Raw genomic sequence first — 143,441 nt, forward strand, 5'->3', positions numbered from 1 at the left:
AATTTGGAGAGGAGGAGTGTTATGATCTGATTTATGTTTTGACACCATCACTGAGAACAGTCTGTAGGGGGCAAAGGCAGAAGCAGGGGGACCAGCGAGTGACCGAGGTGAGAGATGAGGGTGGCTTGGACCAGGCTGTGAACAAAGAAGGTGGTGAGAATAGTCAGATTCTGGATCTATTTTGAGGTAGCGCTGGCGGGATTTGCCGATGGATTGGATGGAGGGTGTGAGATAGAGTGAAGTCAAGAAGGACTCCAAGGCTTTTGGCGGAAGCAGCTGGGATCATGGAGTTGCCAGTTACTGAAATGGGAAAGCTGGAAGAGGAGCAGCTTTAAATTGATTTTCTTTTACTATTATTTGGTGAGGGGTGGGGATAGAAGTCAGGGGTTCCGCTTTAGACATGATGAGTTTGAAGTGCATTTTAGACATCCAAGTGGAGATGTTGAACAGGCAAGTGGATTTAGGAGTTGGGGTTATGGGAGAAACCTGAGTTGGATGCAGACACTTGGGCATCATCAATAAATCGATGGGGTTTCAAGTTGTGGGATCGCATGTGGTGACCTAGGGAGTAGGTGTAGACAGAAAAGACGAGCAGCCCAAGGACTAAGCTCTGGGCCCCGCCAGCATATGGGGGAGTTGAGGTAGAAACAGCAAAAGGGACAGTGAAATGGACAAGGTAGTGAGGTACAGGGTGCTGGGAGGGGCGCGTGATGCTGTCTTTGCTCCCGGTCCCTTTCTTTTGCAGTTGTTATCCTACCTTTTAATGAAGTCGTGAGTTAACACAGGGAAGTTGCTAACAGAGAAGAGAGTTGATACTGGGCAAAGGGAAAAGAGAAGAGAGACACCAAATCTAGAGCAGCCAGGGAAAGCTTCATGTATCGGAGGTAACATTGGAGCCTGGCTTTGAGCAATTAATAAAAAATCCCCCATCAGACAAGACTGGGGGAAAAGCATTGCAGGGAGAAGGAACAGTACATGCAAAGGTTCAGAGGCCTACGACCACCAGGGTACACAAACCGAGCTCATGGTTCCTGACCCTCCAAACCTATATGACTCACTCCGCCTCTGTTCCCCACATCACCACTGGGTTCTCCTTGGAATCCTCCCCAACAGGTCCCTCTCCCTTACCTCCCCGGAGCACTCCTGCTATGTCCTGAGGATTCTGCCTCCTGCAGATCTCTAGAAACAGCCCTCTCCTCTCCACCCTCCCTGCCCCGCCCCGGGAACTGCTCACCGTTATCACTCACGTGGACAACAGCTGCTTCTTCCATCTCCCTGTTTCTTTCTCAGCCACCCCGTGACGGTCCCCACAGGGTAAGGGGCGCCCATCTGCTTTACATGCACAACAGCCTGGGTGTTTAAAAATGGGATAAGGTTGATGGCGATCCTCTGCTTCACAAGCTTTCAACAGCTTTCCATCACTATCAGGACAAAATTTAAAATTTAACAAGGCCCACGAGGCCCTTCGTGATGTGGCCCCCTGCCTGCTTTTCTAGCCTCATTTCAGCCCTCCTTCCCCATCACTCCTGATGCGCCAACCTCCTGCTGCCTTTCAGGTTTCTCAACTCTGCAGTCCATCCAGCCTCAGGGCCTTTACCGGTGCTGTTCCCTCCACTTGTCCGCTCTCTCCCTCCCCCACCCCACCACTGCAGTTAACACCCACTCACCCCTCCAGTCTGAGAAAATCGGACATCCTCAGGGAACCCTTCCCAGAGCCCCAGACTGGACCAGCCCCCTGTTTGATGCCCTACTTGCTCCCCTATAACTTTATTTAGTCATCGTCATCGTTTTTGTTTTGTTTTTTTGGCCGCGACCAGGGATCAAACCTGTGCCCCCTGAAGTGGAAGCACAGAGTCTCAACCACTGGACCACCAGGGAAGCCCCATCATCATTTGTTTTAATGCAGTCCTGAGTTAATAATGATAATAATAGCTAACAATTATTGAGTACTTCGTGCTCAATAATAAATGATAGTATATTACATGTTTTCCCATATTTTTAGTCATTTAATTGCTCAAACAACCCAATGAGGTAGCTACTATTCTTATTCCCGTTCTACAGACGAAGAAACTGAGGCCCAGAAGGGGTTATTTGGGCTGTAAGATCACACAGATATCTTTAAAAAAAGTGGATATATGTACATGTATAACTGATTCACTTTGCTGTACAGCAGAAACTAACACAACATTGTAAAGCAACTAGACTCCAGTAAAAATTAAAAAAACAAAACAAAACATCACACAGATAGTGAAGAGCCAAACCGGCATATGGACCCAGGCAGCCTGGCTCCAGAGCCCGCACGCGTCTGTCTTTTCTGCTTGATGTTAAACCCCATGAGATGAGGGACCATGTCTATCTTGCTCACAGCTTCGTCCCCTGCATCCTTCAGAGGGTGCGGTAAATGTTGAATGAATGAATGAATAGGAGTTTACGCAGTACAAGGTTCGTGGTGTGGGAATGCAAGCCAGGAGGCTGGAGTGATGGACAGGACGAGACATGAAAGGCCCTGTACGGCAGCCAAAGGAGTCCAGACTTGGCTCTGGTTCATGGGAACCATGGAGCTTTCTTGAGCAGAGGAGGGTGGAGCTCCGATAAGTATGTTAGAGAGATCCCGCTGCCGGCAGTTGTGGAGGAGAGCCAGAGGTGGGGTCCTTTCCTGCCCAGTAGCCAGGCGAGACTGGCACCTGCCCCCTCCCACTTGGCCCTATTAGCATTCCGCGTGTGGCTTGGGCTCCACAATTAACACAAAGGTACAGTCATTCATTCTGACTGGCGGACTCGGGGATCAGCCAATCGGGGGCTGGCTGCGCGGGGCTTCTGCTGGGAAGGCATGTCACAGCACAGCGGCCACCGAAATGAAAAGCTATTAATAATGATCCTGGAACTTCACTCCCATCAGCTGTTTGTTTAAAGGTGTTCCGTACTTAGAACTGCCTGATTTATGTGGGCAATAATGCGCCCTGGTCAGTCCGCACTTTTTAAAGCAGCGCTAATGGGGTGAGACCGAGACCCCGGGGGATGCTGGGGAATAAGGCTTGAAGGCCAGGCCTGGTCAGCCTCAAACCTCAACTCCCTGCCCAGCACCATCTTAAAAGGCCCTGGAGATTACAAAAAAGGAAGAGCTGAAAGAGACAGGAGAGCTGGCTTCAAATCCCAGCTGCTACACTTGACCGACTTAAGCTGTCTCTTCCCCCGCAACCCCCTGCCCCAGCCTCAGCTTCCTCATCTGCACTTTGAGTAAAAGAACACCCAAATGGCAGGGTTGTTAGGAGCATCCGTGAGAAGCATACAGTAAGGGCTCAATAACGTTTTCATTTTCTCCCCCATCTCTTTTTTTCAATGGAAAACTTCCCCACCACCTACCCAGTCTTCTCCAGGAAGGAGAAGCAGTCAATCCACTTCAATGTTTATCAAGGACCTATGGTTGCAATTTGATTTGAATTTCTGAAGGCCTCACAACAACAAGGAGAGACATAGTATCGTGCCCATTTTAGAGATGGGAAAGCTGAGGCTCAGAGGAGGAAGAGACAAGACTAAGGCGACCCAGCTCAAAGTCCACTACAATGTGAGTTCCAGATGGGCAGAGATTGGATCTATTTTGTCCACTACTGAGTACCCAGCACTTTGCACAATGCCTGGCACAGAATAGAAGTACAATGATTGTTGAGTTGCAAACAAAAAGTGTCAGAACCCTGAATCTTTGACTTGGAGGCCTACTGCCCTTTCCATGTTGAATCCCAGGGGTAGACACAGTCAGAAGAGCTGGGTGCTACCCCCCACCTCCTGGGTAAGTTATGTAATGGGGACATCGCATCAAATGACTCTAGGGAGGGGTTTCTCAGCCTCGGCACTATTGACATCTTGGGTTGGATAATTCTCTGTTGTGTGTGTGGGGGGGGGACTGTCCTGTGTACTACAGGATGTTTCACAGTAGCACCACCCACTAGATGCCAGTAGCACCCCTCCAGCTGTGACAAGCAAAAGTGTCTCCATACATTGCAAATGTCCCTGTGGGTCAAAATCACCCCTGGTTGGGAACCACTGTTCTAAGAGTTTTCTCCAAACATCACACAACCTCTGCACAACAGAGGGTTATGTCGTGGAAGTCTGGCGGGGAGACGAGACTTGAACTCATGACCCAGCCACGACCCAAGAGGACATATCATATTGATATTTTCACAGAGTCACATTTTCCCACTTGGCCTGTTAGAGGGCAATCCTGTTTGTCAGAGCCAATCGCCTGGCAGTTTCTGCTGATGATGCTAACCTGGTCCACACACAGAAGGTCACTACCTTTTGTGTAAGGTGAATTTCCCAGAATGCATTGCAGCTAAAACCAGGGACTGCTAGGTCCCTATTAGGTTCAGAGGTGAAGAAGAGAAGATCTGAGGCTGTTGGGGATGAAGCCTAGGAATGATCTGGGCTGGTCTCCAGGGAGGCTCTGGAGGATCTGGAGACAAGAGAAAGCCATAGACAGGTCAGGGGGCAGGTACAGCTTCAGCAAAGATGAGGAGGCAGGAGTGAGCAGTGGTAGGAAGTGAGGGAAAAAATGGCCTGTACCCATCCCAGAAGGATAGACACAAGGACATCCTTCCTTCTCCAACGGGCCCTGCCTCTCACTTTCCCACCTGAGGAAGCTACCACTTTTCCCCCGGGTACACAGTTCCTCCTAGCTCCAAGTCATTCCCTCCAAGCTTCCTTCCCACTGGGACTCATTACACAGAGGTGGCCTGGAGGGGCAGGAAAGGTGGATGCTTTGGTGTGGGACACCGAGGGTTTCAATCGCAGCTTGGAACTTACAGCCCTGTGGCCTTGGCCCAGTCATATGACGGAGGGCGACTGACAGTCAAAATATTTAACAACTGGCACAGTACAGGCACTGACCAGTCAGAGCAGATGACACCTGGAAAACAAAAAACAAAAAACAGTAGTGCTGGCTGAACACCATCAGGCCTGCCTCTGCACCTCTACTCCACCTCCACAGAATAGTGACACATCTGCGCTGTGCGGCTATGGGATGAAATAAAGGAAAAGTGCCCAGCACAGCAACTTGCATACAGCAGGCAATCAATAAATATGCCTTAGCTTCCCCAGAGGATCCAGAAGGTGCTGAGGTCCGTGCAGCGGACCCTGGATGCCAGCAAAGACTTCTCTCTTTCCAGATGTTGAGGAAGCTTTCTAATGATTCTGCCCCGCCTCCCCCACTGCCCCAACCCTCCAGGGCTCAGGAGCACAGGCTGGAGAGATGCACGGGGCCCAAATACATCAACTACAACCAGCGCGCTGAGGCTGTGGGCCCTGGACCCTTACCCCCAGGGGTCTCCATCCTGCCCAGGGGCCCTGGAACACCAACTGTCACCTGTCCCAGGAGGACCGGATCTGTCACTCCATCCTGGCCCAGCCAGCCCCCCTCTCGGTGTGTTTAGGCAGCTTGTCATCATGAAATCCATTTTCTTTTTCCTTACCATATCTATTTTTCTAATTCTTACTTAACGAGCTCCCCTGAAAATAAGAAAATCATTGGAACAATTTCCTTAAGTGTGAAAGATTAGTCTGAAATCGGCATTAAGGGGACTAATTACCTTCATTCTCCCACCTTTCTGACAGCCGTTTGTTAGTGGCAAACTCTCATTCATCTGCTGCTCAGGGAAGGCTGTCAACATTTGGCTGCGATGGGATTCTCCGCTCCTGCTTTTACTCACGGGGTGCGTGTGTGCGCGCGCGTGCGTGCGTGTGAAAGAGAGAGAGACAAATGGGAAGTGGGCACAGACAAGAGCAGAATGTCCCATGGGCAGGTCTGGGGGTGGGGGGAGAGTGGGGTCCTGTTCAGGGTCAGGGGTGGGTGGGTACCTGGCGGGGGGGGGGGTGAAGGCAGGATCCTGCCACGCAAGCTCCTCACAAGCACCTCCCCAGGGACCTCGATTCCCCACCGCTGACTCACTGGATGGCTTTGGGAAGTCGCTTTGTGTCTTTGGGCCCATCTTCTCATCGGTAAAACGAGAGTAGGGAATTCCCTAGCAGTCCCTTGGTTAGGACTCCGAGCTTTCACGGCCGAGGGCCCGGGTTCGATCCCTGCACGGGGAATTAAGATCCCACAGGCTGCATGGTGTGGCCAAAAAAGAAAAAAAAAAAAAAGTAAAATGAGGGTAATTTCCCATAGCTACAGTAACAGCACTTTCGGGGTTTCATGGAGACCAGGCACTGCACAGGTGACCCGGTTAATCCTGGCTATAGCCCCAAGGGCAGGCATCGTCACTAGCTCAGTGTACAGAGGAGAGAGTGGACGATCAGAGACGTTAGGGAACATGCCCCGGGTCACGCAGACAGCGAGTTCAGAGCTGCAGGTGGAACCTGGGTCTGTCTGATTCTGGAGCTCAGGCCCTGTCCACTCTACCTGGACTCCAGACCTCCATCGGCTCCCAGAATAGCACTCCCAGAGAACACAGGGTCTGATGACCTGGGCTCCAACCCCAAATGGAGCTCATACCAGTGGTGACACCTCCAGGCATCTCTCTGAGCCTCGGTTTTCTCCTCTGTGAAATGGGGATGGTTGTCATGCTTCCCACCATAGAAGGATGTGGCGAGGCCCACATGTTGGAAGTGAAACGTGAGGTGGCCGAGTGAAGGATGGCAGCGGCGAAGCTCATTGGAGGGCAGAGGACTCAGGGAGAGGCAAAGACTTGCACAAAGGCATCCTCGGAGTCTGCGGAAGCTGGGGACAAGAACCCAGGTGTCTGCACTCCCAGCTCCCCTACACCTGGTCAGCTGCTGCCTCTCCTGTCCCCAGTGTTGAGGGGCCTCCTTTTGGAACAAAGCTCTCAGCAGCAGGAAGGCAGATTGACAAATGGCGACGCCCAGAGCGAGGCAGGGATTATGGGCTCCAGCGTCCAGCCTGGTACCTGGTATGGGGGAGGGGCCATCACCCACCCCCTCTTCCGGGAAAAACTCATTGGGGGAGGCGGATAAGCTCTGAGAAGATGATGGGAACATCTTCCATTTTCCATTTAACCACCTGATATTGAATTATAAATAATTCATACACCTGCCAAACATTTGATTAAAAGAACCCAATTCGCACTGCATTTGTCAAGGGGTAAGAATTGCATTTGGTGTTTTTATTTTAATCTGTCCTTTAACTCTTTTACGAATATTTATTTATACTTGGCTGTCAGGTTTTATTCTATTTGCCCTGATTTTATTCTGGCTGTAGCTGGCATTTTTTCCTTTCCCTTTTTATTTTGTCACTTCTGCCTAGTAGTCATGCATTTGAGAGCCCAGAGGTAATAAATAAGGAAGCGGGACTCTGTCACTGCTCTCTCCCTGCACTCCTGCCCCACCCCTGTCTACACCCACTGTTTATGGACCCCTCTCTCCCCCGATCTGCTCCCCACCCACCCAGGCTAACCTACTGTGGGTCTCACCTGCCAAGTCCAGGGTGTCTGGGCATGTCACACACATACACACACACCTCTGTCTCCGGACCTCAGCCCATGCCCTTCCCTGCCATCCTCCTTCTTTGTTACCAAGCACAGAGGAAGCCCTCTAATAATTATTTTTTTGAATGAATAAATGAAGCCACATCATTATCAGTGTCTTTGGAGACAAAAAGGAAAGTATTGGTAGTCATCAAGTCTGGTGATGAGACTAAGCTGTCACTGTGGACTAGACAAGCTCAAAACCCCAGCCCTGCCACTTACCCTCTGTGTGAATGTGGGTAAAATACTTCAGTTCCCTGGGTCTGCACTCCCCCATCCGTAAAAGGCATACATTAAAATAGCACCCATGTCAGAGACTGATACAAGAATTAGTGCATGCGCCCAGCACATAGTAAGCGTTCAAAAACTGGCAGCTGCTATTTTTATTATAAACTTCAGTCTCTCTCTCTCTCTCAACGCTGCCCATATTCCCACCTGCCCTTCCTGCTTGTCCCTTGAGGCTGAGTTTTGGGCGTTTGTGATATTATCCTGAATGCCGGGCGTAGGTCAACAGATGTGTCTGTGACAAACAAGAAAAGGAAAAGCGGGCCATTCCTTTTTTGCTGGCTACCTGCTTCCGCAATAACGTGCTGTGTTTGTTGGAGGGCTTACACCAGTCGGTTTGTGAGTTGACATAAAAACTTGTTTCTGCCAAGTGATTCAGGTGAGCTGGGAATTTACTTGAGACCTTGTGGATGCTCTCTGAATACAAAGGGCCTGGGAAGCTGTATGCCCGAGAAAGCCTGTGATTTTGACAACAGAGCATTAGGGTGGGGATATGCGATTTTTTAAAAAGTTTATGAAACATATTCTCATATACATCATGTGTTTCATCTCAATCTCCTATAAAATTCTAGCATCTTTCAAAATCCATCCGGCCACCCCACTCTCCCCTGGCTTTCCCCAGTCCGCCAGGTATCTTACAGGATTAGACAGGACCTCAGGGCCCTATCTGTCACCTGAACTGTTCAGAGCCTCATCACGGGTCTCCCTGCCTCCGGGCTTGTCCCTTCCAAAGCCATACCCCACACTGAGCGTTCTTTCTGAGACCTAGCTAACCCCATCACTCTCTTGATTAAACCTTCAGTGGTTCCCGCTGCCCTCAAAGTAGAGTTCAAGTTGGCCCTTGATTGTGAGTGGGATCTGCCACGCCAGTTAGATGGTGGAGACTTTTTCTTTTGTCATCAATAATTTAATCCTATGAGAAGCCAAGCCACAGCTTCCCTGCGTGCCTACTTTATGTCATGTACTGTGCCTGGCACAGGGTTCAGGGGTGAGTCAGGCCCCTGCTTAGAGTCCGGAAAGCTGTGGGAAGAGGGAAAGAGCAGGAACCAGCATTCACGGAGCACTTCCTGTGTACATTTTGCCCACTGCAACCTGCAAACTAGGTAGCATCTTGCAGAGCAAGGAAGTGGCTTGTTCAAGGTTGCAGGCTGGTAAGTGACAGACCTGGGATTCAAATCCAGGTCTCTCTGAGTCTGATATTCAAGGTCTATGTTAACACTACCTCCCAGAAACTAGTGGGTGAGGGTCTCAAGATAGAGGGCAGCCCCCAGACCATGTGGCCGAGGTGTTTGGGGCCAGCTCAGGTGGGGCTGTGGCACTGCTGGGCAGAGGCTGCAGGTCCTCCTGAGCGGGGGCTCAGAGCCAGGACGGTGCCTCCACCATGATTATCCTAAGACACCAGTGGCCCGGAGACTGTTCAAAAGGCATTTTCACCCTAGAGCCTGAAGAAGTAGAAAGAGGGTCCCGTGACTTTCCTGGGGGTCCTGTGGTTAGGCTCGGCGCTTCCACTGCAGGGAGCACGGTTTCCATCCCTGGTCAGGGAACTAAGATCCCACATGCTGTGCAGCCTGGCCAAAAAAAAAAGTCTGGAATCCCAGTTCTGTCCCCACATGCCATACATGTGACCTGGGAAAAATCACTTCACCTCTCTGTGCCCTGGTTTCCTCCTCACTAGAACACAAATTATAATCCATCCCTCAAAGTCTCATTGAGAGGATGGAGTAAGGCCACGTGGGTAAAAACATGCTCTATCAGCTAGAAAATAAATTATACATTCTCTGTGCACATATAATTTGGTCCTCCAAACAATTTTGTGAAATAGGCAGGGCAGGAATATTTTAAAGTTAATTTCTTTTAAAAAATTAATTTTATAAGAAATACATGAATCCATTCTCTTAGAAACCAGGACACTGTTGATGAAACTAAAGTCCCCTTTATCGCCACTTCCAATCTGGTCTCTTCCCCACTTCCTTAGAAACCACTCCTGTGATGAGTTTGGTTTGTATCATTGCATACCATTTTTATACTTGAGCATACATGACATGTACCTACAGAAAATAAGTAGCATTATTTTGTATTATTTTAATGTTAATGGATTCCTACTAGATATATCATCGCTCGGCAACTTGCTTTTTTCTCTCCTGCGATGTGTTTGAAAGCTATCAATGTTGATAGATCTGGTTCATTCCATTTAAGTGGCTGTGTTCCAGGGTATGAAAATAGCCTATTTTATGTGTCCCCTCTTTTGCCAAGAGACATGTAGAATGTTTTCTCTTTTTCCCTTATCAGCAGCAGTGCTTCTGTAACTATGTACGCATCTCCTGGAGCACATGCTGGTGTTTCTCTAGCACAGATGTTGTAATAGATCATGGCGGGGCTTATTAATAATGATGATAGTTGTCCTATACTGAGCTTTTGCTGTGTTCTAGAAGTGTCACATGCATTATCTCATTTAACCCTCACCTAAAACCCCGTGTGAGCGAAGATCTTGTCCAGTTTTCAGCTGAGAAGACTGAGGCCCAGAGACATGCAGAATTTATTCATAGTCACACAGCTGGGTTGGGGCAGAGTCTCCGCCAGGCCCTGGTTTTCCTCAGCCCCGCACACACCCTGCCCCAGCAGTGGTGTCCCCCTCTGCTCATGGGGGTTTAGGGCAAGAATATTTGGAAAAACCAACTGGGCTAGTCTGCACTCAGAGCCCAGAATCCACAAAATTCCAAGTGGCAGGTGTCCTCTGGTGATAAGAAAGGTGTCCAGGTCATTTCTGGGACAGGAGGCTCGACGTGTCAGCTGGGAGGACCACCCTCCCCCCTCCTGAGTTTTCCTTAATTGGGACATCAGAGGCTGAGGCAGCAGAGGTGAGGACTGGCAGGGACATTGAACCGTGAAATTGTAGGATCCTGGAGCTGGGCCTTTGAGGAGAAACTGAGGCCCGGGGCAGGGGTAGGGAGGACTTGCTGAAGGCCACACAGGCAGCCAGGGGACGAGCCGGATCAGGAGGCTGCCTTGGCCCGTCCAATGGACCAATCAGTTGATTCAAGGGGCCTGGAAGCCTGGGCCTGGATTAGCGGTACTTGAGATGCAAAGCCATTACTGGCCCCAGGAGGCCACAACCACATGGGAGAGAGCAGGAGAGGTGGCCCCAGGGAGCAGAGGCCCCGCTCGTGCTCCCAGCTCCACCCTTTCCCTCCTGTTCTGTCAGAGGAGCCAGCCTCTCTCTGCCCGCGCTCCAGGCCCCGCTCTCCTGCTTCTGCCCCCAGTCTTCAGCGTGTCAGCCTCGCGGGCTCCATAGCTCCTCCATATCAGCCTGAGCACACACAACTCTCTCTCTTTTAAAAGTCCCTCCCCCCCCCCCGCCACGTTCCTCTCCAGCTACTGCCCCCTCCCTCCTTCCCCTCCCAGCCCCACTGATCAAGTTGCCTCCGTTTCACTCCCTCCCACTCCTCAACCCACTCCAACCTGGCGTCGGCCCCCCTCCCCGTTACAACTCTCCCAGGGTCCCCACGGCCTCCTATACTGCGATGCTTCGGTTCCTCACCTCCGATCCCTGCGCCGTCACCATCATCACCTTGGTCCTTTATCGACACTGGACGCCTGTGGCCACAGCATCCTCCAAAATCTCCCTCCTCTGACCTCCGAGACCCCTCTCTCTGCTGGTTTCTAACTGCCTCTCTGAGAGCTCCTTCTCCATCACCTTTGCCATCTCCTCTTCCCCCTGCTCCTCCATTTGTTTAAAAATACAAAAAAGTATACAGAGAAAAATGAACCAAAATGACTTGAAATCTCACCAGTTATTCCTCGTTGATGTTTTTTTGAAATAGATGTGGCCCGTGAAGCACGTGTCCAGGAATAGGCTGGGTCCAGAGGACCCCTCCCCCGCCCTCCAGCCGCTCTCCAGAGGCAAACCCTGATCCCCTTGTCTCATAATTCCTTCTAGAAAAATGTTTTGTTCATACTCCAGCACATATGTCTTTATATTATTTTTATTTACCCCAAAGGGATCATCCTAACACCCCATTCTGTGCTTCGGCTACCCTTTAAACCTTGGAGCTGACCTGGGCCTTTTCTCACTCCCCATGCTTGAGCCAGGGTGGTGTCTTGGGGGGTGTGATGCCCAAATCACTTGTTGCCGGCTTTCATTTCTTCTCTGGCTTCCAGACCCACACATTCAACTGTACAGTTGGCATCTCCACTTGCGTGGCACCTCACACTTTTTGTGGGTTTGGCATCTTCCTCCCCCACCCCCAGCCCTGCCACCCCCGTCTCCCCAAATGGCTCTACCACTCATCCAAGCCAGCAGCCTGGGGTCACCCCTGAAAGCCTAACGCCATCTCTGGTCTGTGTCTGAATCCTGGATGCACCACTTCGGTTGTGGAAACACCGTGTGTTTCAGGTTCCTGGTGTGTCCTGTGGTTATGGATATTATCCATGTTCCCTCCCTTTTCCGATCACCCACATCCAATCCATCACCTGTGATTGTCCATTCTCCCAGCCAGACTGGCTTAAAGGCCCTTGTCTAGCTCCCCCGCAATCATCGAGGGCCCCTCCAATCTGTTCTGCTCTTAAGTGACCCTTCTGTAACCCTGATTACAGCCACTCCCCTTTCAGTTCAGGTTTCAACTGGAATAAACATCTTACGTGTCTCCAAACAGGACACATTTCCTCTCTGACCTCTGGGCCTTCTCACATGCTGTTCCCTGGGCCTGAAACCCTCTTCCCTCCTCCCCATATGGCCAATTCCTACTTATCCAACGGGTCACTCTCCAGGAAGCCCCTCCCTCATCCTGCTCCCATAACAGCCTTTTGTAAAGTTTATCACACTCGGTGGTTTCTTGGTGATGGGACTCGGGGTTGCCTTCCATTGCTGGTTTAAAATTTGCTCTTGCCTATGGTCTCTCTACCACTGAAACGCAAGCCATTTAGGGGTGAGAGATTTTTTTACCCATTCACTGCTGTATGCTCAGCTCCTGACACAGAGAGGGCGTTTAGAAAACATTTGTTGAAGCACTTATTAATTCTTCCACTTAACAAATATTTGTTGAACTCCTTTTTGTGTCAGGTATTGTTCTATGCCCTAAGGGTACATCAGGGAATCAAACCGACAGGAATTCCTATCCCAGTGAAGCAGATATGCTAGGGATGAGAGAGAAACAAGCAATAAGCATAATAAATAAGTAAATCATATATGAAAAGGTGATAAACACCAAGAAAAATCAGGAGGAGGAAAAAGGGGTTGGAGAGGGGCTGTAATTTCAGATGGAGTGATTGGGTTGCTTTCCACTGAAAAGATGATATTTGAGCAAAGATATTAAAATTGATAAGGGAGGGAGCCCTGCCGATGTTTAGGGCAAGAATATTACAGGCAGAGGGAACAGCCAATGCAAATGCTGTCAGGTGGGAACACGTCTGCGTGTTCAAGGAAAACCCAGAAGCCCAGCGGGGCTGGAGCAGAGGGAGGGAGGGACAGGGTGGGAGGGGGGATGAAATCAAAGAGGCCATGATCACAGACCATGCAGGGCCTTGTAGAAGCTCTGACTTTTATGCTGAGAGAAATGAGAGCCTTTTTTTTTTGACAGCTTTATTGAGGTATAATTTACATACTATAATATTCATTCATTGTCAGCATACAATTTGATAATTTTTGGTAAATTACAGACTTGTGCAACCACTGTCACTATCAAGTTTTAGAACATTTGTTTTATCCCAGAAAGATCCCGCAGTCAATCCCCATTCTCACCGCCAGCCCCAGGCAACCACTAATCTGTTTTCTGTCTCTGTAGATTTGCCTTTTCTGGACATTTCACATAATCAAAACCATACAGTATGTGTTTGTTTTGTTTTGTTTTGTTTTGGGTCCGGCTTCTTTCACTGAGTGTAATATTTTTGAGACGCGTTCCACATGATAGCACATATCAGCGGTGTGTTCCTTTTTATTGCTTCATAGTATCCTTTGTGCTGCTATACCATACTTTGTTTCTCCATTCACCAGTTGATAGATTTTGTGTTTGTTTGTTTGTTTGTTTTGGCCACACTGCACTGCATGTGGAACCTTAGTTCCCCCACCAGGCGTCTAACCCACACCCCCTGCAGTGAAAGCGTGGAGTCTGGACCACGAGGGCAGTCCCTTGATAGATTTTTGTATTGTTTCCACTTTTTGGCTATTTTGACTCATGCTGCTATGAACATTTGCTTACGATCTTCATGTGGACCTATGTTTTCACTTCTCTTGGGTAGATACCTAAGAGTGGAATTGCTGGATCATATGGTAAATTTATGTTTAACTTTTTAAGAAACTCCCAAACTGTTTCCCAAATGGGCTGCTATGTGGAGAATAGTCTACAGTGGATCAAGGGTGGAAGCTGAGAGACCAGTTGTTTAATGAACATAATTAATTAAATAAACCCACTGGATCTGAGGAGAAAGGAATTAGGAGTGTCATCCGATTGGCACCAGAGACCCTCATGGAGGACCCAGACCAGGAGACCCCGGGCTGCAAACCCAGCCTTCCCAGCTCCAGAAAGGTACAGGGAGGCCTGTCTCACGCCCACCCCTCCCTCCACACTACCCAATCCCCAGACAGCTTCCACGCAGCCAAAGCGTGAAAATCCCCAGTATGGAAAAGAATCAGCATCAGGCATGACTGTTCGAAGCTATGGAGCCCTCTCCCCCTGAGGGAGATGACAACATTTTCTTTGCAATTAAAATTCCTTTGAAACTGAGACCAAGGAAAATTCAGAGGAGAAAGCTTTTTAAACTAGGGGAAATGCTCTTCTTAGCAATTACCATGTGTGCATTTCAACAAAAGCTGTTTCTCCTCCCTCCTCCTGCTGGCTGCAGAGAGCTGCCCCTGCTGGCGCTCTGGTTCCATATTCACACTGGGCCCAGAAGTCTCCCTTGGCCTTCAAAACTTTTCCCTGGCTGGTCCTTGCTTCTCTGTCCACTGCCCACTCTTAGCTCCTGGATCCCTCACACATTCCAGACTTCACTCCAGGCCTTTACTTACAATGTCACTTCCTGTGAGTCCTCCTTTCCCAACCCAATGGCTCATCTGTCAAGATGAACTTCCATCTTTGTGCTCCCTCTGGCTCTATCCTCAACCCACTGCTATTGTCCCTCCGCATCCCACAGGGATCTTCCTTGCTCTGAGCTCACAACTCTACCTTTCCGCACAGCTCACTGCTCTGACCACAGCCCTCTGTTAGTATCTTGGCCTGGGAGTGTGATGTCCAACACATTAGAAAGAATGGGATGTTGGAGACCTGGGTTCACTGCATCCGTTCAATCAACACATATTCATCGAGTCATTACAACGTGCCATGCATGTTGCCAAGCTCTAGGGATTAGCAATTTCTGTGTTTAGAAACAGGAGGCTAGGTTTTTTGGAACAACCCTTCAGCTGAAAAGAGCTAAGAATACTGGATAAAATAGGACAGGCATCTTATTAAATCATCAAAGAGCTGACAAGTAAGCTCTTTGTAAGGAATTACCAGGAATTATTAGGTCAAAACTGAAGGGAAAAGAGAAACCCAGAGAAGTTTGAGAGCACAGAATCTGTTTTTGTCCTGAGGGCGTTTGCTGATCTCGGAAATTTTGAATTTGTTTTTGATGATTTCCCAGTATAAAGGGAATTGAAATCAAAGTCCATGCCCCATACAAAGTGGGTAATCAAGTAGGAGACCCTCACCGAAATAAGCTGGGACTCTGGAGGGCTTCACCCTTGCAGTAAGGGTGAACCAAATGTAACCCAGCTTTGAATCATAGATTGGCAGCCTCATCCACACTACTTGGGCATTCCAGGGAACTTCAAACCTTGAATTTTGTTTAAAGCAATCCCAGTATGGTAGCACCACAGCCAAATGCAAATCCTTTTTAGAAGCAAATACCTTTATTCTAGGCATGAAATTCTTCCTAAAATACAATAAGAGTCCAAGTATTAGGCTGGCCAAAACTTTCGTTCGGGTTTTCTGTAACAGCATACAGAAACCCGAACGAACTTTTTGGCCAACCAATACAATGGCCAACACGGAGTCAAAAATAACCAGACATGCCAGAAAGCAATGCTAATGAGCTAAGTAAGCAGTAGCGGTACAGTGTGAGCAAACAAATGACACCGCTTGCCTCATAGGGCTTACAGTCCAGCAAGGAAGACAGATATCAAACACTCTTATCAAGGCCACTAACAACCTCGGCATTGCCTAGTGGAGTCACTTCTTCATCCTCGGTTTACTTTGCCTCTCAGCAGCTTTCGACTCGCTGACCTCTAGTTAATGCTCTTGGTTTCCATGACACCACAGTCTCTTGGATGGCCCCCAACCTCACTGGAAGCTTCTTCTCAGTCTTTCTGTTTCCTTCTCCTCCTCTATTTCATCTCTGATGTTGGAGTGCCTCAGGGATCACTTCTGGGTCTGCTCTCTGTCTCTCCCCAAGTGATCTCATTCATTTCCTCAGCATTAGATACCACCTACATGCTCATGAATCTCAGATTTATATCCCTTCTCCTTGGAGTCCAGACGTTCCACCCAACTGCCTGCTGCTTATCTCCTCTTGCAGATCTCGTCAATGTCTCAAACATAAGATACCTAAATAGGAACTCTCGCTTCCTCTCCCAACCCTTCCTTCCCTCATTTGCTCCATCACGGTAAGTGTCACACCATACAGTGTTAAGCCAGGAATCTAAGAATCATCTTGAATCCCTGGTTTGAATTAGGGTGGTAATAAAGATGATGCAAAGTGGTCAACTTAGAGAGTTATTTAGGAAGTAAAGTGAACCAGACTTAATAATAGATTGCCCATGGGGGCTGCAGGGATGAGAGTTGTCAAGCATGACTTCCAGCCTTCTGGCTTGGACCACTTGACATATAAGGATGCCATTCACTGAGATGGGGCACACAAGAGAAGGACCAGCATGGAAGAAGAAGAACGTATGTTTGGTTTTTCACATGTTAGGTTTGAGGTCTCTCAGAGGCATCCAAGTGGAAGTATTGAGAAGCAATTGTATTTTTTATCTCTGGACTTCAGAAGGGAGGTTGAGACTAAGCTTGGGGGTCATCATAGTATTGACGGTAATTGGAGCCATTGGCATGGCTGAGATTGCCCAGGAAGAGATTGAGGAGTTTGAGCATGGGATAGAGGCAGATATGCCTGCAAAGGAGATGCAGAAAGCATTGTTAGAGAGGTGGGAAGGAACCCAGTTGTTTAGTTTCATGTTTCAAATGCTGCTGAGAGGTCAAGTAAAATGAAGAGTGGAGAACATCCATTGGATTTAGCAAGATGGAGGTCATTGGTGACCTCTGTGAGCCGTCTTGATGTAGTGCTGGGGATGAAAGCCAGATGGCAGTGGGTTGAGAAGAGAGTGGGAGGTGAGTGAAGGAGTTCGTGAGAACACCCAGCCTGCAGAGAAGTTCTGCTGTTAAGGGAAGGGGCTGAGAGGTGTCAAGAGGTGTGTGCCTATTTTTGTTTGCTTTAAGATGGAATCTTCCTGAGCACATGTAAATGCCAGGAGCCCATCAGAGACAGGTGAAGATAAGGCAGGAGAAGGGAGAATTTGTAGTGTAAGGTTTCTCAGATGCCGGGAAGGTGTGAGTGGGCTTCCGAACCCAGATGAGGGGCCTGTCCTCAGACAAGAGACATTTTCTCTGTTGAAAAGAGCAAGAAACAAGAGAGAGGAGATGTGTTCTCTCATCTATAAAATAGGGATAATAATAGTGCCTACCTCTGGGGCGGGTGGGGTGGGGATTCCACGAATGGATGCTTATAATGGGCTCAGCCTGGGGTAGTAATGGCGGGTGGTTAAAGCTCTACAGATAGCAGCCACTATTATTATCTTTCACTCTCAAAGCTCTGATCCACTCTCGCTTGTGGATAATAATCATCAAACCTCACCTGGTTATAGCACTTAACTCTTTCCAGAGGATTACTTTGATATTCATCTATGTGAGCCTCACAACAAATCTGGGAGGATTTATTTCCCCTGTTCTACAGGAGAGAATGCTGAGGCTCAGAGAGGTGAAGCGACTTGCGTGACTGAGGTCACACGGCTGGCAGTAGCAGAGTTGGAAGTCCAGTCCAGGTCCAACTCCCAAGCCTACTCCCCCCACGCCAGTTCCTGCCTTCTCCACAAAGAAGAACTCGTATTTAGTGTCGCACCACTCCCCACATGCAGCCCCTACAGTATAGCCGTATGTGTGAGCTCTGTTTTCTTCAACAGTTGCAGTGTCAGTGTCCCCTGGAGGAAGGGCTGGGGAATCCATGCCTCAAATCTATAGCTTTAAACTCAGGAAGGAGAGGATTAAGGTTTGAACAAGGTGCCGAGCTCGGCTTGCTTTCTTGTTCCAGCCTGAGACAGGAGATTACGGAAGAAAATGCCCTATCTGCCAGCTCCATCGCTTGTCAGGAGAGAGAAGAAAGTGAAACCTCCTTCAGGCCTGGCATCGGTGCTGCCTATCTGTCACCCCAGATGAGGCCCTGCTCATAGTCTGGGGAGTGATTTGGCCAAACTGGCTTGCAGCTTTCAGCTCCAGCAGTCCCAGCACGGGGATGTAGGACCCGTGAGAAATATTCTCTCCCACCCCCACCCCACATTCTGGATATTCCTTCCTCTAAGACATCACCCAAGTAGTTCCCTCTGCCTGGTTATCCCTTTCCTCTTTGTTCTACATGGTGAACTGCTACTTAACCTTCAAGGAGCAATTCAAATGTCACCTGCTACAGGGAGCCCCATGTGACTTCCTTAGAGAAGGAAAACGAGCCTTTATTGAGCACCTACTATGTTCTAGTCCCTGGGTTAGGCTCAGAGATGCGTCAGATCCTGGCCTAGCCTCCAGGGGTCCAGGATTGCAGTCCAGTAGGAAGAAGTGGCAAGGCTGGAAGTGCCTGGGGATTTGGACGGGAAGCTGCAGAGAAGGTGGGAAGTGACAACCCCGAATGGGCAGACTTGGGGCTGGGGGAGTGCTGACCTCAGGCCCCAGGCCCCGTAATGCAAGTGACAGGTCAGTTTCCCTGACAAAGCAGCCACCTGTACTTTTCCTTGGTATGTTGGCTCCTCTTGGCATCTTCTGTCTGCTCAACTGTTCACAAAAAAGCCAGGCGGAGCGCAGCAGTGGGAGCACATGGTGAGGAGCTTGGCTCTGATGTCAGACCACCTGTGCGACCTTGGGGACATCACCTGACCTCTCTGTGCCTCATCCCGTCCACAAAATGACAATAGAAATAGGGCCTGCCTTGTAGGGTTGTTCGAGAATTAAGTGGATTACACATGAGGTGCTTAGGATGGTGGTGTCAAGCACTCAATGGATGTGAGCTATTTTATTACTATTTATTGTTTCCACTGGCAGAAGATTTGGGCCCATTATCAGCTCCCCCTGTGCACTAAGGAAATCATCCTCTCTCTGAGCCTCTCTCCAACAGGAAAATGAGGAAAGTAGTGGATTTCCAGCTCTGATATTCTGGGATAGGAATGAAGGGGGGTAGTAATTGTGAGGGGTTGGGGGAATGGAAAGACCCAGGGGCAGAGCTGGGCCCTAAGCAGGGCGGAGACCAACCCCCCCCGGCCCCCCCCCCAACCACCACCGCAGGAAGCCTACTGTGTTGGTGAGCCACAAAAGGTAAGTTTCCAGAAAGGAGCTGGCACCTGGATCACAGAGAACCTTAAATGCCAAAACAATGCTTCTGAGAGGTGACAGGGCTTGATCAATGATTTGGAGACCGTGTCTAATCATTAGACATGGGTCCTTCAGAGAGGCAGGCATCTCCCCATCCCCAGAGGAATATGAGCAGAGGCTGAGATCTAAGAGACATCAGACGTCAGATGGGTGGGTCAAGGTCTCAGAGGGCCTGAAACCCTCTAAGAGACCACAGCCCTCCAGGAACAGTGGTTGGGGGAAGAGGCGGTGGCCACGGTAGTAAGTGCCACAGCCCTGGAGTCAACTGCTTCTTTGGTATGTGACCTTGGCAGTTGACCCCACGCTCCCTGCCCGCAGTTTGCCCATCTCTAAAATGGGGGTGATGGTAGTGTCTCGCATCATGGTTAGTGTGAGGATTAGATGGAATAGCATCAATGTGCTCCTTTATTGCTGGGGTTACTGTTGTTTCTCCGCCTTGGCCTCCAGAAGCCTATTCTGCTGTCTTGGCCTGTCCTCTCTCCCATTCTAGGAGGAAGTGGCCACACTGGAGATCGGGGCTGACGAGTCTCCAGCCTGAGGCCTCCCTAAGGAGCTTGCCATGGCTACCAGCTGCCTGCAAGGAGAGGCCATAAATCCTGAGCCTGGGGTGGTAGGAGGGAAGGAACCCGTGTGTGGGGTGGGAAGGGGGGCAGCTAAGTGGAATTGAATCTTGTTTAAGGAGGAGGCCCACACCTCCCCGGGCCTGTAATTTACTGCGAGGTTGACAAGATGAAAGCGGAATTTTCAGTGGCATAATCACTGGGACCTCGGGGAGCCGCGGGAGACGAGCCGCGAGGCAGGTGGTGGCAGCCAGGGTTTAAGCGAGATCTGGAGCGCTGATCCTGCTGTGATCACAGCGGGCAGCAGACTGGGGGCACAGGGCTCCGAGCGGGGCCGGCCCAGCTGGCTAAGCCCAGGGCTCAGGCCACGTCTTGTCTGCTGTCATCTCCAGAGCCAAGGTCAGGCCCCGATTTTTCAGCCAGTTTTATGTAGTGGAACGTACCGCCCAAGACAGCTGTGACAGTGGCTGCCAACAGCCCTCAGCTGAGCCCCTTCACCAGGATTGCCCTCAGCCAAAGGGAGCTGTCTAGCTCAAGGTCACACCCCCTGGAGGGGTGGACAAGTCACGTCCAATATCTGGTAGATGCATGGATTCAAAGGCCGGGCCCCTTGCCTCAACTTGGAGCATCCCAGCTCCAGAGCACCCCATGGAAGCAGCTGGGGCCTCTGCTGTGACAGCCTCACAGTTCAAGTTCTCCCTCTGCGCAGCCTTGCCTCTCTCACTCCTGCCACAGTGTTCCCTTCAATTCTCCTCAATAAACCTCCCGGAAGCAAATCTCTACCCTGGAGCCTATTTCCAGGGAAGCGGACCTAAGGCTTTCCATCACCAGGAGGCTTGTTGTAAAACAGCTTTTGTGTACAGTGTTGTAAGAGGATCACAGAACCTTCTTTTCCAGATGGGGAGACTGAGGCCCAGAGAAGCAAGAAACTTACCCAAGAACACTTGGTGTTAGGGGCAAAAACTGGGATGCCGGATTCCCAGCCCATTAGCCCAACTCCTCCATTTTACAGATGGCCAGACTGAGGACCAGAGAGTTGGGGGATGCAATTCAGTATCTATTACAAGGAACAGGGGAGAGTGGGGTCATGGAGGCAGTATGCTAGGGTGAAAGCTCACAGCTTTGGAGCTGGATCCTAGCCACATGGTGTCTTGAGCAAGCCACCTCTTCTTAAGTACTTCTATTTTTCATCAGTAATTGGAGAGACTAAAGCCCATCTCAGGAGGATAGGGTGAGGCTCGCTTAAAATAATAAGAGCTCGCACTGTTTGTTTATTGGATGAGCCCTTCACACACATCTTGATGAATCACTATGAAAACATGTTGCTTGTAGTAGGTACATGATGCTTGATCTTTGTTACACAACTTTCTGACCACCTGGTCCAGGGGCTCCCAGGTCAGCCTCAGAACCTGCTAGGGAGCTGTCCCAGACCTAGGACAGGCTCTGGGGCCAGACTTGCCTAGTTCAAGTCCTGGATCCCCACTTCTTGGCTATGACTTTGGGCAAGTTACTTCACCTCTCTGTGCCCCAATGTCTTCATCTGTAAAATAATAATAATAAAACAGACTGTGGCACAGATTAAACAAGGGAACTCTTGTTAAGTGCTTAGCGCAGCGGTTAACAAGCGCAGCTTCTTATTTTTATTTCATGAAATACACAAGTCCTGGCACGTAGAAAGAACCCTATAAATGTTGCCTATTAATATTATTATCACTATTACTGAATCAGATGCCCCGGGGACCTGGGGATAATGTGTTTTAAGAGTCCCTCTTGTTATGCTGCCAACATGACCCTGCTCCCAGCAGGTTGTCTGATGAGCCCTGGGAACCACAGTTTGACCTTCCATTGTACAGAAGCCCAGAGAGGGCGGGGACTTGCCCAAGGTCACCCAGCACAGTGGGATCACAGCCAAGCTCCAACCTAGTCCACTTGCCTTCCAGCCTGGAGAGCTTCCTTCTGTGCTGCAAAGGGATAGATCCCTTAATGTCATCTGCTTGGGTTGCAGTAAAAATTAACTACCCTGAATATGTGCATCATCAACGCAGCTCCAAGACAGATAAGGGCGGAAATGAGATGTGTCACACGTGCTCCTGGGGTATCCAAGCAGTCTCTTTAATGACTCCCTGGAGGGCCCTCCACTCTATGAGGACCCCCACAAGCCAGCTGGTCTCCTCTGCTATGCCCTGGGTGAGACCCATTGCTAGGTCTGGGATGGGTGCCCCACGAGGCCTTGAGTGAGCAGAGCTGAGGGTGGGGCTTCACCCTTGGCCGGCCCGGTTCCAGTCCCCCCTCCCAACTCATCTGTGCATCTTACAGGTGCATCCTGATCGGGACCACCTCGGTTCTCACCCCAGCCCAGATGGTAGTGTTTTACTGTCTGAGTGAGGGTGATGGGTGAGGACTTCTCCCCTACGGATGTGAGAATAGAAGCTGATGCACAGGGGCAAAGGACCCTGCTGTGGACCCACAGTCTCTGTCCCTAGTGATCCTCTGCTACAGATAAGCTTTAATAGACTCAGGTCTGGGGAAACCTCCCTGTGGCGGGAGCCACGTATTCCAGGAACTGGGTGAGGGAGGGAGAGACCCAGAGGGAACATCCAGGCACCTGGTAGGATGGAGGAGCTGGGATCAGGTATATGTGTGTGTGATATGAACAGATATAGCAGACAGAACAATGGGAGACAGACAAACAAGGAGGCAATACAGGGGGAGAAGAAGATAGAAGAGAAGGAAGAGACAGACTAGAAAGAAGAGCAGGAGAAAGGAAGAAAGCAGAGGAAAAAGGAGAATGACTAGAATGGAAATATAACTCATGGTATACTCATGCAATGGAGTACTATACAGCAGTGAAAAGTAAACATGCAAGAAAAAAGATGAATTTCAAAAACACAATGCAAACAAGATGCAAAAGAGTGTATACAGCATGATTCCATCTATCTCAAGCTTAAAAACAAAACAAAACTAAACTAAGACTTTAGGAAGGCTTAATTAGACTATAAAGCATATAAAAAGGCAAGGGCCTGGTTGTTGTAAAAGCCAGGGAGAAGGGAAGCATTAGGTTATGGTCAAAAAGGGACACAGTTGGGGGGCTTCTGAAGGGGGGACAATTTTCAGTGTTTTGATCAAAGGGTGATCCATGGGGTTCATTTTATAATTATTTGTTAAACTCTGCATTTATGTTTTGTGCACTTTTAGGTACGAATGTTGAATTTCACAATTTTAACTGATTACAAAAGTCGAGAAAGGGGAGGAGGAGAGAGAGGAGGGAGCAGCTCAGGCGTGAGAGGGAGAAGGACCTCCCGGGGCTCTGCTTGGCTGGCACCACAGCAGGGCCCTGCCCCCCATCCGGCTGCATTTGTAAAATGGAATAAATATTGACACGGCCAGGATGGTATTCAATTTGTCCTGATCACTGGGCTGCAGTGAGTTCTGACAGGGCGAGGTGTAAAACAGCAGCTCGGATGTAATTTCTACTGTCAACGTGATGTACAGCAGGCTCTGCCTGCGGCACCAGCAGGCGGACAGGGCGGGGGCAGGGCGGGGAGACAGGTGCAGGCCCCGGGCACCTGGGGTGGAGGGTCCAGGTGGCCACCCCGGGGCCGGTGAGCAGTGGCAGCTAAGGTGTGTGTGTGTGCATGTGTGTGTAATTGTGAACGTGCATACACGTGTGTGTTCATAACTTTCATGGGAGGTCACGCTTTAAGTAGACAGTCAGGCCTCGGGTAAGCAGTGTCAAGAGGTGTTTGGGGGGAGGGACATAGTCCATGCTTAGAGCCAGATGCAGGCCTTTCCTTCCTTCCCAGCAGCCACTAAACACCTCTTTGCCCATCCTCATGCCCCTCCCTCTGCCACAACCCATTTGAATTCCACATCTACCAACTAGCTAGCTGTGTGATCTTGGGCAAGTCCCTCAACCTCTCTGAGCCACTGTCCTTTCTTCCGTAATAGAAATTTTAAAGAGAGCTGTTGCAAGATTTCAATCAGATCGTTGATATAAAGTGTCCTGCATGGACTTTAGTGTTACCTCTTATTATTAGCTAATTGGATGGCACTGTGCCCGGCACACAGTAAAAGTTCTAAAAATGTTATCTATCATCATTCTCACTGACTCAGTCAGCTCAGTATATGCAACCTGCCTTCCTTTCTTCCTTCTCTATTCCTTTGATCTGCCAAGGCTGTTCCCCCAAAGGAGCAAAGCTTGGGACAAACCCCACTGGGTCCCATCAGCCCCTGCATTCTTATCAGAGTGAAATGAGACTGTGAAGGGGGCTATTGTGAGGAATAAGCAAGGTGATGCCCATAAAGTGCCAGAACAGTGCCTGGGTTTTAGTAGGTGATCAATAAATGTCACTTAAAACAAAAACCAGGGGTCATGCCCGATGTCGCTCTCCCTCATCCCCTACGTCGGACCCATCAGCAAGACTGGTCCACTTCCTAAATATTTCATATCCGTCACCTTCTCTCCATCCCACAACGGCCTCCCTGGTCTGAGCCACCACCAGCGTCTCTCCCCCAGACACCGCCACCGTCTCCTCTTGGGGCCCCTGCTTCTGGTCCTACACATGCGCAGTTTGTCCTTTAAGCCTCAAGCCCGTGATCTCCTTCAAAACACAAGTTTGATCACATCTCCTCTGCTAAAAACCCTTCAATGCCTTCCCATTGCTCTGAGCTAAAAATCCAAACTTCTTAAGCCCATTCGTATGTTGCCTCTCCCCCTCACACGCTGTGCTCTGGCCCCTGAATTTTCAGGCCCTCAAATGCGGCTTTGCACATTCTGTTACCTGGGCCCCAGCATGTCTCTCTCATCCTTTACGTTTCAGCTCAAAAACCCCCTTCTCAAGGAGCTGCCCCTCCCCGGCCCCACCCATCCCTAATGAGGTTGTGCCCCTGTTAAATGTGGGAGTCCCCTGTACTTTCCCTCTGTGGAACCTGACCCCGTTGGTAATTGTACATTTACTTGTGAGATGATTGGATTGATGAATATCTCCTCCTTACACACACACACACACACACACACACACACACACACGGAACAGAAGGCCATGGGGGCAGGGACTTCGATTTGTCCACTGCTACATCCTCAGCCTCCAGCACAGTGTCCGGCATAGAGTAGGTGCTCAATAAATATTTAATGAATCAATGAATGGAACAAACAGAAGGAAACGATGCCATAGAAGGGCAGTCTCAGGGGAGATGGTGTGGCGGTAACCAAGCAACCCCACCACCTGGCCTTCCATCCATCCATCCATGCATTCTTTCATCTGTTCATTCACACATTCAGTAGCACCCACTCTGAGCACGGCACAGAGGTGTGAGCTGAAGGGCAGAGGGCAGTGAGGGAGGTGCCCACGGCCAGCTGGCAGGATGCTGAGACCGAGACAAGAGAGAGTGTGGTTCTGAGCCACCACTCAGACAAGTGAACTCACTGGGGTCGGGGGTGGGTGAATTGGGGGAGGCAGAGAGGCTGCCTGGAGAAGAGGGCATGGGCCCTGAGAGGTGGGTCAGTGTTGGATGTGGGGCAACATGGGAGACGGGCATTCCTGGCAGAGGGAACAGCAGGAGCAAAGGCCTAGAGGCACAAAAGTAGTAAACAGTGGTTGGTGCCACCTGCCCAGAGAGATGAGTACATGAAAAGATGCAGTGACAATAACGTAGAGTGGGGCGTCCAGATCTCACAGGGCCTTGAGTGGCCACGTGTGCAGGCTTTGGAGCCAACAGCCCAGAGTTCAAATCCCAGCTCCACATCCTCCCGGTTGTATCTTGGGCAAGTTTCATGAACTCTTTGTGCCTCAGTTTCCTCATCTGAAAAATGAGGGCAAATAACAGTCCCCACCTCAAAGGACTATGTCTGTGTGGAGTCATTGAACAGGAAAAACTCTTTGTTACTCTGAATGGTAACTAACAAATGCCAGGCCCAAGTCTGGACTTTATCTTGAAGGTGAAAGGGAGCTGGGGAAAATTTTGAAAAGAACCTTCCAGACTGAGCTGGGCTTCATGAAGGTGCATCTGGCAGCGTGCCCAGCATAGACTGGGGGCAAGACTGGGGGCCCTTGGACCAGCCTTTGCAGATGGGGTGACCCTGTATATGGGGTACATATGGCCCCAGCTCTGCTCGTCCCTCTCCCCTGACCTCCCACCTTTGCCACCCCGGATAATGGTCCAGCTACCAAGCCCAGAAGCTTTGGCATATCCTGACCCCCCACAAAAACACCCAGAGAGGCAGTCGCCACCCCACCTAGCAATGTAACGCTGAGCTTATAGGACTCGTGCATCACCCCCAAGACCCCAGGGACAGCCCACGGACTCGGCCCACACAGAGCAGGCCCCCATCCAGTCACTCGCTCCACACTTACTGAGCGCCTACCGCATGCAGGAAGTTGTTCTAGGTGCTGGGATACAGTGCACACGCGTGCTTCCCCTGCACACGTCATTACTGATGCAAACGCACACACGTGCTCAGGCACACACATGCTCATGGATGTCAAGGCAGGCCAAGGCCGTAACTGGTCTGCTCTCTTGTCTATGGTTTCACTGTGCCTTCCTTGGAGCAGGGGGCGGGGGAGCAATGAGAGGTGAGCAGAGACAGGTGACCCTGCCCAGCACCCCTCCACACCTCAACGGCTCCTGCATTACTCTGGGATCCATTCTGGCCTGGAGGGAGAGTACTGAGCTGTTAGAGATAATTTCCCCCCAGGGAGAAGGCAGCAGCCAAGCACAGAGAGATCTGGGCTCAGGATCCAGCCGGCATGGTGCCCTTGGGACTCGGGCAGGGCAGACAGGAGCCAGGCTGCCAGACACAGTTCCCACTGGCAGACCTGGGAGCCAGGTGGGCACGGAGAAAGGACATATACACGCCAAACCAGTGTGCAGAATGGAGGGAGTGAATGAATGAATGAGCAAATGAATGAGCTGCCTCTTCCTGCATCCCCCAGGCACCAGCCTAGCCCTGGAGCCAGGGGAACTACCCTGACCCGGTACAAGTCTTCACTCTTCTTGGAACAAGGTGCACTCATGGGCTCATAGCAGTTGTTAAATATTTATTTATTTGTTTATTTTTTGGCCACACCGTGTGGCATGTGGGATCTTAGGTCCCTGACCAGGGATCAAACCCGAGCCCCCCTGTATTGGAAGCGTGGAATCTTAACCACTGGACCACCAGGGAAATCCACAGTTGTTAAATAAATGCATGAGTGAATAAATGAGTGACTGAGTGGACAGATAATTATGAACCCCTTTTACCTGGTCAGGATACTTTGTGCATAATAGGGATCCAGTAGTATTTTTCAAGTGACCAGAAATAATAATAATAACAGTAGCCATTATCGGTATACTAGCTAAAATTTATTGCCGAACACTGTGGATCCCTTCACATGCATCATCTCATTTATTCCTCACACTAGGTCTAGAAGGTAAGCACTGTTATCCCCATTTTTCTGATAAGAAAACTGAGACTCAGAGAAATGGAGAAAATTACCAAGATCATACATACAGTAAAACAATGGAATTGGGACTCAAACCCTGGTCTGACTTTGGACCTCATGGCTTTAGGTCCCCTGAATGTTAAATTCTGCCCCAGAGATAGGGGCTAAGAAGATTATCAGGAATCTGGGGGAGGAGGCAGGGGTGAGGAGCCCCAGGCTGCACCATGAAGTCTCCCCTGCTTTGTCCTGCCTGTGGGGTCACTGAGCCCAGCCCCTCTTCTTGGTCTTGGCAGAGTGAGAGTCTGGGAAACAAATGTGGGATGGGTAGGATAAGAATTCCTTCCTCTGACCCCAGGAAGACAGCCAGATAACAAAGGAAGGCCTGGAGCCACTGAGCTTGCAGTGATACAGCCTTGGCAGCAATGGTACTAGGGCACTGAGAAATCAAGAAAGGACATGCTGGTCACCCAGCCCAGATTCTGATAGTATACAATGTAGGCAGTGGCAGTGATGCCCACAGCAAATCAGCAAGTCTAGCAGCTCCTCAGTGAGAAGGAAAGGCATGTTGCCCAAGCAGCTCCCCAAATCTATCTGAGGCAAAATTCTCCTTAGTCCCTCCCAGACCCCAGCTCCCTGTTTGGCTCTGCCAGGTATGTGTGGGAAGGAGCAGGGAGGGATGGAAGAAGGAATAGGCATGATCTCTGTCCTCCAGAAGCTTGCCATCACTGCTGACACCAAACCCCAGAGGAAGACCCAGCCATAGAGGTCTGAGGGGGTTCAGAGGAGAGAGAGAATGAGAGTGTGGAGGAAGTGGGGCTGGAACTGGATCATCCAAGCCCAGAATGGATAACTTTGGTGGTTCAACAATATCATCAAGGATACAGATTGTTCCATCATTTCTTAGTAGGTCCCTTTGGCCTCTTGGAGTAGCTCCCCTCATTGTCCCAAAATGGCTGCTATTGCTCTGGCCATCACCTTCTCACACATGCAGAAAATAAAAAATTTCTCCTCAAGGCATCTCTTTTTAAAGAGTAAAAAATATATATCCAGACGCTCTTCAGGAGTTATATTTCACTGGCCAGAATTATGTCACATGATACTTTCTAGACCAATCACTGGTGGGGATGGGGGAATGGCTCTTATTGGCTTAGACTAATCACTGTTCAGATGGGAGGGGCTGTACACATGGCCAAGCTGTGGGAAAGTGGCTATCAAAAGAAAATTGAAACAAGAAAGAAGACTGGGGGAATGAATTAGCCTTTAGCAGCCAGCCCATCTTTTATATTTCCCATCGCTCTCTTTACACACCATAAAACCCAGCCAGACTGCTGAGGTAGGGGCGGGAGCTGGGGGAGCAGGCAAAACGAACCTTCAAAAATCCCTAGAGGGGCTGCGGCCCACTCACACATGTGTCTCCACCTATTCTCTTCCCAGTCTCTCCTGAATCCACTCCAGTCATGCCTGCACACCCACCACTCAACCAAAATAGCTTTTATCAAGGCCACTAATGACCTCCGTGTTGCTAAATCCAATGGTCAATTCAAAGTCCGCATCTGACTTGACCTATCAGTAGGATGACCATATAATTTATCATCCAATCTGAGAGTAGAAGAGGGTATGACACTATTCATAGTTATGCCAGGACAACAGATGTAAAGTGGAACTGACACAAGCAAAGGTGGACAGACAGTCACCAGTTAATGCCTCCTTCTTCCTTTCTTCTATGGGCTTCCAAGGTACCTCCTCTCTCCTCCCCTCCCCTTCCCCTCTCCCCTCTTTCTCAGCCTCCTTCGCTATTTCCTCCTCATCTCCCCGATCTCTATGTGCTGAGGTGCAGGACCTCTTCCCCATCTACGCTCACTCCTTCATAAGCTCACTCAGTCTCAGCTCTAAATATCATCCAAATTCCCTCATTTGTATCTGCAGCCGGGACCTCGCCCCTGAGCTCCTGACTGTAAGTACGGTTGCCTGCTCAACGTCTCTGCTGGACGTCTAATAGGCATTGGATGTAGCACATCCAAGACTTGATTGTAATATGTCCAAATGAGTCCCTGATTGTCTCCCAAATCTGCTCTGCCCATGCTTGTCTGCAGCTCCGTGAAAGGACACCCCATCATTTCCGTCGCCTACGCTGCAGATGTGGTCATGCTCGGTTCCTCTCTTTCCCTCACACCCCATTTCTGACCCATCAACATATGTTGTGATACAGCCTTATTCTCAGCACCTCCACTGCTCCCACTTGGTCCAAGCCACCTTTACTCCTCGTCTGGATTACTGAAATAGCTCCCTTGCCCCCTCCCAGCCCCAGCTTCTCTCTATTTTGAATACAGAAGCCAAACAACCAGAGTGATCTTTTAAAACATAAATCAGATCATGTCATTCCTCTGCTCAAACCCTCCTACTGGGTCCCATCTCACTCAGAAAAACCCAAAGGAGACCCTGCAGGGTCTGATGCCCAGCTCCACATCTCTCTGGCTTCATCTCCTGCTGCCCCCCTGCACTCACTCCATTTCAGCAACACTGGGCTTCTTGCTTTTCTCCTGCACACCAAATATGCACTGACCTCAGGGCCTTTGCACTTGCTGTTCCCTCAGCCTGGAATGCTCTTCTTCCAACTATGTGCACAGCTCTCTCCTTCCCTCACTTCAGATCTCTGTTCAAATGTCATTTTCACTGCTGGGCCTTCCCTGACCACCTTGTATAAATTATCATTTATAATACATGATTGAGAGAGAAAGAGGGAGAGAGAAAATCCCCATCCAGCACTTCCTGTGCCCCTTACCCTGCTTTGTTTTTCTCCATAGCACTTACCATCATCTGACATGTTATTTGTTTGTTTATCGTCTGAACCCACTAGACGTGCAAGGGCAAGGACTCTGTTTCTTTTCATTGTGCTGAGAACAGAACAGAGTGGAAACTCACAAATATCTGTGGAATGAAGGAATAGGCACCAGATACACACATGCGCTGGCATCCACGATTGCAGACCTGTGCCCGCACGCACGTAGGAACCACACGCACTTACGTGGGCCCGAGGGCACATGGATTATAGGAGGTGAGGCTGAAGAGCAGACAGGGCAAAGCCAACATTTACTGAGCAAGGTTGGGGCTCGGCTTTTCATCCTATTTGGGATTAAACAACTGTGCAGTAGGCTGAGACGTGTGGCCCAGAGAAGGCCACCAACATGCCCAAGATCTCACAGGGAGGCCCAGCAGAGCCAAACGCAGCTCCAAGGCGCCACAGCTGCCTCCCCTGAAGGACTTGGAATGCCAAGACAGGGTCCTGTAGTTGACACCCACTTGGGAAAAGCAGCTGGAGCAGGAGAGAAAGGAAGGGAGGGAGGGATGGGGCTGTGAGGGCCTCGTCCCTCAAATGACAGCACAGGATGTGCCCTGTACAAGGGGGTAGGTGGTGACTGAGATGCAGCCACCCTTGTCTTGCCAAGCGTGCCTCCTGGCACTGGGCTGCATCCACTCAGAGGGGCGTCTTTTCCCATCCCCTCAAAGGTGCCCTCCCCCAAGGGGAATCCAAGTCCTGGGTTCGAGGCCCTGCTCCATCACCAAGTATCCTATGCAACTTTGGACAACACTCTTGGCCTCTGCCCCTTTCTAAAGTGGGATTTGACCTCAGACCTTTGTAGCCCTTCCACAGAGCACTCCCTCTCCTCCCCAACACCCCAAATTCCACATATCCAAATCCCTCCTGTGCTTTAACTCCAAGTGCCACCTCCTCTGTGATGCTGTCCCTACTCTGCAACCCACTATGCCTAGACCTCCAAAGTTGAAGGACTCGCATCATGAAATTCATGATTACGGCCATGTGCCATTTCAGTCTCCCATGGTTTTTATTGTATAAAGTCCCTCCTAATATTTCTCTGCACGCTCAGAATAAAATGGACACTGCTTTCCTTCCTCCAGTCTGCCTTGTACCCGCCCTCTCCTGATGCATCTTCAACCACCCCCTTGCTCCGTACCAGCTACAGTGGCCTCCTTACTGTTCCTCAGCGTGTTCCAGCCTCTGGACCTTTGTACATGCTGTTCCCTCTGCATCGAACCTTGCTGTACCCTGCTCCTTCTCATTCTTCCAGATCAGCCAAATGTCACTTCCTCTGAGAGATCCTCCCTGATACCCTGTCTGTAATAACACACACCCTAGTCCTTCCATCATCCTCTTCCTCCCTCTTTCCTGCTTTATATTCCTTCTTATCAATCCCCGAAATTATATTGTAGATTTCATTCCTTTGTTACCAGAAGGTCAGCTCCATGAGAGCTGGGACTTTTTTATTGCTTTGTCTCCAGTGCACAGGGGCTGGCATCAGGGAGGCACGGGTAAATATTTGTAGAAAGAGTAAATGAATAACCAGAAGAAATGCATCTCTCTCCTGTCGTATAGCTGAGCAGCTGAGTGCATCTTGCTGTCTTACACAGAGAAACTGTTTTTCAAGTGTGTTGAATGAATAAATGAAATGCATTTCTGTCTCCCTAGTTGTAGTAGATGCTAATGTATGATGAACGAATGAATGATTGAATCTTAGTATGTCCCCCTCTTGTAAAAGGTGTTATAAAGAAAGAAATCAAGGAAAGGAGGGAGAGAGGGAGGGAGAAAGCCACAACAGGGTGTCTGCAAACATTGGGGGATCTCCCCTTGTTCCCACTTCCTGCGCCAGGCCTCCCCAGAGATGGCCCCAGCCTCCCCCAAACCCTCCCTCCCACCAGCCCCTCCCCTCTGCGTCCCTGCAAGGCTGTGTTGGGCCCTGAAACTGCCTGATGGAGCCTGGGGACAAGTTCCTGCAGCGCGCATGGAAGTCATAAGCTCCAGGAAATGAAGGCTTCAGAGCGGCGCCTCCTTCTCACCCATGACTCCAGCCTCGTTACAACCAGCCCAGGCCATAACGTGGGGAATCAACGCTGGATCCCCAGAGGCGGCAGCACAGCTCAGGGATTGCGGAGAGGGGGCCACTTGGGTGGAGGAAGGTCCACCAACATTCCTGGGTTGTGCCTTCATCCCTAGACCCCATGGAGTGGGCGAGGACGGGGTGGGACAGGGGAGCTGCGGATGCTCACAGCAGGGTCGTGGGCCTTCTTGATGTCCATTAATTCAGGGTGGGTCCTACAGGGAAAGAGGGCTGGCTCAGGACTCCTCCCCTCTGCTCTTCCCTATGGACCGTTGATGTTTTCTTATTCTCATTGCCCTGAAATGCACCATCACGCGCACCTCCCAACAGATGACTCCCTACCCTGGAACCCCTTCCATAAAGAAATTCTGGAGCTGATAGTGGGAAAGAGCACTGGGGAGTCGAGCATCTCTGCAAAATGGGTATAAGACACCAACTTTCACAGTTGTTGTGACTCATGTGAGTTACTGAGTTAAAGGTAGGAGAATTACCTGCTGTGGTCCTGGGTCACAGGAAGTGATCAGCATGTCTTCTGCCCCAAAGAGTCCAGCCACTTCCTTTGTACACAGGAGGACCTGGCTGGGGCCAGGTCAGACCCTCACAGATTCTCTGCTTAGCCACACACCTCATGTTTCCAACCTGATTCCCCAAACTAGCCAGATCACCCTTAGCCTGGCTGCATACTCCTCTGTCAGAATGCCCATCCCTTTCTTCCCACCGATCAGATGCCCCCTCCTCCAAGAAGCAGCCCTGATGCCCTCCCACCCACCAGCCACTTCCAGACAGCTGTGCCCACTCCCTTCCCTGAGGCCCACAGGTGTCAGGTTGCACACCCTTTTACAGCTCTGATCACAAACAACCTGGCATTTAGGTCATTACTGGGGGTCTTGTCTCTCACCCCACTAAACTGTGAGCTTATTTAATCTTTTTTTTTTCCTTTTAACATCTTTATTGGAGTATAATTGCTTTACAATGGTGTGTTAGTTTCTGCTTTATAACAAAGTGAATCAGTTATACATATACATATGTTCCCATATCTCTTCCCTCTTGCATCTCCGTCCCTCCCACCCTCCCTATCCCACCCCTCTAGGTGGTCACAAAGCACAGAGCTGATCTCCCTGTGCTATGCAGTTGCTTCCCACTAGCTATCTATTTTACATCTGGTAGTGTATATATGTTTAATCTTTATCTTAGCATCCAGCCCAAACCTGGCAGAGTCGAAGCTCAGCGGAATGGAGTTGTTGAAATGAACTGGGCTTGGGGAGAGGAAAAGTGGGGACTGAGCCCCTCACCTCCGCTAATGCTTCTCAGTGCCTGAAACTCCTCCATGAAAACAGCATTGCTGTCCCCTGTAAACACCCACATTAAGCCATTATTCATCATTATGGCTTGAGTAGGAGTTAGTCCCTCAGATCCTTTCTTGCTGAAAGCAGAATCTGATGGAGGGAGGGAAGGAGAGATGGATTGATCTGGGGAGGCAGTGCTGGTCCAGGAAGGGGAAGTGTCTTTCAGACTTTGGGAAAGGAAGGTTTTTCTGGGGAGTGTGGAGACACCAAACGCAAGCTCAGAGGGGATGTGACCCTGCCCAAAGCCACAGAGGGAGCCTCCAAGCAAGGCCCTCTGGGACTCAGGTGTCCCACCCATGAAAGGGAGCGTGGAGGGACTCACATGAGGTCAGCGGGCCTTCCCTGGGCCCCTGGTTTGGATGGAATGACCTCTCTGTGCTGCTGTGGGGAGGCAGGAGTGGTGGGTGGCGGGCTGCGTGCTGGACTCTGTGCCCCCAGGAGGCCTGGGTCCTGGGAGCTCTTGAAGACCCCTTCTGAAAGGGGCAGCTTCCTCTCTAGGATGGGGGTTTTCTATGGGGTGGGCTGGGCTGGAGAGGTTGTCAGCCAGGGGGCAGGGAAAGCAGCTCATAAGGTCCCTGCCCCTGGGGGCACCCGGGCCAGCCCAGAACCACCAAGAAAGGGCTGGATGCGGGGGCTGTGAGGAAAGGGGGCGTGCTGGGAGAGCGGGGGAGAAGAGAGGTGTGCGGTGGGAGTGGAAAGGAAGCATCCAGGGCTGGGGGAGGGGGAGGGGCAGGGCTACTAGGCCGTGGGCCAAGAAGGCGGGAACCACTCTGTCTTGCCTGCCCCACGCTGCACAGTGCCAGGCACATGGTAGGTGTTTAATTAGTACCTAAAGGACAAAAAGGTAGACCCAACCTGCCCTGTCCCCGCAGACAGCCTCCTCTGATGTTTTCTTGTTTTTCTCGCAGGCTCCTGGCCCGGACGGCCTCTCGTCCCCGAAGGACCCCTGCGCTCAGGGACCATGGCGCACCCCAGACTCCGGAGCTGCCAAGGCGCTGCCTGGTGATCCGGCCGCGGCGGCGCCAGGGGGGCGCGGGCGGGGACCCCGGGGGGCCGTCCATGCCCCGGGTGCGGCCGCGCCCCCTCCCCCTCCAGCCGGGCGCCTCCACGGCTGGGCGGCGTTCAGGGTCGCGGGCCTGTCCGGGTGCCCCGTCGGGGGCGGTGCCCCGGCGGCCGCGCTGAGGCCGCCATGTGACGCGGCGCCGCTCCGTCCTGCCACCAAGCGGCGACGCCCTGGTACCTCCCGTCCATGCTCCTGGGCCCGGGCCCCTCGCAGGCCAAGCATGAGGCCGCGGCCCGACGGTCGGGGGCCCCGGGTGGGAGCGGCGCTGTCGCCCGCGATGCTGCTGCTGCTGCTGCTGATGCCGCCGCCGCCGCCGGGACCCCTGTGGGCGGCGGGCACGCCTGCGCCCTCGGCGTCCGGGGCTGCGCAGAACGGCGCGCCGGGCGCGGGCCGCGTGAAGCGCGGCTGGGTGTGGAACCAGTTCTTCGTGGTGGAAGAGTACACGGGCACCGAGCCCCTGTACGTGGGCAAGGTAAAGTGGGACCCCGCACCCGCTGTCCCGCGCCCGGGACCCCGGAGACGCCCGTTGGTAGACGCAAGGGACCCCAGTTCCCCCCCCCCCCCAAATCCCAATCCCCGCTGCCTCCTCCCAGCTGCCCCTGGTCAGGAGCAGACAAGAGGGTCATCACTCTGCTCCCATCTCTACTCCACATCCTTCTCTAGTCCCTCTTCCTTTTGCAGCTCAGAGCAGAGAGTACTAGTAGGGAGGGAAACCCAGTCCGTCTTGTAGCTAGATGCATCTAGAATGGAGAAACGAGTTTGCAAATCTGATCATGTCACACACAAACTGTCCCCACTGTGTTTAAAATTCTTCAGTAGCTTCCCATGCACTTGAGGTCAAATCCAAACTCCCTCCCACTGCTTGCAAAGATCCGGCTCCTCCTCCAGCCTCATCTGCTGCCACGCTCGCTCTGAGTTTCCAACCACAGCACCCTTCTGATGCCCTTCTGATGGCCCCTCCGATGCCCCCACGGGCTCCTGCCAGCCCCGTCCCCCCTTATCTAGATTGTTTGTCTCCCTCAACTGCTCTGTCCTGCTCCGTTCTACTACTTCTGCTGCTTACTTGATCTCACACTCAGGCCTCTGCTCAAATGCCACTTCCTCAAAGAAGCTGCCCCTGACCACACCAGGCTGGGACAGACCCCTCTGCATGTGGCCATCCCTCCCTGTTATGTGCCCTCCTAGGTCCTTGTATCTTTCCTTCATAACACTTAAATATGCGTGTGTTTGTTTGATTATGCAATTAATGCATGTCTTTTCTATTAGGTTGTGTGTTTTGCTCACCATAAAATCCCTAGTGCGTAGCACAGACATTGCTCACAAACTGTTCATTGAATGAATGAAAGCTGTTTTCTCAAACTCTCTGAGTAAATGTTGCTTAACGTGGTGGAAGATCTGTGCCCTAAGAGTATGAGGAGCTGAGAAGGACTTTTGTTCATCCATTTAATCCCTGAGCCCCTCATGGGTGCAATGCTGGAGAGACAGAGACAAGTGAGATCCAGCCTTTGCCATGTGGGGGCTCCCCAGAGTGGCAAAGACACCCTGGTACATAAAAAGCTTCACAGGTCAGCACCTGGCACTGAGTAAGCATTTAATAAATGGTATGTGTTGGCTGGCTTCATGGAAGTGTTTTCTAAATGCCTGAGCTGGGTTTTGATGTATGAGTAGGAGTTTGGGCTGATGGGGAAGAGGGCATAGCCTATCAAAAGACATGGAGGCCTGACGGAACCTGGCTTTTTCAGAGACTTGTCCGCAGTTGAGATGTTGAGGTGGAGGGTGTTTATAGGGCAGGAAAAGCAGCGCGGTGCCCAGGGACAGTTCTCTGGCTTCTGCCGAGGCCAGTCAGCTTTCCAGGAAGTTTTGGTCAGCAGAGGTGAGGGGGGACCAACTGTGGAATTTCCTGTGTGCTTAAATGAGTCTGAGAATTGGGAGGCTGACCAAGCTGCTCAGTTCAAGGCTCATGGCTCAGGACCCTCGACAAGGAGGAGAGGAAAATTTGATGTAAACCTTGTGGGTTTGTCTTGCAGGAAACCCAGATTCTCACTGGTCTAGATACAATCATCCCTGGTCCTTGGCTACTCTCCCCTCCATACATGTGGCTGAAGTTGATCCCCACAACAGAGCAAAGTGAAGATTTGACAGAGCACAGAGAGGTTCATGTCTCTGCTCAAGGTCACCCAGCAAACTAGTGGCAGAGCCTAGGACTCCTGACTCCCAGCCAGGGCGGTGAGATGGTGGGGCTGGTAGAATGGGGTGAGGGGAGGGGGAAGGAGGAACCAGTGCCAGCTGGGCAATAGCTAATGGTGAGGTAGCTAGGGATGCAGACTTTGGAGCCAGACACGCCTGAGCTCGAGGCCCGGTTCTGCCAACCAACCCATTAACCATATTACCTGAAACAAGTTACTTCACCTCTCTGGACCTCAGTCTCTTCGTCTGTAAAAGTGGGGCTAGGGGAGCCCACTTCCAAGGGTTGTTGAAAGGATTAAAGAAGAAAACTGAGCACAGAAAGTGTTCGGCCTGTGACCTGGTTGTTAGTTTATTGTTGTTTTCTCATTATTCCCACATGAAGCATTTAACCCTTAAACTGCAAGGTAGAAATCGTTTCCTTTTGTGGGCAAGGAACTCAAGGCGCAGAGAGGGCAGGCAGACAGTGGGCAAGTGGCTTAGCCAGGATTGGAACCTGTGTTCTGATTCTCCAAACATCTCCAAGACCTCCAGGCCTGGGAGAGAGACTTTGGTCCAGGAAACCCCAGAAAGTCAGGGAAGGACGCTGACACATCTCCCTGAATGTCAGCTGTAGTGGTCTCAGGCACCTCAGCCCAGTTGTCTACCCGGAAGCTGGGGCTCTGAGAAGGCCTCCTCAGCCACTCACCTCCTGAAAAGATGAGAGAAACCAGCCGCTGATTCACCACTTCCAACCTGCATCCACCTAGCCATTATCATCATGAGTCAAACGCCACCCCTATTGCCTTGAACCACAGTCTGTCGGCGATGGGGGGACCCTAGTAAGTCCCTTCCTTGCAAGATGGGGAAGCTGAGGCTAGAGGCTGAGAACATCATGCCAAGGCCAGTTAGCTTTCCAGAGAGTTTTGATTAGCAGAGATGGGGTGAGACCAACACGGTGGTATAACCAACCCCAAGAGACAAGGCTCTCCTGACACCAGGTCTGGGCCCAGTGCAATTTTTTTTTTTAATTTTTATTGGAGTATAGTTGATCTACAATGTTGTACAGCTGTACAGCAAAGTGAGTCAGTTATACATATACATATATCCACTCTTTTTCAGATTCTTTTCCCATATAGATCATTACAGATTATTGAGTAGAGTTCCCTGTGCTGTACAGTACCATCCTATATTAAGCATCTTCTATGAGCCAAGCATTGTGCCCAGCCCCGGGGGTCTTCTCCTCACACCAGCCTCTCGCAGCATCCCCACTGCTGTCACATCTACGTTATCTTCCCCCTCCATCATCTTCACCCAGAGCCCCTCCTTGCTTACTCTCAAGGCCACCTCCAGAAAAGCACTCCATGCAGGAAGGAGAGAGAAGTTTCCATCTCTTTGCAAACATGTGCCCAAAGCACCCTTTCCTGTGAAAGGTGGTGTAGTGTGTGGTTCAGGGGGGCCAACCAGAGCCAGACTGCCAGGGCTCAAATCCCAGCTCTGCTGCTGATTCCCTTCTCTGACCTTGGCACATTATTTAACCTCTCTGTGCCTTAGTTTCTTTATCTGCTGAGTGAGGCTATACCTGGCACCTCCTCAAAGAGTTGCGGTGAGGATTCAATGAGTTAGCGTATGTCAGGAACCTGGAGAGCACCTGGTATGTGCTCAGTAAGTATTAGCTTTTATTATGATGGGTCTCACCTGTTATTTCCACCACCTAGAGTATGCATAGATATTATGAACCCCTGCCCCCAATCCCAAAAGCCTTCTGGGCAACCTGATGTCTTAGTTTCTCACCACAAAGTAGGGGGACGTGGTTGCCAGCCCACCCCTCGCTCTAGGAATATGAGCTCGGCCTTTTAAAAAACCACCTGTCCCCTTTCCAGCCAAGTCCCACATTTGTTCAAGTGGTTGTGTGCATGCATGCACACACACACTCATACCACTCTCTCTCGCTCTTCAGGGAAAAAGGACTTCTCCACGGTTTCAGTTAATTCACTGCTTCCCGGTCCCCCGCCCCAGAGAACCATAGGGAGCATCTGTCCTTGCCGAATTCCAAAGGTAGCTTAGCAACAGCACCATCAGCCGAGTGAACCCTGGGCACCCAACGGTAACCTATTTTACAACTGCCTCCTCCATCACTCACCGCCAGGCTCCTGTCGGCACCTGCAGGAACCACTGGCCCCTGTGGTTGTCACCAGGGCCCCACACCAACAGCTCCTTCTGCTGTCCTGCCCCCCCTACTCCCCACCCCCGGCAGCCTGGCTCACCTCTTCCCCTCACCTTCTCACAACACCCACCCTCAAAGCAACCTACCAACATTTCCATACAATCTGGGTACTTGGACTAATCCCTTTTCCGAACTGTAATTTCCCCCGAGGCTTCTGTCAGCTGCATGTGGATTTTGTAGGATTTTTAATTTCTTTTTTTTTTTTAAAGAGAGAATTATGGGGTCAGCACTTATGACCAACTCCTGTGGGCGGTGAGATCTATTTTAGATATACGGCAGGATTAAGGTGAGGAGGAGAGCAGATTTAATTAAGTTGCTAATATTTAAAGAAAATTGATGAACTCCTGGTTTACGAGTAGCACAGGCATGAACAAACCCCTCATTCCAGGGGAGGCTTTTTATTTGATTTGCTTTCCGTTTAAATCCTGGACTCGTTTTATTTGTGTAGCCGCACTGTCCGTTTAATTGTCTTTAATAAGGAAAACGTACCTCTGCTCACATTTAATTTTGATTTAATTAGGAGGAAGTAATTAATGGCCTCGTAAATCCCACTTTTCAGCCCCCCAGGATGAGAAGCCATCACTGTGGTGTTTTTCATGTTGTTTATGATCCAGGGCTGGGGCTTAGGGAGGGGGAATTCCCTCAGGGGCTGTCTACACTCGATGCAGAGAAAAGAACCCAGGATGTGGAGCCAGACAGGCCTCGGGCTGCCTCTTGTTAGCTGTGTGGCTTTAGGTACGATATGGGCCCTCTCTGAGCCTCAGCTTGCCAATCTGTACAATGGGGAGAGGATAATCTCTGAGTCACAAGATCATTATGAGCTATCAAGGATGTAACAGTAGGGGGTCTAGAAGTGTGCCCAGTGACTGACCTTCCTAGTCTAGCTCATGTGCACCTGGGATTTAACAGAGTGACTGGATCCTCCAGAAATCCCAGCAGACAGTTGGAGAATTCTAATGACAGTTGTATATTTCATTATTTACGTATTCAATGTTTGGTGCTGTGGCCTATCCTGGGGACCAGGGAGCAACGAACAGCCATATGCTTGATCCTCAGGGAGCTCACTGTCTCACACACACACACACACACACACACACTCACACTCACCTGTCCCACTCCGCCTGTATTTTCTCTGCATGCATTGTCAGGACAGCTAGCGTATGCCAGGCGTGGGGAGTTCAGACAAAGACAAATCAAAGTTACTCCCTGCCCCTGAGCCCCATGACAACTGAGGAGACAGACTGCAACACGGAGGTGTTACAGGGGAGTGTGGAGCAGAGGTGAGTGTGCATGGGACAGGGGTACAGAGCAGCGGGAGGGCAAATGGGAAGGCATCTGGGAGGGCTGCCTGAGGAGGAAACAAGCTGAGTTTAAAAGACAAGAAGATATTGCATGATGGCCCCTGTGTCTCCAGTGGGTCAGGATTTGAGCCTGTGGTTCTTGTGTCAGGAGATGGGGGATGAACTAGGTGACCCTCAATCTCTTCTGAGACCAGGTGTCAGAAAAGGAGAGAAAACTCATCTTCACTGAGCACTTACTATGTGCCAGGAGCTCCCACATATTATCTGATGAATCTTTGGACTCTGTAGGGAAGCATTATCAGTCTCATTTATAGATGAGAAAGCTGAGGCTCAGAGGAGGGTAGCCTCTTGCTCAGGGCCAGGCAACAAGTGGGTGACAAAGCTGACGCTGGCACCCGGCCATTCCTGAATACAAGGCCCATCACCTCTCCTGATTTGTGTCGTGAAGTCCTTTTCCAAATGATGAAATAGAGGCTCAGATTGAAAAGGCCGCCGATAACCACGGCCTGCAGGTACAGGGTGGTACAGGCCTCTCCCCCAGCCGTGAAGCCCAGTGAATGCCCTGTAGCCCACTCCATCTTCCTTTCTCCCGCTTCTTTAGCCAGAAACGTTGTAAGTGGACTAACCAGATTCCAAAGGCTGCAGAGGGACCAACCTGCGCTTTGGAATCCAACAGAACTAAGCCCATCTCGGTCTGTTCACCTGGAAAATGGGGAGACATTTACGTATGCCACAAAATTAAATTAGATTTCTGCAGAGGCCTGCAATCTGGCACATAGTAGGCGCTCGGTAAATAAGAGCACCGTCCTCCAGCCTCGTAGCTGAGATTCTTGAGAAATATCCTCCTGGAGTAGAACCACAGGCACTTCCTCTCCACTCCAGAGCCAGGACCCAGGCAGGTGGGGCGAGTAGCCCCAACCCAGCCCAAATCTGCAGCTCTGAGCTCTTAGCTTCTCCGCAGGCCGACCAGCCCTGTTCGGACTCTGCAGTCCCCAGAGAGTAGCCACTGGACCCCACTGTGAGCTCTGTGTCATGCTTTACAGAAGAATATCAGTGACATCACTACTGGGTTCTACTCCCTCCTCCCCCATCCTCAATGGTAGGTGATCCCTGGTCAGGGTCTGAGATAAAATGTCAAGGGCAGCAGGGACATGATGGAGACAGAAAGGGAAGGAGACAGCCACTTACAGAGTGTGTAGGTCATTACCAACATGCTCACGTTTCATCTTCACCACACCTGAGTGCGAGGTAGGACTTGATCTGATTTCTCAGGTGGAAAAACAGACCCAGAGGGGTAAAATTAACAAGCCATGCAGGTTGATCACAACATTAGTGAGCCATGGGATCAGGAGATTGGCTTCCTGCACTTAGCTGGGTGACAAAGCAAATGACCTCCCCTCCCTGTGCCTCAGTTTCCTCATCTGAGAAATGGGAATAATAATAATGTTTCATAGGGCGGTGATGAAGACTAATAAGATTACAGGTGTTAAGCATTCCCCCAAATGGTATCTATTCTACCACACTCCTTGGGAATGTTTACTGATTAAATAAAAGCCCACAACAGGTCTGATTGGGAAGTGGGTGGAGGCACCCTAAAAGGGAACACGTTTGCCCTCTCCTGTCCCCAGCTCCCCTGGGCAAAGGTGGAGGAAGAGCATAAACAGCAAACAGGAGAGACAGGTCTCCTTATCCCCAGCACTGCCGATGATTCAGGGCTGATGTCTTAAGATAATTTTATTGGGGGTATTAAACTGAGTTATGAGGTTTTTACAATCCAGCCACTTATGAGAAATCTATTAACAGTAACTGGACAGGAAGAAGGCTTCTCAGTGGAGCCCAGGACGGGCATTAATTGGGGCAATCTATAACAGGACAGGGACCCGGAAAGGTTCCACCCAACGCCTCCATTTACTCCCTGCAATTTCTGCTGAGAATCAGCAGACTCGCCAAAAAGAGAGAGATGCCCATTAATCGGCTAATGAAATATGAAAATGTTTATGGACCATTCAATCTTCCAAATGGCACTTCTATAATCCACCTTTCAGACACAAAGTTCCACCAGCAGAATTTATACTCAGGCTCCTCCTGCATGGCAGGGGGTGGGCTTTCATCCCTCTTCATGGTGACTTCATTGGCACCTGTTATCCTGCTGAGTGGGCTGGGGTACATGCCGTCCTGGCCCGAAAGGGGCCTTAGGGATTCTCTTGTTCACGCGCCATCTTTGCGGAAGCTTAGAGAAGAGCAGGGACCTGCCCAAGGTCACCAGCTTCACTGGATGCATTTTCCTCTGCTCAGAGCTGCCTCAGAGATTTGGACGTTGGAGGATAAGGACTTGGGTGTTTCTGTTTGGGAGAACAGTCCTTCTGCTGGTTCCTTGCCCAGGAGATCTCAGTGCAGTGAAAACAGCCTGGGTTCTGGAGCTTAACAGTGCCTGGATTAAATCCCAGTTATATATAGCTAACATTTAGTAATAATATAATAATAATGATAGCTACCGTTTATGGGACACTGATTATGTCACAGGCAGAGCTGATTTTCAGCTAGTACGAACTGGTATAGTTGTACCGGTTGTTAAAATAGTGAAAAAGCTCCCTACCTGTGGTAAATAGTCTGTTTCCTCTCCCTTGCCTCAGCTTCCTCAGCCCCTCCGACCTCTCTGGGATCCAGCATCCAAAGGGTTCCCACCTGAACCAGCAGGGGCCCTGCTGCAGTACCACTCCATGGGCAGTGCCTCTGCCGGGCTGGCCGTTACATATTGTGTCACCTAGTGCCAGGCAGGTGCTAAGGGCTTTATGTGGACTTTACACTCAATTAGCCCTCCAGTACCTCTAGGAGGAGGTGCTATTATGACCCACATGTTAGAGAGGAGGCAACTGAGGCCCAGAGAGGTACAGTGACTTGTGCAAGGACTCACAGGGAGGTGATGCTGGAGCCGAGGCTGGACCAGGCTGGACTGCCTCTTCTGCCGCCATGGGCTCCTCCCAGGAGGCTTGAGGATGGAGTGAGAAAGCCCAGGCTGTGGACCAGGCCGGTTCCTCCAGCAGTCTGACCTTGAGCAAATCATCCTATTTCTCTAATCCTCAGTGGGAAAATGAAAAAAAAAAAAAATCTGCAAAGTGAAGATAGCAAAACCTACTCTAGTAGGGATTTTTTTTAAATATTTATTTTATTTGTTTTTATTTATTTTTTTAGGCTGCGTCGGGTCTTAGCTGCAGCACGCGGGATCTTTCGTTGCGGCGCATGGGCTCTTCGTTGCAGCGCGCGGTCTTCTCTCTAGCTGTGGCACGCGGGTTCCAGAGTGCGTGGGCTCTGTAGTTAGCGGCCCGCGGGCTCTCTCGTTGAGGTGCGCAAGCTCAGTAGTTGTGGCGCGCGGGCTTAACTGCCCCGCGGCATGTGGGAACCTAGTTCCCCCACCAGGGATCCAACCCGCATCCCTTGCATTGGAAGGCGGATTCTTTACCACTGGACCACCAGGGAAGTCCCGTAGTGGGGATTTTTTTTTTTTTTAAAGAACTCTGAACCAGATAAGTATGTAAATTGCTTAGCACACTGCCTGGCACATAGTAGGTGCGCCTCCAATTTGCATCCCCTTTCCCCCTCTGTCCCTCCACTCCCTGTCCCCACCATGTGCCAAGCCCTGAGGCTGGCTCTCCAGGTACCAGATGAGTAAGAAAATACCTCCGGTGGCTCAGAGCCTAGGGATCCTGGACCTATAACTCAGAGTGAGGGCATGGACAGCAGCTTGGAAATTTGTTAGGAATGCAAATTCTGAGGCCCCACCCCAGACCTCCTGGATCAGAATCTGCTTTTTGCCAGGATCTTCGGTTGATTCGCATGCACATTAAGATTTGAGAAGCATGGCTACAGCAATCCTACAGGCCGAACATGATAATGATGACTTGCTGTATTGCAAAGATCTTGGAGGGGAATGGTGGGGTTGGAGGTAGGCGCAGGGAGGGAATCCGTAAACGCTTTTGGGAAGAGGTGGCGTCTGAACTGAGCCTCGCAGGATGAGTAGCCTTTCAGTAGACAGAGAAATAAGGACAGGGCGCTCAAAGAAGAAGCAGAGAGTTGTGAGGTGGTTCTGATTTCTTTGTAAGGGCAATAGGGAGCCGTGGAAGAGTTGCAGGCAGGGGAGGACGTGTTCAGATCTGCCCCTGAGGCTGACAGCTCTGGCTGCAGAGGGGAAGGTAGATTACAGGGGCAGGGCTGGAGCAGGAAGAGCCATGGCGGGCTAGTGAAACACTCCAGACCAGACAGTGAGACCTGGGACCAGGATGACGAGTGGCTTCCCCAGCCTCAGTGTCTCCACTGAAGAATGGGTATGTCAAAGAAGAGATGTGCTTAGGCACAGGCCCCCAGTGGGACTTGGGCAGGGGGAACGCCAAGAGGAGCTCCCACCCCAGCCTCCACCCTGCCTTCCTCCCTGTCTCCCCAGATCCACTCAGACTCAGACGAGGGTGACGGGGCCATCAAGTACACCATCTCAGGCGAGGGCGCTGGCACCATCTTCCTGATCGACGAGCTGACGGGCGACATCCACGCCATGGAGCGCCTGGACCGGGAGCAGAAAACCTTCTACACGCTGCGGGCTCAAGCTCGGGACCGCGCCACCAACCGCCTGCTGGAGCCTGAGTCGGAGTTCATCATCAAGGTGCAGGACATCAACGACAGCGAGCCCCGCTTCCTGCACGGCCCCTACATTGGCAGCGTGGCCGAGCTCTCGCCCACAGGTGGGTTGCCAGCTCGGAGGGGCGCGGTGAGCCGGGGAGCGGGGGAAGGGGAGCTGCCAGGTTGTGAGAAGGAGCCTGCTGCGGGGAGGGGCAGGGGAGACAGGGTATAGGTGTGAGCCCAGGTGCCCACACGGACTCAGGCACAGTCCCGGGCAGTCACAGCTGCACTTCTGGACAGAGACACACACGTGATGTCAGGCACATACACGGGCACAGTCCCTATGTGGACATGGACCTACATGCAGACACAGAGACGTACTTGGACATGCTTATACACCCACACAGAATCACACAGGCCAAGACCCACTTACAAGCTCAGCTGTCCACCTGTGCACAGCCCGGCTCAGGCACGGCCCCAGGCATGGGGACAGCATCGGGACGGTCACACACACAGGCATGGCTGTCCACCTGAACACGGCCCTTCCCCAGACTTCAACTCACCCAGACACAGCACAGCCCTTGGCCGCAACTCCCACACAAATGCAGGCACAACCGAACATGGGCACACCTACAACCTAAATCAACCAGAGTGGGCATAGCTGAAACAAGACCCCACCACACAACCACACATGGCCTCACACTAGACACAGCTACATGCAACGTCACCCAGGAAACAGCCCCTCACATGGATGCAGCTTATGCACAGACACCTACCTAGACACAGGCAAAAGCCACAGCCAGACATTTTTACTATCCTGGGGCCAGGCTTCACCAGAGCGTAGCCGCAGACAGGCCTGGGCACAGCCAGACGCGACAACCTCCAGACGGCTTCCTCCACGGCCCACAGGAAGCCCCAGTACACCAAGACCCAGCCACCTGGGGACACAGGCTCACAGAGGTGGCCGAGCCCCCAAACACAGATTCAGCCGCCTCTACCCAGGTGTGGCTGCAAACACCAGGGGCACCGCACACACACAGTTGTAATAGAAAAGGCAGGACACATACCGAAACACACATCTGCAAGAAGCCTTCAGACACAGCCATCCTCAGAAACACAGCTGCACAGCAGCGGGACACTGAAAGGAAAGGTTGGACGAACCTGCCTTCCCCCACCGTAGGGCCCACAGGTAGCGGACTGACCATCAAGGCCCCGCCTAGCCGAGGGCTCCTGGTAGAAGCTGGAGTCGTGGCATGAGGGGCAAGCCAGTAGCTGCCACCTTCCCCACCGCGTTAGGCTAAGTCACCTGCAAGCCAGACTGGACAGGGAACAGTGGCCCTAGGTCCTAGAACACGTCCTGTCGCTGACATACTGTGGCCGAGGGCTTGGCACTGCCTCTCACTTGGCCTTCCAGCTCTGCAGCTGCATGTCAGAGGCTGGGGGAATTTGGGTTCTTGGGGAAGAGTGCAGTCAGCCCTGGCTTCCCCAGATTGGGCCAGATCTGGCAGATTGGTGGGTAGTGAGCGGGCAGCCGGTGACGGAAGAGAAGGGAGTGGACCGGAGAAAATGGTGAGCACAAAGGAATGGTGGGAGAACAGGGAATGGCGAGGGTGTGAATGTGGGTGTGGGCTGGCATTCACACACGCACGGTGCACGCGTGCCTGGTGCGCCTATGCATCTCACACGTGCACAGGTGTGCACGTGCACAACCATGAAGGCCCGTGTGTGCATGTGACAGGCTATGTGTCTGTTGAACAGATTCATTCATTCATTGAACAAATATGCATGGGCACTGGGGACACAGCGAGGAGAAGGTAGACCAGCCTCCCTGCTCTCTCACAGAGGGGACATTCTGGCCGAGGTAGACGGGCAGGAAGCAAGTTAACAGATCATGGGTCTGGGAAGATGACACTGAAGCAAAGACTTGAAAGAAGTGAGGGCATGGGCCCTAGGGAACAGCATTCCAGGCAGTGAGAACAGTACATGCAAAGGTCCCAAGGTTGAATTCCCTCTGAGGGGAAGCAGAAAAGCGACCAGATCATGCAGCCACGTGGTCATAGTCAGGGTTTTGCCTTTTAGGCTCAGCAAGCTGGGAAGTCAGTGGAGGGGCTTGTTCAGAAGAGTGACATGATGTGACTTAATTTTAACAGGATCCTGTGGCTGTTCCATGAAGATTAGATGGGGAGGTGGGGTAAGGGCAGAAGCAGATTGCCCATAGAGAAGGATATTGCAGTTACCTAGGCAGGAAATGATGGTGGCTTGGAACAAGGTGGTACCAGTAAGGGTATTGAAAAGAGGTCAACTTCTGGATATATTTCAAAAGTAGAGCTGAAAGCATTTGCTAATAGATTGGATGTGGGGCGTGAGAGAAAGAAAATTCAAGGATGACTATCGAGATTTTGACCTGGGCAATTAAATAGATGGAATCTCCATTTACTGAGATGGGAGAAACAGTGGGAGGAACAGATTTTGGGGGGATGGAGGGAAATCAGGAGTTTGGTTTCAGACCTACTAAGTTGGAAGTATTTATTAGAAAGCCAAGGAGAGATCTTGGAAAAGGCAGTTCAGTATACAGGTTCAGCAGCAAGGTCTGAGCTAGAGAGATAAATTTGGAGGTTGTCCATGGCAAAGACCCAGGGAGTACTTAGAACTCAATGTTGCAAGTGGGGAAACTGAGGCTCAGAGCAGGAGTGATGGGTCCAAGGTCACACAGCAAGTGAGAAGTAGCTTAAACCTCTGACTTCCCAGGTCCAGCAGCCCTCACTCCTGGACTCAGACTCTGGCCGAAGGAGACGTGGCCCTCTCTCTCTTCACCCAAAACTGAACTGCATGTTTCTGCATGGAAAAGGCCAGAAAGATGACGAGAGAGATAAGGCTGGAGAAGGAAGCTGGAATCATATGCGAAGGACTTGAGGGAAGCACATAGCCTGGGAAAGGCTTAAGCAAGGCAGTAACGTGGGCAGACTTGCATTTTAGAAATCCCCCTCTACTGTGGGGTGGAGAGTGGATGGGGATGAGGGGTCCAGAGGGAGGTGCAGCCCCATATGCGCCATGTTGGCTTGCCCATCACCACTTCACTCTCACTTCAACTCTGAGTGGTGGCAGGACTGATGTCAACATCCCCATTGAACAGATGGGAACACCAAGGCTCAGAGAGAGGAGAAGATGTACCCACAGTCACATAGCAAGTCAATGACAGAGCAAGTTGGGCTTGGCTCCCAGGCTGTTGGAGCAGCAAGGTTCTGTGTCACTCGTGGGGAAAGTGAGACCGAGAAAAGGGCAAGGACTCATTCAAGGTCACCCAGAGAGTAGGAGGCAGCGCCAGCCCCCAGCTTCATGAGCACGGCCCCAAGGAGCCCCAGCCCTGCCTCACCTTCCTCTCCCGGTCCACTGACTCTGACATTCCGCTCAGGAAAAAGTGGGGACTTAACTAGGACAAGCCAGGGGAACCCAGGAGGGGGAAAGAGGAAGCAGAAATTAAATTAGTTTATTTCATTTGAGCAACTTTTTGAAGGGGAAGCAAATCCGACACCGGGGTGCTTACGGAGACTCCAGGCGGCTTTGAAAATCAGTCACAATTACTGAGCCTCCTGATCTGGGCTGAGCGGGGCGGGGCCGACAAGCAGCACCAGAGTCTGGGCGGCTTCGGACATCAGAAGGAGCGGGAACACAGCTTGGAACATGAAAGGCAGCAGCGCTCACAAATTAAACCACTCACAGCTTAAAAGGGAAGGGAAGTGTGCCGGGGGCCTCCAATGAGCCATGCTTCTGAGGAGGGGCACGCCAGCCATGCTGAGCCTAATGCAGTGAAGCGGGTCCTGCCTCTGACAGTCAGGAGGCCTGGCTCCCTGCGTGACCTTGGGAAAGTCCCTGCCCCTCTCTGGGCCCCAAATTCCCTTTTGAGCACGGAGGGGCTCATTCATGCCCAGATGTTTACTGAGTGCCTACTCTGTGCCAGGCACTGTTCCAGGCATTGGGGATTCTTAGAAAGCCTACATCTAGAGCAAGGAGAGAGACAGGAAAGAAATAAACAAGTCAACATATAAATGCACCCTGTGGTATAAGTGCTGTGAAGAATAAGGGAATTGGGAGTTATGTTGGGGGAGTGCTATTTTAGAGGGGTCAGGGAAGGCCTTTCTTTTTTATAAGAGAACCCTTGAACAAAGATCTGAAGGAACCAAGGGAATGGACAAAGGAGCTATGTGAAACAGTGGTTTTCAAAGTTTATTGTGCATCCAAGTTACTTGGAGGGCTTGTTAAAACACGGATGGCTCCCCTCTCCGCCCCAGGGTTTCTGATTCAGTAGGTCTGGGCTATTAGAAATGTTTGCATTTTTAACAAAGATGCTGTCAAAGGTGATGCTCATGCTACTGGTTCAGGGACCACACTTGGAGAACCACTAAGCTAGAGGAAGAATGTTCCAGGCAGAGGGAACAGCGGGTGCCAAGGTCCTGAGGAATAATGTGTTTGGTCATGTTTGAGGAATAGCAAGGAAGTCAGTATGGCTGAAGAGAAGAGTAAATGAGGGGGAGAGGATCCAAGGAGGTCAGAAGAGGTACCGGAAGCTGGACCACATAGGACTTTGTAGCCATTGAAAGCTTTGGTTGTACTGTGAGTGAGATAGGGAGCAGAGGAGTTATACGATCCAACGTAGATTTTTAAAAGATGATTTGCTGGCCGCCATGTTGAAAATAGACTGTAAGGGTCAAGGATAGAAGAGGGAGATCAACGAGGAGACAACTGCAGTCTTGGGGGCAAGAGGTGATGGTGACTTGGATTCTGGATGTATGCTGAAGGTAGAACCAACAGGGTTTGTGAGGGATTGGATGTGGGAAGTGAGAGAGAGAGAAGACAAGGATGATGCTGAAGTTTTTGACCTGAGCAACTAGATGGATGGCGCTGCTATTGCTGAGATGGGGAATGATCCAGGAAGAGCAAGTTTGCAGCACAAAATTAAGAATTCATTATTGGACACGTTAAGATTGAGATGTCTACTAGAAGTCCACGTGGAGTTCTCAAGGGGACAGTTGGATCTCTGAGTCTGGAGGTCAGGAGCAAGATCAGGGCTGGAGTTACAACTTCGGAAGTCATCAGCAGAGAGATAATTTAAAGCTTGAGGCTGGGTGAAATCAACAAGGGAGTGAGTTTTGGTAGAGAAGAGTTAGACTAGATAATCTCCTGGTGTTAGGGGGCTAGACCCCTTCCCTAGGCTGTCGCAACCAGACCAGTGGACCACAAGAGAATTTCACAGAGCTCCTGTGCCCACTTCAACTCCACCTACTTATTAATGCCAACTATGTATAAGACAAAATACTTGGCACTGTTGAGGATACAGAAATGAGAAGTTCAATCCAACACACATCTATTAGCCACTACTTTATTCTGGGCACTGCAGGGGATGTAAAGATAAGTAATTGAATTAAATCCACAAATGTTTATTAGCACCCATTATGTACAAGGCCTCCAGTGTACTTGGCTCTGGAGGGGTTGCAAAGATGAGTCACCCAACTAAGCAAACATTTATTAGCACCTACTTTATATATATATAGCCCCAAGGGGATAGAAAAATAAGCAGTTGGTTTAATTCAGTAAATACATAATAGTTCCTACTGTGTACATGTCACTTTTTTTTTCTTTTTTTTCTGTACGTGTCACTTTGCTAGGTATGTGGGGATACAAAGATAAGCAAGATACTGCCACTGACCTCAAAGTGGTAGCAGATCAGTTTCATCTGTGGTGCCAACTCTGATCAACTGGTAGTGACTGTAGGGCTGTGTTGAGGAGTCTGAGGTCTCATTTGGGCTCAGCAGAAAAGAATGCCACAGTCGATTAGTGATGTCTGCTGGGAGCAAAGGAAGGAGAACGTGGTGAAGGAGAACGTGTATGTGGTGGCACATATACCATAGGATGGGCATTACTGGGCCATGGGATTGGGGCTCAGCAGACTGTCGAAATGGGCAGGGGCCCTGCCACAGCTGCTTTCCCATGTATTCCAGTCCCTTCTGTGAGCAGCATCTTTAATAGATGGAAAAAGACTTTTGTAGTACAGTCTGCACTTCTTGGGACATTCACTAAATAATAGCTCTCGGCCAACACTGCTTTCACAAAGCTATTTCCCTTTATTCTCACAGTGCTGGGGAATAAGCAGGGCCGATATTTCTATCCTCATTTTACCAATGAGGAGATAAATGCAGAGAGAGATAAAGTAACTTAGGCCTGAGGTTCCATACTAAGAGCTGGAGACGGAACCAGACCCAGAACCTGGAACCAGAACCTAAACTACTTGGCTCTGTGTACATGGGAAACAGTGACAACCATCTCTTTAGTGTGCACAGGACTTTACAGCTTGCAAAGCACATTCACATCCCTAATCTCATTTCATCCTCCCAGGAACTCTCTTGGGTTAAGTGTTGACACCCCCATTTTACAGCTGAGGAAACTGAGGCTCAAGAGGGGAGGGGAAATAAAATTGGGAGGGCACACTATCTGATTCCCAGGTCCCGTGCTTGGGAGGATGGTGGCAGAAAGGAAAGGAGGAAGGCAGGAAGCAGTGTGCTCCCCAAGGGTCTCATTTGGGGAGGGCAGTGGCTGGCTGGGAGCCTCCAATTGTCCCATCTGCAGCTGGAGAGAGTATGGCTCAACAGCCCTCAGGCCCAAGCCAGGAATCAATCGCTGGCCTCTGCAGAGACAACTTCTAAAGATGTTTTTAATTAAAGTCCAGGAAGATCTATATGTGCAATATCTCCTTGCCTAGCAACGGCACTGGCTCTCACCACCCAGGATGGGGAGAAATGGGACAGGAGGTTTCTGGTGGAGAGAGGTGGCAGAGAAGAACAGAGGCCCTGGCCCTCAGGAGTCGGCCCCATGTCTTTCTTTGTCTTTTCCATCAACAAATCACTCAGCAAACATGAGCACCCTCTCTATGCTAGGCCCTGTGCCCACATGGCAGTGGGTACAAAGGTGACAAATCTACCATCCTGCCCTCAAGGGTCTAGCACATAGTAGGTGCTCTGTAGATGTTGGGTGACTGAATGGAACTGAATTATAAGCCAAAACTGTTTGCTTTCTGCAACTGGCAGAGGGATGCTACTGCAGGAACTTAGAACGTTGCTGTCCCGAACAAACAAGGTGACCGGACTGCTCCACAGAGGGTCCCGTTAAATGTGGAGAGGATAGAAGAGCCTCTGGGACTCAGTTAGGGATAGTAGGGGAGTCCCTTCTCTCAGGGGGACAGATGAGATCCATACACACACGCAAGTGTTGCCTACCTGGGTGAGTCTGTGGCTACCTCTTTCTGTCCCTCTCTCTCTCTCTCTTTGTCTCTATATATATCTCTGCCTCTCTTACCCTCATCTCTCTGTCTCTGTCCTAATTTCTCCCTATGTGTCTGGGTACCTCTGTTTTTCTCACTTTCTCTCTGTCCATCTCTCTGCATCTCTGTCCCTCTGTCCCTTGTTTCTCTGTCTCTGACCCACTTTCTTGCTCCATCTCTCTATGCCTCCTTCTCTGTCATTTGTCTCTGGACCTGCCTCCTCCCCCTCTAATCTCCGACCTCCCCTTCCCGTGCAGCCACTTACCTGAATCTCCTGTGTATCATTCATCTACATTAGGCTGCCTTGGGTGGGCAGCCGGAAGTGCGGTTGAGGCCAGTCCAGTGAGCTGGCATTGTAAGCGATGAGCAAAGAGGGAGTTGGGAGGGGCGTGGTGAGGGGGGAGTTTGAGAAGGGGGCTTGTTTCCTGTGTAATCTGAATGTTCCCAGGGACTCGACAAGTGGTTTTTAATTTTTAATAGAAAGCATTCCATGCAGTTCCGGCAGCAGCAGGGGGTGGGACTCATGTTTCATAAATGTTTGAGAAGCTAAATGGGAGCCAAGGGTTTCCCCAGGCCCAGCAGGGCGGCAAGGGGAGGTAGGGAAGAGGCAGGATGATAATAATTACAAACATCTTCATAATCATGACACTTGGTCACCTCAGTTGAGGACTCTATTCTTTTCCAGAGCATTTCATCTCCTTCGTCTTATTAAGGGGTATCCCTCACCCAGGAGGCAGGAAGGGTAAAGTGTTGTCTCCATTTTACGGAAGGGGAACTGAGGCCCAGTCAGGCCGAGTAGTTTTCCCACCGCCGCACAGAGCGCCAAGGAGAGGGCTGGAATGAGAATTTGTCTTCAATCCCTGACATCCACTCCACATGACACCGCCTTCTCCCTGAGCAGCTGGAGGTCCTGGGGCCCAATTTTGGGCTTCCGTTGGATTTCACAGACAGCAAGGGTTAAAGGGACAAGAAGGGAAAGAATTCTGGCCTGGGAGCCAGAGCATGGATTCCAGTTCTGGCCCCATGACAAACCATGTCAGAAACCAGGTAAACTAGAAATGAGGAGTGGGCAAGCCCCCTCCCTCCTGATACTGGTACCCACGGGTCTCCTGCGCAGGGCCAAGGACACAGACCCAGAGATCTTCTGACCATACAGAGAGAGGAGAAAGGAATAAACCCTTATTGAGCACCTACTACATGCCTGGCTTCACCAGCCACTTAAATCCATCACCTCTAATTCCCATAGCACCTCTGAGAGGCAGAGTGGGCCCCTCTAAATTACCAGTGAGGAAACAGGTCAAACAGGGGGAAAGACTTGATTGAGGGCACAGAGTAAGGAAGTGGTGGGATTTGAACCCAGGACTCTCTGATGCCAAAGTCCACCCAGTCTCCATGAAGTTGTGAGGGGCACCTTTTTGTAGGAGTGTCCAACTTCTCATGCTGATTTGGTGGCTTGTGTCATCCTTGCTGCTTCCTTCTGGGTGCCAGTCTCAGTACAGGCACAGTGAGTCCAGGAGGGTGACATGCTGGCTACAGTGTTGTGGGTTTGAATCTTTCCCTACCACTTACTAATAACCTAATCTTGGGAAAGTCATTGAGCCTCTCTGTGACTCAGTTTGCTCATCAGTTCAATCAAAGGCTGGGTCTAGGGCATCAGTTCTCAGTCTGGAATGCACTTTAGAATCACTGAAGGAGGTTTTAAAGTCCCCTTGCCTGTGCTCCACCCCAAGAGAGCTCTATTAAATTGGTCTGGGATGGGGGCTCAGCATCAGTTTTACTTTAAAGCTCCTAAGAGATTCTAATGTGCAGCCAGGTTGAGAACCACTGGTTTCTGTGCTCTCCAAGGACCAGCCTTTTCATAGCCAACATTCCACATGGAACCCTGGGCTCTGAGATGCTGTTTACCCGAGAATCCTTTGGGCAACCCTTCCTATGCCAGCCTGGAATTAGGCCCTTAATCCCGCGTAGCAGGACCGGGTGGCAGCACCATGGACAGCAAATGGCTCATTCTAGCCAATCCCATCCCTGCTTCTGGAAGTCTGGGCTTGAACCAGCTGGCAGAGAGCGAGAATCCTGAACCCAGTTCCTTGCTATTCCCCTGCCCTTCCCTCCCTCTCCTTTCTTTGACTCTTCTCTCATTTGCCTATCTACTTCTGCTCCTACTGATTCCCTCTCCTACAACCTTATAAGGCAAGATACATGTGTGTTTTGACATCAGATCGACCTGGGTTTGAATCCTGCCTCTCCTATTTCCTTGCCAGATGAATTTAGCCAGGGGCTGTCCTTGCTGCTGAACAAGGAAATCTATTTGAGTTCTCACAGCGGTCCTGAGAGCTTGGTAGTAATATTACCCCCATTTCACAAATGATGCAATTGAGGCAAAAGGGGTTCATTACGAAACTTCACTCAGCCTCCATTTCCTCGTCTGCAAAGTGGAAATCTTAATAGAGCTTACTTCAAGGCTCTATTATATGAATTCCATGAGATACTATACATAAAGGGCTTATTATAGTATGTAGCACAAAGAAGTTATTTAATAAACCTAATCTATCATTATCATTGAATAAGGGTATATAATAATGGGTTTCATTATTATTCATCATTAATTTACATTGTCACCCTTCACTGTGCATAGCAGTTTCCTCATCTGTAAAAAGCAAGTGATGCAGGATTGTTCTGGAGTCGGCTCATATCAGCTCATGAGAGCCAAATATTGATTTTCAGGAGTTTTATGAGCCACTTGATACCACATTCATAGCTTGAAATTGGCCATGGTGAGAGTATTTACACCGTAGAAATCAGCAAACACTACAAAGCAGGGAATTCCTCCCTACCCCTCCATCCCCCAGAGCCAATGGTTAAACATTTGCCAGCATACCACTGCATCTACATCAGAGAATTGGTGTGAGGACTGAAGGAGAGAATGGCCGTGATGGCGCATCGCAAGATGCAAACTGCTGAACTTAGGGGGACGGCACAAGGTGGTCCTACAGCAGCCACAACCCTGGCACCCTTTTGTCTGCCGATTCTGGGGAGCTGCTGACTTGTGAAGAAGGTGGGAGGGCTTGTGGGGCCTTGGGGAATCAGTGGTGAATCACTGACCCTTTGCCATCCCCACGTGTCGGCATTAACTGTAATGGCTGCAATAAAGAATCCCAGATCGGGGAAATGATTCCGTCATCCCCGCGGGAGTCCCTGGGATGCAGCCAGGGGTAGAGAGAGAGAGAGAGAGCTCATGCTTGTCCCTGGGGAGTCACTCAGCCCAGCACTGTGCCTTGCCCAGGGGGTGAGGGGAACGTGCAGAGGAGAGTGACAGGGAGACCCTCTCTCATAACTCTTACAACAGCTACTATTTATTGAGCACCCACCATGAGCCTGATGCTTTATGTACCGTCTCTCATTTCAGCTTGTCTGTGAGGGAGGCTTGATTGTGCCACTGTATACAGGCATGCAGCGTCTGCTGAGAGGACAGCAACAACCTGAGTTTATTGAGGTCTTAGTATGGGATAGGCACTGTCCTCGGTGCTGAATACAGAAACCTATTTGAATTCTGAAACCAATCCCAGGAGTTTGGTGGTACTCTCGCCCTCATTTCACAAATGAGGAAATTGAGGCAAAAATGGGGTTCATGACAGGCCCAAGGCCAAACTGCTAATAAGCGGCAGAGTCACTGATTGTGATTCAGTACAACAGGCCACCGTCCAGAGTCACTGTGTGTGTGTGTGCTGACTCTGGCTCCCAGAGGACTTTGGCCTTAGAGAGTCCTGGGTTCAGATCCCACCACTTCCTCAGTCTGTGCCCTCAGTCGAGTCTTTCCCCCTGTTTGACCTCTTTCCTCACCTGTAATTTAGAGGGGCCCACTCTGCCTCTCAGAGATGCTATGAGAATTAGAGATGATGGATTTAAGTGGCTGGGAAGCTAGGCATGTAGTGAGTGCTCAGTAGGGTTTATTTCTTTCTCCTCTCTCTGTTTAAGAGGAGGCACCTGGGATCATGCCCTTGCCCTGAATAGGAGACCCCTGAGTTCCACGCATCAAGAAGGAGGGGGCTTGCCCAAACCTCTTCCCCAGCTTCTCCAGGCAACTGTGACATGGTTGATGGAGAGCTGGAGCCACCAAAGAGAGAGGTGCACTGCAGGGCCGGTTTAGGAGGCTGGGAGGGGGGACACGGAGAGGGAAATGAGAAATGCAAAAGAGTGAAAAATAAATATATGTGTCTGTCTGGAGTGATCGAGGGCCCCAGGCTGGAGGCGGGAGAGGCGGGTGGCCAGCTGGGCTTAGCAGAATTGCTGCGGTAGCAGTTCCAGAGCCTCACTCATTAGCCAGGCAGTGAACTGGCCTCACCCCCCAGCATGCCGCCCCGCTGGCCCAGAGAGCCCAACCCACCAGGAGGGCCCTACCCAGAACCTCAGGAGGCCTGGGCCCCATCCCCTCACCATCAGGGCACCCAGAAGAGGGCATCTCCTTGAGGTGAGGTCTGAGTCTCATCCCCCTTGGGTCCTATCCGGAGCCCCCAAGACTCCCTCTTGGGGCTTGCATCTCACGCCCTCCTATCTGGAAAGGTTTGGATGGACCACACGGCTTTGCCCATCCTTCCATTCAGCCCCTCCCCCACCCCTTCCATCACCCCCACCCTGTCCAGCCTCACATCCCAAGCCCTGCTTTCGTCAAATTGAACATGATGTCAAATTAGAGCCATCTCTGCGACAGGCCGAGAGGAGCTCCCAGTTTAATGAGGCAGCGTCAAAAATCAATAACTTAATTGCCGCTGTTTGATGGACTTTTATCCAATTTATACTCTCCCCAGCAGCCTACGTGCAGAGCATGAGGAGAAGTGTGTGTGTCGGGGGCGGGAACTGTCTGGGCACCCGGGAGGAGGGGCGAGGAGGGCACCAGGACCCACAGCCAGCTACTTCCAAAGGGAGAGCTGGCTGCTGCTCTTCTGCCTGGGGCCCAAGAGACACTGGCCCCTGAGCCCCAGTGAACTTGGTTGTCCTTCTGGGATGCCCACACACCCCCATGGTGGGATTGGGGGGGGGATTAGGATGTGGGAGGAAGGAGGCAGAATTCCCTTGAGAAATCAGGAGGGGCTGGGATGGGTAGAAGGACCCCTGCTTTGGGAGTAAATTGCCTGGTTTCCAGTGTTAGCTCTAACTCTGTGATGACCTTAATTGGTGAAAATAACCATTTCCACCACCCACTGAGATACTGCTCTGAGTTCTGCACTGGGAGTTTAAAATGTGTTCCCTCATGAACCAAGGACTAGGACTGTCCCCATTTTGCTGGTGAGGAAACTGAGATGCAGAGAGGCTGTCTTCCCTTGCCAGAGTTTTACAGCTGGGAACCGCCGAAGGGAGATTTGAATCCAGATCTGACTCCACGATCGTGCTTGTGCCACTGGGAAGGCTCCAGATCTGGAAGCGGGTTGGGGCTTAATGTGGGGATGAGGACTGTGAGGAGATTGGCTTCAGTGACCTCCGGCCTAGGTCTCCTTTCCCAGCTTCTCTGGGGGTGGGGAGCGATGGGGAGGACGAGCACAGCGGCCCCAGCTGACCCCTGTCTCGCTTGGTCCGCCGGGCCCAGGCACGTCGGTGATGCAGGTGATGGCCTCGGATGCGGATGACCCCACGTACGGCAGCAGCGCTCGACTGGTGTACAGCGTGCTGGATGGCGAGCACCACTTCACCGTGGACCCCAAGACCGGTGAGGGGCGGGGCCAGGCCAAAGGGGCGGAGCCGGGGCGGAACCAGAGGCGTGGCGCAAGGGGCGGGGCCGGAGGGGGCGGGCGGAAGTCTTCTCTCAGCGTTCCAACCAACAATGCTGAGGTTAGGACAGAGGACATCGAGGCATCTTTCTGGCTCCAGGAGACCCCAGGGTCGCGGAGAGGGAGGGCGGCCAGGCAGGAAGAGAGAAGGACCGAGGAGCAGAAGAAAAAAATAGAGTGGGGGGCGCCTGCAAGACTGGTGCGGAAACAAAAAGGCAGGAGGCTATCACTATGGGCCCCCTGAAAGGACTTCAGAGGTCTGAGCTCAGTGGCCCCTCTTGCCGTTGGAGCTAAACTGAGGCAGGCGTGTCCGCAGCCCAGACGGGGTCGGTCATGGTCATAAGTGTCGCTGGGGGCCGGAGGTGAGGGGGGACGGCCGTCGGCCGGTGAAAGGCACCTTTTTGGCAGTTGTGAAAGCTGTTCAGGTGGCAGTTGTTAAGGATCTGATGGGAAGACCGAGGCCGAGACCGTTAGGGAAGGATGGCTTCTTGACTTCCTTGCCCTCCCCCCCCATCACCAAGCAATGGTGCAGCGCTCCCACGCACCGTCCCCCACGTCACTCGCTCTGAGGCTAGAACCTGAGTACATCTCCGAGGGGCCTCGTGAGAGTGGCAGGGAGAACAGATAGATGAAGTGGTTCGCTCAAGGTCCCACAGCTGGGAGCGGCTGCCGATGACAAGGGCAGTGCTCTCACTGTCCCAGGGACAGGAGAAGGCAGGGGATGAGACATCAGACACCACAGAATGTTTATCAGATGCCATCATGGGGCTCGCAGTCCAGTGGGGGCAGGGGGACAGGCATCTGTGTGGGCAATTAGGATGCAAGTTTCTTGGAGGCGGGAGCAGCCATCTCCAAAGCATAAGAAAGTGTTGGCCAGACCGAGATTCAGAGAAGGGCATTCCAGGCAGAGGGCATGGTGCAGGCAAAACTGGGAGGAAGAGAACAGCCTGACGCATGGGGGGAATTGTAAGCATCTCAGGACTGGAGAAGAGGCTTGTTGAGAGGTAATGTAGAGAGGCTGGCAGGGGCCTGACTGCCCCGTCTGAAGCGGGCTGAAGCACTTATTTTATTCTAAGGGTAGTGGGGTGGGAGGGTGTTTGATGGATTTGGGTTTGGGGTTTTTGTGTGTGTTTGTTTTGTTTAGGGGGAGGGATTGAGGATTCCAGTCTATAATTGCATTCTCTTACACATGATATCCGCATTATTTTTTTCTCCTTGTGAAACTAATACGTTTTAGAAAACATTCAAACATTAAAGAAATGTTTTTTAAAAGAGACGAAGGAAGGAAGGAAGAAAGGGCTTCCCACCCTCATCCCCAGTAATTGCAACCCCATAGGTAGCCACTTGGTATATATATCCTATGAGACCTTGAACTCATTCACTTGAAAAATATTGAGGTTTTTTTTTTTTAAATAGATAATACATTTCAAGTTTCAAAATTCAAAAAGTCCAAATTTGTATTTAGTGGAAATTCTTCACCCCCTCTAGTCCCCCAGCCACCCAATCTGTATCCCCAAGGCAACCAATGTAATTTTCTTGTGTATCTTTCCAGAGCTATTCTATGCATGTACAAGAAAATAGGTACATGTATTTGGGTTTGTTTTTACACAAATGGTAGCTATAAACACACACTATACACACTGCTTGCCTTTTTCACTTAACAATACATCTTGAAGATTATTCCATATCAGTACATAAAGAGCTTCATCATTCTTTTATTTAACAGCTGTTGTGGATACACTAAAATTTATTTCACCAATCCCCTATTGATGGACACTTACACTGTTTCCAATCTTTTTCTATGACGAACAGTGTTACAGTGCATAACCTCATATATATATCATTTTGTGCTTGTGTGAATGTATCTGCAAGATTATTTTCAGGAAGTGGAAAAGCTGGGTCAAAGAGCGTAGTGCGTTTGGAATCTGGATAGATAATGAGGAAATGTACCAGATTACACTCCTGAAGACCCGATTACGAGAGAGCCTATTTCCCTTCCCCCTCACCAACACTGTGGATTCACTGATGACTTTTAAGCAGGGAAGTGACGTGCTCAGGTTTTCATTTTAACAAGATCCCTCGGGCTGCCACTGTATAGCATGGCTCAGAGGCAGGAACTGAATTCAGGGAGACCCAGGAGCCTGGAGTGCCCAGCAGAGAGCCCCGAAAGACAAAAGCCAAAGCCTGCACCCTTTCTCAGCACCCACCCAGACCCCTTAACCTGCTTCATCCAGTTAGGGAGCCAGAGATGATACGGGATTGGTAGAGAGGGTTAGTTGAGATACTGAGGAGGGAGAATGAGGGATGACAGTGAGATTCTGCAAAGGGCAAACCTTGGAGGCCTGGATGAATGTACGGGACTATATTCAGGGAGGAATCTGGGGGTTCCTAACTTTGGAACCTAGGATGGGAAGGGGCACCACCTACAGAAACAGAAGGAGGAACGTGGATTAAGAAAACTGTCTAGGGGGGCTTCCCTGGTGGCACAGTGGTTAAGAATCCGCCTGCCAATGCAGGGGACACAGGTTCGAGCCCTGGTCCGGGAAGATCCCACATGCCGCGGAGCAACTAAGCCCGCGTGCCACAACTACTGGGCCTGCGCTCTAGAGCCTGCGAGCCACAACTACTGAGCCTGGGAGCCACAACTACTGAAGCCCATATGCCTAGAGCCCGTGCTCCGCAACAAGAGAAGCCACCTCAATGAGAAGCCCGCACACCACAACAAAGAGCAGCCCCCACTCGCCGCAACTAGAGAAAGCCCGTGTGCAGCAATGAAGACCCAACGCAGCCAAAAATAAATAAATAAATTTATAAAAAAAAAAGAAAACTGTCTAGGGACAGAGGAGTTACTGAATGTGTTCCAGGATCTGATATAGAGCCAATTAATTCAATTTTAACTATATTGGCTTTAAGATGAGAGAAGAGGAGGAAAGAAACATCTAGAATGGGCCTCCTGAAATATGGGCCTAAAGCTCCAAGAATGGTTGAGGCTCTTTAAGCTTTGGTTTCCCCATGTACACAACAGAGATAATAATACTCATCTCACATGATTGTTGTGAGGATCAAATGGGGCAGTTCATTCATTCATTCAACAACTCTTTATTGAGTCCTGTACATGCCCAGCTCTGCTCTAGGCTCTAGGAAGGCAGCAGCAGGGAAACCCAACACCCTACCCTCATGGAGCTTTTATTTAAGTAGGAAATACAGAAAATAAACACATAAACATACAACATAATGTGGAGTAGCAATGAGTGCTAGGAAGACACATAAACAGGGTAAGAGAGTAGACTTAGATGAAGAAATCAGGACAGGCCTTTCTGGGGAGGTGACGTTGGGACTGAGTCCTGAATGAAGTGAGGGTGTGAGCCACTTCGTATCTAGGAGAGATACTGACATGCTCAGTGCAATACCTGGTACCTAAACGTAAACCAGGGGGATGATGGGGATAATGATGATGATGATGATGATGATGATGAAGCCTTCATCCATTCAACCTGAGGAGGTGAGGTCCTTAGAGTTGATCAGCTTTAAGGTGGGGAGGAAAAGACAGAACACAGAAATAAGGGAAGGGCCAGGACTCAGTCTGGGAGGTGGCAGGGGTGGGCAGATGAAGCATCAGACTCCAGAGTGAGGAGGACGGCCAGGTTCTAAGAAAGAACATCCCCCACTGCAGAGAGTCGGGAGGAGGGTAGCAAGTGCGAGGCCATGGAGCCTGGGAGGGCAGAAACAGTTCTCAAGAAGCCAGAAAGTGGGCACCAGGCAAGGCAAGTGAAGAAACACAAACAGGGTCCTTGTTTCTAGGGTCCTTCAACTTTCTCTGTTTGGAAGGGTCTTTGTAGACATTGCCCAGGAAGGACCCGATTTTTCCTCCCCTTTCCTTCGGCCCCATGGTAGGAGCCACCCTGATGCCATTTCCAGCCCCAGCTCCATTTCCCCAGCCAGGAATATTCCGCTCATGCGGGTCTATATTTAGCAGCTGCTGCGAGGTACAGTCTGTTCTCGCTGTGCAGATAGCAGGGAGCAGGGAGCAGAGCCGGAACGGGGCCTGTGAGGAAGGTGTGAGGGAAGGGAGGAGGCGGGGCGCCATGAGGCTCGTGCCAGAGGAAGAATTAACTTGTGTGTTTTAAAGGCCAGGCCTGCCCGTAGACCCCCCAACAGGGAAAACAGGGATGGCATTTGCGGGCTAATGAGGCGTCACTTGGGCTCCAGGGCCCCTTCTGCAGCGTTTGGAGGGGACGGCGGGGGCGGGGAGGACAACAGCTGGAACTGGGGGCGACCGGTGAGGACAAGGCTGTGGGGAGCCGGGGCCAGGCTCTCATTACCAGCCCCCGCTCACCACCACCCCAGCAAGAATAGAAAGCCTCTCTCTCTCAGAGACTTCAAGATAGCTGCTGAAAATTCTCAATTGAGCCAGAGATGTTTGCTTTCCTGGGAGGGAATGAAACTAACCTTTGTAAGTGCCACATCCTGATCAGGATGATGTACTAGATCTGGTTTCTGCCTTCATGGTGCTTTTGATCCAACAGAGAAGCCAAATACAAAGAGACAACTACACCCAGGCTGCGAGAGGCGGGCAGAGGGTCTATGGTTGTAGGTCAGTAAGTCAAAATGTTTATCGAACACCTACTATATGCCGGACCCTATAGATAAGATGATGGATGGACAAGACCAACATGAATCTCAGCCCTTGTGGAACTGATTTATGAGGTCCTCAACCCAGGACTTGAGGAGGGGGAATCATCAAGGCATCTCCAAAATGTGGGGCCTGCTGCTGGAAGCTTTGTCTCATTTAACCCTCTTAACAGCCCTTCCAACTGGGTATCCCCATTTGAAAGAATAGGAAACTGAGGCTCAGAGAGAGTTAGGAACTTGCCCGAGGACAGATAACGTATAAATGGTGGAAAGAAGGCTTGAACCCATACCTGTCTGACTCCAAAGTCCTTCAAAATCCCAAAGTGCCTCTTATATGACTGACCCTGTGTAGCCCTGGCACATAGTAGGCCCTCAGTAAGGGTCGAATAAATGGGTCAGTGAATGAATTTTCAGAGCCAGATGGTTTAAGAACAACTTCATCAGCTGATTTGGGAATTTTCCCCCAGGCCCCCCAGGAGGGCACCAGCCTCCAATACGCTTTTCCCAGCATCAGGAGTGGGAAGTGGAACAGAGTAGATAGCAAAATATGCCTTCAGTTCCTCGCATCCCTGAACTGGCCTCTTAGTAAAGTGACTGTGCCACTCTTCCCATCAAGTGGGAGAGGAGGCGTCTATTTCCCTGCCCTTTGAATCTGGGCCGCCTCATGACTTGCTTTGGGCCAATAGAATGTAGCAGAAGTGATGTTCTGCAAATTCCCAGATTAGGCCTTAAGAGACCTTGCAGCTTTCACTCTTCTCTCCTGGAACATGGGCCTGAGACTACCATATAAGGAAGCCAGCCCAGCTCACTGGAGGATGAGAGAAGGTCTGGCCAATAGCCAGGGTCAACTGCCAGGCATGTACATGAGGCTATCTTGGACCTTCCAGCCAGATGACCCTGCAGCGAAACACAGCTGTGTGAGTGAGCCCCAAAGAGGGGCGGCCTGGGGAGCTCGATTTCTCTGTTAACCTATCTACCGCTATATGACAAGCCGTCCCCAAACATGGTGGCTTAAACAGCACCGATTTATTATGTGTCACAATTCTGTGGGATGGATGGGCAGTTCTTTTGCGGGGGTCACTCCCATGGCAACAGTCAGCTGGCAGGTCAGCTAGGACAGCTGGTATGGCTGGGCCTACCACGTGGCTTTTCATCTTGGCCTTCTTCACAGCACAGTGGTCTCAGGGTTCCAAGAGGACAAGCCCCAGTGCACAAGGGCTTATCAAGCCTCTGCTTTTGTCACACTCGCTAATGTCCCATTAGCCAAAGCAAGTCGCACGGCCAAGGCCAGAGTCAGTGTGGGAGGGGATGACCCAAGGATGTGGATCCCAGCAGGCGTAGTTCATCAGGAGCTATTACCATAGCAACCTATCACTGGGTGTGACTCCTGGAACAGGGTCCAGAGGCAGCATGGCCTCAGGGTACCAACCTCCTATTTACCCAGAGATGGCATCTAATCACACACTCAATACGGCTTCATGACCTGTTTCCAGGTAAGAAGACTTCAGTGTCCCCAGTTCCCCTGGAGCTGGAAGTGACAGGGCAGCAAGGAGGCCGGCCACATAAGTATGGCTCCTCACCCACAGGGGTACACCTCAGCCAGACCCCTGCTCCGAGCCCCACTCAGAGTGAGGGTCGCTGAGCTTTTGGTCCACAAGCTCATAGATGTACAGTGGCCCCGATCCCATCACCAGCCTCCGCATCAGTGAGATCCTAGGTGTAAATGACATGCACAAAGCTTAGCACGTAGTAAGTGTTCAACTGGCCCGCACCCCTCCTGCCTTTCTGCCTGGCTCACACCGGGAGCCCTCTACCACGTCTCTGGCCCGGTGATCACTCCCCCATCAGTCCATCTGTCTGCCCTCTCCTTCCTCCCTCCCACCCTCTTTCTCCACCCCTTGCTGTCCGTCTGCCTCTCTGGTGTCCCTGAGAAGCTCTGTTCACGCTGCCCTTGCTGTTCTTCGTCTTGCTTTCTCCCCCTCTTTCTCTCTCTCTGTTTCTCTCCAGGTCTCTGTCTCTCTGTGGATCTGTGTCTTACTGCCTCCTCCTGCGTGTGTGTATTTCTCTCTGGCTTTACTGCTCCCCTCTTTCCTTCTCTCTTTTTCTGTCTCTGTGGGTCTCCCTTTCCCTCTCCTCCCCTCCTTTCCCTTCCTCTTTGCCTCTGAGCGCGTGGCTCTCTGTCTCTTTCCCCTCTAACGCTCACTAGATTGCCCTCTGTCTGTCTTTCTTCTCTCTCTCTTCTTCCCTCTCTGCCACCTTCATCCTTCTTCCTCTCCTCTCTTTTCCCTTTCTGCTCTTTCTCTCCTTCCAGCCCCCCAGGGGAGAGGACATGACAGGCCCACCTTCCCAGTACAGCCCCTGCTGTCCAGGACTGCAAACACTCAACTAAGAGACCAGCCAAGGCCTTGGGCCCCATCCTCATCCCTAGAAGGGCATCCCTCTGACAATCCCAGTGTTGAGGTGCAGCACCAGGGAGAAGGGACAAAGGGGCCTGCTGCGTGATTGGAAGCATGTCTTGCCTGATTAGGACTGAGACGAGCACGGGGGCTATCTCATGAGCTGAGACAGGACCACATAAACAGCATTGCTCTGTCAGAGGCCTGGGCTCTCCCCTTGTACCTGGTGGGGGGGGGGAGGGGGGATACCAGGCGGTCTGGGCGGGGACTCTCCGTCCTTACAGTGGTCCGGCAGAGCAGTCCACAGCATGGACTCTGGCCCCAGAGTGCCTGCTGGAATCCTGACTGTGCGCTTTCTACATGTGTGACCTTGGGCCAGTACCTAACCTCTCTGTGCCTCCATCTCCTCATCTGTAAACTGGGTATAATCACAGCACCTTCCTCCTAGGGGTGTTGAGAAGATCAAATGAGGCAGTTCATTCAGATGCACATCAGTGTCAGTAATTGTTGTTATTGTCACATGCAATCCTCATGAGATGAAACTCTGAACCAGTGGTTCTCAACCGATTTTGTCCCCAGGGACCATTTGACAGTGTCTGGAACTAGGGTTGGGCAGGGAGGGTGCTGCTACCAGCATCTAGTGGATGGAATTATCCTGCCCAAAATGTCCATGGTGCCAAGTTGGAGAATCTTGTTCTTTAGGGAGGTATTGTGATTGTCCCATTTTACAGATAAGGAAACTGAGGTTCAGAGAGGTGAAAGGATTTGCTCAAGATCACATGGTCAACAAACGGCAGATCTGGGATTTATCCCAAGTTCATCTGCTTCCAAGTCTCCCCTGCCCTTGGAAAGACCAGTCCCGGCTGAGGAGGGGTCAAGAGGGAGCTTACTGAGGAGTCTTGAAGGCTCCTGATAGAGAGTCTGTATGACCCCTGATTAGACAGACTACACTTTCCATATCTCCATGGGATCCCTCAAAAGCAGGGTCACCCCCTAGGTGCCCACCCCTGGCTCCCCCAGCTACACACACACACACACATACACACACGCACACACACACTCCAGCCTCTCCTCCCATTCCGTTGCCTTTATTGGCATCTAGGGGCTGTCTGGGGACATCAGGAGTGAGAGATTGGGTATTATGGGGCACATCATGGGGCTGCTGGTGCGTGACTCCACCTGGCGCTCAGGCCCTGGGCACCACCTGTCACCACCTGGTGCTCGCAGGTTGGAGTGGGTCGCGGGGTGGGGGGTGGGAGGGGGAGGCTCTGAATGGCTCATCCACTTCCCCCTCCCCCCTGGTCTCCCACTGGCAGGGAGACAAGAAGCCCAGCCTTCCCCTGCACGGAATCAATCTTGTGGCCACCCCGACTCCTGCCGCCCCTCCCCCTGCTTCCATTAACAGCTTGCAGGATTGTCTGATCAGCGATTAGCTGGTGCCTGGACAGAGAATCTAGGGCCAGGCCTGAGAGGAAGGGGCTGGGACCCCCAGGGCAGGGGGATGATTTAATCGTGGAGGGGTGTGCGGGGGGGGAATAAGTGCAGTAGCTATGCGTGTGCGAGTGACCTCATGTGTGTTACGTATGTAGTACGTAAGTGTGTGAGACATATCAGTGTTTGTGTGCATGTAAGTGTGACTCCATAGTGAGTGTGTCTGAGGGTGGGTGTGAGTCCAGTTCATTTTGTTAAACACTCACTGAGCTGCCACTCCGGGCCTGGCTCTGGGCTGAGCGCCACTGACCCAGAGACAAATCAGACACGGGCCAGGCTCCTGCAGAGAGTTATTGCAGGTTCCCCGTCACATGGGGAAACCGAAGCCCCACAAGTGGGATCGGTAGCCCAGGGGGGTCACACAGCGCCTGGTGTTCTAGTCCCTACGCCTCTTTTTAGTAAACCCAATAGTCTATATTCTACTGCGTTTGTGTTGCGTGTGAGTGTGTGTTTGAGAGTGTGTGTTAGTATGTGTGTATATAAATGTGTGTGTATGTGTACAAGTGTGTGGGAGGGTGTGTTTCAAAGTGTGTATGTGTGAATCTGATAGTTGTGTGTATATGTATGTGTGAAAGAGTAGTGTGTGTGTGTGTGTGTGTGTGTAGCACAGAATCTGTGTGAGTTATCTGTGAGCATACCTATATAAGCACGTGTGTGTGTGTGTGTGTGTGTGTAGCATAGAATCTGTGTGAGTTATCTGTGAGCATATCTATAGAAGCACGTGTGTGTGTGTGTAGCATAGAATCTGTGTGTTATCTGTGAGCATACCTATATAAGCACGTGTGTGTGTGTGTGTGTGTGTGTGTAGCATAGAATCTGTGTGAGTTATCTGTGAGCATATCTATAGAAGCACGTGTGTGTGAGTGTATGTGTGTGTGTAGCATAGAATCTGTTTGAGTTATCTGTGAGTATATCTATATAAGCACGTGTGTGTGTGTGTGTATAAATTGTGTATGTGTACGAGTGTGTGGGAGGGTGTATTTTAAAGTGTGTATGTGTGAATCTGATAGTTGTGTGTATGTGTATGTGTGAAAGAGTAGTGTGTGTGTGTGTAGCATAGAATCTGTGTGAGTTATCTGTGAGCATATCTATAGAAGCACGTGTGTGTGTGTGTGTGTGTGTGTGTGTGTGTGTGTGTAGCATAGAATCTGAGTTATCTGTGAGCATATCTATAGAAGCACGTGTGTGTGTGTGGGGGGGTGTGTGTGTCTGTGTGTCTTGGCTGCTGGGCCCCACACCTGCACAGTGGCCATATCCGTGTCTTCTGCATCAGCCGCTCCCCTCCTGAACTTGAACGAGCCCAGCCTCTGCCTGGGGAGGGGTCTCCATATCAGCTGGCAGCTGGCAGGGGGGCATCCCTGGCCTCACCCTCCCTCATCCACAGGCGTGATCCGGACAGCCGTGCCTGACCTTGACCGCGAGAGCCAGGAGCGCTACGAGGTGGTGATCCAGGCCACCGACATGGCGGGCCAGCTGGGCGGCCTCTCCGGCTCCACAACCGTCACCATCGTGGTCACCGACGTCAACGACAACCCGCCCCGGTTCCCGCAGAGTGAGTGAGGCCTTCCCAGAGGGAGGAGGCAGATCCGTGTGTCTGTCTGATCATCCCTCCAAGCCACCCACTGACCCCAAGCTGCCTTGTAGGCTTCCCGCCATAGAGGGACTCCCCCATCTGTCTGTGTCCATCCATCCAAGTCACGCACTTACCCCCTGCCCCCCTCTCCAACCACGCTTCTTGCAGGGGATGGCCTCAAAGTTGTCTGATTTTCCATACATCCAAGTAACGCGGTTACCTTCCCACCCCTCACCTTGGTTCCTGCCAAGAGTGAGCCCCTGTCTGTCCACCCACCCCTACTGGCCCTTGCACACACCCCTGTCCTGCTTACTGTGTGTGTGATCTGCTACTGACCCAAACTTGCAAAGGGACATTGGAGGTGGGAGGACAGATACAAGGATATCTTAGGGATATAGACAGAGGCTGCAGCCATGCCCAAGCCGAGTGACACCTATAATTGTGCATGGAGGTGCCAAGGTCTGGAGTGACAGGTCTTACCCTTTTCCTCTGAGCCTGGAGGGCAGGATTCCGTGCTCCTGAATTAGGAGGCCTTTCCACTCTCTGTCTCCCCAGGCACAACAGGGTGGAGACGGCTTCTCTGACTCAGTCCCCCACCTCCCCATCAGCCCAGCCAGCCCCTCTGTCCCAGGTTCAGGCTGAGCCGCGCGGGAGAAGCGCCAAAGCTGGCAGAGACTAAATGCGGTGGGGAGCTGGGCTGATTCCTATCGGGCGAGTCATTACTTGAGGTCTGCTGCTCTCACATTAGGCCCCGCCACAGGGGACTGACCCCCGAGAAATAAGGGAATCCAATCCCTTAGCTGAGAGCACATCGCAGCCTAAGCGCCTCAGTCCAGACGCATAGCGGGGTGGGCAGAGCCCGCCAGCCAGCTCCACGTCGTTGCTAGGGAGCCTGGTACCGCAGTCGCCCCCAGCCACTCCTCCAGCCCAGCCCCACTCACCAATGGGAAGCTTCAAAGCACCGTGTGGAGGGGCGGGGACCACCCAGTCTTCTGCCCAGTTGTGTGATGCTCTGTGCCAGCCCTGAGCCGGAAGGGGTAGAGCAGCGCAGAGGGGCCAGGGTCCCCCAGAAGACTGCTGTTTATTCATTCATGTACTCCTTCTTTCTTTCTTTATTGTGAAATACACACACAAACAGAAGTATGTAAAATAGAAATGTCCAGTTCGACAAATAATTACAAAGCAAACACTCCTGTAACCACCAACCAGGACCCTAGAAGCCCCCAAAAGCCCTTTCTTTTTTTTTTTCCCCATCCAGCTATTCCTTTATTTTATTTTTTTATTTTTTTGACATCTTTATTGGAGTATAATTGCTTTACAATGGTGTGTTAGTTTCTGCTGTATCACAAAGTGAATCAGCTATACCTATACATATATCCTCACATCCCCTCCCTCTTGTGTTTCCCTCTCACCTTCCCTAACCTACCCCTCTAGGTGGTCGCAAAGCACCGAGCTGATCTCGCTGTGCTACGCGGCTGCTTCCCACTAGCTCTCTATTTTACATTTGGTAGTGTGTATATGTCCATGCCACTCTCAAGCCCTTTCTTGATCATAACTTCTCCCCCCAAACCCTCCTCCGGAGTTAACTTCCATCTGCTTTTGTGATCACCTCCTTGCTTTTCTTTTGTCTTTTCTTTTTTCTTGAAGTATAGTTGATGTATAATATTATATAAATCATAGGTGCACAATATGGTGATTTGCAATTTTTAAAGGTTATACTCCATTTATAGTTATTACAAATTATTTGCTATATTCCCGGTGTTGTACAATATATCCGTGTAGCTTACTTTAAACCTAATAATTTGTACCTCTTAATCCCCTCCTCCTATCTTGCCCCTTCCTCCTTCCCTCTCCCCCCTGGTAACCACTGGTTTGTTCTCTATATCTGTGAGTCTGCTCCTTTTTTGTTATATTCACTAGTTCGTTATATTTTTTAGATTCCACATATAAGCGATATCATACAGTATTTTTCTTTTTCTGTCTGACTTATTTCACTTAGCATAATGCCCTGTAAGTCCATCCATGTTGCTGCAAATGGCAAAATTTCATTCTTTTTTATGGCTGAGTAGTATTTCATTGTGTATATATATATACCACATCTTCTTTATCCATTCCTTTAGGGTTGATTCACCCATGTAGGCATCGCCTAACATTATAGTTTAATTTCATGTTTTTTAACCTTATCTAAATGGAGCCACACAATACAAATGATTTGTGTCTTGCTTTTTTGTCTCTCAAAATTATGTTTGTGAATTCACATGTTGTTGCTTGTAGCTATAATTTATTCATTTTCACTGCTGTATAGTATTCCATGATTTATCTATTCTCCTGTCAGTGGACATTTGGGTTGTTTCCAGTTTGAGGCTATTATGGAGGATACTGCTTTGAACATTGTTGCATGTGCCCTAGTGCCATTTTGCATACATTTCTCTAGTGTACAGAGGAGCAGAATAAACTCATCTTCAATTTTACTAAATAAAGCCAAATTGTTTTCCCCCACGAAGAAAGGCATGTGTCCATCGTACCATATCCTCACCATCAGTTGGTACTGTCAGATTCTTTCATTTGTGTTAATCTGGTGAGTGTATACTAGTATCTCATGCTGCTTTTCATTCATTCACTCACTAGTCACTCACACATTTCATTTATGTGACAGCCTGGTGTTCTGCTAGGCACCGTGAATGCCTGATGAATAAGGGATGTGGTCCCTGCCTTGCAGGAGCTCACACCCCTGAGGGAGGGAGGGGGAGAGAGAGAGAGAGAGAGAGAGAATAAACAGAAAATGATAGGGAAATGCAGTAATCCTTACAATGGGATGAGCCTGGGGGCCCTGGACACACAGGAGCAGAGCCTGGAGGTCTGGGAAGCTTCCCTGTTGGAGGTAATATTCAGTGAGACTAAAAAAGAGTGGGAACAGGGGAGGTGAAGGCAGAGAGGAGAATAAAGAGAGGGAATGTCTAGAGGTGGGACAGAGCAAGTCATCCTTAAGGAATTACAAGAACTTCAGCCGGATTGAAGCTCAAGTTAGGGTAGGCGGTTGGGGGCATGAGGCTGCCGAAGTCAGCAGGGGCCAGGCAGCAAGCATCTTGCAGGGCAGGCCAAAGGGCTTGTACAACTCCATCCCAAGGGCAGCGGGGAGCTATGGCAAGGATTAACGCAGGGGAGCGGCGAGGTCAGCTTGTGTTAAAGCCCCCCCCACCCTGGCTGTTTATGTGACAGTGAATCAGAGGCAGCCACTCCACACAAGGGTATCCAGACCAGAGGGGGTCCCAAGAGACACATCCCCAGCTCCACAACCCCTGCTGGCCCATCATTTAGCAAATCACCCTCACCTTCATCTTGGCTCTGGGAGGAGAGCCAGGGAACTGTTTGTGTCCCAGCTGACCCTCATTCCTTCTGGTTTCCCCCTGCTTCCCCACCTCCTCTGGCCACAATGGTCATCTTGCCATTCTTCAAACATGCCAGGCATTGCACCCACCTCAGGGCCTTTGCACCTGCTGTTCCCTCTGTCTAGAATGCTCCTTCTGAAATATCTGCTTGACTCACTCCCTCACCTCCCTCAGACTTCTGCAGAAATGTCATCCTTTCCTCGATTGCCCTATTTAAAACTCCACACACACCTTCATCATCCCTCCCATTTCCCTTCCCAGCTTTATTTTTCTCCAAAGTACCATTTGACGTACTGTTTTACTGATGTGATTGTTTAGTGTCTTTCTCCTTCCATTAAGAGGAAAGCACTGTGAGCCCTGGGATTTGGGTCTGTTTTGCTTGTTGCTGGAACCCCAGTGCATAGAGGTGCATCTGGGACATCATAGATACTAAATAAATACGTGGAAATGAAGGAACCAATATCATGAACATCAACAGCAACAAAAAATCAGCACGAAGCCCCACTGTTCTAATGCAATTTGTTCCATTTATTGGGTAGCTACCAGGTGCTAGGCCCTGTGCTAAGCAATTGACATGCATCATCATCTGAGTTAATTGCAGGATGAACAGTGCTGTTAGGAAGGCACTGTTATTATTCCCATTCTACAGATGAGGAAAACCAAAGCTTGGGATTACACAGCTGGGACTGACTCTAGAGCCTTAGCCTTGATCACTGTGCTCCTCTGTCCCTTCACTGGGCAGATGCTGACACTGAGTCCCAAAGAACTGCAGGCACTTTCCCAAATCAATCAGAGAATAAAGCCAGGGTGAGAATTAAAACCCTCCTCTTTGCACTGCGTCCCACATTTCTGCAGAGGACGCGCCTCTCCCAGCATCAGTCCTGGCCAAGCAGGGAGCGCCTATAAGACACTGCCCTCCAAGGAGCCCATCTGAGACACCCCCTCCTCTCCCCTAGCGCTGGTGGGAGCTGGGGGAGGGGCTGCCACTCCATCCCTGCTCACAGCTGTATCCCCTACAGAGATGTACCAGTTCAGCATTCAGGAGTCGGCCCCCATCGGCACAGCCGTGGGACGCGTGAAGGCCGAGGACTCGGACATGGGTGAAAACACAGACATGACTTACCACCTCAGGGAGGAGAGCGGCAGCGGTGGCCATGTGTTCAAGGTCACCACAGACAGCGACACTCAGGAGGCCATCATCGTAGTGCAGAAGGTGCGGGGCTGCCCCAGGAGGGGCGGGGGAGGCAGGCCCCAGGGCAGCAGGGTCAGGGGGGCCGTTAAGTGGCCAAATATCCCCACCCCACTCCACTCCAGGGATTAAGTCTCTCCGGAAACTCTGGACCAACCTGGGAAGACGCTGATGGTGTCATTCCCACTTTACAAATGGGAAAATGAAGCACAGAGAGGTTAAGTGACTTGTCCAAGGTTGCACAGCTAGTTGTCAAGAACCAGGATTCTATCCAGATTTGAATCTGTGCTCTTCAACACTAGGCTGAGCTACTTCAAGTTCATACCAGGCCCTTCACACTCATTGTTTCCTTTAATCCTCATGTTCCCCTCTGAAGGAAATATATTATGCCCGTTTTTACAAGTGAGAAAACAGAGGCTCAGCGAGGTAAAAGGGCTTGCCCCAGAGCACACCTGTAAAGGGTAGAGTGGGATTTGAACCCAGGTCTGGTGAGCCCAAAGTGCTTTCCTTCCTGCGTCTAACAGCCTCCTCAGCCACTGGCCAGCCTGGGAACCAGAAGCTAAAACAGCAAAGTCAGCAACCCCTAGGGAAAGCGGACGGAGGTCAAACAAAAAAGCAAAAATCCATCTTCCAGGACTTGGTCACGGGCTTGGCAACTCAGGGCTGCGCAGGCCTTTGAGCCTGTCCGCCCCAACCCTGCTGTCCCATGGGAGGTCTAAATCCCCTGCCCTGGCCCACAAATGGTCACAGGCCTTTGTATATGCCCGGGGATGGGATGCTCACTCCCTACCATTGTCCAGCTCTTCCTCCTCTCATTCAGCCAGAATCTGTCTCCTTAAATCTGCTCCTATCAGCCCAGGTTCTGCCCTCTGGGACCCAGAGAAACATCTGCCCCCCGACGGCCCTTCATTCACTCAGTAAGCAAACTCTCTACCTGGCCTGAGGGCTTGAGGATAGAGAAAACTCCCAGTTTCTTCAACAAGGATAATAATATAATACTAATACTTATAATGGGTGTTTACAGTGTGCCAGGAGTCTTTCCACTGCTTTCCATTTATTAACTCATTTAATCCCTACAACGACCCTCTGAAGTACTACTATTGCCCATTTTATAGATGAGAAACTGAGGCCCTGAGAACTTCAGACATTTGCATCCAAGGTCATGCATCTTACAGAGCAGTTGTAGGGCTATGGGTCCGGGCAGTCTGGCTCCAGGATCCAACCTTTTAAGCATTAAGTGGTTTTCAGTCTTCTGACGTCCATTTGTCCTCACTGTAAGATGAGCCCATTTCACAGATGGGGAACTGGAGGCCCAGTGAAGCCCAGCATCACACAGCAACAGAATCAGGCCCCAAGCCCAGCCTGGGGACCCCAGCACAGCATTTGCTCTCATCCACAGTGCTGCCCCTATCCTGCCCCCCCCTCCTCCCTGGCTCTTAGGCCCCCCTCCCGCCTGCTCCAGCAGTGGCACCCGAGGTGCCTCTGTGCAGTCAGTGCTGGCTCAGGGAGCAGAGCCCCCGCCTGACTGATGACCTGGCTCCAGAGCCCATCGCTCACTCCCAGGCCAGGCCCGCGCCTGCCTCCCTGCATCCTGATTTCCCAGGCAACAGGATGGAGGAAGGAGGTAGGAGGTAGCCCTTCTTTTTTTTTTTTTGCTGCTGGAGAAGGGGGCAGGGAATGGGAGGTTCTGAGAGGAAAGGAGGGTCCCTACACACAGGGCAGGTCTCCAGGAAGGTGGCCCCTGCTGCTCAGATAGCTCCCCCACCATGTAACGGAGGTGCCTGTGGTTCCACCAGTGCAATTTCTCTTTGCTCTAAGGCATTGTCCTTAGGAGGCCAGCGCCCATACAGCCATGGAGCTTGTCCATCAGCGGGTCACCCACCAGCACTCTCTGATGAGAAGCAGGGCTCAGCATGGCTTTAGCCGGATCTCTGAGGAAAGCTCTAAGGCAGCCAGGCTTATCAGGCTCAACTCACATTAGCAGCTGCCACCAGTATATACCAGGAACGTGTCATTTAACCCTCCCACCTGAGGCCCAGAGAGGCCAAATAGATTGCCCGCAGACACAGAGCCAGTCAGCAGCAGATCCAGTGCCTTTCCTCTCATGGGCCTGGGACTTGGGAGCCGACCTTGGGCAAGTTACCGAGCCTTCTGGGCCTCGATTTCCTTATGTGTAAAATGTGATGATAATAATAATACAAGCCTCTTTGGGATGTTGTAAAATAGATGAGCCACTATGTTTAGAACACTGGCACATAGTGCTTTGGAAATTAATAAATTAATGCCCCAACCTACTGTGCCTTGTAGCAGGAAGTCTGGGTGTCAGTACTTGACCCTGTGTCCCTGGACAAGACTGTCCCCAGCTGGGCCTTACCTTCTCCACCTGTAACCAGAGAGGGTTGGTCTGGGTCTTGGACAGCCGGTTCCGCGGCGCAGCCTGATACTCCGGAGCCCCTGCTGAGTCAACTGTCACCTTGGGCCAGCTCCGCCCTCTCGGGGCCCATCCCCCCTGACTTGGGATCTGTCTGCCTGGAGGTGCTGAGCAGACCCCAACCCACTCACCGGCCCTCTGCTTTCTCCCCACCAGCGCCTGGACTTCGAGTCCCAGCCCGTGCACACCGTGGTCCTGGAGGCGCTCAACAAGTTCGTGGACCCCCGCTTCGCTGACCTGGGCACGTTCCGCGACCAGGCGATCGTGCGCGTGGCCGTAACCGACGTGGACGAGCCCCCCGAGTTCCAGCAGCCCTCCGGCCTCCTGGAGGTACAGGAGGACGCGCAGGTGGGCTCCCTGGTCGGCGTGGTGACGGCGCGGGACCCCGACGCCGCCAACCGGCCCGTCCGGTGAGACCCCCGCCCGGGGCCGACGCCTGCTGCCTGCTACCCCGCCAGCGCCCTCGGACAGACGGCGGGCAGAGGGGGAGGGGGCAGGGCGGGGAGGGGAGGGGGAAAAGATGGTGTGGGGGGAGGGGAGAGAGAGAGATGGACACAGAGATGGAGAGAAACAGGCCGGGAGCCAAGGAGACAAAGGAAACAGGTTAGAAAACAGTCGCAGAGAGACAAGGCACCCAGGATAAGGAGAGAGAACCAGGTGTGACAGACACAGCACAGTGACCTGGGCTCAAGCTCAGTCCTCCACCAAAAGAAAAAAGATAATTTCATCCTTTCAGCTTTTCAGGTCAAAAATGTTGAAAACCATCCTCGAGTTCTGTTTTTCTCTCACATCTCCCTCCATCAGCAACCCCTGTCATCTCTGCTTTAAAAACATCAGCAGAATCGGGCCATTTCTCACCTCCTCCGCTGCTGCCGCCCTGGTCCAAGCCACCTCTTTCTCCTGCCTGGATTACTGCCTCCTCGCTGGACTCCCTGCTTCTGTCCTCACCCCTCTTCAATCTAGAATGGGCACAGGAGCTAGACTGATCCCATCCAAATGTAAATCAGAGCGTGGCCCTCCTCTGCTTAAAGCCCAACAAAGGCACCTCTCGGGCTCAGGATAAAAGCCCAGACCCTCACAATGCCCCCCAGACCCTATGCGGTGTGGCCTCACTGTAACCTCTCAGACACCACCTCCCACTACCCTCCTTCCCTGGTTCACTCTGCTCAGCCACACTGGCCTCTGCCCAGCTCCACAGATACACCCAGCCCGCCTCTACCCCAGGGCCTTTGCAGCTCCTGATCGCTTTGCCTGGAATGTTCTCCCCCTTAATATCCCCATGGTTGGTCCTCTCACTTCCTCCAGGACTTTCCTCAAGCATCACCTTCTCAGTGCAACCTTCCCCAACCACTCTTTCTAAAATGTCAACCCCACCCCAACCTGTCCCCACACTTCGTATCCATTTTCCTTTGTCCTTCATCACCAGCTAACCTGCTACCCATTTTCCTGATGACTTCGTTTGTCCCTCCCCCTAAAAGATAAACACCAGGAGGGTAGGGATGCATGTCTGTGTTCATGGCTGTATCCTCAGCACCTCACCCACTGCCTAGCGCTCGGTGGACACTCCCTGACGCATGGTGAATGAATGACATGTAAAATCAGAGAAAGACTGAGAAAAGAGACTCATGGAGGGGTAGCGAGACCAACCATGAGAGGAAGTGACCAGAGAAGGAGGAGAGCCGGTGGAAAGAGGGCAGGAGTAACTAAAGGACAGAGGGACCTACCTGGCACTGTAGGAACAGAGAGAGGAGACTTGGAGAGAAAGCCAGAAAGGGGAAGAAATAGAATCAGACACAGAGAGAGAGGCAGAGCAGGGAGCGGGGCAGGTGGGTGGAGGGGAGGGGATGCTGCGGCACTGTCGGTGTCCCAGGAAGGGTTTGAGAGCTGCAGCGGTTAGGGAGTCCCTGACCGTGGCCCAGGTTGGAAGAATGTCAGATAGAAAGTGATCCAGAGGAGAAGGTCGGGGTGGGGCAGATGGCCATTGTTGGATGGATGGGAAAAAGAGCCTGGAGCTTCCTGCTTATTCCCTAAAACCCCTGTTATATAGTCAGTGAATGATCCCTCAGGCAACTATGTGCCTAGCTCTGTGCTGAGCATTGGAGAAAGAGGGAAGGGAAGTTACTTTGAGGATCTCTGCATCACAGAACTCCAGATGCGTAACATTCCCACCATCATCCGTGTGAATGGCTCAGATTTGTACAGTGCACAGGCTGTGCAACCTTACGTGGCAACCCGAGGTGAGGACACAAAGATGCCATCCTGCTTAACTACCCATGCGCTTCCAGACTAGGAGCTACCCTCAGGGGGTCTAGAAAGACTTCTTGGAGGAGGCAGGAATTGAACTAAGCTGGGTACCTGAGCCTGGTCAGGTATAACTATGAAGAGAAGGCCATTCCTGGGTGCAGGCATATGGAGGCAGGGGAGTGGTAGGTGTGCCTGGAAAAGAGTAGACTGTGATAGCTACAGGAGGCGGAGGGAGATGAGCTAGTGAGAGAAGTCTGACAGACCTCAAAGGTAGGCCAAGGGGCTCAGACTGGTCCAGAGGTCCAGAATGCCTCCTGGGCTGCCTCCACCCTTCGCAAGGCCAAAACTGCCCTCCACTGCCTCTGAACTCCTCCACTGCCCTTCCATCCCTGCTACTGGTAGGTACAGTCTTTAAACATCCCCATCAGCTTTTGGCTCAGCCCAGACCTCTCCCAGGAGGGCATTATCACCCATGTTTGGCAGGAAACTCAGGCCCAGGGAGGGGAGGAGTTAAGAACCAGCAGTAGGAGCCTCATCCTTGCCTCCCAGGTCCCTGCTTCAGTCTGCCTGGCCCCCTCCTCTCCAGTACCGCTCTCCACACCTTCCTCAGTCCTCTCCCTCCCGCCCTCCGTTGACTTCCCTTCCCCCCCTGCTTTTATCTGCACTGAAAGGGCCAACTTGGAAACCTGCTCTCACCTCCTTTCATCTCTCTTTGCTGCCTCTTCCCTGGGGCCCCTCAGATGTGGGGGCGGTGAGGAGCTTGAGACACGTCCAATTTCATACGACAAACATTTACCCAACTCCTCCTCCATGCCCAGCCCTGAGCCAGGCCTGAGATGACTCAGCCAAGGGCAGAGCTGGAGAGGAGCGCCCAGCCCATAGGGGACAGACTTGGAAATGGGAGGCCAGAGAAGGGGTCCTCACAGGCCACATGTGCAGCCCAGAGCCCGGCTTATATTCCACCTCCCCCAGTTCCAAAGGTCCTAGACTCAGTCAGCATCTACGCATTGAGTCATGTCATGTCAGCCACTGATCCAGGAAATGGGGAAACGGTGATAAGACCTAGTCCCTCCCCTCATGGAGTTTGCGGGCGGTTGGGGGGGGCGGGCAGACAGTCAACAAGTAGCTGTTGAGACACATCAGCAAATGGTTAAAAGGGATCATTGCTGATAAGAGCTATGAAGAAAATAGACTACTGTGTAATGGGATAAGGAGGATTGGGGCCACAGGGGCCTACTTTGGCTTAAGTTGTCAAGGAGCTGGCAAATGAGTTCACATCAGAATGATCAGGAGAGAGCCAACCAAACAAAGATGTGGGGAGGCGCTTTCCAGGTAGAAGGAACAGCAAGTGCAAAGGTCCAGAGGCAGGAACAAGCTTAGTGCGTTCCTGGAAATGAAGTGGTATCCTGGGAGATTTTGCCTAGCATAGTAGGCGCCTGGGAAATACAGAAATACAGATGTACAGAGTGATTTTTCTGAGTCGCTGCACTGGAGAGAGTGGAAGATGCCTCATACTGTGGCGTTTGGCCCTCAGAATGTTAACTCATTCTACAGATGAAGAAACTGAGGGTCTGAGAGGAGAAGTGACTCTCCCAGTGTCACTCGGCCTGAAAGGGGAAGGAATGAGATTTAACCCATGATTGTCTGCTTCTTGAGTCCAGCCTCCTGCCATTTCACTCCCGCTTCTGACTCTCTTTTTAGTTAGAACTATTTCCAACCTTACACTGTGCCCTTCCCTGTGCGTGAGGCCCAGAGAGTCAGATGGGGGCGATGGGAAGGCTGGGGCCCCGTGTGAGTGAATCTAGTGACAGATCTAAGCCTGAGTGGGCTGAGGCAGGGGCTAAGGACTAAGGAGCTCCAAGCAGGGGCAAGGACTCTGGGCACCAAGGAGGGATGGCCCCCGAGCAAGGATGAAGAGGACGAGGTTGGAATGGGAGGACAGCACTCCAGGGTGGAATGATAGTGAGGGCCTGGTGGCAGGAACAGAATCATGGAGCCAGGAGGTTAAGTTCAGGGGCAGGGAGGTCAGCTGGATGAGCTCATGTGAGGGGGGTGGGCTGGAGATGAGGTCAGGGGGGCACTTGGGGACAAGCTGTGAAGGGCCTTGAATGTCAGATGAAGGTGTGGGACTTTATCCCTAGGCAGTGGGAAGTCTTGGAAGGCTTTTGAGAGGAGGAGGAGAGGGCTCAGATGGGCCCATGTCTGGATTAGGCAGCCTTGCAGATAGACCGGCTGTTTATCAGCCCAGCCCCAGCCCTACCAGCCCCAGCCCCCTCGTGAGTCTTCCTTGAATGCCAAAAACAGGAAAGCCCACACCAGACCAGAGAGAGAGCGAACATTTCATTTCCTCCCAGCAGTCCACAGTGGGGTGCAGCAGAAAGTACATGCGCTTTAGAATCATGAATCCTAGCTCAGTTGTAGAATTGTGGGAAAATCACTGCACCCACTCCTAGCCTCAGTTTTCCCATCTGTAAAATGGGTGTCATGGTAGTTCTTGCCTCATTCATTTATTCAAAAAAATAGGTACTAAATGTCTATCATGGACCAGGTTCTATGCTCGGTGGTCCTGGGATTGGAGGGAGGATTAAGTGTTTGGTACATAATAGGTCCTCAGGAAATGAACATTACCATTTTTCTCGGTGCTCTGTACACCTGTTTCTCCCCTTCATTCTGCAACCAGAACTAACCACACACAAATTTCTAGGTGTCATGTGCAGGCTTTGAGTGTGTGCTTTAAAAGGGTTAGGGGGAGGGGAAGGAGTCGAAGACAGAATGGGGTGAGCAGAGAAGAATCCCCGGGTCAGGGGAGCAGCCCCTTTTGCATCTGAAGAGTTTCCCCCACTAGTAGCTCAGGTGGGGGCCGCATCATTCAGCCTGCTGCATGTACACGTGTATGTACACGAGCCCGGACACAGGAGCACCGGGCAGCCTGGACACACATGAATCTGCAGACTTTCATATTTATCATGCCTGTGTGAGCTATATATGCACATATTTATGTGGAGAAAACCCACATGCGCACTCAAGGCAGGAAGAAGTACCCTCCCCACTTCTCTCACCCTGACCTTGACGACAGCAGTGTTTTGTGCTGTTCCCAGGGTGTGGGAACACCCACAGGTATACCTGGCTGGTCCTGAGGAGGGTGCTCTTAGTTAGATCTGGGAATCTGGACAGACAGACGTGGCTTGGGAATTTGGCTCTGCCACTAACCAGCCCTTTTGACCCAGGGCAAGGCACCTGGCTTCTCTGAGCCTCAGTTTCCTCATGTGTAAAATGGCAGCGGCAGTGATGACTGTTATCTGCAAGGACTGGAGGAGCTCGTGCATGTGAAGCCCTTACACAGGGCTGTCACAAAGTCTTGCTGAGCAAATAAAAATAAGAGCTAATCCATACGTCATGTGGTAGGTGCCCAGCGCTGTTAAAAGTGTTTTATTGGTGTTTTATTGGTAGTACTTGTCTAATCCTCACAACCACCCTGTGAGGTAGGTATTATTATTAGCGCCATTTCTAAGAGGGAACCAAAGTCCAGAGAGGTTAAGTGACTTGCTCAGGATCACACAGCTAGGTTTCAAACCTAGCCAGATGGCCACCAGATCCGCACTCCTGACCATCATTCCCAGGCTTTCTTTGCACGTGTGCACACGCACACACACACTAGCAGACACATACCCACACTCTGTCACTGCACTCTTCTACCCACACCTGCTGCTGTTCCCCTTCCTGCCCTCCAGATCCTGGCTGACCAAATGAGAAGTAGGACAGTGAGAACTGAGCAGAACCTTCTAGACCACAGATGCCTCCTGTCCTTCTCAGACCGCTGGCAATGCTGCCATGTCCATACATGGTGCCTCCCACCCCCAGGCACGCAGACCACACACTGGGTTGAAGGGTCACCTGTGTCCCCCTTACCAGACATTTCGGAATGCTCATTAGAATAACAATAGTTCTCACTCAGGGAGTCATTTTCCTGGAACCCAACTAGGCACCTATCCCCTAGCTAGGCACTTAATCCTCCCAACCACTTTCAAGGTGGGAGTAAAATCGGTTCCATTTTGCTAAAAATTAAGGCTCAAAGATGAAGTGACTTGTCCGGGGACATCGTGGAGCCAGACCCAGGGCTGAGCGGCTGCCTCTTGTACCTTCCAACTGCAACACAGCGTCACACACAGTTTCCACCCACAACACAGACACACAACTCTTGCACCTACACGTGAGGGGTACACGAGCGTCCCCCGCTGCCCCCACGTCTGCCAGGCCACACTCCTTGCCACACACCACGCCCTCCACCCCTCCCTCCCAGTCACTCACTGGCTCCCTGAGCTGGAACAAAGCCACCTGGGCTCGGCAGCCACACTGACCTGCAGCCCCAAGTCTTTAGCTGGTTGATGGAGGCTCCCCGCGGCTCCCGCCCCATGGCCTTGGGAACAGCTGCCTCCACTTAGATTCCAGCCCCCCCTTCCCCTCCAGGAGGGAACAAAAAAGAATAAGTGGGAGGAGGAGGACGAGGAGGAGGGAGAAGAGAGCAAACAGGTCTGAGCCAAGAGGGGAGGAGAAACAAGAAGGCGGTGGGCATCCTCCCACCAGCCCGGCCTCATGCCCAGACCTGACCAGGCGATCAGGAGCCCCAGGCTATGTCATGCCCCTGGCTCTCTCCTGGAATCACTTCTCCCACCTGTAAAATCAGGAGGAGGTCTCCACGGTTCCTTCCAGCTGAGCTGACACTACTCAGAGTCTGGTTCTACCTCCTTTGGACCCAAACATCCGACAGGCCAGGCTTGGGGCAAAGGCAACCTGAGACTCCATGCATTGCCACTTTGGATGGTTCAATGCGCTAGAAAGAACTCTGGGTGTAGAGGCCCATATTGGGGTACAGATTCCAATTCTGTGACAGTCCCTGTGCAACCTTGGGCAGGCTTATCACTAGCCCGTATGGCACCTTTCGTAAATAAGAAAAAAGTCGCCTTTTGAGAAGATGCTCCCTGGGCTAGGACACATGGCTGGGCAAGCAGAACACTGGCTGGACTTCACCCCCACTTCCCCTGTTCAGCCTGGTAACTCTGTGCAGGACACAACCTGCACAACCATACTTGGCAGCCCTAAGCTTGGCAAGTTTCCTCTCTGAGCCTCAGTGTCTCCATCTGCAAAATGGGGTGAGATCACATCAGCCTCACAAGATGCCAGGCAGGGAGGGACGTCGTCTGTCTTGTTTGCCATTTTATCCCCAGGGCTTAGCACATAGCAGCACAGAGAAGGCACTCAGTTAATGTTTAGGCATAAAGGAACGAAGGGAGGGATGGCTGGAGGAAAAGTAAGCTACAAACTGCTAAGTGCTATACCGGTGAGAGGAATTGTCATCTTGGATCTGAACCTCCCCACACACTTTCACTCAGGTCAGAAGGACCCAGGCTGATCAGGGCCAAGGAAAATATAGGCTTAGCAGCTTAGGGACAGGAAGGGGCAATAAACTAGGGACTCAGGAGATAGGCTGTAATGCCCACTACACCCACGTGCCCAGGCCTTTTCAGTTTGACACGAGCCTCCACTTCCACTACAACAGTGAATATGAAAAGAATAAGGGCTGTCACCTCTGCCCAGTTCCATGAATTACCTCCTCTAACCCACACCAGTGTGAGGTGAGTATGAATCACCCTATTTTCCAGACAACCAAACAGAGGCCAAAGAGGTCCAGTGACTTGTCCAAGGTCACACAGGTGGAATAAGAAGCAGAGGATTCAAAGCCAGCTCCAGCTGCTCCCAGATCTGTGCAGTCCCACTGGACATCATTATCCCCATTCAACAGATGAGGAAACTGAGGCCCAGAGAGGTTTGGTAATGCAGCCAAGGCCCCACTGAAGGGTCATCTCAGGGCTTCGGGTTCCCACAGAGGGTGTTTCTGGTATCCTCAGTTTCCCCGCTCTGGAAGATGGGGGAAGGGCCCCTTTCCTTCTGCTGGTGGAAGGGGGGAGGGGCGCCCCCCTGGGGCGGAGCCCCTCCCCACCACGCTCCTTTGTCCCCGCTTCACAAAGAGCCCTTGCTAGGCATTAGGGGCCTTCGTCGGCCGCGCAGCCTGGCGGCGCCCCCTCCCGCATTATCAGCGCCGGGAAGCGGCGGACAGGGCTGGCGGGGCCTCTCTGGGCCGCCGCCGCCCGAGACATGTGTTGGACACGGGCCTTTCAGGCCTGGAGCAGCCGCACAAAGGCCGGGGAAGAAGGCGGAACAAAGGGCTTTTTCACGCGGCAACTAAAAAGCCTCAGATTAGCACGGGCGTGCTACGCTGGCGGGGAGGGGCCGGCGGCCATCCCCCCAGATCCCTTCCCGCCGCCTCCGCTCAGCCCGTGTGCCCTGTCTGGGGCCTCCGGAGAGCCTCAGAGCTGCAGAGCCGACCCACTCTCTCCTGCTCAAAATCCCCCTTGGCGCCCCAGGACACTCAGCCCCCTGAATTCTGCACTCTGCCTGTTCTGGTGCCTCCTCCTCCCCACTTCCCAGTTCTGGCCGTTTTTGCACCATTTGCCATTCCCTAAGTAATTCTCACCCGTACAGTTCTCACCCGCCCTTTGCAGCTTCTGTTCCGCCTGCCTGGAATGCCGTCCTGTCCCTTTCTCAAGCCCAGCTCTAGGGTCACCTCTTACGGAAAGATAAGAATCAAATATCCCGCGAGTGCTAACTCTATGCTGGGCCCTTTGCCTTCTTCCAGCCCTCACAACGACCGTGGGACGCAAATCATTAGCCCCATTACCCAGCTGAGGAAACTGAGGCTCAGAAAGCTTGAGGGTTGCCCATGGTCACATGGCAGGTACCCAGTGCAGCTGAGATGCAAACTCAGATCCATTTCCACTCCTCTGCTTCTTGTGTCTCCCAGGCAGGTGATTCCTCTTTGGGGGTAGGGTGGAGGGACATGGGCACAGGCTCCACTGGCGCCAGGGCACCTTCAATCAGGCCCGCCCTGCCTCCCTCAGGTACGCCATTGACCGCGACTCAGATGTGGACCAGATTTTTGATATCGATGCGGACACGGGCGCCATCGTAACCGGCAAGGGGCTGGACCGAGAGACTGCCGGCTGGCACAACATCACTGTGCTGGCCATGGAGGCGGGTGAGCCAGGGGGCGGGGCGAATATGGGAGGGAGGGGCGATGACTGAGGGGTGGAGCTAGGGTGGGGCAGAGCCCAGGGAGGAGGGGCCAAAGGCTGGGGGCGGGGCAAAGAGTAAGAAACTGGGCAAAGCTGGGGTGGGGGAGTGGTCAGCAAAAGCTGACCCGCAGGAACAAAGATCCGGGAAGGCTCCCAAGCCAAAAAATCAGGGCCAGTCTTGGGTCTGGCTTTCTTACCTCAGCATTTATTGAGCACCTACTACACACCAATCCCTTTTTTAGAGGCTGGGGATACAGCCCTGAACAAGATAGAAAAACTCCTTTCTCCATGGGGTAGAGCTAGACCATCAACAAACTGAGAGAAAGGGTGTACGCATGTCAGCTGATGCTAAGTGCTAACAAGAAACTGGGAAAGAAGAAAGCAGAGGAAGGGGATCGGGAGGGGATTGCTTCTCTTAGGGGAAGGCCTCTCTGTAAAGGAGACATTCCAATCGAGAGCTCAGTAAAGTGAGGGAGTCATGCCGCTGTCAGAGGCAAGAGTGTTCCAAGGAGAGGGAACAGCCAGTGCAAAGGGCCTGAGGTAGTAGTTTGCCTAGCGTTGGAGGAACAGCAAGGAGGACAGTGTGGTTGGTGAGGGGCAAAGTGGTCAGCCATTGCAAGGTTTTTGGACTTGACTCCAAATGAGGTGGGAGTCACTGGGGGGTGTTGAGTAGAGGAGGGAGGTTTCTTGACATGATACCTCTGGCTGCTGCATTGCGAATAGACTGGGAGCTCCAAGGAGGGGGCGGGGGCATGGAGGGGGAACAGGGGCTCAGCCAGAAGTTACATGCGACAGTGCCCAGAAGATGAGACAGTGGCCTGGCCCAGGATGATTAGCCATGTTAATGGTGAGACGTGGTCAGCTTTGGGAGACAGACTGAAGACAGAGCCCACAGGACCTGCTGATGGGATGGTACAGAGGAGAGATAGAGAGGGGTCAAGGATGACTCCAAGGTGCTTGGCCTGAGTTTCTGGAAGTGTGTGTGTGTGTGTGTGTGTGTGTGTGAGACATGCAATTTGGCACAGCTGGGGAGGAGTGTGAGCTGAGAGAGAAAGAGGGGGCCCTGGGACATGGGGTCCAGACAAGTCATGCCGTAGAGGTGAGGAGCTAAGAGCGTGGAGGGTCACGGCACCCCAGGAGTGGGGAGAGGGCAGTTCTAGGCCTCCTCCACAACCAAAGCAATGCTGCCGCTGCCCCTGCCTGGACTTGCTCTGCAAGCTCCCCCGCCCTGTCAGCTCTCCAGGTCTCAGGAGCCAGCAAAGCCTCCAGGAAGCAGTGGTGACAACAGGAATACTCAGAGTCTCTGAGCCTTGGGTGGGGTGGGAGCCATTCAAACTCCCCTCTGCATACCTCGGCCCCAAGCCCCTCCTGCCCCTTCGAGGCCTCCTGGTGGCCTTCCTCCTCCTCCTCCTCCTCCTGCTGGTGCCTCCCACTTCCCAGGCCCCACCAGCCCATTCCAGCCAAGGAAGTCCCTAGGCTGAAGTTCCCTTCGTCTCTTTCAACTTCGGTTTAAAAGAAAATACAAAGCTGGCTCAAACCTCAGGGCCTGCAGCTCCCGAGCCTTTGAATCCACTTCTCCACCGCATGAAAGGGAGATAACAAAGGTGGCTGGAGAGGAAGTGGTGGCTGGACTGGAAAGAAGACAGCTCCCCCTCCTTACCTCCCTGAACCTGCCCCTTGGGCAACCATGGGGACTGGCCCAGCTGCTGGGCAGAGATGCCTCCTCTCCCTACCCACAGATACATCTCCTCTACCAGCTGTCACACCGCCCAAAGGCCCACCACTAGCAAGGCCGTTCTGGGGTTAAGCATTGTGCTTCTACCCAGTGAGTCTCTTTCAGAAAGCAGCTAGAGCCACATACGAAGTCTGCAGTGCTGCCGTTTCACAGGAGAGAGCGTGTCCGGGGGACTCTCCCCCGCAAACATTTTACAATGTTTACCTAATAGCTACTGAGCCCCATGCTTTCTAGCACGTACTTTATTGATCATGATCTGTTACAGAGCAGCACCCATTTTACTGATGGGAAAATCGAGGCTCAGATCATTAGGAGATTTGTCCAAGGACGTGCGGTGGCAAAACTGGTATTTGGACCAAGTGTTCCTGGTTTCCTCCACAGCTTTGCTACGTGGCCTCCCTTTTCCTGGTACTCTGCTCTCGGGACCCCACCCCAAGCCCCAACCCTCCCCAGCAACTGAGCTGGGGAAGGAGATGAGTCTCTGCAAGGAAGGGACTGGTCGCTGGGCTAGAGGTCACTCCCCTCTGAGCTGCAATTCACAACCCCTGCCCAACCCTCACCGAGGATATTAATCAATGGGAAAATGAAAGGTTCCTACTTCACAGTGCTGGTGGGAGGATTAAATAGGATAATACATGGAAAGAACTTAGCCTAGTACTTAGCTCTCAGTTAATGGTATCTATCGATCTTGACTCTGTGCACTTGGCTTAAGCACCAGCTCTGTGCCAGGCACTTTACAATGCTGTGCTCATTGAATCGTCCCACCTATCAGGTGTTGATTCTGCCGTTATCCCCAGTGTGTGGATGAGGAAACTAAGACTCAGAGAGGTGAAGTCATTTGTCCAAATTCTCGGCGCAAGCCTGTCTGACTGCACAGCCCGCTGTCACCCAGATGCCCCTCAAGTCATATGTCTTTGGTGCCAGGCTCGAAGCCAGGAGTGTCGCAAATAATCCACCCACTCCGGCTTCTTGCCATCTCTGTGAGACAGGACAAATTATTATCCCCACTTTACAGCCAAGGAAATAGAGGCTCAGGAAGGAACAGCGATGGCCCCGAAGTCACAGAGCAAGTCCATGCAGGGCCAGGGCTCCCAGCAGCCAGCCGGGACCCCAAGTGCAACACCCGTGCCTTCCTGCTGAAGCATCCATTTGGCTTCCTCAGAAACAGGGGATGGTGGTGGGGTCGCGGTGCCCTGCCTGCTCCGGGTGTAACAAACATGAGGTGACAAGAATCAGAGGGGAAATATTTATACACAGCAGCTGAGCTTTGCCAGCACCTCGGAGGATGCAGCACTCAGCCGGGAGCAGCCACCTGTCACACCGGATTACCTCAAAGACTCCCGAACCACTTAGTATGCCGGCTCCCCCCTCCCCAAACTTCTGAGTCATCCATTCTGCCCATGCAGACGCTCCTTCCACTGACATTATCTTTAACGTTTTGTAATCATGAAATATTAATGACCGATATTGAATTTAAAGTACAATTTGTGTCTGAATCCTTCAGTGGAAAGGGCAGTTGTAAAGGGACAGTCTTCAAAGAGATGGCGGGGTGGAAGGGGGAGACTTGGAAAGCCAGTGCTGGAGTGGGCGGTGCCAGGGGGCTGCATCCGGCCCCCTCTTCCAGGCCCTAAGCCGGTCTGGAGGGGTGGTCTCTAGCTGCCCCGGACAGCAAAGAGTTAACCAGATTAGCTAGAGCTTCCCCATCTGGGTCACCCCAGGCCAAGTCACGGTTTTACAGCCCCCTGATTTTTTCCTTCATACCACAGAGCACGCTTTATGATTTATATATGCATTTGTGTGCGTGCCTAGTTAATCTCTCTTCCCCAGGAAACAATACCTTCCATGAGGGCAGGGTCTCATCTGTATCTGTAGCATTCACACCAGGCCTGGCACTTAGTAGGTGTGTATAAACATTTCCTGAATGGATGGATAAATGGGCTTGCCCGCCCAGTTAGGAAGGCAGGGCGACATGATGGAGAAAAACTGGTTCTAGTGACATGGCTCCCAGCTGAGTTTGGGCAGTCGTTTCCCCTCTTCTTGCTTTCGTTTTCTCATCTATTAAATGGTACCGTATTGGATAGCTATAAGGATAATAACTGTATTGTTAACTATTAATAACAGTGCCTTCTATTTATTTGAAGCTCACAATATACCAGATATTGTGCTGAATGCTTTATATAAAGTGTCTGCTGAGGGCCTCTTGTCACCCACCTGCTCCGAGCACTGGAATCTGGTGATAAAAAGTCTTGGCCACTGACCTCAGGAGTTCACAGGTGGGCAGAGAGAGACACATCAACTGTCAGTGGCAATGCAGAGTGCAAGGAAGGGGGCGGTGGGCATTCAGGAGGTGTAGCCAGGGACTTGCCCCCCTAGAGGAGAAGGCAAGAGACTTTCCCAGAGGAGGGGACATCTGAGTTGGGTCTCAAAGGCTAAGGAAAGGGGGTTTGGGAGCTCCCAGCAGAAAGAGCCCCACATGCTCAGGCCTGGAGGCTTGGCCGGCAGAAAGACCCCTGTCCATTCTGAGAATGGAGAGACTGGTGTGGCCAGAGGCTGGAGCCAGAGAATGGCTGGAGTAGGTGGGGTGAGGTGAGTGTGCAGAAACTCACTGGGCCTCTACAGGAAGGACCTCGGATGTCCTGTGAGCAGCCGGACATCTCCTGGAGACGACAGGGAGCCAGTGCAGGTTTTAGAGCAGAAGAGGAAGATGGTCAGATGTGCAGTCCCCAGCGTCCACTCGGGTTGGTGGGGGAGGGTGGAGGGGATGGGGGCAGCCTTGAGCAGGCAACAGATGGGAGGCTGTCAGGAAGACTCGGGCTTGGACATGTGCTGAGAGTGCAGGGCAGGGTGGGGACGGGCAGGAGGAAGTGCCAGGAAGGCTGACTGTGGTGCCATCTGGGGAAGAGGCCTGGCACAGCCCTGCATGGAAGGGGTTGCTTCAGAAGGCAGTGAGCTCCCCGTCACCAGAGGTGTGTAAATGAGGCCTGGGTTCCTCTTGGATTGGGTAACTCCCAAGATCCTGTGCCACCTAGGTACTTAACAGATGCCACCAGGAACAAAGATTTTTGTGATGTCCATGGAGTCTCATAAGACAGCCCAGAGTATCAGGACCAACTCAGCCCTAGGGAGGAAAACTTTCTCCCACCCCACCCCCCAATTCCAGGGCCCCTGTTTTACCCAGAAGTCCTCCCGCACCCTTCGGAGGACCAAACATCCCCACCCCAACAAGGTCAGACTTCCAATCTCCACGGAGAAGCCAAACAGATAATCACAGAAACAGAGAAGGGCACCCTAACCTCACGCTCCCGCTGGAGGTGAGTGGGGACGGGGCAGGGAGCGCGAGGCGACCGCCCCTGGCAGCCCTGACACCCCTCCCCTGGAGCACTCCCGCCTGCTCACCCAGCCCCCCTCGCCGTCCTGCCTGCTTGTCTTGGCCAGCTTGTAATTGGGATGATAAATCTTCCTGCCCAGCTGGCCAGCGCTAATCAGAGCCTGGTGTTTGGATGCAATTTAATTCCCTCGAGAGGAGGGAGGCGCTGAGGGGACGGTGGAGAAGAGGGCCCAGGCTCTGCTCCTCCCACCCTTGCACCACTGCAAGGAGGTACCTTCCAGCTGCCCCCCACCTCTCTGCCCCGCTTCCTCCCCCCTCTCCCCACTTCTCACTCTCCTTCCCACTCCCACTCTTGCGACCCCACTTCTCTCTTTCTCTGTGACAGCCAAGGAGAACTTCAGAGTCCAGCTCCATTTGTTTTATGGATGAGAAAAGCTTGGTCCAGAGAGAGAGGCAGGAAGAGGGTCACACAGCTTGACTGCTCCCTAGATGGTGGGATCTGGGGGGGGGGCGTGAAACCCTCACAGAATTAGTCCATCCAGAGGTCTCAGTCTCTCCCTGTCACCTCCACAGCATCCCAGCATAGTCAGGGATGCCACAGACGGTGAAATCCATTCATTCGCTAAATCTTTATTAAGCACCTACTGTGTGCCATGCACAGAGGGGCTGGGGATACAGCAGCAAACACAAGAGACCAAAATTCTGCTTACTTTCTGGTGAGGGAGATAGATGATGGGCAAGTTAAGTGAGTAAAAATATAGCGGGTGTTGGATAAGTGCTGTGGAGAAAAGTAGAGCAGGGAAGTGGGTAGCTGGTGGGATGACAAGGAACAAATTTAAATAAGGTCATCAGGGGAGGTCTCTCTGGGAAGACATCTGGGCAAAGATCTGAAGGAGGGAAAGGAGGAAACCTAGAGCAGAGGAAAAGGGAGAGCCAGGTGAGGGACGAGGCCAGGGAGGAAGATCACAAGGGCCTTATGGGCATGTAGGTCTTGGGCTTATAGTCTGATTGCCCAGGACTAGGGCAGTCAAGGAAAGCTTCCTGGAGCAGGCAGAGACATTTGTTTGGGGCCTTGAGGCAAGTTGGATTCTGGCAGCTGAAGATGGTCAGAAAGGCGTACCATTTGATGGTTAAGACTCCCCTTTTGGACCCAGACCCAGGTTCCATTGATGGTTCCCTGTGAGATTTCGGGCAAATTCTTTACCCTCTCTGAGCCAGTTTCCTCATCAGCAAAACGGCAATAATTCAAATCCCTACCTCCCACGATGGTTGACAGGATGAAATGAGGCAGCACAGACCCTGGCCCATGGCAGGTGCTCGATATGTGTTTGCTTGTGTCCTTCTGGCAGGAGCATATCCCTAGGAGTTCCCTAACAGGGTCACCAGGCCAGGCCCCATCGCCCCTACACTTCCTACTGGCCTCTAGCCCTCCAAGTCCAGTTTGGTCCAGACACCAGGTTAGGAACTGCTAGGGGGTGGGGGTCTTCCTTAGAAGGAATCCAGAATCTTACTATCTACAGCCTCCCCTCCCACCCCCAGGACCTTTGCACATGCTGTTCCTACTGCCTGGAGCACACTTTCCTTCCCATCCCCTTCATCTGATTACTTCCTAGTTGGATCTCAGCCTAAACGTCACCTACACCAGGGCAAATATCCCTGCACCCCACCAGGGTAGGAACCCCTGCCTCATACTCTCACAGTCCTGGACTTTTTTCTCTCTACTTTTATCACAGTCTAGAGTGATATCTGTCCCTGCCACTAGACCAAGAGGCCGTGTTGGTCTTGTTCAATGTTGTGTTCTTGGTACAAAGGAGGCGCTCAAACTGTAATAGTCAGCAAAAACCAGAAGTCTCAGTTTCAAATTGCCTGATCCAATCCCCCGTCTGTTATACGTAAGGGACGCTGAGGCCCAAAGAAGGTAAGGGGCCTGCCCACACTGCACAGCAGCTCTCCCGCCCAAGCCTGCTCTCTTCCCAAGGCACCCAAGGAATTGCCCACCCTCCTCTGCCCCTCGGCCCCCCAGGGCTATACCTGACGCCTCCCCGGATTAATGGTGAGCCAGCTCAGAGAGGAAGCACCGGGCTGAAGCACGTTTAATTTTAATTTAGGAATCGGTTAAGACTGCGGGCCTGCTCAGCTCTGGGTTGTCAATCAGCCTTCCTCAAGGCTGCATCAATTAGTTTAAAAATATTGAATGTAATTTTGCCTGACACAACATATTGCAGCTACTGCAAAATATAATTTATTTCAGAAGAAGAAATAATTAAACTAATTTGCATGTCAGTCAGCTGAACTGAAATGCCAAGGGAGGGGCGTGGGATCCATGGGGGATCCAGCCCCCGGAGACAGCACCTGCCACTGGGCATTGGGTGAGGTCAGCCTGGGCCTCGGTCTGAGCCGTAGCTGCGTCTGGATGGACAAATATTCAGGCAGCAGGAGGGCCCACTGGCATTGCATCTAGACCACGCACTGGACTTAGAGTCAGGAGACATAGGACCCAACCTCAGTTCTGCCACTGACTTGCCTGTGGCTTTAGACAAAGTCTTGCCCCTTTCTGGGCCTCAGTTTCTCCATCTACAAAATGGGTTTAGGGAATTCCCTGGCAGTCCAGTGGTTAGGACTCAGTGCTTTCACTGCCGGGGCCCAGGTTAGATCCCTGGTCGGGGAACTAAGATCCTGCAAGCTGTGTGGCATGGCCAAAAATTAAATTTAAAAAAAAATGGGTTTAACAAGACATCCATTATGGGTTGTTTTGAGGATCCAATGATGTCATAGATAAGAAAGTTTGTTATAAATTGGAAAGTCCTGCACAAAGAGGAAGGTTACTTAATTGATGGATTTCTTATTTTATACCAGAAACATTTAAGTTGGTAAAAATTATGCACTATTATCAGTTATTACAAATGATGCTACCTGTGATCGGGAGGGGTTTGGAGGAAGCCAATCAGAGGCGAGATGCCAGGTTGGACCTCCCCCAGCACCTGCCAGTCACCCCCAGGCAGTAGTTTGCAACACTTGCTATTGATACATATTAGATTCACCTGGAGCTGTTAAAAAAACCATCAATGACCAAGCCTTGGGCTTAGAACGTTTTCAAGGCTTCCCAGGTGATTCTAATAGCCAAGCTGAAGACTGCCATGTCAAGAGCACAGGATGCTGACTCAGGGCTGGACCACAAGCTCTGGGGGGTCCAGGCAAGCCCCCAATTCAGGGGACTCTGGGATAAGCTCTGTGGGTGGCAACTTTGGCGGCGTAGAGGCACACCTCTCGGCTGCCCTACCTCTCAGATATGCCAAATCCTCATGCCAAAAAGGATTCAGGGCCTTCCCAAGAGGTGACCCATGACATTTGAAAGGAGGAGATAGGACAACAACAAGACAGTAAGGTAAGGATGTTCTAACTAATCTTATTGTGACAAACATTGCAATATCTACGTGTATTTTACACCTTAAACTTACACAATGTTATATGTCAATTACATCTCAATAAAGCTGGGGGGAAAAAGAGGTAGGAGAGGCCCAGCAGAACCCAAAGGAATGGTACAATAATGGGGGTCTCACCAGCAGTGGATCCAGCCCTCCAGCAGGGTGTCTGCCCGCTGAGGATCTTATCCTACTCTGAGGTCCCCCTTCTGCATGGCCCCATAGGACCCTGTCTCTCCCTCCAGCCCTGCACACCCCACCCACTGCAGGGGAGGGGGCCCTGGCCACCCCGTACCCTCCTTCTGCCTCAGTGGGGAGAGAGGTGCCTGATCCTGGCAGTGGACCTCAACCTCCCCTCCTCCCCTCCTCCCCTCCTCCCCTCCTCCCCTCCTCCCCTCCTCCCCTCCTCCCCTCCTCCCCTCCTCCCCTCCTCCCCTCCTCCCCTCCTAAGCACCCACCGGCTGGCTGTTTAAGTTCTCTGGCAAAACACTCTTAAAAATAACACCTCACCCGACATTCCCAGTCACGACTCCCATCTCCCGCCCCCGGAAAAGCCCCCTCTAATCGCTGAAGCAGCAGATCTGGGTGAGCTGAGAAGATAAGGCGCCCCTGCCTAAGGGGAGCTCCAGAGAGGAGTCGGGGTCTGAGTTAATTAAGGACTCCCCCCCTCCCCCCGCTTCCTTTCCCTGACCCCCCCAGGAGGTGGCCGCACCTGCCTCCCAATCTCCATTTCTCTTCTTATCAACACAGGAGCAGCTGCAGTCGGCATCCAGTGGGGCCCTGAGTTCAGAGAAGGCAGCAGCCGACCAGCCCCCACTTGCCCCCAAAACTCATGGGGTTCCTGGCTGCCTGGAAGCTTCCAGGCTGCCCCCAAAATAGCTCCCTGTCAGCCGGGTCAGAGACCCAACCATCAAGTCACTGCTTGGAAGGGGGTAGTTTCCTCTCCCAGGGGATGTCCTTGATTTCACTGGCGGGTAGAACATGTCAGTAATGAACTCATGGCTAAGATAGCTAAGGACAGGGCACCAATGAGCACTCAGGGGTCTGGGTGGGGGGCTATAAAGGGCCAACATTCAGGGTGCTTCTCGGAGAGGACAGGCTCGGATGAGGTGTCCCAACAGCCTAGAGTCACTGAATGTCATTGCTGAAAGGAGCCTTCAAGGATATCTGTTGACTTAACAAATACTTATGTAACGCTTATGTGCTATGTACACAGTTTTAAGTGCTTTGCACCTATTAACTCAATTTGTCCTCTTAACCAACCTGTTACTAGTAGCCCCATTTTGTAGGTAAGAAAACTGAGGCACAGAGAGGTCAAGTGCCATGGCATGGATCACACAGCGACTAAGTGACAGAGTTGAGATTGGAACCACTTGGCTCCCAAGTCCTTGCTCTTAATCACTATGCTCTGTTCATTTTCCAGGTGTGGAAACTGATACCAGAGCAGGAAAAGTTTTACCCAAGGTCAAACACTATGTCAGAGACAGAGCCATGCCTGAAATTCAAGACTCTTTCTGTCTGAATGTTTCCAGGCTTCATTCATTCATTCAACAAATCTATTAGAACCAACTCTGTGCCACATCCCACAATGCTGGGGACCCAGGGATTAATACAACAAAGGCCTTGACCTCAAAGACATTGCAGTTGGAGGAGTGGGGACTTTGTGGCTTTGCTGAGGACCTTGGTGAAGACCCACCTCCAGTGGACTTGTCTTGCCCTCTCATGATCGGGTCTTAAAAGAGCAGAGGTTTGGGACTTCAGTTGTCAGCTGACCAATTCTTTAAACTTTCGCATGTTTTAGTTTCCCTTATACAATATGGGGATAGAAATTGTACCAAACCATAGGATTTCTGCAAGGATACCTGAAATAATGGATATGGATACTCCAGGAGAAATCTGTGCACTCCACGTGATGGAATGGAGATGGCAATGTTGATTGTAGTGTTGTTGGAGGTGGGAGTGGGGGGTGGTGATGTGATAGTGATGTGGGTGATGATGGCGGGGGTCACGGTAGTATTGGTGGGGCTGGTAATGGAAGTTGTGGTGGAGATGGTGGAGATAGTGAATGATTGGTGATGATGATGGTGGTAATATTGATGATGGTGGCCACAGGGGGGTGATGGTGGTGGTAAGTGTGGTGAGAGTGATGGCCTTAGTGTTTGTGATGATGGTAGAGATGAGGAAGGTGGTATTAGTCAATGCAGTGGTGATGGCGGCAGCGATAATTCTAATGGTGATGGTATTGATAATCTAATGGTGATGGTAACAAAGGAGTGGTGATGGCATTAGTGATGGTGATAGTGGTGAGGATGGTGATGGTGGTACTGATAGTTATGTTGGTAGAGGTGGCAATAATAATGCTAATGGTGGTGATGGTTTAATGGTGGTAGTGGTACTAGTAATGGTGATGGTGATGGTGAAGGTAGTAATGGTGGAGATGGTGACGGTGTTGGTGATGGTGATGGGGTGGTACTGGTGATTATGGTGATGGAGGTTGTGGTGATGATGCCAGTGGTACCAGTGCTAATGGCAGTGGTGGTGGTGGCAATAGTGACAGTAATGGCGATGGTTACAGTGATGATCTAATGGTGGTGATGATGATAGCAATGGTGGTGGTGGTGATGACCCAGTTAGCCAGACATCCTTGGTCCTGGTCCTAATATGAGCTTGATCAACCCACAGATCTCTCAATGTGACCTCACTGCCTACTCTTGTCCTAGCAGTAGATGGGGGGGGGGGTTGTCTAAATCTCACACTTGATGCCTCCCACCCTACAGCTGTGCTCTTGTTACAGACAATCATGCCCAGCTATCCCGGGCATCCCTAAGGATCCGAATCCTGGATGTGAACGACAATCCCCCAGAGCTGGCCACACCCTACGAGGCAGCCGTGTGTGAGGATGCCGAGCCAGGCCAGGTAGCACGGAAGGGTTGGGGACTGGGGGTCGCTGCCAGGACTGGCCAGGACACCCTCTACTCAAGCCCAGAGTGGGCTTGGCCTCACATCAGCTCCCTGCCCCCTCCTCACCCTTCAGCTCATCCAGACCATCAGTGTGGTAGACAGAGACGAGCCCCAGAGCGGGCACCGCTTCTATTTCCGCCTGGTGCCTGAAGCTCCCAGCAACCCTCATTTCTCTCTGCTCAACATCCAAGGTGAGTTATCTCAGAACAACCAAATCCTAGGATGCATGGAGGGAGGGGCTTAGCCTCCCCAACCCCTTCCCATATTATAGAGGCACCCAGAGGGCCAGTGGTGGATCCAAGATCACACAGAAAGTCTGAGCCAAGCTGGAGATGTTACCCAGCCTGCTAGCCAGACCCTGAAGAACAAGCAGGAGATGGGTTGGCTGAGTGGAGGAGGGCTGCCCAAGGATAGAGAATGGTAGATGGAAAGATATAGAGAGGGAATACATGAGGAGTGGGGGGGTGGCCCAGCATCCAGGGTGGAAAGAGCCCCTGATCTAAGTGAAGATTGGAATAAGCCACACGCACACACTCCCACCCCTCCGTTTAAAAAGTGCTTTATCCCACTCGCATTTCTCTTTGCATCCTCACGGTCACCTTGAGAGGTGGTTTTCTTACCCCTCCCCCCATTTTGAAGGTGATGAGACTCTAAGAGGATAAGGGACCTACCCAGGGTCATATATGGAGTCAGTGGTGAGGCTGGGACTCAAACCGACACCTATCTCAGTTCCAATGTACTTCCTGCTCACTACCTTGAAAGCAAACTGCCCCTCCCATCCTGAGCTGATCCCATTGTGAGACCCACCCCTGCAAGTTCCCCTTCAGTGAGAAGTTGAAGTCTGAACCTTTGAGGAGTAGACTGGGGGACGGGGTGGTCAATGGACTGGGAGTGAGGGACCTGGGTCCCAGCCCAGGCTCAGTTGAAGGCTTTCTATACAACCCTAATGCCTGCCTCAGTTTCATCATCTGTAAAATGGGGCTGAAGATGCCGGCCAGGCAGCTAGGTGGTCCCAGTGAGATGTGGGTTACCGAGGTATATTGTCAGTACCTAGAACATGGCATTTCCTTCATTCAGCAATTATTTGTTGACCATTTATTGAAACACAGTCCCTACATGTCAGGCACTGTTCTAGGTCCTGAAAATGCAGCGGCATGCAAGACAAAATCCCTGCCTTCGTGGAGTTTATATTCTAGAGAGGGGAAACAGAAATTAAACAAATAAATATTATGATGGGGTTGATAAGTGGCTGGCAGGAAGGAATAATGCAATCTTCACGAGTCTGGACTTTGTTCTATTCAGTGCTGGCCCCTGGGTGCCTGGCACATAGTAGGTATTCAAAAATATGCGTTGGGAATTCCCTGGCAGTCCAGTGGTTAGGACTCCAAGCTTCCACTGCAGGGGGCACGGGTTTGATCCCTGATCGGGGAACTAAGATCCCGCAAGCCACGCGGCGTGGCCAAAGAAAAACATAAAAACAAGAACATGTGTTAGACAAAACAGGAGGAAATAAAGCAAGGCAAGAGTAGAAGCTATTTTAAATAAGGTGATCTAGGAAGGCCTCTCTGAAGGAATCAATAGTGAGTAGGGATCTAAAGGAAGTGAGGGGGTGAGCCATGCAGATAGCTAGGCAAGGAATGATCCAAGTGCAAGAAACAGCAAGTGCAAAGACCCTGAGGTGGGAACAGGCTTGGGATGTTCAAGACCTGCATAGTTGGGGTGAGTGAGTGACAGGACTGGAGGAGATGTAGTCAGAGAGGTACTAGGGGCCAGATCATGTGGGTTCCTTCTGATCCTGTTCCAGGCCTGGGATCACCCCAAGACCTTGACACCCCTTCCCTCAGTGGCTTCTGAAGCCAGACCCATCTGTATTTCCAGGAGTAATATTAAAAATATTTAACAACCAGTGCAGCTCAGATAATCAGTCAGAAAGGACCCTGATCATAAGTAATCTGGAGTAGGACCATGGAGCCTCTGCTGAGCCAGGCTTTAACCCCTTAGTGACTTGATCGTGTTAAAGTTGGGGGTGTGCTTGAGGGAGAGGCTGAGGCAGCAGGGAAGGACTTGGGGGACTCAGAGTCATGGCTATTTAAACCTTTTTGGAAGTAGTTCAATATTTTAACAACTTTAACAACTAGTGCTGCCCTGATTGCTCATCATGGCAGTGGTACCCCGAGCTGAGTGCAGGAGACACAAATAGCCCTGGATTGACCTCGCCAAGTTCACAATCTTTCCAACCCAAGGGGCCTGAGGTTCTGCCCCAACTGCCTCTCTTTGACGGGGGATGGGGGCTGGGGGCTGGGTTGGCCACCAGGGCTCCCATCCAGTGTGACCACCTGCGTACGAGCCCTGGGAGCAAGGCTGGCAGCAGCGTGCTGAGGCCAGCACAGCCAGGAAAGGGCTCCTCCTCCAGTCCCCCGGCCCCTTCCCACGGTGTGCCAAGCCCCCTCCTCCTCACCATATAAATATCCCAGTTGACAAACGGCTACCCCAAGCCATCTGCTTCTTTGTACAAATTTGTAGCCAGTTTGGAAACGTGATTTATAAATATTGCTTTTGCAGCCAGGATTGACACTGATGTATGTCAGGCCAGATGGATGGATGCAGTGCTGGGCACAGATCCTGCCTAGAAGGGTGGGGTAGGGGCCTGGGGTTGCCACTGGCTTCCCCAAATGAAGCCAGCTGCTGCCCAGGAGGGCAGCTAAGAGGTAAAGGGATGATGCTCAGGGATTTCCTCTTATGGGGTGAAAGAGTAGCAGGGACCAGAGCTCTCCAAACATATGGTTCCATGGCCAAAGACAGCAACCCTGAGAAACAAATATGTCCTCTCCTCTCCTCTGTTCTTGCTTTTGGGAATTAGAGGCTGAGTCAGAGCCAGCCACTCATTTTTCAAATCTGTCCACTTCTCTGTGCCTCCACTACCGCTACTATTTCACATCTAAAACACACAATAGCTTCCTAACTGGTCTTCCACATCCACTGTTGTATTTTAGATTAGAGGCTCCCTTGCTTAGAAGGTAGGCTTAGCAAAGGCAGGGACCATGTCTGTCTTGTTCATTGCTGTATCCTCAGGGGCTAGAATAATCCTGACCTATAGAGGGTGTTTAATTAGTATTTGCTATTGAATAGATGGATGATATGTCACTAGGTCGCTTCTTTGCCCATCAATCGATGGCCTCCTATTGCCTTTAAGAAAATAACCCAATTCCTTACCATGGCCTCTAAGACTTTCTGTTATGAACCCCTGCCTCCCCCTCCAGCCTCTTCTTGACTCGCTCCAGTCATCACCCTCATCCCTCCAGCCGCAAAGGACTGCTCTCAGTTCCTTGAGTTCCTATGCCTCTTCTAACCTCAGGACCTTTGCATGGACTATTCCCTCTCCTAGAATTCATTGTTCAGGGCTCACAATAATATCATTTCTTCCAAAAAGTTCTCCCTGATCTCCCAGACTGGTCAGATCCTCTGTTAGATGCTCTTCCTATACTTTTCCTTCTTAGCACTCACCATGGTTTGCAATTGTAGACTAAATTGTGAGTTTATTTGATTAACCTTTGTCTCTCACATCAGAATATAAGGCCAGATCCAGGACTATGGTTGATTTAGCTCCCCATTATTCCCCACCCCCCATGACTAGCATGGTGCGAAGCACAGAGTAGTTACTCAATAAAGATTTATTGGATAGATGGATGGATGGATGATTCGATGGATGGTTGGAAAAGGTAGCTATGCCACCAATTCACAGGATAAATTCAGACAAGTCCCTTCTCTCTGAGCCTCAACTTCCACGTATATAAAATGGGAATAATGTTACAACTCTTGGTGGTTGTGAGGATTAAACATTTCTATGTATTTAAAGTATCTACCCAGTCCTTGATACATAAGAAGTATGCAGCCAATGCAAAGGAGTCCCACACCATTCCTTCTTTTCCTCATCTTGCTCTTGAGCCTTTCTTTCCCAGGGGAAGGCAGATGTTGTCACAGCTGGGGTTGACTCACCCTTTGGCAGGAGGGCTAGAGTTCAAGCCAGAGCTTGAGGAGCTGACCCAGGACCACCAGTTACCCTAAAAGATGTGGTTCATTCAAGCATCATTCTTCAAGGCTGGCTCAGTGCCAGGGAAGAGACAGGCACACGCTACCTTAACACAGCATGACAAGTGCTGTAACAGAAGTGTGCGTGGCGCCTGCACAGTCAAAGCAGGGAGGGGAAAGCCATAAATCCTTCCTTCCCAGGGAAGCGTAGAAAGGAGGCCACAGAAAAGAGGTGACATTTAGCTGGAGCATGACGGATGAGGAATTTGCCCAGGCAAGAAAGTGGAGAGGGTGTTCCAGCTAGCGGGAACTTAGTGAATAAAGGCAGGGCAGCCTAGACAGAGAGCAGGGGCGGGGTGTAGCACGTGGGGGTGGGGCATGAAAAAATTAACAACCAGCATTCATGGAGCATTTCTACGTGTTAGGAACTGTTCTAAGGGTTATGTGCGAATTACACTGTTTAATCCTCACACTTACGTGATGCTATTTTCCTCCGTTTCGGATGAGGAAACTGAGATCCAGAGAAGCTAAATGAGTTTCCCAAGCTAGTAAATGACCAACTCAGCATTAGTTATTAACATTTTAATGGAAATTTTCAAAGATGTATAAAGGTAGATAAAATAACACAATGAACTCATATGTGCCCATCACATGAGCTTTAACCCGTGACCAGTCTTGTTTCAGCTGGACCTCCGGTCCACTTCACAGGTGTGCCCAAGGTCACAAGTCGGCCCTTCCAAGGGCTCTTTTTCCTGCATTGTGTTCATGATGGGGAAGGCCAGGCAGGCACACTGAATTGGGGGCTGTGGGGAAGAGGCTGAGTTAACTGGGACCGCAAAGCTGGGGAAGGGACCCAGGCTGTCAAAGTCTGAGGTCAGGGAGACCAGCCTGAAGCCTGCGAGGGCAGAGAGAAGGACTCAGGAGGGAGGCCTGGGCCCCCAGCAGGAAGCAGGACCCCTTCTGTGGAGCTGGCTGTCAAGGATGGGAGCAGCAGGCAGCTGGGCTCTGAGTACTTCGACTACCACATTGGCAGCCACCAAAATGACAGAGGGTCAGTGATGGCCTGGCCCATGCGGGAGAGGTGTGGAGGAGTCACGAGGGCGGGGGAAGTGGGCTCGCCTACACCTCAGCCCGTGTTCTACACCCACCCCCCGAGTCCTGACTGGCACTCCCAGCACGAGGCCAAAGCAGTGCGATGAGTATGACTCATGTGAGTTCACTGTCCCCTCTGGCCATTATGCATCAAAAGGAAAGAGACGGGTGAGGTGACCTTGGTACCCTGGGGTGTCCTCATCAGGCCCCAGGGGTCATGCCCCCGGCCCTCCAGGCTCAGCTCTTAAAGAGACTCCTGACAGAAAGATGCCTCAGCCAAAGGCAGGTGCCAGCCCCTGTTCCCAGTCTTCTCTGATGACCCAGAACTTGTCAGTGCCCAGGAAGCCACAACCCAGGGACCACAGGACCCCAGGGTCAGGATGCATTGGACAGCTGGGGTGGAATCTGAAAGAAAAAAAGGCTGTTGAGACAAAAGGCAAAAAAAAATTTTTTTGACATAGCCAGGGACAGGACCTTGGCCCAGCTGGGGACAGAATCTTGGAAGAGCTGGGGACAGGACCTTGGCACCACTGGGGACAAAATCTTGGAATAGCTGAAAACAGAATTTTGAGACAGCTGGGAATAGAAGCTTAGGACAGCTAAGGACAGAACTGAGGGCTCTATGGCTGGGGACAGGACCTTCAGGCAGCTGGGGGCAGAATTTGGGGAGAGCCGGTAACAGAATTTTGGGAGATCAGGGAATAGACCCATGGGTCAGCCGGGAGACAGTAGCTGGGGGCAGAGTGAGGCAAATCCCGAGGTGGAATCGGGAGGTGGCTGGAACGGGGGAGGCTGAACCCAAGTCACACACCACTCCCTTTCTTCGAAGCAGACAATACAGCCGCGGTGCACACGCAGCACATGGGCTTCAACCGGCAGGAGCAGGACGTGTTCTTCCTGCCCATCCTGGTGGTGGACAGCGGGCCGCCCACGCTGAGCAGCACGGGGACGCTCACCATCCGCATCTGTGGCTGTGACAGCTCCGGCGCCATCCAGTCCTGCAACACCACGGCCTTTGTCATGGCCACTTCCCTCAGCCCCGGAGCCCTCATCGCCCTCTTGGTCTGTGTCCTCATCCTGGTCGGTGAGTCCGCCAAAAGCCAGCCCCCCCTGCCCGACTGGCCCCCATCCTTGGGCCCTGGATTTCCTTCCTGAGGTGCCCCCATGGGGGTCTCACTTGCCCTCCCCATCCTAGGAAGGGCTGGCTTGATTGATGTCCGAGTTTTAAGCTGCAGCTCCTACGAGAAGTCTCCTAAGTACAGACCAGCCCTACCACCAACTCCAGAAGGTGTCAGCCCCCAGCTGAGACTAAGTTCATGCTGGCCCACCCTCTACATGGCCCAAAGTCTCTCTAATTTTTAAAAACCAAGCCTATTTTTAAAAATTCTCTCATGTCTATTGTCCTATTTTAGTCTTTATGTAGTATTTTTAGTAAAAAAAAGGGCTCTTGTGAACCTCACAACCCCTCAGCCAGCTGTATCATCCCCATTTTTGAGATGACAAAACTGAGGCTCAGAGTCGTTAAGTGGCTTGCAAAAGGGGACCCAGTTAATCTTCTGACTTGAAATCAGGTCTTTTCACCCTGTGTTCCCTGCTCCTTTAACTACCCCACCTGCTAGGAATCTAAACTGGGGGCAAAACTTGGGGGCAGCTGGAGTAAAATCTTAAGACACTTGGGGAGGGGGCAAAATCTACTCGGGTATCAGTTCCACCAGCAGCCAGTTGAACCCCCAAAGTGTCCCCAGGGAAGAGGTCAATTTTCAGGAGCTAAACTGGATTCAGGTGGCCACAATGCCACCTCTCACTGTTAAAGCAGAAAGGCCTCACCTCAGTCCTGACTACTGGACTTCACGGAACAGCCAGAGCTGGAGGAACTCAAGGAAGGGCCAGATGGCAGATCCCAGGTTTGCTCAGTTCCCTGGGAGATTCAGCTGCCTCCCACGCCTCGCCGCCCACCCCCGGGACCTGAAGAGGTCCTGGGCAGGCCCTTCCTAGCTGGAAGGCGCCCCTCCTAGCTGGAAGGCCCCCCTCCTCTCCGCTCCCCAGCCCATGGCTCAGAAACCCTTTTTCCAGAGGATGCACTTTACAGCGGTTTCATTTTCTGAGGCAGTGCAAACAAATTTCTGCCTAATTGCCCACAAACGAAGAAAGTGCACATCAGTGCTCTAAAGGTGACGGGCGGAATCACTGATCAGGCCTGGCACATCTGTCGCCTGCTGCCCGCGCTCCCCACCATCTGCTCTCACGGGCATCCCCCTCCGCAGCTCCCGGCCTCCAGCTTCCGAAGCCGTCCATCCATCTTTCCCACTTCTCTCCTGACACCTTTCCTCCCTCCCAACCTGTCCCTGGATCCCACCTCCTTCCCTGTCATGATCCACCTTGTTAGGTCGTGAGCCAGCACCCTGCCCCATGGCCCTCGCAGCTGGTTCTGGCCACTGGCCTGGCCTGAGCTGTTTGGAGCTGCAAGAAGAATCCAGTGCCTGATAGGATACCTACCCAACACATGTCTGTCCATCCATCAACCCACCTATCCATTTAATCCTCTCATTTGCTCATCGGTTCCTAATTTATCCATCCAGTGAGTACCCCCACCCATCTGCTAAATTATTCTAGGCACTGGGATTCATCAGTGAATGAAAGAGACAAAAAGCCCTGAGTAACTGGAAAGTTGGGGTTGCCATCGCTGAGACTGGGAGACTGAGGGTGGGAAGGGGGAAAGATTATTCTTTCAAATTTGGACACGTTAAGTTTGCGATTCTCCTGGTCAACCCCAAGGACTTGCTGGAGAGGAAACTGGATGTACAATCTAGATTTCAGGGGAGAAGTCCAGGCTGGAGGCTGCAATATGGGAGTTGTCAGCCTCTAAATGGAATTTAAAGCCACAAGACAAGGAAAGCGACAAGAGAGAGGGTGTGGAAAAAAGACCAAGGACTGAGTCCTGGGACATCTGATGTTAAGAAGTCAGAGAGGAGAGGAGAAGAGAAGCTTGCTTATAAGGTTGAGAACGAGTTATCAGTGAGGTGGGAGGAGGAAGAGTATGCAGAGTCCTGGAAGGCAAGTGAAGAAAGCCAAAAAAATCTGCTCATCCTTGCATCACCTAGGTCTCCGTCCAGTTCTTCATTCAGTCATTCATTCAACAAGCATGGTTCTCTTGCTTACTGCATGCCAGGCACCACTCTAGGGGAACGTTCCCCAGGTCCTCGAGGGCAGTTCAGAGTGTGTATTTTGAGGTGGGGTGAGACTGACATGTTAACATGGCAGGGTCTGTGCTATGAATGAGCAGTGACTTTCAAACCTGAGCTGCCTGGGCATTACCTGCAGGCCTTATTGAAACAGACTGCTGGGCCCCACCCAGTAGATCTAGGACAGGACCTGAGAATCTGCATTTCTAACAAGTTCCCAGGAGATGCTGATGCTGGTCCAGGGTCCGAACCAGGGTGATAGAGAGGAACCCCTCATCAGGGGAGCTTGGAGGTGATATCCTGAACCCAGCCTTGAGGTCTCAGGGAAGGGCTCCTGCAGGAGATATTTGGACCAGAGACCCAAAGGGTGAATAGGGTGATCAGGGCTTCTGGAGTGGACAGAGGAGGGCAAGGGTGAAAGAGAGGTCAGGGTCAAGGACATTTCACTCCCCCCAGACCTCAGCTGCCCCATTCCCATCGCCCCCCCCCCCACCCCAGCACCCAGAGACCTCAGGGGGATGTATCTCTTCATAGAGTTAAGGATGGAGACCTCAGAGGTTGGGTCCAGCCCTCAACACCCATGAAATCTCTTAACACTGCTCTCTGTCCCCACCCCACCCCCAGTGGTGGCATAGGCTTGATTTGCACACCTCCCAAGATGGGCAGCTCACTACCTATCCAGATAGCCAGCTACGGTCTGACTGTGAGAAAGGTACTGTTGCACAGAAATCTAGGAAATTTGCGTGAGCATTTAGGCTGAGCCAGCTCTGCTGGGGAGGAGGGGAGGGGTGGTCTCCGGACTGCCCTGGGTGGGGCTCGGCCCTCACGCGCCCCCTTCTGTCTCCTGCGCAGTGCTGGTGTTGCTGATCCTCACCCTCAGGCGCCACCACAAGAGCCACCTGAGCTCGGACGAGGACGAGGACATGCGCGACAACGTCATCAAATACAACGACGAGGGGGGCGGCGAGCAGGACACCGAAGCCTACGACATGTCGGCGCTGCGAAGCCTCTACGACTTCGGCGAGCTCAAGGGCGGCGGCGACGGCAGCGGCGGCGTGGGCCCTGGCGGAGGCGCGGGGAGCCCCCCGCAGGCCCGCCTGCCTTCGGAGCGCCACTCGCTGCCGCAGGGGCCGCCGAGCCCCGAGCCGGACTTCTCGGTGTTCAGGGACTTCATCAGCCGCAAGGTGGCGCTGGCGGACGGGGACCTGTCGGTGCCGCCCTACGACGCCTTCCAGACCTACGCCTTCGAGGGCGCGGACTCGCCAGCCGCCTCGCTGAGCTCGTTGCACAGCGGCTCGTCGGGCTCCGAGCAGGACTTTGCCTATCTCAGCAGCTGGGGCCCCCGGTTCCGGCCCCTGGCCGCCCTCTACGCCGGCCACCGCCCAGAAGGCGAGGCCCCGGCCTCCTAGCCCGCCCTCCCTGCAGCCCAGGACCCAACTGGACCCCAGGACAAAGCACGTCCCCTGCTCACGCCCTTCCCCCAACCCTCCCAGGGCGGCCGGACAGGAGGGGGACCTTGTTCGGGCAGCGGACTCCCCGACGGCATCCCTCCCCTGGGGGGGGGAGGGGGGCGTGGGGGTTGGGCAGCTTTTGCCCAGAAGTGCGGGAATTATGACCAACATCATTAAAACTGCAGCGAGAACGGGCACTGCGTGGCTCTGGGGTTAGACAGGAAGAGAGCGTGGCGTGGATGCCTCCTGGCTTAGGGGAGAAGCACGCTGCAGAAGTGCCCCCCCAGGAATGCCCCATCAGAGTTAAGAGGAAAGAAGGGCTGTTCATTTACTAAGCGCCTACTGTGTGCTGGGCCTGTACAAAGACCATCTTAGTCATCACACAAACCTCGAGGTGGGGCCCTGCAGGTAACAGTTGGAGAAAGGCACCCAGAGAAGTGGCTGGGACCTGTCCAAGGACACCTTGCCAGTGTACCGTGGAGCCACAGCACTTACTGGCTACCTGGCCTTGGGCAAGTTACCTCTCTTCTCTGGGCCTCAGTTTCCTCCTGTGTCAAACGAGGCAAATAGCAGAACCTACCTCGAAGAGTCTTGAGGATTAAAAGGCTTCATATGTGTCAAGTGGTTGGGACAGTGCCTGGCACATAGTAGGTGTTCAATAAATGTTAGCCTTTGATACTGTTATTATCTTTGTCATTATTAGAAGCCCAGCGTGTCTGCCTCGCAGATCTGAGCTCTCTCCGCCTTTTCCCAACATCTCCAAGGAAATAGAAAACCTGACTGTTGGTGTTGCTCCTGCTCTGAGTCGGGGATAGGGACGTTCCCAGAAATTGGAGAGCCTTCTGGTGTCTCAGGCGACACTGGAATAGGACACTTGGCAGGCGTGCCAAGAGAGGACAAAGTGGGCAGCTCCAGGACTTGGATGAAGTGGGAGGGTTGATGGGAGATGGAAGGGTCAGAAGCCACTGAGTGTGATGGGGACCTTATCTGTTTGTTCTGGGAACCCAGCAGTTTCCCCATCCATGGACCCAAGTTAAGACCCCCCGGGCTAAGTCACCTCTAAGAGCCTCCGGCTCTGAAACCATTTGATTATAAGATATAGGTTATTTGTCCTCCTGCCCCACACCCAAGTGATTAATTCATTCTACATTGACTGGCTGTGAATTCCAGCTCCTGCTAGGTGGGCATCCTTCATCAAGGTTCTCAACTGCTGAAGCCTCAGTTTCCTCATCTGTAAAATGGGGTTAATGATAGCCCCTACCTTAAAGGATGTTAAGAGGCTTAAAGGGGATAAAGAATGTTAAGCTCTGATCCCAGTGCCTTCCTGCCACATTGAAAGTGCTCAATAAATAAATGCTCATTTGCCTTATTCTTTTACCCTCCCAGGGAGCATTCACTCATTCCCTCCACATTTGCCAAGGTCCAGTGTGACAGATCCGGAGATAGTCATTATGTCCTGAGTGCCTTGCCTGTATTATCTCACCTAAGTTAGATACTGTCAGCCCCAGTTCACAGGTGAGGAAACTGAGGTTCAGAGAGTAGTAACCTGTGCAAGGTTACACAGAGCATGAGTAGTTCTGCCTTCCAGTAACTTCCAACCTGGGTGGGGGCAGGAGGCAGGGGACCAGAAGCAGCCAATAACAATGCACTGGGTAAGAGTTGTAGCAGAATTAACAGAAAAAGATCCTGGAAACACCGAAGAAAGATTGAATAATTTTCAGAGGAGGTGACTCCAACTGAATCTTGAAGAATGAGTATGAGATGTACGAGATGGCCAAGCAAGCAAGACATTCCAGGCAGAAAGAAGAGCATCCTCAAAGGCTGGGGGCAGGGGGGCAGCAGGAAGCATGTGGCAGCTTCAGGAGTGGTGTGTGGTCCCCAGAGCTGGACCACTGGGAGGAGGAATAGTGAGATGTGAGCAGGGAAGGCTGGTTGGAGGCGGGTTGCGAAAAGACCTTTAAGGCCAGGCTAAGAAAGGATGCTTTGTTCAACTTGACCATGTCTCCTAAAGTCCACTGAGGGATAGGGGGTTAGTGTGGTTAGCCCAAGTGGGGACATATCAGGACCCTCATCCATATAGGAGCCTTAACCCACGGTTCCTGTAGCTCATGATATGAATGGGTATTGTAATTTGGGGACCACTGGGGTGATGTGTGATCCCCTCTCTCACCCATGTGTGCCCAGCTCTCACGTACAGAATCCCAACTATTCTCAGGTTGGTTATTGCCATCTCCATTGTAGAGAGGGAAACTGAGACCCAGACCCAGAGGAGTAAAGTGATGGGCTCAAGGTCACCCAGCTGGTAGGGGACAGAGCTGGGACAACACAGGACCTCTGATTCCAAGTCTCTGTTCCTTCCATATATGACCGTTGCCTTGACAGACTCTGACCCTGCTGAGAAGGAGATTACAGGCAGGTTATGTGTCCAGAGGGACGAACAAATACAGAGTCACAAAAACCCCTGAACATCTTGTCCAAACCCCATACATGGGGAATGACTTTCTCAAGGTCACACAGGGTTAAAGAGCTTACAGAAATAGAAAACATTATTCATCCAGAGTCACCTTCTGAGCCTCTGGCTCTTCCGTTTTCCAGCTGTGTGACTTCGGACAAGTGTTTTACCCTCTCTGTGCCTCCGTTTTCTTATCCAAAAAGTGCACCCACTAGAACACCTACTCCATAGGGTTGCAGCGAAGATAAAATGCAGAAATAACCGCTGACACTTACCAAGCATTTCCCACACTCCAGGCACTGCTCTAAGCACGTCACGTGAATTAACTCTTTTAATCCCTCGCCAGCCCAGTGAGGTAGCCCTCATTTTATAGGTCAGAAAGTGAGGCACAGAGAGGTTAAGTAACTTGCCAAGATCAAACAGCTAATAAGTGGAGATGCCAAGATTTAATGGGAGCGCTCTGGCCCCCAGAACCTACACCATCTGCAGCACTCACAGTGCCTGGCGCACAGGAAGCATTGGGCATGTGGCCTGGGAGTATCTGATGCCCCCGTCTGTGCCCTGGGAGAACTTCACTCACCGCCACGTTCTACAGCCTGTGGGAGTCCTCAGGCCTCCCCGTGATTTCTGCTAATACTGGGGTGGGGATGGAGGGATAGATCACGTTCCCTTAATCCCCTCTGCTTCCAGCTCCTGCACCTGCATTTGCCTTCTCCAATAGGCCCTGAGCCAACCCAGGAGTGAAATACTTGAGTCCGGCCCCTTCTCTGGGTTCCACAAGGTGTCCACTAATGCCAAGCATTTCGTGAGCTTTGTACACTTTTCTGATGGTTTGGGGTCACAGACAAGGGCCTGGTTGTGGTGTACACAGCCTTTAACCGTCGCCCTCATTGGTTGCCACCAATTTCCCCCACAAGCTCCATTTCCTCTCCCTGTGTTACGCAGAGAGCACAGCCACCCCAGCTCCAGGCTCTAACTGGGCACACCCGACTCTATCACGGAGCTCAGAAAACAAAGGGCCTTCCCTTTCCCATGTCTGCCCCCCTTTCAAGGCATCTGAGAAAATGAAAAGAAAAAAATTTCCCTTTTATCGTCATCATCTCCGTCACTGTCGTCAGCACGGGATAAAAGAGCAGTCAGGGTCATGAGCAAGAATTGATATATAATTGGCCAAGAGTTTTAGAACCAGGGATATTAATGACAATGACAATGATGGTAATGAGGATGATGACAGCACCCATACATGGCGCTTGCTGCATGCCAGGCACTGTTCTAAGCCCTGTATGTAATTATTACTAATACAGGTAAAACCCATGGAGGGTGGACTCTTTGTTTACTGTGTTTAGCGCTTTATTTAAGTGGCCTTGTTTAATTTTAAACAGGTACATCATTAGCCCCGTTTTATAGATGAGGAACCCAGGGCTCACAGTTGGGGAGGGGCTAGCTCTGGGATACAGGGCTTATAAGGGCCGGGAGCGTTTCGCACGCACCCCACCACGATTCTGAGCAGAACCAGGGCAGCTCGGATTCTGAGTGCAGCTTCCGGGAGGGTGTGGGGCGGGGACAGAAGCAGGTGGTGAGAAGGGGAGGCACTTGAGACAGATGGCAGAGCTGGGCAGCAAGGTGGAGTCCAAGCCCGGGTCTGCATCTCTGGTATGTCCCAACCTGTGTGTGTCTGCACGTGGATGTGGGCACGCACCGGAGAAGTGGGAAGGCAGCGCCGAGCACACAGGTCAAGAACTAACCTCCCACCTCCTGCTTCAGGCGGCTCGGAGAGCTGGCTGCTGTCGTGGGGGCGGCTAAGCGCTGCATCTGTCAGCCAGCCGTCATGACTGCCCACCCCCGGGTCACGAATCAGCAGCTCCACTTACCTCGTGCCAGCCAGCGCTCTCAGGCCAGCTCTGTCACTGGCCGCTGAGCCTCTGGAAAATGTAACCCTGTCAGCCCTCACTCAGAGGCAAGAGGGTTCACGCTTCAGTGCGTGCACAAGGGGGTACGAGCACGCCCACATACTCACGCCAGCACACGACACAGGCACGTGTGTACCTTCAGACATGTTGCTAGCTGGGGGCGCGTTGCAGGCACACGCATGCTCGCAGCCACGCACATGGAGCATACCCCTGCAGGTCTGCAAATGTGGTCACGTGCCTGCACTCCATGCACATACTAGAGGCACACTCTCACGTATGCACTGACACTTGTACACAAAATTTGTCCACAGCCTTCCATAGCTGTGTTCTCTTACATGCATGTACATGTGTGTCCACTGTTACCCTTCCAGGAGCCAACACATTTCCTCATTCAGGCATGCACATATACACATTCATGAACATATGTGTATCTCCAGACACTCCCAGGCAGGTACATGGTACACATATGCGTATCCCCTCACATGTGCCTGGTCACATGAACTCATAGCTCCATGCGTGCATTCATAATGCAAATGCGCATTTGTATGCTTGCACAGGAAAGCATGCGTACATAGCCTCGGGAACTGTTGGTTACAATCTAAATTCAACTGCATGATGCCCAGAGATGTGTATGCACGTGTGAGCACATAGGTCTGTGTGTACATAATATACACGATCACTCACAAGCATCTAAACACACAGGCATCCTCCAGCAAGCGCTTGAATCTACACCAAGGACACACACATGCAATGGTATATTACCCCCGCACGTCTGCCTGCCTACATGTGTGTACCTCCACTTTCACACCACCTGTCCTCAGGTACCTAACCACCTCTGTTCACATGCGCCTTCAGGCTGGCCCACCGTGGTTCACCCACGGCCATGCCACATGTGCCTAACTCCACACCCAAGCATGCACACAGACAGACACGTGCCTCCGAAGCCCGTCTCCCACACGTGTGTGGGGTCAGAGCCCTGGCACGTGGGAGCACACACACCCCCTCTGGGAAGCAGCATGTCCCAGCCCCAGATTGTCAGGTGTGCTGGGGACAGCAGGAAGGGTGCCCACTCACAGAAATCGCCACTCACGCAGAACTGCATCTGCCGCAAACTTCTCATCTGCTGTGCAAACGATGATTAAATGTTATTGTGCAAGAGAAAACGGCAAGGAGGGATTCATTAGCTTTATTGTCAGAAAGGACTCCATGGGCTCCAGCTCCCGTCTCCAAGGCTGGCTTAACCCCATGTGTGCTGGGGACATTGCGCTCCGACGTGGGCTTGTGGAAAATGAAGGCCCCGGAGACAGAGATCCCAGCGTTGGGCCCACATGAGCCAGCTGGGTACAGAGAGCACTGGGAGGGAGTCATGAGTCCAGGTAGCCGCTGCAAACTTGCCCCTCATTTGCTGGGTAGCCTTGGTCTTGTCGTTTCATTTATCAAATAATTTCTCCCCCCTACCACGTCCCAGGAATGCAGAGATACAGAGGCCATGGTCCCTCCTGGATGCATGAGGCTTCTCAGATAGAGAAGGGCATTCCGGGCTGATGAAACAGCTTAAGCAAAGACTTGAAGGCTGGGAGACATGGTAGTAGTGCCAGGCTTGTCCAGGAAACACTGGGCCTGGACAGGTCAGTTGGAGGACAGATTGTAAAGGGCCCAGTAAACCCTTCCAAAGAGCTTGGGCCTTTTCCCAAGAACAATGGAGGACCATGAAAGGTGTATGGAAAGGGTTGACAGATAAACTACAGGGTGCCCAGTTGTATTTGAATTTCAGATATATAACAAATAGTTGTCTTAGTATTAGTATGTCCTAAATATTACACAAGCCATACTTATAATAAAACATGTATCATTGTTTATCTGAAATTCACATTTAACTGGGAGTCCTGTCTTTTTATTTGCCAAATCTGTCAACACTGGGTATGGATTTGCATTTTAGAAGGATCGCCCTAGCTTGCTCTGTCCAGGGTAGATTAGAGGGTGAGAGAAGAGAACGAGACCAGTGAAGAGATGAGGAGCTCACATTCTCACCTTCTTCTTTAATCAGAAAACCCCCAATTTTCAGCTGGGCACATGGCCCTCTATCACAAGGACCACATTTCCCCGTCTCCGTCACAACTATGTACTGCATGGACTGAGTCATAGTCAACACAATCTAAGCAGAATTGTTAAGTGGCAGCTTCTGGGAACACCTCCTTAAAAGACTGTTGACCCATGCCTTTAGCCTCTTTTTCCTGCTCCTTTCTCCTTTCTGCTAGCTGAACATAGCTGAGATGGCTAGCACTCAAGCAGCCACCTTGGGCCGTGAGGACACACTGACCCTATGGATGCCAAACAGGGAACTAGAAGGAGACCTGGTTCCTTTTAACCTCATGGAGCCACTATACCAGCCCTGCACTGGCCACATCCACACTTGGTTCATTTACATGAGAGAGAAAAAAACTTCCAACTTGCTGAAGTTACTGTTATTTTAGTTTTCTGTCCCAAGCAGCCAAGCTTGATTCTAAGCTGATACAAGAAGCTAATACAGGAATCTCAGAGAGAGAAGTTGAGGCTTAAACTGGGTCAGCAACAGTGGATTTGAGAAGTATTTAAGAGGAAGACCCAGCAGGAGTCGGTGTTTGACTGGATGTATTGATGGAGGGTAGAGCGGGTCAAAGGCTTCAGGCTTGAGTGACAAGGACAGAGAAGCTAGTAATGGACCAGGGAACCCAGGAGATGCCTTGGATCAGGGATCACGGAAAGTCAGTTTGGCTTGGGACATGTTGAGTTTGAGGGGCCTGCAGGCCATGTGCTCAAGATGTGGAAATTCAAGGCTGGAGCTCAGGCAAGAGGAGGGGCTAACAAGAGCTCTGCTGTCACCCTCGTCTGCAGAACCGCTCAAGTCGTAAGAGCAGGAGAGGGTAGAGTGATCAGAGGGTCAAGGGTGAACTCTGAGGAAGCATCAGAGGCAGGTGGAGGGAGAGGAGTCACTGGGACATCAGTTTCTCCAGCTGTACAATGGGAGCAGGTGAGAGGGATGACCTAACCGGTTCCAAAGTCCCTTCCTGATCTAACATTCAAGAATTAAGGTGTCGTCTTAGACCACTTATTTCTCCTCCCTTTGATTCAGTTTCCCCTTTGGAAAATGGGGCTAAAAATAGTACCTACCTCATGGGGTTGTTTGGAGGACCAAGTGACCCAGACCAGCGCCTAGCTCAGCCCTGGTACGAGCAGGACACAGGCGCGGGGGCTTGGCGTGGGTGAAGGAGGGGTGGGGATGAGTCCTCTTTCCCACTCCAAGCTGAGAAAGAGGCTGAAAGCCTGGGGACCCTGGCTGAGACGTTTAGTGGGCACCTGCTGTATGCAGAACACAGAGCCCCGTGGGGAGAGGGGGAAAATGGGGAGAAAAAGATGTGCTTGCTCTCGGAAAGGTGATAAAGCCCAGCCTTGCCAGGAGAGTTTGGATGAAGCTGAGATCTGGGAACAAGGGAGGGATTGGGAAAGGGACAGAGGTGAGGTTATCTAGCCCAGAGGAGGGGCTGATGACCTGAGGCCTTGAGGGCAGTGTGCTTAGCACTAGAGAGAGCCTGGTGGATTCCACCCGGCAGAGCGAAGACGTGGGGTAGCCTGCTGATCACAGCACGGGCGCCTGTGAAATGGGTCTGCAGGAAACAGAAGAGCTAGCAGCAGCGCTTTTTAAAAAAATATATTTATTTATTTATTTGGTTGCGCCGGGTCTTAGTTGTGGCATGCGGGATCTTTGGTGCCACGTGTGGGATCTTCCTTGTGGCATGTGGGATCTTTAGCTGTGGCATGCGATCTTTTAGTTGTGGTATGTGGGATCTAGTTCCTTGACCAGGGTTTGAACCGGGGGCCCCCCTGCATTGGGAGCACGGAGTCTTAGCCACTGGACCACCAGGGAAGTCCCAGGAGAAGCACTTTTAATGTTTCATATCCCCAGATCTGTTTGCTAGGGCTGCTGTAACAAAGTACTAGAAGCTGGGTGGTTTAAACAATGGAAATGTATTATCTCACAGTGCTGGAGGATGGATGTCAGAAATGCAGGTGCCAACAGGGTTGGTTCCTAGCGTGTGGGTATGTGGGCCTAGGTGAGGCCCATGTATGTGAGGCTATGTGAGGGAAGGATCCGTGAGAGGGAGGCATCTCTCCTTGGCTCGTAGATGGCTGTCTTCTCCCCTCTAAGCAGGTCTGTCTCCCTGTCCAAATTTCCCTTTTTTATAAGGATACTAATCATATTGGATTAGGGGTCCACCCGACTCCAGGATGACCTCCTCTTAGCGAATCACATCTGCAATGACCCTATTTCCAAATAAGGACACATTCTGAAGTACTGCGGTTTAGGACTTCAACATATGAATTTTAGGGGGACACAATTCATCCCCCATGCCAGGCTCAGCACCAGCCATCACCAGAGACACTGGGCTCACCGGGCTCTTTAACTGGAGCTATGTGGGACTTCCACCTTTTGGTGGAAGCTTGTACAGTCTGAGGGAGGAGGCCTTGGGACCCTGACCACAAGCTGGGATGGGGCATAGTTTTCTCCCTTCTTCTTTCTTACTGGTCAATTCACTCAGAACTTCACATTTAACCACACACACACACAAACATACACATATATACACATACTCACAGACTCTCTACTCAGAGAAAACCCCTGAGACCCTCCCATATACATGAAGGCACACACACAAAGACACACACACACAAAGACACTCAGGCAGAACCCTCACACACAAAGAACCACACGCGTATATACTCATGCTCACGGCCACGGAGACACACAGAAACCACAACTCACGCACATCTTCCAGATGCGTGCTAGCAGACCCACACGGGAACAGTGACCGCCACATCAATGGACGCACAGGAACATATCTATGGCTTCCCAATCCTACACGATGCAGACCTGCTTGTGCATTCTCACAGGCTCTTATAGCCACACACAAAGACACAAAACATATGGACAAAGGCTTTCCTGTGCACGCACACCCACACAGGGGCTGTCTGCACACACAGGACTGTTTAATCCTACTGTGGTTGGCAGAGCCTGGCATGCACACACCACCCCTCTGGCCTCACAGCTCACCATCCACTCCCTGGTAATTGGAAGCAATTTAATCCCCCTCCTGCCCAGCCAATCGCAGTCTCCACAGAGCAGGCAGCTATCAAAATGCCCCACCATGGAGGCAGCGAGGCAGAGAGTCCCCTCCCCACTCTGGTTTCCCCATCCACCTTTGTAGTTGAGATGGGATTTACGAACCTAGACGCGTGCACGTGCACACACACACACACACACACACACACACATGCATGCTGAAGTCTTGAGACTGTATACACCACACACACAATCACGTATACACAGAAACAATTGCATACACACACACAACCACACATAGAAGCATAGGAAGATAGATTACACAACAGATATTAAGCCACGGTGAGATAGATGGCGTCTGTATCTACAAAGACACACGGTCTCCTGATCGGCGGTGTGAATGTGTGTACATCGTTGCAAAAGCTCTACTAATGCGTGTGAACACATAGACATAGGGTGATACCTTGAGTTGGAGGACGTGTATACACAGCCATACACAGATCTCCACGGGTGCTCAATGAACACCCTCCTGGGGTCTGAGCATGTGCACACCGAAACACAGTGACAGTAAGAAGGTACACAGCACAGGAACTTCCCTGGCAGTCCAGTAGTTAAGACTCCACACTTCCACTGCAGGGGACACGGCTTTGGTCCCTGGTGGGGGAACTAAGATCCCACATGCCACGCGGTGCGGCCAAAAAAAAAAAAAAAAAAAAGGTACACAGCACAGAAACACAGGAGCAGGAGTACACATGCGTGCACACACACACAAAACACACAAGGCCCTCACTGGCCCACGGCGTGTCCCTCCGAGGCCCATGGTCCACGTTTGCTGAACCCAGAGATGGCCCGGTTCCCTCTTCTGTCAGGGCGATTTCCCAGGAAAGGGGGGGCAAAGACCTCACCTGTCAACCCGCTGTTTGTCACTCCATCATGACCGGTGCACTGACATTCAAAGCCCGGCACTGCGATGATCGCGTCTAGCTGTAGTGTACTACAGATTGCACTGACATTTGGAAAATATTCCACCTCGGGACCCATTCAACTTCAAACTTTTTTTCCTGCAAGAGGAGAGAAATGGCAGAGACGGGGCAGCGAGGGCCTGCCGTGTTCCGCCAAGGAGCTGCTTTCCAGCCCAGACCCCAGGAGCTGTCTCCCGGCCCCTCCTCCCAGAGACCCCAGGTCACTGGCTGCCCCATCTGCATCTATCTGGGGACAGGGGGATGGGGAGGAGGAATGGAGGTTCCCAAGGCAGAGACGAGGTTCCAGACCATCCAGCACGTCTTCACAGAGGGTCTGCAGGGAATCCCTCCATCAAGTGTGAGCTGGCAATAGCTACCTGTCATCAGTAGAGCACCTACTAAGCACCAGGCTGTGTTCTAAGCACATTACATACATGACCTCATTTGCAACTGTAACAACCTTGTGAGGTAGGAACTGTCATCATCCCATTTGAATGATGATGGACCTGAAGCTCAGAGAGGTGAAGTGACTTGCCCAAGGTCACACAGCCAGGAAAGGCTGGAGCTGAGATTTGAACCCCAGTCTGTCTGGCTCCAGAACTTGCCCTTTTCCCACCTGCACGTGGTGAACTTATGTGTCGTGGAGTCAGGCAGATGCTGAATCCTCCCCAGTCCCTCTCACTGCCTTTCCCTGTCTCTTCTTTCCCTTCTCCTCCCCTTCCTCTCTCTGCTTTCTTTCTCTCCTCTTGCATCCCCTCTCTGCCTCTCTAAGCAGAATGAGTGTTCCCAGAATGATGGCACAGCCTGGGACAGCTTCCTGGAAGGGAGGAGCAGGTCTGAGCTGCACCTAGAGACTCAGAGGACTGGATGGGTGGGATTGACATCTGCAGAATCAATGAGCAAGCCTCGCAGAAAAGCCTCTGGAAGCCACTGCCTTTGGGTGGATGGAATGTTTGAGTCCTTCCTATGTGACAGCTACATTGAGCCAGGACTTGGAATGATTGGATGGGGGAGACTGGCCTGGGGTGGTCCAGCCCTCTCTGAGGTTGTGCTCAGACTGGGATCGGGGCAACAAGGCCATCCGAGTAAACTAATGGCAGCCAGCCTCCTAAAGAGGAGCCAGCAGAGGCCCCTGCTTAGGTGACCTGGGCAGTTGTGGTAAAAATACAGGCGGGGTGGTGGACAAAAGAAAATTTGAAGGCAGGGTAAGAATGACATGGTCCCAGCTAGTCCAAGAAGAGATAGAAGAAGTAGGAAGACCGTCTGGTTCTCTGACGAGCTGATTAATCTCCTTAAATAACTTGCAGTCCAACTTCCCAAAAGGCAGAGGAAAGTTAAGTTAATCTACTCTAAATGACCCCTGAGCTTCTCAGGGGTGGTAATCAATACACACACTCTCTCTCTCTCTCTTCATAAGTAATTCTCAGTAATTGCAAGAAAGAGGGGTTTTTGGTGGAAAATGACATTCTAACCACAGAGAGAATCCCTGGCAAGGGGATCAATAGGCCACTAGCTGGGAGGCTGGCTCCGCAGCTGGGGGGAGGCCATGAGCGGGCCACCATCACATCACACTGCAAGCTGCAGGGTCATCCTGGGCTCTGTCTGCCGGCAGGAACTTTAATTGATTGGGGAAAAGGAGTCTGAATGAGATCTCCAGGAGGAGCAAAGACTGGCTCCTCCCGGTGCCCATCACTGATGTCACTGAGAGAATGACTAGCGCTCAGCAACAGTGCCCACCCCGGATGCCAAAGGAGTACCATCAATGCCCATTACCAGTATCCTTGGGAGTACATCAATGCTTAGCACCAACACCCAGAGGATAACATCAGTGCTCACCAGTGATGACTCTGGGGCACCATCGATGTTCATCATCAGGGCCCTTGCAGGTCCATCACCTATCTTCTCAGGAGTACCCATCAGTATCCATCCCCAAAGCCTTTGGTTGGCATCCTCATTGATGCACAGGGATTGTGTCCTTTTTGTTCATCACCGTATCTCCACTAGCCACAGTACCCGGCACATAGTAGGAACTCAATAAACATCTTTTGAAGAGAGGAGTAAGTGGGTGAATGTTCTTAGGAAGGACAGGAACTTCTTTATCCTGTTCACCCCCTACCACCCTATCCTCAGGACCTTACCCCACTGCCTAGCCAAGGAGAGTGCTCCATAACTATCTGTTACATGGATGACTAGGTGGGTAGATGAAAGGATAGATGAGTGGGTGGATGGACGGATGGATGGATGGATGGATGGGTGGATAGCGGATGGATGGTGCATGCATGCATGGAAGAAAGAAAGGATGACCTTGGCAGCACAGTCAGTGCCATCTGTAATTCCAGGCAATCAGCCTCCAAGACCAGAGTTCAGCACAAAGTAATCCCGAGAGAGAAGACAAGCCTGCCTGCTGCCCCACCCCTAGTGGTTCTGGGCCCCCCATGGTGGCTTCACCTGATTCCCTCCTTTGCTGTGGGGCTGGGAGCAGGGATGCAGATGGGCAGAGGCAGGAAGAGCCTCTCACTTCCTGGCCCTCCTCTCCCCCTCCCACTCTCCAACCTGAATACAATTTTCTAGAATGTCCCCAGGTCCTGGAGGGAAAGCTCATTACCTGCAATCTGCCCATAAAAACATCAGTAGCTGCCTGCCGGCTGGGGAGCCAGTTACTCTCAGCTCAGCCTGGCAGCGGGGTGGGCTGGGAGGCCGAGGTGTGCAGGCTGTGGGACCAGCTCAGCCTCTCTGGAGATGCCAGCTTTGTGCAGAAACAGCCCTGACCTCTGGCAGAGCTGGCCGCCCAGTACCTCCCAGAGGGCCATTCCGGGGTGGGGAATGCTCAGTCTGCCTGCCATATATTCCACACGCATTCATTCCAAGCCCTCAACATGCTGCCGGTTATTATTATGAATAACAACGTCGGCAGCCCAGGTTGGGGCCCCCTTGGTTCCGGGCACCTCCTGGTCCACCTCCCACCATGCAGCCCCGCCCACTGTCGGGCAGGGCTTTCCCACAGCACATCTGCTACACAAATCACTGCCATTGATTTCTTGGAAAGCAGCTTTAGGGATTTTGTGATTTTTTTTTTTTTTTAGTTTGATTTTAAATCCTGGTTTATTCTCAGCACCTTAAAAGAGGAAGTGGAGATTTGGAGGCAGGCTGGATCCTTCCTGCCACTTGGTTTTCCTGCTTTTTTTTTCACCCTACTTCACCCCCAAACCCAGCCCACCTCTTTTACATAACCTGTCTCTTCTCCCAAAGGGGGTGGCACCAGGACCTCTGCCCTCCCCTGAGATGGGAGGAGGGGATGGAGTGAAAGATAGTGACTTGGAGCCCAGGCACTGTCCCCTGTCCTCCTGGTGATTCCCCCCACCCAAGCCCTAGTCAGGATCTCCCCTTCCCACCCCCAGCCTTGGACTCAGGGCACTGTCCCAGGAGCCCCCTAAACTCTGCCACTTCCAGCTCTGTGGCCTTGGGCACACCATTAAAACTCTCAAGGTCTCTGTTTCTTCCTGCAAAATGGGTATAGAGGTGCCATCTCCCCGAACCGTGGAAGGACCCACGGAGATAACCAAGGCAGTGGGGGCTTTGCGAGACCTCTGAGGCATGAGGGGTTCTCAGTGATCATCGTCTCGCTGGGAGAGGGTCTGGCTGCCTCACAGGGGCCCCTGGGTACAGGTGGAGTCAGAGAGGCCTTCCCAGCTGAGTGTTTCAAGCTCAGACTCTGGAAATGTTGCAGCTGCCACTCTGCTACGACCCAGCTGGGACACACTGACAGCATCTTAATTTCAGCCCAAGCTCTTCTCCAGACGGACTGCTAATTAGGGCTAATGGGCAGCTCTCCCTGCTGGTTCCCGCTTCCTTCTCCTCCTTTATTAAAGGGAGCCACTGAGCAGGGTCGCTGGGCTGATGCCCCAGGGCCCCATTGGTGAGTCAGTCCTCTGGGTTAAACACTGCTTCCAAAGTCTCTTGGCCAGGGTGAGCTTTTCTGTTGCTTTTTTACCTGACAAATGGGAGGTGGAGGAAGGGGCAATATTCTTCCAGGCAGGCAGGCAGGCAGGCAGTTCAGTGACCATGTACCCACTTCCTACTTTATGCCAGGCCCGTGGGAGGCACTGAGGCCATACAGATAAGCTAAACCCGAAGCCTGACATTCCTGAATTCAAAACTTAGTTTAAGCTTGTTCTGGCTGTGTGACCTTGGGCAAGTTACTTAACCTCTCTGAAACCAAGCTCCACATTTGTAAGACAGTCCCTACTTCACAGGTGTGTTGTAAGGATGAGATTAGATGCAGGAAGCTGAACACAGTGAACAGCACCAGGGCCATGAGGCTGGCAGGAGTCTAAGGGATCATAAAAGGCCTTGAACACCATCTTGAGAAGCTAGAACTTCATGCCCAGAGAGCAATAAACAAGAACTATTATTCTTAACATGTCTGTCTCTGTTCAATGCTTATTAAGCACCTCCAAAGTGCTGAGAATATGATAATAGCTACACTTACACAGCACTCACTATATGCCAGTCACTGTTCTAAGTAACTCATTTAATCCCCACAACAACCCTACAAGATGAGGGTGATTATTATCCCCATTTTACAGATATAGAAACTGAGACACAGAAAGGTCTTGCCCATGACCACCTAGTCAGTATTTAGTTATCTATCGCTGTGTAACAAATTAGCCCAAAACTTAACAGCTTAAAACAATAAACATTTATTATCTCACAGTTTCTGTAGGTCGGGACTCCACAGGCACAGTTCACCCAGGTGCCCCAGGTCCTCACTGCTACTGACTGGAGATATTAGTTCCTTGCCATGTGGGCCTCTCCATAGACCATAGGGCAGTTCATAACATGGCAGCTGTCTTCCCTCATAGAGAGTGAGCAAGATAGGGTGCCCAAGATGGAAGCCTTCATCCTTTTATAACCTACTCTCAGAGGTGACATTCCATCACTTCGGCTATATTGTATCTATTAGAAGCAAGTCACTAGGTCCAGCCCACACTCAAGAGGAAGGTACTCCACAAAGGCATAAATACCAGATGCCACCACCCCATCGGAGGCCATCTTAGTGGGTATCCAGTGCAGCCAGTAAATCGAGGAGCTGGGGTATGAATCTAGGAAGGCTGGGTCCAGAATCCTTGTTCTAAATCCGGAATCTGGTTAATATCCCAGCTCCACAATTGTTGCCTGAAAGATGAGAAATGAGACACCATCCCTGCCCTCCTGAAGCTCTCCATCTAGAGGGAGAAGCAGAAAAGTAAGAGGGTGAGATGAAAGGTACAGCAGCAGAGGAGGGTAGAGCAGATTAAGCAGGAAGCCTTCCTGAAGGAGGTGATGCCTGATCTGAGAAGCGAAAGACAAGATGGAGGGCTTCCCTGGTGGCACAGTGGTTAAGAATCCACCTGTCAATGCAGGGGACACGGGTTTGAGCCCTGGTCCGGGAAGATCCCACATGCCCCAGAGCAACTGAGCCCACGCGCCACGACTACTGAGCCTGCGCTCTAGAACCCGCGAGCCACAACTACTGAGCCTGCATGCTGCAACTACTGAAGCCCTCACGCTTAGAGCCCATGCTCCGCAGCAAGAGAAGCCACCGCAATGAGAAGCCCGTGCACCACAAAGAAGAGTAGCCCCCGCTCGCCATAACTAGAGAAAGCCCACGTGCAGCAACAAAGACCCAATGCAGCCAAAAATTAATTGATTAATTAATTTTAAAAAAAAGACAAGATGGAGTTGGCTAAGCAAAGAGGGGTATGGAAAAGAATCTGGCTGCTGGAACAATTTGTGCCAAGGCTCATGTGGAAGATTGGTGCTTTGCGTGAAGGCCAATGCGTGTATGGGAAGAAGAGGGGAGGGCTGGGCTGGGAAAGCAGGAGCTGGAGAGGTAAACAGAGACCAGGTTGTAAAGGGGCAGGTAAAGGAGCTTGGATATTATTCCAAAGAACTAGGGAGCCATGGAAGGCTGTCCAGGGTAAGATTTTTGTTTTAAAAAGACTGTCTTGAGTGGTGTGGAGAATGGAAGAGGGTGGCTGGGGGCAAGGAGAGGAGTGAGGAGGTTCTTCCTTGTTTTATTCATTCATTCAGGTCATGAATATTTAGCAAGGGCCAAGTATATATACGGCTCTAGGCACTGGAGATACGGCCATCAATAACACGAGGCTATTCTCTCTTGGAAGTCACATTCTACTGGGAGAATATAATAAACTTACAAAACTAATAAATAAAAATGAAAATTACTAAGGTGATAGGTGCTATGAAAAATAATAATCATAAAGCAAAGTAGCATAAAAGCAAAAGTGACCACATAAGCCACATTGACCTTAAACCTGAATGACAAGAAAGAGCTGGCCATGGGAACACAGCATTCCAGGCAGAGAAACAGCTAGTGCAAAGGTCCTGAGGTGGAGTGGGTTTGGTTGGAGGCCAGTATGGCTGAAGCATACTAGCCAAGAGGGAAAAGGACAAGAAATGAGGCTGAAGAAGTAGACAGAAGCCAAAACAAGAGAGCCTGCACCTGACCCCAAGCCCTGGTAGCAGGGAAGAAAGGAAGAAATGCCGAGGGGTGATAGGGAGAAGGCGCAATCCACTGGCCTTGTGCAAGCAAATCGGAGTAATGATGCTGGACCCAGTGGACCAGGGGAGCCATGGCAAGTGAGGGAGAGAAGAGAGGCTGGCCTAGCCCTGGCCCACTTTCCGAACGGGCCTCCTGCCCACGGGTCCAGCCGCAAATTAACAGTCATCCCCACGGCAGACCCAGGCAAAGGCAGCAGATAGGCAGTATTTGCATATTTGTTTAATAAAAAGTTATGGATGTACAAAGATGGATAATTAATTACCCAGCATATTTTCCCTCTGTTCCCCCGCCCCTCCTCCACATTACCACCGTGGCCCCAATCACTTTCCTCTCCTTCTGGCTGAGTCAGCAGAATCTTTGCCTCTGCTTGTGGGGAGCGGGGGAGCCAGGCCCAATAAATATGTACTTATGAAGTGTGTATTGCGGCCCATCAGGCTTGCACAAGCAGCAGCCCCAGGCTGTTCTGCCTGAAATATTTATGCCAGTACCTAGGGCCACTTTATCTATTTATTTTTGCAAATAAATTAAATTAGATAGTTTGATAGCTTTCAGTGTAATTATAAAAGAAATTTGCATGAGATGGTTATGAGGAGGAGGGGGGATCATTAAGCACCCAAACCCCAAGGATATCCATTAGTTGGGACCCCCTCCCTGATTTCCTCCCCAGCTACTGCAAGAGGGTGGGGAGGTGTCCCTCCCAGGGAAAGCCGGGGTGGGGGGATTCACACTGCTGGAACGTGAGCCCCAGGAGGGTGGGAGCGTCTGTCTGTTTCAGCAATGGGCGTGGAGCATGGTAAGTGCCCAGCGAATGCTCAGAGTCAGTGGATGCCAGCTCCCCCAAGCAAAGGGGTTTCTTATCTCTGAGCCTCAGTTTCCCCAGCTGTAATAACACCTCCCTCACCAAGTTGTTCTGAGAATTCAACGAGGTAATGCAAGCAAAATGCTCCCTAACCATAGCTGCCATTTATTGAGCGCTTATAATATTTCAGGAACTGTTCCAGGTACCATATTGAATCCTCTCAACAATCATTTTTCCCCGGTGGTCTAGTGGTTAGGATTTGGCACTCTCTCTCATAACAATCATTTAAATCAGATGTCAGTACTTTAAGTTTATCCCCATTTAACGATGGGAAAAGTGAGAGTTGAGCAGGTTAAATGAGTTATCCCAGCATCTCAGGGCAGGGCCAGGTTTTAAACTAGGCAGCTGGGCAGAGCCCACACCTCTGGTCAGGAGCTATGCAACCACCGTAGCTTTCTTTGAACTGGGCGGGTCTTGTATTTCAGAGTTAAAGACCTACTGCCTTCACCTACGCCTGAGTGTAGCCAGGGAAACCCAGACCCGGGAAGGAAGAGCATTGTGCCAGCAAACCCGCTGAGCAAGCCGGGGCTGGAACACTCCTAGCACCACTGCGCTCACCTCCCCATGGGCTGAGTCATTATCTGTATCTGATTAGCACTGATTGCGGGGTGGGGGGGCTGGGGGGCAGGGGGGGCCCGCGGGGCAGAGGAGGGAGCCCCACCCGGGGCTTGGCCTGGGGGGTGGGAGAGTAAGGGCACTGAGGTGCTGGGGATTCCTCTCAACCACCTGGTCACCCGCTCGCCAGGCCAGGGGGCTAATCTGAGCCCTGGAGGGACGCCCCCTGAAACCCAGGGCTGGGGCAACACACTTTACTCCAAAACTGGGGAACTGAGGCTGGTTGAGGGAGCTACGGGGGGGGCCCAAAATGCCTGAATTCTAATTCTGCCTCTGCCACTTAAACTAGCTGTGTGGCAAGTTAACCTCTCTGAGCCTTGGTTTCTTCATCCACAAAATGGGAAGATAATAATAGTCCCTTCCTCCTTGAGTTTCATAAGGACAAAGTGAAAAAAAGTGGGAAAAGCAGTGATCTTTTTTTTTTTTCTTTATTTTTGGCTGCGTTGGGTCTTTGTTGCTGTGCGCAGCTTTCTCTAGTTGCGGCGAGCAGAGGCCATTCTTTGTTGCGGTGCCTGGGCTTCTCATTGTGGTGGCTTCTCTTGTTGTGGAGCACGGGCGCTAGGCACGTGGGCTTCAGTAGTTGTGGCATGCGGGCTCAGTAGTTGTGGCTCGCGGGCTTACTTGCTCCGTGGCATGTGGGATCTTCCCAGACCAGGGCTCGAACCCGTGTCCCCTGCATCGGCAGGCGGATTCTTAACAACTGCGCCACCAGGGAAGTCCTGAACTGTCTTTTTAACCAGCGGCTGCAGGGCTGATGGAGGCAGGAGAAAGCTCTGACCTTGGGGCTTAGAGGCAGGGTGGGGTGGCCATTCTTCCGGCCCTGTGAAAGCCCCCACCCCACGGCCGCCTATCTTGGAGGTGGGCTGAAGAAGGAAACACCATGTGTTGATGGTCTCTGTGTGCCGGGTAAAGTCATTCAGGTGAGTCTCATTCCCAGATGAGGACACAGGTGCAGCCTGCAAGTCCTTTGCACAGGTCACCCATCAGGGGGGCGGAGCCAAAATTCGAACCTGGGTCACTCTGACCCCAAAGCCTCTGGGGAATCCAGGGCACCAGCTTGAAGCCTTCTTCGTGGCATGGGAAGTCACCTGGGCCCTGGGTGGCCCTGCCTGTCCCAGGCCCTGCCCGGGGCAGAAACTCAGCTAAAAGGAGTACAGAGGATTTAATGGAGGGGGCTAATCAGGGAATCCTAGCGAGGACGCCAGACAAGATCCAATTAAAATGCCGGCCACCATGAGTTCCCCGTTTTAATTTACCACAAATTAGCTTAAAGGGGGGGATGGAAATGAAGATATTAGGGTTTTTTTTAAAAGCCAAGAGGGACAATCCTTTGAGGATTTTATTACTTGTTTCTGTTTTAAAAAAAGCCACTGTCAGCTGAGGGATTTGGGTTCCATCTCTATCCCCCTCGGAGGCAATTTTCAGGGCCAGCCTGTTGGAGTGCTGGCATGGTAACCCCTTTATAATATAAAACACCATTTCCTGAATGAGCACTTAGCACGTGTACATTCCAACCCTCACCACCCCGCAGATCAGCATCATGGCACCTGTTTAACTGAGGCTCAGAGAGGTGAAATGATTTGCTCCAGGTCACCCAGCTGGGAAGTGGTACCGCCTGGCTCTGACAGCCACGTGCTCTCCACTGTGGCCAGGCTCTTGTTCAGCCCCAGGTCCTGGTCCACGCCTCAGGCCCACTCGGGATCCTGCTTTAGGAACCAGCAGAGTTGAGGAGGGGACACAGGTGGGCTCCAGCCTGTCCTCTGCATCTTGCAGGGCCTGCCAGAGGTCATTAGTATTCCAGAGGCGCCATGGACTTCCTGACCTTCACTCAAGGTGGGGTAGTCCCAGGGGAGCAGTGATTTCTGACCCCCGACACACACACACACACACACACACACAGAGGAACTGGGTCTCTGCCCTTCAGCACCTTGCAGCGGAGACCCAACCCATTCATCACTGTCTCCTGGCAAAGGCCAGCTCCTGCCACCACCACCCCACAGTGACTGGCCCTGGCAACCGGTGCCCTTGATCTCACTGCAGTGTCCTCCACTCCGTGTTCCCCCCATCCTCCTGTCTACTGGAAATAATTTGTTTTGCCGATGTGGAAACAATACAAACTTAGGCTCAGCAGCAACAGCAATCCCCCCACTGTGTCTTCTACATAGGCAACAGCACCCCACCCCCAATTCCCCAAAGCCCGAGGGCACTCCCAAGCTCTCTTACAAGTTCTGGGGCAGGATCTTGGCAGAGACAGAGTTCCCACCCTTCAGGGCTGTGTATCTTTGGACAAGTGACTTAACTTCTCTGTGCCTCCGTATCTTCATCAGCAGAATGGGCATAATTAAAATCTAGTTCACTGCACTCTAGAGCCTGCGAGCCACAACTACTGAGCCCGCGTGCCACAACTACTGAAGCCCGCGCGCCTAGAGCCCGTGCTCCGCAACAAGAGAAGCCACCACAATGAGAAGCCCACGCACCACAAGGAAAAGTAGCCCCCGCTCGCCGCAACTAGAGAAAGCCTGTGTGCAGCAACGAAGACCCAATGCAGCCAAAATTTAAAAAAAAAAAAAAAAATCTAGCTCAAAAGGTTATGGTGAGTGTTCCCTGAGACCACAGTCATGCCAGGCCCTGGTACACAGAAGATGCTTAATAAATGTTACCCTCTTCCCTCCAAACACTGGGAGGTGAAAGGCCCAGCTGGGATGGGGATTCTAGATGGAAGAGGAGGCAGGAGAGGGCTGAAAAGATGAGACAAGACTTCCCTTAATGGCGTCCCGAGTCCACTGAAAGGGAGATAAATGAGGCATCAGGGGCTGGGTGACAGACAAAAATAGCTCGGCTGCCTCCCTGGCCAGTAGAAAGGGCCAGGGCAGACCTGAAACTTCCCAGGTCATTGCTTCCTAAGTCATTGCCAGTGAAACAGTATCTCTGCCGCTGGGTGGGCACTGGGAGAGCCAGAGCCTGAGGTGACCTCAAGGTTTGGTGTGAGCTTGTTTGGGGGTGATGCCTGAATCTGAGGGTGATCCCTTGGATTCTGGTGGCAGCCTAAGGCTGGGGATGCCCAAGCTGAGGGTTAGAGTCTAGTTCAAGGAGATGTCTAAATCCGGGGTTGTGCCGAACCCGTATCTGGGGGAGGTCGGTATAGGGAGTTAACTCTGAACTTGGGGCTGGCCCTGGTTGTGAAGTTCCAGGGTTAGGAGGCTGTAGATCAGCATTTGGTGTTAACACTGAGCTGAACCCCAAGTCTGTCTGTGAGCCCAAGCCTAGGAGATATCAGATTTTGAAGTGAGCTCTGAATGTGGGATATGCTGAGAGCGAACCTTAAAATATTGGGGTATCTTCGAGCCCAAGTATGTGAACTTCACATCTGAGGGATGCGGTCTGTTTAGGAGCCCTGTGTGTGAGGGTCCACACCAGCTCTGGAGGTGTGTTGAGGAAGGAGACAGGCATCCCGGGGCATGAGGAAGGAATGAGTCTTGGGGGGATCCCCGGGCAGCAAGTGAAGCCCCACCCAGTTCCCCATCCTGTGGCTCATCCTTTACCCTCTATCAGCGCACACAATCCTCATATTTTTGGTCTCACCCTCCATCACCCATTCATATCCCCTCCCTTAACCCCATCTCTGCCCTGAACTTATCACTCTCCAGAAACCTCTGTTCTGAACCCCAAGACTCAGGCGCCTCCACGTTCCTTCCCTGGTTGAAGAGGATCAAGGGATGAGGGGGAGAGAAAACCCATCATCTCCTCCTCCGCCAACAGGGTAAATCCTCCCGCAAATCACCCTTCGGGGCCTGGGAAAGGCAGATCCAATTCTTGGGGAGCTCAGAGGCCTGCTGCCTTATCTAAGCCTCTGGAACAAGCATTTTGCATTTATTCCCCCAAATGTGATGCCAAATTGTGTTCCAGCCTATGGCTCCCAGCCATCTGCAGAGAGAAATCCAGTTAGACCTTGTATAATAAGTTCCTGACAATCTTGCCGAGGACGCTGGGTCATAAAAGTCTCCTGGTTTTATCGCCGGTAACAGACACGGAGTGAAATTAAGTTGTCTTATCAAATTTAGATAATATATATCCCTCTAGAGTAGAAGGCTCCGCATGGGGCTTTCATGGTATGAGCCCAGCAGGGGGACGGGGAGGGGAGGAGTGTTCCTAGGATGTGGCACAGGGTGGCGGCCATGCTGGGGAGCCTAGCAGAACTGACAGGCAGGAGGACAGGGTTACTGATGTCCCAGGTCCCAATGTCAGCCAGGCCTGAATTTGAGACCTGACTCTGTCATTTCCATGCTGGGTGAACTTGGACAACTTCCTTTACTTCTCAGCTTCTTCATCTGTGAAGTGGGCATAACGATAATAGTGCCCGCCTCCTGGGTTGTTGTGAAATTTAAATGAGATGCTGCAGGCAACAGCCTTAGCCCAGCACATGGCTGGTGAGCACTTAATACGTGTTGTCTGTAATTTGGGAATGGGAGAAGGGAAACAAGGGCTGGATGCTGATATTTATCTGGTCCATTCTCTTCCCATTTTATAGGTGGGGAAACTGAGATGGGAAGTAAGTAGACAGTGGTCACACAGCAGAGTGGGTTCCCAAGTCACCTCTTCAGGACTGAGCCATCCCAACTCTCTTCCACCCCGACTCGGGCCTCCTAAGGAGCTGAATCTTGCCACTTTTCTGCCTCTGTCTGTGGTCCCCCCCATTCAGGGCCTTGCCCCAGGGAATGGACGGACATTCATGGCGGGAAGCTTGGCCATCCCTTTGTTAGTGGAATGGGCTCCCAGGACAATGCCCAGTGTCAGGCTTCCAGGTCTGCCCAGCTGGTCCTGGAAAACTTTAGTATTTCTTTTGTTTCTTTTTTTTTTTTTTAATTTGGCCACGCCGCACAGCTTGCAGGATCTTAGTTCCCCAACCAGGGATCGAACCCAGGCCCCGGCAGTGAAAGAGCCGAGTCCAAACCACTGGACCGCCAGGGAATTCCCTGGTCCTGGAAAACTTATCCCACTGTCCCAGGAGGGGGCTGTCACACCCCAAAACCAGTGTCTGCCTGATGGAATTGACCTGCCCTTCTCCAACAGCTGGGATCTTCTCTGTGGCAACCTCACACACTGGCATTCCTCCAGTGATGGAGAGCTCATGACCTTACCAGGCAATCATTCCATTTTCCCCAGCCTGGGTGTAAGGCAACCTCAATTCATCTGACTTCTAAGCTAAGACTCATTCATTCTAAAACCACACCCTGCCATCACAACTTCCTTTCAGCACAGCCCGAGTGTATGTGAGCTTGTGTATGTTAATGGGTTTCTCTGTGTGTGTGCCACACTGTGAGTTCTAAGGGGAGAGGAAACTGGACTGGTACAGCCCTGTGTTCCCAAGGGACACACAATAGGACTCAAAAAATAATAACAATAGCTAACCTTTATTGCACTTACTGTGTGTCAGGCATGAGTTACATGTATTAACTCATTTAATCACTATAATAACCCCAAGATGCTGCTACCATTACTATCTCCAACTTACAGAGAGGAAACCTGAGGCACAGAGAGGTGAGGTAACTTGCCCAAAGTCACACAGCCAGGGCAAGGGAGAGCCAAGATTTGAATGCAGGCTGTGTGAGTCCAGAGCTATGACTCATCTCCCAGGTATTCCTAAAGATTATTTGGAATGAAGGGAGGAAAAGAAAACAGGAAGGGCAGACCCAGGTTTGTATATCTATCTCTTCCAAATAGACAGGACTCCTGGAGGGCAGGAAATGTGCATCTCTCCCCCAGCACTTAACACAGTGCTTGGCAAACATTAGGTGCTTAATAAATGGTTTTTTTCTCAGTAAATTTTAAATGACTCATCATATGTATACTTTTCTCCCCCGCTATGCCAAGAGCCCTTGGATCAGGAACTGAATTATATTCATCTCTATAGAGCTGTCACTAGCCCATTCTGTATGGATTAGAAAAAAGCAGGCATGATCCCCTGAACATGGCTTGTCAAGCTAATGGCCCACTGTGCAAAAAAAAAAAAGAAAAAAAGAAAAATCTTCTTCTGCCACTAGGGGCCTCAGGTTGACGTGTGGAGCCCCACTCTCCCGGGGATGAACCTTTGTGCAGCACATAACCTGAAGAACTGTGCGTGGAAATCCTGATCCGGCTCCCTGGGGCCCAGCACTGAGCCTGAACATGCAATAGGCATTGTGAGTGTTTGTTGAATGACTATTTGCCAGTATTTGCCTCTTTCCTACCCTGTTTCACCCGTAGCCAGTCTGAGCCCCAGGAGAGCGATTGGTGGAAGAGCCACCAGCTGGGTGTCATGCAGCCATGGTGCTGATGGGGGAGTTTGCAGACACAAGAGGGACAGACAGGGTCAGGCATAATTGGTAAATGTTTGTCTATCTAATCAGAGGGTCTTTTAATTAGCAATTTCATCCTTGCAACTGGTTTATTTTTTTCTTTCTGCGGGAAGTCAATTAAATGTAACAGATGGAAGAGAACATGGGGGTTTCCTTGTCTCCCACCATCTGTCCCATCCACCACCACCACCACTACCACCCCCAGCTGCACTTACACCTCACTAGTGGATGGATCTGCCTGCCAGTCGCCAGAGGGGGGCAGGGCCTCTGACCCACAGGAACCTCTCCTTGATGCTCCCGGTCTCCCAGCTACCCGGCACACCCAGGCTGATCCTGTCGGCAAGACCTGTGGCCCCAGGTCCTGAGACGCTCTGACAGCTGGGGATCTCCCCCGCCTGCCTGCCTGGAAGCTAGTATCATGGAAGGTGTGCAAGTTTGACCTCCCACCACAGGCCTGCCAGGGACCGCATCCAGAGGAGACTCTTGATTAGTGCAACAAATCTTTACTGAGTGTCTGCTCTCTGCCAGGCAATGTGTCGGGCACTGGGGACATAAAACGGGCAGTCCCTGCCCTTCAGGAATTTGCAGCCCATTGGAGAAGACATTCATTCATTCACTTATTCTCTAGATATTTATTAAGCAGCATGTGTGTGCCAAGCACCGTGCTGGGTCCTGAGGACACAATGATGAATCCAACCATTCCCTGACTTTAAATAACTATTAAGCAGAGGAGACAGGCACGTAAATCCATACATTTGGTAAGTATTTATGGAGCGTCTACATGAGCTGTTCTGGCTGTTGAGTACACAGCAGTCAACAGCACAAAGTTCGTGTCCTTTCTAGTAGGGGGGCAGGCGATAATCAGATGGATGTATAATGCCAAGGGTGACCAGTGATTTGAAGAAAAAATAAGCATAATGTTCTTTGGAATCTAACTGAGCTCTGGAATGAGAAATCCAGAGTCCCTGGCATGGCCAACAAGGGCCCTGAGCACCAGTCACCTGATCACTTTCCCTCTAAGACCATTTCTTGCCTCTCCCCGCCACTCAGGCTACATTCCAGCCACGTCCACCTTCTGATGACTTCTCCAACCTGCTGTGCTCTGTCCTGAGGCTTTCACCTAGTCTGTTCCCTCTGCCTGCCACACTCTTACCCCTATTCTTTGCCTGGCTAAGTTGCACAGCTGAAACATCCCCTCTGTCCCCTCTGGATCTCTCAGGCTGTGTTAGTTTCTTCCACTGTATTTCTGCAGCCCCAGTGCTCCCTGCATCCCAGATTCTTCTTCCAGCTTGGTTGTTGCCAGGTATTCATCCATCTCCCTCATCCTGCCTGGGAGCCAGCTCAGGGCCCAGACTGTGTCTTTCTTGCTCCTCTGTACTGTGTCACCAGCACCAAGCACAGTGCCTCGCATATGCCTCAGCACCTAGCAATCCCACGGATATTGACTGGACCGAATTAAACCAGGCAGAGAAAAGGAGAAAGACGTCCCAGTCATGAGCCAAGATTTGCAAAGACAAGGCAGTGTGAAAGATTCCCAAGAGTTTCAGAGACAGGGAGCAGCCCAATGTGGCCAGATTAAGGAGAAGAACAGTGTACGAAGCTGGAGTTAAGCCTTGAATGTTAAACTACGATGTCTAGACTTTATCCTTGTAAGCCTATAAGCCAACTTCTAATTACTCACTTTCCTCTTCCATGATTTTTGCCAGAGGTCCACGTTGTTTCTGTACAACTGTTGGCTTTTTTCTTTCAATGATCATTTTTTTTTACTGTATTTTTCAATAATGGCTTTATCAAGATATAATTCACATAACATAAAATCCGCCATTTTAAAGTATACAATTCAGTGTTTTTTAGCACATTCGCAGTAGTACAACTATCACCACTATCTAATTTCTGAACATTTTCATCACCCATTATCAGTCATTTCCCATTTCTCCTCCCCCCAGAAGTCCTGGCAACCAGTAATCTATTTTCTGTTTCTATGGATTGGCCTATTCTGGACATTTCAGATGAATGGAATCATGCAATATGTGATGTGACCTTTTGTGACTGGCTTTTTTCAATTAGCAAACTGGTGATAAGATCCATCCATGTGGTAGCATGTAGCAGTACTTCATTCCTTTTTATTGCTGAATAATATTCCATTGTATAGATATACCACATTCATCAGTTGGACATCTGAGTTGTGTCTATTTTTTGGCTATTTTGAATAATGCCACCGTCAACACTCACATACAAGTTCTTGTGTGGATGTATGTTTTCGATTCTCTTGGGTATATACATAGGAATGGAATTGCTGGGCTATATGATAACCCCAACTATTTCCAAAGTGGCTGCACCATTTTACAATCCCACCAGCAATATACGAACATTCCAGTTTCTCCACATCTTTGCTAACACTTGCAAAGATTGTCTGTCTTTTTCATTTTAGCCATTCTAGCAGCTAAATTCTAATGGGTTTGAAATGGCACCTCACTGTGGTTTTAATTTGCATTTCCCTAATGACTAATGATGTTAAGCATCTTTTCATGTGCTTATGGGCCATTTGTATGTCACCTTTGGAGAAATGTCTATTCAAATCCTTTGCCCATTTGTAATTGTGTTATTTGTCTTTTTATTGTTGAGTTGTAAGAGTTCTTTAAATATTCTGGATACAAGTCTCTTACAAGATCTTTTTTGGCTTTATTCTTAAAAGGAAAGTTTATGTCACTATCTAAAGTAGACAAACCAGTGACAGCTGTCATAAATCAAAGGTGATTGTAAAAACATATATAATTCATTAATTCAAGAAACAAATGCTTAATAATCATCTCCAATGACCCAGGCACCGTTCTTGGCTTTGGGGATACAGCAAGGGACCAGACAGGTTACCACTAAAGTTCCTACTGAACATTTTACTAACTAAAGTTCTTGGTTTATAAGTATATGGGGAAAAGCAAAAACCAAACAAAGGAAACAGATAAAAATGCCATGTCCTGCTGTGCTTGAAGAGGCAGCTGTGGTCCCATCTGGGGGTAACCTGGCTATTGGATAGTCAGGGAAGTCCTCTCTGAGGAGGTGACCCTCATGTGGACAGCTAAAGGAAGAGAAGATACTGAGCCTGCAAAGATCAAGGGTGAGAGGATCCCGGACAGAGAGAATAAGGTGGAACTGAGCTCTGTGTGACCGGAACAGAGTGGGCAGGGGGGAGAGTCACACGGGGATGAAGAGGGAGAAACAAACAGAAAAGGATCCCAGTTACATGGGTCCTTGTAAACCAGAGCAAAGGGCTTGGATTTTTTAAGCATAAGGGAATTCCCTTTGAGACTCTTAAGCAGTGGAGTGACATCATCTGATTAACGTTTTTAAAAGCCTTTCCGGCTGCTGTGAGGTGGATTGTAGGGGTGCAAGGTGGAAGCAGCAGGACCAGTGAGGACATGACTGTAACATGCAGGTGAGGGATGACGATGGCTTGGGCCAGGGCAAGAAGCCATGGAGGGAAGTGGCTGTTTCAGAATATGCTTTGCAGGTAAAGTTGACAGGTATAGCTGATGGATTGGGTGCGGCAGGTGAGAAAGAGAGAGGAGCCAAGGATAACCCCTAGAGGTTTAAGCATCTCCTGCAACAGGGCAGGCAAGAGGGGAGGCAGAGGTGTGGGGTAACTAGAGCTCCATTTTGGACTTTTAGGTAGAGATGGACATCTGAGTGGTGATGTCAAGAAGGCAGCTGGACATTTCTCTGAGTCTGAAGAGAAGTATTTGGGACTCACTGGTGGTGTTGAAGTCCACCGGACTGGATAGAGCCCCAGACAAGAAGGGGCCTGATGGTACATGAGCTTTAGAGGCCCAGCCCCAGAGGACAATCCAGGACACTGGGGAGAAGCAGCCAGTGAAGTGGATACAAAGAAGAAAGCGTGCAGTTGAGGAGCCAAGAGGAGAGGCGTTTTGAGAAGAAGGAAATGGTTGGAGAAACCTAGTTCGAAAACACATCAGTGATATTGAGTTCGAACAGAGGCAATTGCTTGCTGATGGCTCTGAGTCTGAGCCTGATCTCCCTTTGGTAAAAGGTGTGGGAGACAAACCACCACCAATGGAGATGTCCTCCTTGGCATTGAAAGAGAACTGGAAAGTCTCAAAGGAACCCCAGATCATGCACCACCTAAGATTATCCCCCAAATCCCTGGGTTCTCCTGGCGCACTTGGAGAATCACTTCCCTGGGCAAAGGGGAGTCATCGAAGGCTGTGGATGAGGGGGTGACATGGTCAAATTAATGGGGATGGAGAATGGAATAGAGGAGGAGAAACTGGGCACGAAAAGCAGGGAGGGAGGGAGGAGTAACGGCCCTGAAAAGAGATGTGAGGTCTGGTCTGAAGCAGAGGAGCCTAGGGATCTTCAGGTGACATCACCTGAGCCTAACCCCTCAAAAGCCTCAGAACCAACCCTTGCATTTCCACCTTACTTTCTGTTCATCTTAAGGCCCTCCTTTCCCCCAGCTCTCTCTGATCCCCACCCCCACACCCCCATCCTTTCCCACTCTACCACACGCCTAACACGCAGTGTTAGAATTTAACCCCTCCATTTCACAGATGAGAAAACTGAAGCACAGAGAGGGCTAGCAAGGTGCCCAGGGTCACACAGTGAGGATTCCAACCTAGGGGCTCTGACTCAAGTCCATATTACAGTGATGGAGAAAATGGAACCCAACCTCCTAATCCCTCAAGGAAGCCCTTCGTCAGTGAGCCACTCCTTGCATACCTCCAGCAATGGGAGTTTCACCACCTCCCAGGTCAGTCTGCTCTGCTGGTCAGGTTGGTTCAGAAATCCCTCTTTTTCTGTCCCTACAATGTCTCCCTATAACTTCTCCCCAGTGGTGATACAGCAGAGGGCTGGGGACTGTCATGGATGGTGGCATAAAGGTAACAGGAGGGCTCTGAGATCAAGCCAACCTGGATTAGTAGCTGCGCATTCCCTCACGGCTCTGAGCACCAGTTTCCTCATTCTGGAGCCTGGCTGATGATTGAACCTGCCTCCATGTTGTGAGGACTGATTGACAGATGCCTGGTCCATCGCCAGGCCCACCGAGAGCTCTGGGTAGGTGGGAGCTGCTAGGGTCATGGTGACGTCTGTTCTTTATAGTCTGTCTCGCCATCCCCAGGGACCCCGGTCATCAGTCCAGGTCCTTAGCTTAGGCCCTGCTGTGGTTTGTCCCTGGCTCATCCCTGGGCTTCCCCCAACCCACCGCCCACCCCGGGCTGCCTGCGGCTCAGGAGAAGTCTTCTCCCTAATCAGGATGCCAGGCCCCCCACCCCTGCCCCCCTGCAGGGCCCTGGGAGCCTCCTCACTAATTCCTCTTCCTCAATCAGCCAGCACTCTCATGGCCTCTCAACTGATTGCCCCTTTGTTCCCTGCCAGGCCAGGGCCACCTCCAGGGCCCAGCTCTCCCCAGACTGCCCTCTGGGTGCCCTGCCCCCCTGGCTTTGTCTCTTAGGCTGTGTCTGGACCTGCAGGCTGCTGAGGGGGCTGGGGTATGACTGGGGCATGTACAGACAAAACCACTGGGAGTGTGTGCTTGTGTACACACACACGGACACACACACACAAAAGAGAATGTCAACACATGAGCGGGAAGCAAAGCACTCACGCACGCATTTTAAAAGGACATCCAGGACAAAGTGAGAGAGTGGCATGGACATATATACACTACCAAGTGTAAAATAGACAGCTAGTGGGAAGCAGCCGCAGAGCACAGGGAGATCAGCTCGGTGGTTTGTGACCACCTAGAGGGGTGGGATAGGGAGGGTGGGAGGGAGACGCAAGAGGGAGGGGATATGGGGATATATGTATACATATAGCCGATTCACTTTGTTATAAAGCAGAAACTAACACACCATTGTAAAGCAATTATACTCCAATAAAGATGTTAAAAAAAAAAAAAGGACATCCACATAAACCAGGAAAACACGTACACACTTTGGGAGACAAAAAGGCACAGATACAAACCCCCCAGGGACCCACACACAAACTCCAGCAGGTGCTCCGTCCACTCCAGCCTGTGTTTCCGCTCCTGCTACCCCTCTGCTTGCAGGCCCCTCCCCACTTCTTAACTCCTTGGATAGGTTAGTTAATGCCCAAGGCCCTCGGCCTGAGCGAGCATAGATAACAGCACAAATCTCATTTCCAGAGCCCGCTGCGTCCGGCTCCACCCCCCCCCCCTGCTGCCTCGGGGCTGCACTCACTCACCAGGCCCCCTACCCAGCCCGAAACGATGGTCAGGCTGTCTGGACTTTACCATCCCCCAAAGTCGCTGTGCCCCTTCCTGGGAAGAGGAGGTGGAGGGGAGTCCCAGGACAAGATCAGGGAGAGCAGGGGATGGCCCATCCTGCCCAGTGACCGCTGCAGAGCCTTGACTCTCACCGTTTCCCATGGCAAGAGCTGGCCTTGCTCAGGAGGCCGGATGATCGCATCCCAGCCAGCTGGCTGCGTCCTCTTCCAGCTCAATGCTCAGGGTGGAGGGGGGGATCCCCTGAGAGCTGGCTGAGGTGCGGGTCGGGGGAGGCAGGAAGGCTCCGGCCATCTGGGCTTGACGACTACCTGCGTGCCCTTCAGCCCTGGGCTCATCCCCTGGCTCAGTGGCCTAAAGGCCAGCGGTCATGCAGGGTCTTTGGGGAGGGGACCCAGACACTGCCAGCCAGGGGGGAGAGAGAGGGAGCACGGGGCTTTGGAGAGCTGCTGCCTCAAACCCTTGCCCTGCTCCAAGACTGGCGCTCAGCTGGAACACACCATCCTGCTATAGGGGATGCGAACATACTGAACCACACTTGACCCTTGAACAACACAGGTTTGAACTGCACAGGTCCACTAATACGCAGATTTTTTTCAATCAATGCATACTATGGTACTACACGATCCGAGATTGGTTGAATCTTTGGATGCGGAATCGCGAGTATGGAGGGCCAACTGTAGTTACACGTGGATTTTCCACTGCGTAGAGGGTGGCCACTCCCAAGCCCCACATTGTTCAAGGGTCCACTGTACTGCCAAACATACTGGTAACTAGATGCTGCCCCAAGCTCGCCAAGCAGCCCCCCTCAACACTAATCCCTTCCCTGACTCTCCCCTCATTCCCAGAAATTAAAGAGTTAACACCTGGCACAGCAGGGGGTCTCCAAGGACCTGGTCTTCCGAGGGCCCTTCTCATTGGTCCCTGCATAGGATTACAGGTGGACAACTGAAGATGTGGCGCATCACCCAGGACCACGATCCTGGCCCTGATTCTGTTGCCTCCACCCCCTCACCCTGGACCCGACCCCTCCCCCAGTCCAGCTGCCCTGTTCAGGTTGCCCTGCCTATCTCTCTGACTCTGGGAGTCTGGAAGTACCGGTGACTCAGGGCCTCATAGCGGTAGGGTCCTGCATCCAGTCTCGTGGGTAAGAGTCTCGTTGGGCAAGGGGCTTCAAAAGAGAGTTGGAAGCAGAGATGGAACAGAGCTGCCCCACTCCAGCCAAAGACCTCAACGGGAAGGAAAGTCAGCAGGATCCCCTCTCTGGGTCTCAGCCAAGCGGGGGTGGCCACGGCCCTCCCACCTGAGCCCCAGCTTCCTCTGCCCCTCGCACCGTTGCTGCCTCCACCCTGCCAGAGCCTTCATCATCTGTAGATTTATTTCACGATAATTTCATTTCATCCCTGACTCCAGAAAGATGGATCGGCCAGTGAGGTGACTGGGGAATCTGGGTTGGGCTCATAAATGTACTGCCCCGCTATGAAGCCCCCATGAAGTCCCCTGCACTTAGGGTGGATGGAGAGGAGTGAGTGTGCCTGGCTATCATCCATCTCTCCTTGCCACCCTCGCCGGGGGCAGGAGAGGGGGCGGCACATTCATGGGGAAGGGGGAATTTCCCTGTCCTAGAACTATTGAGGGTTTTCTCTCCACATTTGTTCCAAACAAGGCTGATTGTCACTCGGCTGGCAGGATGACCCGCCTTCCCCTGCCCCCCACCAGGCCCCAGCCGCGAGGGGAGGCTGTCTCCTGATTGGGCACTGGAGCTGGCTGGGGGGAAAGGGGACAAGAAGCAGGGGCTGTGCCCTCTCTTCCTTCCTCTCACTGGTCAGCAGGAGGCTTTGTGCTGGGCGGGAGTGGGAGGCTTGTGAACAGCTAGCCCCTTTTGGGAGGGAAAAGCGCGCTCATACACACGCATCTAACAAGCATACACACAGAGAGAGAATAGTAGCACACCCACACTAACACCTGCTAGAGAAGAGATCCCAAATGCAATAGCAGAATCAAAGCCGCATAAGAGAAAGGAGCACGGGATTCGGGATACTGGCTGTGCTGTGTTTCCTTGGGCCACTTACTCAACCTTTCTGAGCCTCACCTTGTTGAGCTCTAAGGATAATATACCCCCTCAAAGGGTTGTTGTGAGGATCAAATGAGATCATGTGTGAGAAGTGCCTGGCACATTAATGGAAGAATCATGATGACTACACACACACACACACACACACACACACCCCTTCACTCTCCTTTCTGCATCTCCCCATAGCCTCACCTCTGACCTGCAGGAGCTGCCCAGAATAGAGCCGCCTGGGGCCACATTCAGGTCTTCTTCCTTCACCGCCCCCTACCACCCAGAGCAGACACTCATAGGGAACTAAGGTCTAACCAGTGGTTTTCAGTCCTGGTAGAATCTTTGAATCACTGAGAATCTCTTAAAAAAATACCGACGTCTGAACTATTACCATCCCACCCCCACCCCACAGACATTTTAATTTGTCAGGAATGAGGTTTGGGTCATTCTCAGTGTTAGGAACTCAAGCTTGGTAGCTAAAGAGGGCTGAGCCCCAGCTTGGCCCCCGCTGGCTCTGATCTGGGATGAATCACTCACTTCCCCTCTCCCAGCCTCAGTGTTCTTCAGCTTAGATGAGGAGCCTGCCACCCAGGAGGGCTGCCGTGAGGATTGTGGCCATTGGTCTTTAGCACACAGTCTGGCCCTGGTAGCCTGGGAGCAAAGGGGACCCTCCTGGGAGCCTGCTGGTTCCCCACAGCTCCAGGTGGGACTGAGGTTTCCTGCTGTTCACCCTCACCCCGGCACATCCCTCCAGGCGCTGCTGGGCCCTCCTGCCTCTCCCCACGTGAAACTCTAGCCCCCTGCCTTCCTCGAGGGTTGAAGCCTCAGCATTTCATGTCCCCCAGCCCCCAGCCCCCAGCCCCCATAGTAACCCTTCCAGGGTCCAGGATGGATCAGGGCTGCAATTAGGTTCACATGTGGTATTCATTTCTCCTCCGGATCCCCGGCTTCCCGGATGGGAGGGGAATGGGAGAGGCGGCTGGGTTCCTGATTTGATCCCGGCACTCCTGCCTAATTAGTATTCCAAGGAGAGCTGGCTCCACAGGCCCCAGGATTTGTTTGCCAGCCGGCCAGTTCCCTGTCTCCCCAGTTCAGAGTGAGTAATTCTGTCCCTCCCAGGCCCATTTAAAGGAGTGAATAATTAGTTACATTCAATTAGGCCTCTCACTGCCACTGTGGCTCCTGCTTGCCTCACTTGGGGGGGACAGGCTCACTAATGAGATGGCACATGTCTGACACGGGGCGGGGGGGGGGTGATGGGGAGTGGGTGTTAAACACCAGTGACCCCCAACCCCTCCGCAGGGGGCCGAAGACTTGGAGGGAATGGGGAGGGCCAGACGCTGGGGATGAAGGCAGGAGAGGAGGGGAGAGTGAAAGAGGAAGCGGAGGGGTGGGGGAGAGGCCGTAGAAGCAGGAAGGGGCTCAAGAGGAAAAGAGAGAAGCCGCCTAGATGTCCATCAATATGGAGCCTTCACTTGAGTCAAGGCTCCAGCTGGACAATGGAATCCTATGCAGCAATTAAAAAGCACGTCGTCGATCTATATTTATTGGCATGGAGAGATGTCTGCCATACACAGCTAAGCAAAGAAGGCTGCTTACAAAACAGTGTATGTAATAACAGCCCAAGTTGAAAAAATATTTTTGGCACAGGAAACAAGTCTGGAGGGACCTGTAGCTCGCGGCTGGGGGGTGGGGAGGACTTACGGGGGGGACTGATTTTCCCGTGTGTTGCTTGGATTGGGGGCGCAGGGCGTGCAACGCACAGGTATGACTTTTGTGATTAGCCCAAACAATAGTACTTGTTCAAAAGGGAACCAGGGTGAGACGCGAGGGCTGGGAGAAGGGAAAGAGGTGGTCGATGGGGGAGGGGCAGAGACAGCAGAGGGTGGGAGGGGGTCCTGGAGCGAGGAGGTGGGAGGGGTTCCTAGAGCCAGGAGGTGGCAGGGAACTAGCTGGGCGACAAGGCCCAGCGGGATGTGCCAGTCAGCGGGAGAGAGGCAGAGAGCCCCCAGGGACTGGGAGGGGGGACTGGAATAGAGAAGCAGGGCCCCCCCGCCCCCGCCCCCGCCCCGGCCCCCGCCCCGGCCCCGTCGTCTGTCTGGGCAAAAGCTGCTCACTGATTTTACTGAGCAACACGAAGCCCCAGCAGCAACGCTGCATGTCCCAGAGGACACGCCCCCGCCATGAGCGTCCCCATCCCCCAGACTCCAGGACCACAGCCTGGGTGTGTTTTCCTTTTTTTTCAAATTAAAACTGTATCTCCCCACCCCTGCGGTGGGTTTGTAATTTTCTGTGCCAGAATCACGGGGGGGAGAGAAATCCTTCCGGGCAGAGTCTTTAATAACTTCTGCTGCCCAAGGAATCGACCACAGGGCCCTGAAGGCTTAAGAGGAGTGTATGTGAGTGCATGCCTGGGGGGCTGAGATGGGGGGTGTCATAGGATTAAGAGGACATCTACACCCAGCTCAGCCCCGGCCCCTCAGTCCTAGAGTTTCAATGCTTTAGACCCAGTTAACCGGGGACTTCCCTGGTGGTCCAGTGGTTAAGATTCCGTGCTTCCACTGCAGGGGGTGTGGGTTCAATCCCTGGTTGGGGAACTAAGATCCCACATGCCCTGCAAAAAAAAAGAAGAATGCTGAATAGACCCAGTTAACCAGGGTCGCAGGGTGGAGCCTAAGGAGCTCTCTGCAGCCTCCCAGATGGGGTGCAGAGAAAAGAGACAACCTGCCTAGGACATGTTGCCTAACTTGGCTCTGGACCCTCCCAGGGCCTCAGTTTCCCTATATAGAAAACAAAAGTGTCGGACACAATGAAATTCCCAGTCTCTTTTAATTCCAACCCTCTGTGACATGCTTTCTTGGGTTCTCACAGAGTTGTTGTTTTTTCTTTTCTTTTCTTTTCTTTTTTATTTTTGGGATTGGTAGCATTTAAACATTGGGAGATTTCACATAGAAATCTGGATCCCCAGCAATACATAACTCTCATCCCTGGAGGGCAGCCATTAGAAGGAATCCATAGATGCTGCCCCACCAAAACGGGCAGAGCCTCGCCGCTTTGCCAGAGTCTGTGCCATCCTGACTCCTCCTGACCCGGCCTGCCTCATTTTCCAGCTCCTGTGCGCTCCGCTGAGTTTACAATCGCTGTCCTAGAGGTTAGCTGCTCCTGCCCTGGGCTTTCGCTCCGCCTGGGCAGTCACACTGTCTTTTAACGGCCTGATAACATGTGCCTGCTTTTTTTAACTCGCTGAGTGGGTAAGAAGCAAAGGTTTTTGGATCAACCTAGTTAGGTCCAAATCCCAGCTCTAATTCTTCCGACCTTAGCAAGTCATTTAGCCTCTGAGCCCCATCTGTAAAATGGGCGTTAGAAGAGACTGTGCCTTATGCAGGGTTGTCCTACGGACTTGGACAATGCGTGTGAAGTTCTTAGGACTGTGCCTAGTGCATAGCGAGCTCTCTGCCCATGTGCATTCTTAGTGCTGTCATGCACAACCCTAGCTCGGCGAGAGGCCACGGTAGGAATGCAGCTGATGCTTGTTAAAAGGAAGGAAGCAGTGGAGAGGGAGACCTGGGGAACGGATGAAGTTAGTAGAGATCGCAGGAGGCTCAGGCGGATGGATGGTGGAGGGAGGAAATGAGAGTTGGCAAAAGCCAGACGCCAGGGTCTTCGGGCATTACTTTGCCGCCACCTTCTGGCTATTGTGAGCCTCACACCCATTCATCCACAGGCCAGAGCAGACCCTACAGTGGGCTGATCGCCTTATTTTTAGAATTGGCAAGATCCTTAGAACTTGTAGAATCCCAACCCTTCATCACATCTGGGGGGAAAAAAGCTCAGAACCAGACAGCAGCTTTCCCAAGGTCACACAGAAGGTTCCTGGCTGAGCTCCATTTAGAACCCAGAACTTGCTACAGGTGCCAAGAATAACAACCCTTTCTCTTTGTTGGGGATGCCAAGATATACAAAATTGTACCTTCTCATGCTTGACCTCTGCTGACTCTTAGTGGGGGGACTTCTCCAAAAGCAGATTCTGCAACAAGGGAAGAATGCAGGTAGTTTACTGGGGAGTCGAACCCAGGAAGCACCAGTGGGGTGGTAGAGAATGACACAGGGAGGAGAAGACAGCCATGCAGAGGGCATCTGTGGCTCGAGCCCTCTAGGGAACCTAGGAGACAGTATAGAACACACCTCAGATTTGTCCCTCCCAAGGGCAAGGAAGCTGGGTCATGTATCCTCCAACTTTCACTCCTATTTGGTTGAGAGTATTTGGGGCATTAGCTCTCCCAGGTACATCTTTTTTTTAAATTTATTTATTTATTTATTTATTTATTTTTGGCTGTGTTGGATCTTCGTTTCTGTGCGAGGCCTTTCTCTAGTTGCGGCGAGCGGGGGCCACTCTTCATCGCGGCGCGCAGGCCTCTCACTGTCGTGGCCTCTCTTGTTGCGGAGCACAGGCTCCAGACGCGCAGGCTCAGTAGTTGTGGCTCACGGGCCCAGTTGCTCCGCAGCATGTGGGATCTTCCCAGACCAGGGCTCGAACCCGTGTCCCCTGCATTGGCAGGCAGATTCTC

The 143,441-nt window shown here is 51.7% G+C and overlaps 1 protein-coding gene across 1 annotated transcript; it reads left to right on the plus strand.

Annotated features, from left to right (window-relative positions):
* The first annotated feature begins 34,925 nt into the window (after window positions 1-34,925).
* Window positions 34,926-105,767, plus strand: CDH22 (cadherin 22). Its single transcript, XM_061208630.1, has 11 exons — window positions 34,926-35,177; window positions 44,835-45,129; window positions 57,901-58,020; window positions 67,985-68,152; window positions 72,582-72,775; window positions 75,339-75,592; window positions 84,383-84,519; window positions 95,836-95,957; window positions 96,076-96,193; window positions 101,956-102,207; window positions 105,158-105,767. The coding sequence occupies exons 1-11, from the start codon at window positions 34,926-34,928 to the stop codon at window positions 105,712-105,714; spliced, it is 2,469 nt and encodes an 822-aa protein (XP_061064613.1). The 3' UTR covers window positions 105,715-105,767.
* The last annotated feature ends 37,674 nt before the right edge of the window (window positions 105,768-143,441 follow it).

This window comes from Eubalaena glacialis, chromosome 13, assembly GCF_028564815.1.
Source record: "Eubalaena glacialis isolate mEubGla1 chromosome 13, mEubGla1.1.hap2.+ XY, whole genome shotgun sequence".
Lineage (NCBI taxonomy): Eukaryota > Metazoa > Chordata > Mammalia > Artiodactyla > Balaenidae > Eubalaena > Eubalaena glacialis.

Excerpts from the sequence above, each read along its gene's own strand:
- CDH22 (XM_061208630.1), top strand. The coding sequence starts at position 34,926 with ATGAGGCCGCGGCCCGACGGTCGGGGGCCCCGGGTGGGAGCGGCGCTG. Across the intron at positions 58,021-67,984 it reads CACCGTGGACCCCAAGACCG|GCGTGATCCGGACAGCCGTG; the intron begins GTGAGGGGCGGG and ends CCTCATCCACAG. Across the intron at positions 95,958-96,075 it reads AGGATGCCGAGCCAGGCCAG|CTCATCCAGACCATCAGTGT; the intron begins GTAGCACGGAAG and ends CTCACCCTTCAG.